We start from the raw sequence: 128,336 nt of genomic DNA, 5'->3' as shown, positions 1-128,336 counted from the left end.
TGATAAATAATGATGCATAGAGATAATAAGATAACAGCTATTATTTAAGGAAGGATTTAAAAGTAAACATAAATTCTCTCATTTGATTATAAGATAAACTTAATGAATAAATATTACTGGTTTATTATAATTAATTTCATTATTTATCCTTGACATAATGATTGGGAGCAAATTCAGACAAGTATCTAGACCATCAATATTTGTCTTCCTTGGATGGCCTGGGTTTTAACAGGGTTGATTAATAGGTGTTCTTGTTTCGGAACAGAAATGAACTGGGTATCGTAATAAAACTTTGAAGCTGACAAGTAACCATACCCACGTTTCACCAATGGGGAAGCTGAGGTAGAAAGGTGCCGTTTCAGTAGCATGCATGCAATAACTCATACACAGGGGTAAAGCCCTGTTCAGCAAAGCACTTGAGAAGTATGGAAATCATGCACTTAAGTGATTCACTGAAATGCAGGCTATTACTATACATCAAGAGAGCCGGAACTAGAATTCAGACATCCAATTTACCGTTTTATGCCCTACCTACTGAGCTGCCTTACTGCCTTCAGTTTCTGGCCTTACTCCTAAGAAAACAACATTTATGGCAGCATACCATTTGCTTGCCTATCCATCTGTCCCCTTCTATTAACTTCTGAATCCACAGCTGTAGGCAAATATGATGGAGAGCTGAAACCACAAGCTGATCCCTATCAATTGCATGGCGTTAGCTCTGTGAAAGGAAGAGATCCTGTGAATGCCCTGGCTGAAATAAGGGCCACAGCATGAGATTATGCTAATGAAATGATAATAAAAAGTATCTTTCATTAAATACAATATAGGAAATCCTCCTTGAGTCGCATATCTAATAGAAATAACTTTGCTAGTTCTGCTGATCACAGAGCTGCTCATTTACTTTTCTGAAACAAGACATTAATTGCACAGTAATTTCACACTTGGCTAGTTCCCTCATATCCCATGCTACACGTTTCAGCTTATGTCAGCCTAGTCACCTGTAGCCAAGGCTGCTACATGACTTAGTTGTAAAGCAAAGCAATGAAAAATTTCAAAATGCAGCTCCTCTGGCAGCTCTCTTGTTACCAGTGCTGCAAAACACGTTTATCTTGATGTAGCGTTACTTTCTTAACTCGATTGTGGTATGGTGCAATTATCTGTCAAGGAAAATGGATGTTTTCAATAACAGCCATTAGAAAATGTGTCTACATGGTACTCCACAATTCAATGAAGCTGTGGGCAGATGGAAGCATGGAAATGAAATGATGCCTGGAAAAAAAAAAAAAAAAAGCTCTTCTGCTACCCGTCTAGGGGATTGATCTTGCTGATGGATGCATCAGTTTTGCAGAGTGCCTGCAGATCACTCTGTGCTGAGACTTGTGTGCTTACGAGTTTGCCACCTTTTGTCGCTGCTTCCTTTGTGAGGAGAATAAAATAAATAAATAAATTACAAGTTATGGCCTCCGATAGCTTTGTCCAGGTGAGTACAAGGGGTACACGGTCTTAACCCATTTGTTACCCGAGTTAGCGTAGGAACGAGCACGTTGCACCAGCGGCCGCAGCACGGCAGTGATGCCTCGCAGAGAGCCGGGTGGGTCCTGGCGTGCCTCTGGTGTCAGCATCCCAGGCTTGCTGGCAGCGTTGCCCTCTGCTGCCCAGCCCCAATATTGCAGCGCTAGGCATCCTGCCCCCTTGAAAAGCCAGCTACACCCCCTGCTGCAGTGTACCGGCTGTCATGAAATAACAACTTTCAGGTATCCCAGCGCCCAGTGGTTACACTACACAGACTATACGTGGCTATGGAACTAGAGGAGACAATTTGGTATAGACTACCGAGTTATAAACAAAGGCTGTTTGGGGTATTTACATAGCAGATCTATGGCGCAGCCCATGGAGAACCCACGGTGCCCATGTGGCTGCAGCAAGTCCTTCACTCCAGGGTCGTGCGAGGAAGCAGGAGCTCGGCCCTGCACTGAATTACCCTCCCAGATTTTGTTTCTTTTCTGACGGGTCACACGATTGGTGATCCTTTGTACTCTGGGTCAGTTTATGTGTGTACTGTATTTTGCCTTTTCTGTTGGAAATTCTAGTTCGTATGCTGGTCTTTCGCTGCTTTACGTTTAGATGGCTGTACTCCAGAAATACGTGTGCTCCTCACCCCAGGCAGGAATTCAGCAGGGACTATCTGAACTGCTGTGCGGAGGCCCCTGGGCTTTGTGGTTAAGATATTCAAAAGCTTTGTGGCAAAGATATTCAAAGCATTTTTTTCTTTAAGTTTTGTTCTATATTCTCCTTCAGACTTTGTCTATTGATCTCTCAGTAGGTTTAAGGATAACAGATAGGTGGTATTTGGTGTGCGACGTTCTTTCCCCTAGAGAAATGTCAAGTTTTTAGGTGGTGAATCATAACCAGTTATGAGACCAGTTACATTTTTGTTCCTTCACTGTAGAAAAAGTAGATCCAGAAATGACCAGAGAAGGAGACTTGGCAGCTGCTTCTAGTTGTTCGGTGGAGAAACCTATCAGGGTGATAACTGCCTGGATTAAGACAGTTTATGGCCATCCAGCCCTGTCAAACACAGGCTTTTTCTCTGTCTGGTAAGGTAGAGGGGTGGCAAAAGCGATGTGTGAGCTGTCTGGAGCAGGCAGGTAAGACAAGCCTTCACAGCGATCTCCACACAAGCATCCATCCCAGCTGCCAGTAGCGATCCTGCAGTCACTGCTCGATTCTAATAGCCCAGCAAATAAATAAACATTTTGGTGCTGTCTTTAGAATAATAAGCATATCCGTCTTGTAGCAGGGGGTTATTCCGTGGCCTCACAGACACAAGTAAAACTGCTACAGGGTGCAGGGAGCTTTTGTCCAGCCCATCAGGAAGCTGCACATCTTCTGTCAGATTGGTTTTGTTAAATGGTTTTAAATCTAGAGCAGGTAGATTTGCGATTTCTGCAGCTACTTCTGTCTCATTACCTGCTGAGGGCTGTGAAGAGGAGACAAGCAGTCAGCTGATGTGTGTTTAGATAATATTTCTTGTTGGGCATATCTGGCAGTTATCTCACCGGCCTTTGGTTTGTCCTCATTGCCATTCGTCTGAATCCCCCCATTTGTTTTCAAAGGACTCCAATTTGTATGCAGTCTGAGTTTGCAGATCCCAAATGGGCATTTCATTTTTTATTTTTTTTTTCTGTAATCCATATACTTCTTTTTCCACACTGGGATGTCTTCTCTTGTGCTACACAAGCATCCCAGAAGCAAAGACAGCGCCCTTCCCGGGCTGCCCCATAGCTGCATAGTATGTGCAGCTCTGGGAATAAGGTGGCATTTGTCACAGTTTTTACTAACACAAGATGAACTGACCTTTACATGTCAATGCTATGAATTTCTCCTCTTCCACAGGTGGCATTTGCATTGGCAAAGGTTTCCGCTGAGTGTCAAACACGATGAACTTTCATCTACGTACAGTCTAAGTGCTGAGCTCTCTGAGATTGAATCTTCCACCGCAGAAGCAGTCAGAGTAACTTCTCTCTGAAGTATGCTAGATATTCAACAAAAGAATGGTACTAAATTTCATTAAATGAAGCATAATTAGCAATAAACATTGCACTGTGACATAACACAGAGGAGAGAAAATGCTGCTCATGGTTATTTCAGAGCTAGGACTTTTGTAATGTACAGTCCAAGTCAGGTTTCAGCCCACCTGGAGAATTTATATGACCAAGAAAAGATAACTCTGCCTATCAGTCAGGGCTTCATTCTCCTGATTGTCAGATATAACGAGAATCCTTCCTCATTTTAAGCTTACTGCTCCTGGCTGTATCCATGGGCATGGTGGTTACTGCCAGGACCAGTAAGCTTAAAATGAAATATTTTATCACTCCCCGCTTCAAACCTTCCTTCTTGCAACCAACCCATCTTCGTTCAGGGTTACTAGCTTCCCTAGCCTGCCTTTCCTCTCCACTGGGCTCTCCTCTGCTGCCTTTCCCTCTTTCTCCTCCAATGCTACTCTGTAAGTCTTCCCTACGGCAAGCAGTGCAAAATCTCCCATGTCTGCCTTTACAGCTTCTTATTCACTTCTCATTCACTCCACATTGTATTTTTGTGCTCTCCCAAACATTGATACTTGACTGCTTGCAGTTACCCACCCGTTTCTGCAAAGCTGAGACTGATTATTCTTCTGCACGTATGATACCTTGTTCTCATCCTCAGTGAGCCATACATTTTTTTTTCCCCAGATATATCTTTGCCAAGACCTTCCTGAATGCTGACTCTGTCCTCCAGCACTTGCAGTCCCTCCCGGCTTGCCATTGCCTGGAGATTTAGTAAGTGTGCCCGCCCGGTGGGAGCCAGGTTGTGAGCGAGTGCTATCAGCCCTGCAAAACCCCACTCCTTGCATTTCGGCAAAGAAGCTTCAGGAACAAATAAATACAATTTGTCGCGTTAATTCTGCCACAACTTGTTTGCATCCTAGATTCAGCAAAGTGTTTATGCAATGCTAAAGGGCTAGCCCCTTTGCTAGAAGCAGGAGTTGATGCCCGTGAGTCCTGCCTGACCTAGGACTGTGGGAGAAGCCTGCACAGTGCATTTCACCTTCCACCTACGGTGCAGAAATGGAGCAAGGGGGACCGGCAGGGAGCGAGGCTGTCCAAGGCAACAGAGCATGAAGGGACCTCAGAGAGCGAAGCAAAGTGCCAGGAGGGTTTTCCTCTCATGCTTCGTGCTCTGGCTCTTCAGCAAGCAGCCCGCGGTGAGGGCACGCAGCACTCACCCCCGCCGGCCAGCCCATTTGCAGGTTCCTCGCTGTGCGCTCTGCTGAGCGGTGCCGTGCTGCGGGAGCCGCTTAGCCGAGCCCCGGCAGCCCAGGCTTTTAACACAGGAGGTCCTGGACCAGCCTGGAGTGATTTTCGAGGTAAATTAGGCGGCGTGAAGTTGTGCCTGCCTTGCTGAGAGCCAGCAGAGCTGTCTCGCACGGCATGCTCTAAGCTTCAGCAACTAGTTTCAGGAGTTGATTAAGTGTCAGAAAAAAAAAATAAATCCCCTTTGTGGCTTAAATGTATTGCCTCTCAGAGTAATTGAATCTCCCCTGTTGCTCCTTTTCATTACAGGAGGATGGATAAGCTTTGGATTTACTCTTCTAAACATGCTCATTACTTTGTATATCCTGTCACGTCCCCTTTTATTTGTCCCTTCTCTTGCTGACATGGGGAACTGAGCTTTTGTTCCTTTTTCTCACTGAAATTTTTCTGTCCTTCCGATTGTTGTTGTCACCCATCTGGACTTCTCAGGTTTCTGCTGTGGGTTTTGCAGTGGGATGGATGTTCAGAAAGAGTTTTGGGCCAAGGATGACCTCTGCATGTCAACGCTATGAATCTCTCCTCTTCCACAGGTGGCATTCGCATTGCTCCAGGGAGCAAAGGTTTCCACTGAGTGGCGAACAAGAGCTCTCCTGTGCGTGTTACCGAGGAGCCACAGTTACTACCGAAACACGGCTGAGGAATCTCAGCCAATTACCTGCAGATTACCATGCGTTTATCAATTTAGCCAGCTTTAAGGCCTCACTAGACGTTATTCTTGAAACCTGCTGTGGGTGGAGGAAGGCGCTGCTGACGGCGAGAGCACAGCATGAGCTGCCTGTAGTACAGCGTTCATGCAGAACTGAGCAAGACTTGATCGTCTTTAGCTTTGGCCTCTGATGTGAAACAGGCCACAAGTGCCATTGCTGTGCTTTAGCATCATTATCTTGCAATTACATGCATTACTGCAGCGCATCCCCACCACTTGTGGTTGGTTTAGCTTCCTCCCAGCTGGTTCCTAGCACTTCAGGAGCTGGAGAAGCCAGCATCCCTTTGGCAGGCCATTAGGCACCCTGAAGCCATCCCTCCTCCAGGCTGACCCAGCCCTGTTGCCCCTGCACCTCCTCATGGACCAAGCGCTCCAGCCCCAATGGTTTTGGGGGGGATCTACATGCGCTCCGGTTTGTCTATGTCTTTCCTGGATTAGGGTCCCACAGCTGGATACATTAACTTAGATAGGGTCCAACCAAATAACTCATCACTTCCCTCTGTCTACCGGCCAAAATTCTGCTAATACAGCCCAGATTGGAACCTTAGCCAGTTAAAAATAAAAATAACACACAAGACAAACAAAACAAAAACACACACAAAACCACCACTAGTTTCTCAGGGTATGTTTTTGAAGACCGTGGACCTGGCAAACCCCATTCACAGACACTTATCCCAGCGTAACAGAGATGTTTTCATGCCATGGTGTAAGGGCTGAGTTAATGGGAAGATAATGTTAAGGGAATTCCCTGAGCTAAGGGAAGATAATGGAGGACTTGAGGAGACCACTGCTGTGGGACAGCTTTTACTGGGGAATCCCAATCTGGTGTATTTCCACCAGGTAATCCTTGTAACCCCCACCCCGGCTTTTATTATACTCTTTTCCAAAGGAAGTAACAATTTCAGTACTTTAAGCTTTCTGCCCCTAAATAACTCCAACTTCCCAAACAAATCACCCCACTCCTTATAGTGCAAACACACTTGGCTGCACCACAGATTTTAATTCCCCATTTCAGTAAAAGGGGCAGATGTTCAGAATCTCTCTCATAAGTGACTCATTTGTGCTTTATGATAGCTGGTAAGGCAAGGTGGAAAAAAAAAAAAAGTATCATCTGATTGAATAGCGCCTGTCTGAACAGCAGTATGTGTTCCACTTCCTTCAATGTGCTTTGGGTTCATCATTTATCAAACTCAACCCCTTAATTATTCAAATTAATAAATAATCCATGAAAATATTCACAATAATTTTAATGTGTTGTTTAGGATGTATATCCTGAAATTATAGGAAAATATATTTTCTTGTCAGAAGGACAGCTCATCATTCATGACCCTATTAAAGAATATGCAATAAATATAAAACGCACTGTTGAAAGTATTTGAACATTATCTATATTCAGATGATTGATTTCCTCTGAATACAGTTAGAACGAGACAATGCTACAATACAGCACGACGAGGTTTAGTACCTGCTACAATAAAAAAGGACAACAAGAAGAATTACTGATTGCAAATTTATTACATGGAACACTAAATTCCAGACAACTGAGTCACATAATAGACGAACAGGGCAACAGGAAGTCTCTTTTCTTTGTATAAACCAAGTTACCGAGCTAGTAAACCGACCCACAAACTTCATATTCCATGGTATTCTGAAACAAATTAACACAAAATCATATTTTATGTTGAGAAGTTGATCTGAATATGATTTAGCATTCACTTATGTACGTCTGGTCCTCAAATCCTCAAATCCTAGCACCAGAAGATAAAAATAGGTGAAAGTTTGAAATACTGGATAAGTGCCCTGATCTGTTACTTGCATTCAAATATGTATCCTCCCTCCGGATATAGTCCTTCTCTCTCCACCATGTCCTAACTTCACTGACTTTCATTCAAAGCACTGAATGCAGAGCTGATCCTGCAGCCCAGATGATTCAGGGCACTGAGCTGTGGGTAAGACCAGAGCAAGCACACTGCAATGCTGCTCTGTGATACTCACAGTCTTTGTCTCCTTTCTTTCTGAAATGCTTTAATCTTGAAAATACAGCAAAGGTATTATTTGCTTTATTTCTTTGCATTATTTCTTTGCTATTCTCCTGTCTTGTCCCCCCCCCAGAAAAACAACCCTTCCAGCCAGGAGTTGGATGTAATTCTTATGCTGCAAACAAAAAATATTTATCTTTTATTGTGGGATAAAAGATTGGAAGAAGAGTAACAAGGAGATGCATTTACATTGACTGTTTTGTGCATTTCCCATTAAAGCTAACTGATACCTTCAACAGGCCCTTCCAAGGATGGATAAAGAAGAGCTACATGATATTAGATCTCACTGTCCTCCTTCTTTACATCACCACCCCACCTCTTTTTAGTTAACGTTTACTCAAAAAGAGATCCTAATGCTGAGGTGAGAATGACTCCCTTCTGCATGCAGAGAGCTGTATTAGTGGGTTCTCACGTGGGATTAGGTGACTGAAGGTCTCTTGGAACGTCGGTCAGTGCACATATTTATCACGGCGAAGGACCTGGCTAGTTTTTATGTTCAAAGTACAGTTTACACCCTCTAGAAACAAAGGATTGTTTTCAACCTTTATCATTTTTGTATCACTTCTATAATTTTTACAGGGGATGAAAGCTCCTCCTGAACCAACCTTGAAGAAAGAAAACAGTCCTTTTGTCAAAAGTATACACTGTAACTCCTTGAGCATGCAAGAAAGCACTTCTACCCTGACAGCTTTCAGAGACCATTTGAAATATCCAAATGGGTATCTAGGTTTTTACTATAATACTCCTCAGTAACTCCTTCTGTCACAAGGATCATCATAACTGAAACACAGAACAAATACTTGTCGCCTTTGGATGGCCTACTCACCACTGCTTTCAATAGTTCTTCCATTTCGAGGCTGAAAAATACAATAAGGAGGTAGCAGATTTATAAGATGGTATTTACAGTAGTATTAGATGCCAGATTTATATGCACACCAAAATACACCTCCCAGAGCATGTGAAAAGGCTGCAGTAAGATTTTCTTTAAAGGGACATGTCAAATACCAGGAGGAGCCATGCAGGCTGGGTTTTGCCTTTGAACCTGAGAAGTATTTATTCAGCCTCTGTCTAAACAGTTAAATAGTCTGAGTTTAATTATTCTCATTAAGGATCTTGGTCCCACTTCATCAAGGTACTAACCTGATGACCAACAGATCATATAAATACCAGGATTGAAAGTACCTGGCTGGCCTAAACTGGGACTCTGGTTACCTGCCAGAATCTCCTTTTTAACAGATTTCTTTTCTGATGTGTTGACAACATTCCTAATAACTAGTTTGGTGTTAATCAAATAAGATTAATCATATAATCATAGACCAGCATATTCTGCTTTAGACTATGCCATAGTTCATCAGGCCAATGGGTGAAAAAATTGAGGGAAATGGTGATCTCTGTAACATTGCTTTGGCTTTCCACCCTAATACACAGGGTACCTTTACTTACTAACCGGACCTTTCAGACCATGTAGACAGTCAGCTCAGGCACATGTTTCATGTGGTGAATTTAGTACGAGGGTACCTTGGTGATTTCCGACACACAAGCCACATACTACTTCTATCTTTGGATGACTTGACTTGAGGCAATAATTGCAGAGTCACCTCTTCCAAGAAAAAAGGTTTAGTCCATTACTACCCCAGATCTCATTATCTTGTGGTCTTTTAGCTGAACCAGAGCTTTTTAAGCAAATGGCTTCTTCAGCTTTCAAGGAAGGGTTATTTGGTATCTAATCAAAACGAGTGCAGCAAGAATTTGTAACGGTAAGCAGTTCCTCATATCCATATATAACATTGTCTGCTATGCAAATCTTTAAGAGCAAAAGATTCAGATACCCTGAAAAGGAAAAACGGCCGTCCCAGAGTCCCGTGACTATCCTGTAAAATAAAATACAAAACCATTAACAAAACACTTTAAGCTCAGTTCCACAGATCTGTTTACAAGTTTTGGTGTCTGTCCATCAGATTACCAATAATTCAGGGCATTTTTCAGCAGCATGCAAACAATGAGATGCTGATAGTCTCCAATGCCCGTTCATCTGGCATGCTCATTAAAAATTAATACCCAAAGGGCAATGTCAACAACTATCCATTCTGTCTAGTGTAAATATACTAAATTACCATAATTAAAGATTCACAGGCTTGAGAAAAATGTAGAAAAGAAAGCTTTATACACAGTGCATTTCTCTGCAGAAGCAGGGTCAGCACAGCTTTCTTCCCAACCATCAAAAAAATGTACTTGTATAAAGCAGCAAAAGAAACACAGAAATGGCCATACACCCCGTCTGCTGCTACTCGCTTGTCGTTACATTTACATACCTTCTTTGTAAACTCTGCAGTAGCAATCTGTGACTCCTGCAAGTTGACAGTGTAAATTAATCAAGATGCTGTCATTTCTTTGGTTTGTTACATTAATCCTCTGTCACTGATCAGATTCTCCACTCCGTGTGAGAAGAGAGAGAACAGTACAATCTGAGAAGACAGCTACAAGAACAGCAGCAGCAAATGGATCTTTTTAAAGATTTATTTTAAATCTCACTTTGACCAACCTCATCATTCAACATGCTTCCAGCTCTGGGGGGCAAAACAACTCAAACTGCGGTGAGCACAGCAGCTCCATTCCTCAGGCTTGAATGGTACTGATAGCTCTCACCTTCTTAGTCGGGCTGCTTTCGGATTGCCCTTCTGAATTACCCAGGCATCATAGCTGTTCTTAAGCCTTTCCCTGCACCCTTTTTATTCCTCAGGAAATTCATAATTTTTCTATTCATCCTGACATCAAAGAATAGAAACTTTCCCCATGACTTCATGGGAGCAGACCGAGCCTAGTGTCTAACGAAGCTCTGAACCTGCACTCTGGTGCACCTGTGAGGTCTGGGAGCCCTCCTGCCTGCAGCACAGCTGCCTGGCTCCACACTTATGGCTGGCCAGAAGCTCTAAGCCAGAGCCACTCTTACGTCAGCGTATTGGCTTTATGTGGCAAGGGCTTGGCAGCACGGGGGCTGCAGGGGTGGCCTCTGTGAGCAGAGCCCAGCAGCTGCCCCAGGTCAGACCAGAGCCAGCTCCAGCCAGCTCCAAAAGGGACCTGCTGCTGGCCAGAGCCCAGACAGGGATTGATGCTGGGTGAGCCTCTGGGAGAGCAGAGTTAAGGAAAATCTGATGTGCAACAGCAGCTGGGAGGAGAGAAAATGTGAGAGAAGCAGCTCTGCAGCCCCCAAGGTGAGTGCAGCAGGAGGGCAGGAGGTGCTCCAGGCAGGCAGCAGCAGCTCCCCTGCGGCCTGTGGAGAGGCCCCTGGTGGAGCAGGCTGTCCCCCTGCAGCCCATGGGTCCCACACGGAGCAGATCTCCACGCTGCAGCCCGTGGAGGAGCCCCCGGTGGAGCAGGTGGATGTGGCCTGGAGGAGGCTGCGGCCCATGGAGAGCCCCCGCAGGAGCAGGCCCCGGGCCGGAGCTGCAGCCCGTGGAGAGGAGCCCACGCAGGAGCAGGGGGTCTGGGGGGAGCTGCCGCCCGTGGGGGACCCGTGCTGGAGCAGTTTGCTCCTGGGGGGATGGACCCCGTGGTACGGAGCCCTGTGGGAGCAGTTCTTGAAGAGCTGCTGCCTGTGGGCAGCCCCTGCAGGCTCAGTTCGGGAAGGACGGCATCCCGTGGGAGGGACCCCACGGGGAGCAGGGGCAGGCAGACGCAAAGCGTTAGGGACTGACCGCAGCCCCCCATTCCCTGTTCCCCTGCATCACTTGTGGGAAGGACGTAGAAGAAGGTGGATGGAGGGGAAGGTGTTTTTAGTTTGACTTTAGTTCTCACTGCTCTAGTCTGTTAGTTGTCTGGGGTGAGCTTGAAAAACAAGCACATATAATGAGTGAGGATATGAAGACAAATGAGGAGATCACAGGAAATGTGTGCACATGGGAAACTGGGGAGTAGGAATTTGAAAAGAAAAATATACATGAAAGGAGGGAATTGGGATTCAGGGTATGAGATGAGGATTTCCTCGTTAACCTGTTCTTGGTTCAAGCCTTGAGGCAATGATTTATAGAACAAGTCCCAATAATGCCAGCTCAGTATGAAACAAAGAAGAAAAGTACATGCTCAGTCAGAATGCTTTAAAGGATGCAAAGAAGGAGAATACAAAGATTGTTTGTTCTCAGATGATATATATCAAGTAAAGAGATACCAACTCATGAGTTAGACTCATTTTCAAATATCCTATCTAATTTATGATTTTATCCTATGGAAGAAACATGGCAACAAATGAGCTTCTAAACAGTGCACTGGCTTGATTTTAGGAGGGGATTAATGGAGATTATTCTTATGTAGCTGGGTTTAGATATTTAGTTCCTATTGATATCTTTGAAAGTGCCATCTACAAGATATACCTGAAGATTAGATGCAGAAACTGAGTAGTCTGTTAGTTGTCCCAACAGACTGTAAGTTCCCCAAATGAAGCTCAAGTCCCATTATGCCAAAATTGCCATTGACTTTGCCTTTCATGATGCTGAGGCATCATCTCTTCTCTTGAAACGCCATCTGCCTTCTCTGCTTAATCTACAACTCTGAATCAAAATTTAAATAAAACCACACAAACACAGGATTGTGAAGAAAGTTCAGGTCCAGGTGAAATCAGTAGGATTTTATAACTGTTTCATTTGCTGCACCACATATAGACTCACGTTTGCAGTGTCTTCTCCAGAGTCATCACGGGCTGAGAAAATACAGCTTCATGTTGTAAGAGATTTGAACAGCCGGGTAACAATTAGCATTTTTGTTTAGTTCTTCCATATCTCATTTAGCTTCAGTCCACCACTTAATAAGACTACACCTCGAAATCCTACTGCATATATGTAACTAGTATTAGTCGTACCTCTTGAAAGGATACTGTATGGGATACAGCTCCCAGTCTTGAGGACTCAAAACAGACGGTGAATTTTTGGCAAGTTTAGTAACTAAATCAGCCTTAGAAATAGGGCTGCACTCAAAGTTACTGGCTGATTCTGGATGTCCCCTCATTATCTAAGCTGTAGAAGCACAGGAGTTAATGCTGAACTCAAAACATTCAGTGGACATTTAAGATTGAAATGCTAGAATCTTTATATAATAAACTTCAGTATTGTACATTCTTATAGCTGCTTTAAGAAAGCATGCATGGAATTATAAACTACAGACAATGACAAGAAGAAAGGTGAAATACACGTCAAAATACTTTCTATTATTGTCTTGAAGGCTCTTTTTTATTAAATCACAACTATAGGACTCAAGCTCCACAAGTGAATTAGCTTTCATAACATACCTACAGGCAGTGTGAATTTTATGGGAAAGGAACTGTTGATTAACTGGTGATAATAAGAAAGCAGTATAAAGCAGAACTGACATTGAGCTAGGTCCTAATACGACTGCACCAATGAGGAAGTGCTATACTCAATAACTCAATCTTTCAGCTTAAGTTTTTGAATCTGATTCAGGCACACACCCACACACACAAAAAAAGCTTAAATAAAGCATCAAAAAAATCAGTAAAGCAGCTCATAATGTTTCCGTGTTCAGCATGATCTTAAATATGCTGTTGAACCAATTTTTTTTTTTTAGCATATTTAACCCTTTATTATTCAAAAGTAAGGGTCAGGTTAAAATGCTAGCCCTAGTCGCAAGGGGACATTTTGGCTCTTGAGGTCTAAAAACAGCAATTTGATTTATAATGTAATGGAATTAAGAATTACATGCAAACCACTAATGAAAAGAAATATTCTATTATATACTTCATAGTTACTCTCCTGCATCGCCTGATTCATGACAATACTAGATTACACATTATTTTTTGGAGAATCATTTAAGTAAGGGATGCTTTTAAGTAAACGAAGCAATTACACCTTACCTCATTTGTATGCATGCTGTTGAATATGGAATAACAAAGATCCAAAACAGTGCTGGAGATCTGCAAAGTCAAACAGCAGTTTAATACATTTCCTGATAGGATGTAGTATACAGGGTTTTTACACAGAACAGGCTTAATTGTGACCCCAGTGCAATTTAAATTGTACACAGTTCCACTCAAACCACTCAGAGCAAGGTAAGACTTCCTAAAGCTATTATGAGATGAAAAACAAACATTTTGCACAAGCAGAATGCACATAGTACTATTCATGTTGTCAGTAGAGTCTCTTACTATAAAGAGATTTAAATAAGTCTTTCATATTTAAAATACACTTTCCTGTGCTAAGTGTTCTAAGAATTGGCTGTTTTTTTGGCATATTTAATGTACGCATTTTCATCTATAAGCATTTCAGCTGAAACTGTTTGGTATGTTTGACCACAGAGCCCACTATATTCAACAGGGATAATTCTATCATTAGATGCTAAAATCACGATGGTCCAGTTGTACACCTGTAAGATAAGTGATCACGGGCTGAAGAGTAACTGTGCTGAAGTCAATTACCACAGATCTTTTAATGGATTTTATCTCAGGACTCTCAAGGAGCAAGAGAGAAAAGGTGGGGGTGAAATAGACACCCTCGGAAGAGCGTGGTGCGGGGTGTTGCACACTCACTTGTACAGAATAAGGGTTTGCTTATGTACACAGTCATGTCAGATGAGAAATAACTACAGCGCAGGAGATAAAATGCAAGACATGCAAATAACCGGCTTTGAGAACTATTTCCCACCAGTCTTACAAGACTGAAAGGTATCAGAAAAAAAGCTCAAAATTTCCAGGTAACTGCTGATCCTACGAAGACTTTCTCAACCCTTTGAAAATGGAAATGACCCTTGGGCTCGGTGCTGAACGCAGCGGGCTTGCTCTTTCGAAGTCACTCGGCTGCCTGAAGTGCTTACAAGCTCCGGGCCAGTGGCACCACCGCAGACACGAGCTGCGGAGCCTCCCCTGCTCCCCAAGCCTCTGAGGACCTCAGAGAACCCCCCTACACCATCCAGGACCCCACTGGTATCTCCCGCAGCACTCAGCAGCGCTTCGAGCTCCACTATGACGGGAAGAAAAGCACTCCGGCTGTCCCTAGGACCGAGTTAGCCCTGTGGGGAGGACAGCACATCCTCCAGCAAGCTCTCTGGCTCTCGGGGGTCCCGCAGCATGCGGTGCAGGGGGGCACGGGGCCGTTTGTGAGCCTGCAGGAGAGGAAACGCATTGCCAAAGGCAGCTTACCTGGGGTTGGTGAGACAGCTCCATCCACTGACTGAAGCACAGCGCCAGTTGCTTGAGGAGTAAAGACCAGACATTAACAGCGGGTTTTGCATAGCCGGGGGCCCGCATTTAGCCCGGGGAGCCAGGACCGGGTGCCTAGGAGCCTGCCTGGCTCTTGCTGTCCCGTGTGCCCGATCCCTCACACCAACCCCCCACATCCCCATCCCACCACCTCCCCGGGCTGCAGAGGGCTTCACCCCCGCTGCCGCCCTCACCAGCCGCTTGGGACCCCCCCGTCGGACCCCCAGCCCGGCGCCCACCTCCCGCAGGGCTTTCACACGGCGGCCAGCCCGGCTCTGCCCTGGTGCAGGAGGAGGAGAGGAGCCGTACCTGACTTTTGGGCAGCTCCGCGCCGTCCCTGTAGCGGGAGAAAGGCTGGGGAAACCCTGCGGGGGGACACAGCGCGTACAGAGAGATGCAGGGAGACGGGGCGGCCCCGAGGGCAGGCACCCCTTTTATTTTAAAATTAATAAATATAAAGGGGAGGGGTTGTCGCCGACCTACCTGAGCCCCGCGGCAGGGCGCAGAGGCAGCAGGCGGCGAGCAGCCAGGGCAGGGCGGGCGGCGGGGACGGGGACGGCGGCGGGGACATGGCGGGGGGCGGCGGGCGGGCAGCGGCCGGGCCGGGCCGGGCTGGGCCGGGCCGCCGCCTTTATGGGCCCGCGCCGAGCCCCCGCCCCCGGGCGGCTGAGGGGAGGAGGAGGCGGTGGTGGCCCCGGTGGTGGCGGTGGTGGCCCTGGTGGTGGCGGTGGTGGACCTGGTGGTGGCGGTGGTGGACCTGGTGGCGGCGTCGTGTCAGGGTTTGGGCGGTCTGGCTCTTCGGAGCAGCTTGGGGAAGGAGGTGTGACTCCTCTGGAAGAAGGTGCACACCGAACAAGTGCTGGCCCTCTGTTATATCGGTCTTCATGAGGAAAGACCTTGTTTCTGTTCTTTATTTTTTCTTTCAACTCACCGCTTCCAGCCCCTGGTCGGTATGGTTATGGGAAAACCAAGGCGCTGCTCATGGTGGTTCGCTTTTCTTCCCGATTTAATCATTGCCTTCGGCTTTGGGAAGTGCTTCCCCGTTATCTCCATGCTAGTTCTCAGGGCAAAGCTTTCCCTTAGAGCTGAGACAAGAGAGGCAGAGTCCTCAACTCTTCTCCATAAACTTTAACCTGCTGAAACAAAAGCGTAACTTCCCTTTCTCCAACTTGTAACATACAGAGGGCAATGCCCCGCTGTGGGATGCAGGGCATAACAGGCTGCCGGAGGCACTGCTGGCACAGGGTACCTGATACCGCACGTAGCTGCAATCCAGATCCTCATGCATCCCCATCCCACAACCTCCACAGGCTGCACCGTGCACTGCAGGGATCATGGCAGGGCTGCTCCTGGTGGGAACATCTCGGCATCCCAGGGTGGCTGGAGAGGAGAAGAGGAGCATGTAAGGAGGCACGGAGCAGCCGAGTGGCCCTGGCACCATTAGTTTAGTTCCCCCTTCACTTCTTCCCCTGGTAGTGGTGGCTGTCCATGCCTCCTCACAGCCCCCTGGGTGCGAGGCGCTGAGTGGAGAGCCAGCGGGAGAGGTCAGGCCTTGCCAGAGCAGCACCCACCTGCGACCCTCTTACCCGTCTTGACTAGAAACGGGACTTTCAGGCCAGGTCAGTATCCAAAGAGATCGCTCCTGCTGATGGCAGAATGCCTGCCCTTTATGGAAGCTGAAGCAGATTGCAGCGAGTTTTGTGGTTATGATTTCTCAGAGCAAATCCTCATAGGCTTTGAGTAGGAAGGAGATGCAGGGTTTCAGGAAATCCATGCCCTTTTTCTGCAGTGACTGCTGGCTGTCCGAGCCCAGGCAATTCAGGAGCGAAGGGACTGTCTGTGTTTGTTAAATTTTCTCAGCAAAGGAGGATGGCATTTTAATTTTGTCAGCAGCAAGAAGCGTGTTCCTGCTTGGTGTAATTTTATTTAAGCTGATGTAGTCACAGAAACATGACAGCAGAGCCCCACCGGTGTGAGAGGTAGATGACAAAATGATAGATGGTAAAGATACTCTGATGGATTGCACAATTCATATTAACCATCTTCCCTCTGTCTTTTGACATTTTACTTTTAACCACACTGAAAATTGTTGTTCATCAGCAGTGTTTCTGTTGCCACACTTATCACAGATTATGCACCCAAATCACTCCCATGGTGCAGAAACATGGCATCCAATAGATCCGTTCTAGATTCAGTGTTAGTTGCTATCTTTTCAAACACTAGTATATTAAATAGTAATTCTTTTAAATACTAATTAGTTGTATTGTACCCTAATTAGAGGCTACCAAGTCGCTACTAATTATTCACTGTAATGGGACGTGGTTCTCTGGCTTTCCCCGTCTGGTAAGAAAGGCACAGTCTGCTGCTTTCTTCCTCAGGATATTCATTATCTGCCTAAAATCACGCTTCCATCCCACGCAGCCTGTTAAATAATAGCCCCTTTCAAACTATTTAAGTACGTCCAATTTCAGGAGTGTGCAGTGTTTGCTATAGCATAAGGAAAGAGGCGTATGATCATGTTGGGTGGGTAAGACCTACCCCTCTTTGAAGTAAAATACTGGATGCTGCCTGAATCTTTCCTTCCTTCTTTACATGCACAACGCAGCATCCACTGCTTTATTTCACCCTTTTCTGATGAGTACCTTAAATGTACACTTCAGCAAATCTTGCCTACATGTTGGTCCCGTGAAGCCTGTGGAGCTGCTCATTTGCTTCAAGTGAGGCTTATACTTAAAGATTAGATAAAAAGTAAGTCATACAAGTTCCATTTAAAAAAATAAAAAAAAAGTACAACTTATTACCAAATTGAAAATAGGATTTTATCAGCCACAGTGCAGTGTGAGAGAAGAATGGATAAAAGTGTTTAAAAGTAAAATTTCAAATAGCTGAATGTGTCACATTATGAACCCGTCCTCCTTCCTTAAATCTGAACTCTCTTCTGCTGCTGTACATGTCGTTTCATAGGTGTTAGCTCGGGTGCAGTTCTGCCAATGGATATAGCACCAAGATAGATTAATGAGCCATACTTTTAATGCACAAGTGAAATCCCCCCTTTAAGGTCCTCGGCTTCCTGCGTGCAAAGAAAGAAATAGGTTAAGAGTTATTATCAGTTATTCACGAACAAGTTAAAATGAAGCTTTGCTAGGGGGGGTCAATGGGAAATGAGGATTTTTTATGGTGAGTCAGGAGGCTTGGCATATATTTAGTACCAGTAACATTTTGGCACCCATAATTTTAGATTAAAACATGCTGTGATAGATAAATGAAGAATAAGAAGAAAATTTGTTTTCAGCAGGCATACAGGTGAGGGCTGGCTTCCTTTTCGTAAATGATCTCTGCAATGAAATCAGCAGGTTATCACGGACAGTGAGGACACAATCCATAAAATGTCACCATCGTGCAGTTCCCAAGTGCATCTGAACTGCCTGCTGCTGCCTCCTTACGCCTCACACCCTCTGCAGCTTGGCACTATTTGGTAAAAAACAAGCTGTGTGGTCTGTTGGGAAAGATGGAAAAAAGCTGCAAAAGTTGCAGGATATTTATGAGGCAAACCTGCCATAAAGCTTGCAGATATCTCCCAGTACTTGTCCTGGATTAAATATGACAGTGCCTGCTTATGCTGAAGTTTAATGTGATTTTAAGTTAACATGCATTTGTGTTCCCAGCACAGACAAATGGTCCAAACAGTGAACGCTCTCGTCTCGTTTTTGTTTCAAGCTGGGCAAGGCTCAGCTCAGCACTCGGAGCTGTGGGCCCAAACCTTGCTCTCACCAGCACTAAGCACAGGATAGGTTTCTTTTCTTTCGTTTGTGGTTGGATTGCTGTGCTTTGTAGATATAAGGCCATGGTCTTAATGTGCTGTATGTCAGCAAGTCTTTAAAGAGGATCGGTACAAGTATGCCTCATACAGTAGGAGATCAAAGACAAGCTAACTGAGAGCCTAAATGTGGAGGAGTAGTGCAAATGGAGGAGTTAGGAGCTAGACTGGGAATCTAAACTGTTAAATTACGTTGGATCACTCCTTGGCTATTTCTTGGATAAAGGAGATTTTATGATTGTTAGGTTGAGCCAGAGAAGCGGAAACTCCTCTGAAATGAAGCAATTTATTCCTACTATGTTGTATTGTATGGAAGCAGTACAGTGTGACGGGCTATATGGGGCTACGCTGGGCTGAAAGTTCATTGTGATTGGCATGCTTCGAGGCATTTGGAAAGATCTTCAATCTGAAACTCCCACTTGCCTTAATTTTAGCAGTGTCCTGTTCAGCTCAGGCAGAACAGTGGGATAACTCTGTCAGTTATCGGTGGGATAACTCCATCAGTTTCAGTGGCTGAGCTTTCATTTGTCCGGAATGATTTGTTCCTGACTCCTCAGCTTGTGCCTTACCAGAAATTTCTGGTGGTCTCCCGGGCAAATAGTGGAGTGGCTGACATCACCAGCCGAACAGATCTGATTTTAACAGCAGCATTATAGTACTGACACTCATTCATCCACACCTCCTGCATGTGAGGGATTTATCTCGTAGCTTTAATTTTCTCTGAGTATAATTATGTGTAAATTATAATTCTGTGTTTAGAGAGGGACCACCACAGTCTGTGGTACTGGATACCTTATACCGATTTTGTACTCTATTATATATTGTATAACTGGGAGCTCACGCCTCTGGGCACCCCAAGTTATGCCTGTATGACAGCAAGGAGTATAACCCAACGCTTTGCTTCCTTCCCTTCTGCATATCTAGCAGCACTTACTCCCACGAGAGATCTGAGTCAAGTGGCATTCAAAGTAAGTACTCAAACTCTGTCACTTACAATTATTTCTGAAGATATCTGTATTTTTCTTGTTAAGTAATTTGACTCGTTTAATATGAAGGCAATTAATTTTCTCACTCTGTTTCAGGCAGGAGAGATTTATACAGAATTTTACTGGTATTGAAAATGAACTGATGGCTTCCCTGACATGTTAAATTTCATTTGCATGAACTCTTGTAACTAGTCGACTGACTCTTGGTAGCTGTAAGACTTGAGTTAACTTTTATTCTGCTTTTTGGCAGAAATGGTTATGACCTGGACACTCACTGGCCAGAGTGTCACGCAGTGTTTCATTTATGCCTTTGGATGTTCTTCAGAGCTAGCAATAGTGTACAGGACATGCAGCGAGGTGAGCTCTCTGTTCCCTTCTGTAGTAACACATCTTGAGGATGCATCTTTCCTGTCTTAAATGACAGCTGCTGCACCTTCACTGGCTCTGAAGGTTCTCAATAAAGAAGGAATTATGCTAAAGCCAAAAAAAGAAAGGGGAAAAAATGAGAGAAAACAAGCATGACTTGTGGGAAATAATGACAAAGAACGCAGTGATGAGCCAGATCTCTCAGCGTGAATACCCATAGAGAAAACAGAGTTGTGAGGAGCGCCACATCACCCCGATTAGGTCAAACCCAGTATCTTCCAGTCTCAGCCCTGCTGCCAAACACAAGCAGAGGCTGGAGTCTCTCTACCTTTCTTGTCTCCATGTAACTGGAGAAAAGAGATTTCATTTTTGTTCACTCCACGGTATAATTTGCTAATATAATTTATAATAATATAAACAGGACAGACACCTCCCCTGGTTTAGCACCATACAGCTGCTAGGAAAAAAATAACTCTATCCCAGCCTAAACCAGGACAACATCACACTTAGAAACAAGCAGAATACATGTGGTTATTACCTGAAAAGGCTTAATTCCTCGGAGAGGACTAAAAGCCAAAACTTGAAAAGGAAACAAGCAGGCAGCGGTTGTCAATCACTCCTTCCTAAGCACATCCCTCTGGGGAGAGGTTTTAGCAGAGATGACATATTGGGACTGGATCTCATCACTTGTTAATGTAAAAAGATACGGTGCAGTAACTGGTGAATCCTGTTTGGCTTATCACTGCTGTCCCCAAATACTTCAGATGGCTGCGGCTACGTGACTCTCATGGAGTCATATGAAACTAGAGATCACATTGTGTTGATTTAGTTGGATGAACAGTCCCAAGACAGGAAAATTCATTGCATTCAATTTAAATTTTCTTTTTCTTTCAGCTGAAAAAGTTATCATGTATATTCCTGGCCAGCAATAAAATGTCCAAAGAAGGTAGTATTTAATGGAAGAAGAAGGAGGGCTGCAAAATTAAAATCTAGGTCATCTGTGGGAAATACAGTCAGATATATGAGAACATTAAAGAAGCCAATAAAGACTATATTAAAGCTTCATGATGCGTAATATAAAATTTCAAAAGCAAGTTCTAGAGGGTGTATAGGATATGTTTCCAAAATCCAAGCTAGCAATTGAAAATATTTTTGTGTGTGCCCTGCTCTATATGAGAAACATATTCATGTATACAATTTCAGCTGGTTTTACACTTAAAAAAGAATTTACATATTCACTTTGCACTGTAGCCTGACAGGTTCTACTTTGGTACATTTTTTGGTACATAGCACTGATGCTGCTACAGTCCATGATTCTTCCCTGCAAGTCTGAAAGGCAGTGCTGAAGTGACTTCAGTATCAAACTACCATTAACACATGTTTTTTAAAGCAGCTCTGTTTTCACCATGGAATAAATAATGCACTTCACTTATCCACTAGTGAAATCCTAGTGAACAAAAGGAATTTTTCCTGGGGAAAGGGGAAATCGGACAAGGTGAAACGTGTGTTTGGTGACTTAACATTAACCTCATACAGACTACGGTGTGACAATAAAACAAAGGCAGATGCAATCAAGCAATGCTCCCCCAACTTCTGCTCAGAGAAAACGTAGCCAAAATGATTTTTCCCTATTGCAACCCCAGGAACATCACCGAGAGAACAGCAGAAATTGATTTGACCCAATCATTTCTGTAATAGGAACACATTTAGACAACAACAGTGCTAGGCACAATTTAACACCATGAGTTGTCCAACAGAACGAAGCTTCGTGTGCTGCGGGTTTTATTGTTACTGGAGAACAAAATAATCTGCCCTCTTCACATTGCCTGGATCAGCAAATCACTGTTCAGTGACATGGTTTCCTTAATGAAGTAAGTGCTCAGGGAAGCTGCATGTAAATTAGGAAATAAGGATGTTGCAACAAAGCACATGCTAACTGCTCTGGTACTTTTTTGAAAGCAGGGAAAACCTACTCGTCGAACGATGTCAAAAATAAAAGGACAGAATGTCTAGAGGGAATCGTAAGTGGGTGGATGGATGGCAGCCTCCTTCTTTTCTGGGGATGCAACTTAAAATAAATACAGTGTTGCTGGGGAAACGTGCCTAAATTGTGTGATGCTTTGAAATGCAGGGCTGGGGTGTCCCTTATGCTAAAAAAAGAAATAGTTGTGGTTCTGTGAGATTCCTGTGAGTGGGGCTTGAGGATGAACATGGGACCTGGTGCCCAGCAACAAGAGCTGACGGCCTAAGAATGGGAAAGGTTTGGCTCTGAACGGTCAAAAAAAGATTGTATTCAATAAGCGTTTGTTATGTTAGAGGAAGAATGTTTGACACAGCTGATCTGGGCTAAGCACAATATTTATTAGGGAAGTGGATAGGAACTGAGAACAGAGTTAGGATCTGTGCTCTGAGAAGATATCCTCAACCACTCAGAAAAACACTTTTTGTGGTAATACTAAATTCACATTGGAAAATTGTCTTTGATTTGTTTGGTCGTTTTTTTAAATTTGTTTCATCATTTCGAGTTCAGTTGTAGATTTTGTAATTTAGAGCAACATCAACTGAAAAAAAAAACCACATCCTGATACTTGTTTGAACACTTCAGTGATTGACATAAAGCATAGTCTAATACATTAAACAACAATGACATTTTTCTTTGTTTGAAGTACAAAATCAAAACCGGCACCTTCAATACTGCTATTTATCAAGCAGCAGCTGCAGTGGCAGCCATGACTTCATTTATTTGTGTGCTTTGTAATTGAGTAACTTATAATACTCGTGAGAGATTGCCTGTGAGCGCAGATTTCATCGCATTAACCCTTTTCCTTTTAAGCAGAAAGTGAGAAGATAGTTGATAGCAAGAAGATGTAAAGTCATTCTCCCTCCTTTTAGGTGAAAAAATGCCTGGTGATAAGCCGTGATCTTTCTCATGGTTGGTCTATCATGGTGAGTGCTCATATATGGCTTGATGTATGGTTGGTGTTCAAGCAGATCCAAAACACCAGCTACTCTTAGGAGGAGTTGAATAAATGAAGAACTTGGTTGTTGACCATCAATTATACTTGAGGACATTCCAAAGCTTTATAGTAAATGTTGAAATTATCTTACAATCTCAAGCCTTTCCTTGTAGTGAGGCTGAAAGCTGTGTTATGATGCTTTCTACATTTACCCAGCCCCTCATATTTCAGGGCTCTCCTTGGTGGTTGTTGCCATAACAGCTTAAAATATGCTCATTTTAAATACAGGACCTTTCAAAATTAAGACTTCATGATCTTAGAGGTCCTGTCCAAGCTAAATAATTCAGTGGTTCTGTGAGTCTATGAATAGACAGTCTCCTATTATCACCTCAGTGAGAAGATTTCACTGGTACAGCCCAGGACCTGCTGTGCACCAATATCCTGGGCAACATTAAGCTGAAGGAAACCAGAATTCTCAACAGAAAATCAAGGGAAAGCTAGAAGATTTTGTGAGGGGTCAGAAGGCCTGATGTCTTTCAAGGGGAAGAAACTTCAACGTGTAAGTTTCCGTGGCCAAAGAACTCTGTTGACTTCTGTGTTTCAGGTCCAAAGGCCACATTCTTCTCCACCTTAACTCTTCCTCCTATCCCTATCTCCATCTACATGTTGATTGGGGAAGTTCCCTGGTTTTTTTGTTGTTGTTTTATTATTTATTTATTTATTTATGTATTTATTTCTTCCCTTTTAATATTTCAGCATGTGAACACGCACGGCAAGTTTAAACATGGATGTGGTAACATCATTAATAGTTTATGGCTGGGAATGCAGAGGAGTAATCCCCTGGAAATATACAGGAATTTCCACCTTGTGTTTCTCAGTTCTTTTTAAAAAAAGGATCAAGGAAATCCTGGACTAGGCCTTGAATTTGGGGGAAAAAGAAAAAAGTAGGCTCTTAATTTGCATTGAAAACACTCAGATATAAATAATTCCAAAATTACACTTTGTTACCCTAGCTTCACAAGGTTTAGATGTTGTGTGCCACCTAACCCTAAATGGCCATGGCACCCAGAGGCTTGTCTTACCATCACCAAGGTAAGACACCTTGGCTGGGAGAACGTGCCAAGAAGAGCTGTGAAGTACAGTCCCAGCCCTCACAGATTTGCTGTCCTAAGTTTGGGTTGCAGAGCAGCGACTGTCATTTTAGGACTGCACTTCTGGACTTACATCCCCTAGAGCTTCTGGTATGAACATTTTTTCTTGCCTTCACAGGAGTGGTGCTGTTCCTAGCTAATTACTGGGCTGCTGGGATGTGGGAAACAAACGTTCAGCTTCGTCCTGATAGATACCACATCTGCCACTTCCCAAGAGCCAGCCCCAAACAGCAAGTTATAAATTATTTGAAGCACTCAGTGTCCCTGTGAAAGCTGTTCCACTTAGTGTAAAACTCCAGTCTTACACGCATCCATGAGCAAATGGGACCCCGGTTCTCTGCCTGCACCTTTTCCAAGCTCTCCCTTTCTCTGCTCACACTCCCGTGACCCAAAATTATTCCATGTGTTTCTGCGTGCCCCAAACCTGGCCGGTGCCCAGAGCAGCTCTGCTGCTTTGTGCCTGCCCATGGGGCGCAGCACCACGTAGGCATGAGCAACTTGCACTTGCTGGAGCCAAAATCAGCGCTGTAATGGCAGTGTCACAGCAGCTTCAGCACCTGGAAGTGGGCTGTGCTGGTTTGCCTGATGGTGGATCTGGTTGCTGAGTTTAAGGCTCAGCTGCTTGTCAGTTTGTTAGCCACAGAGAGAAATGAGAGCCGGTGAATGCAGCTGTCTGATTCAGGTCACGGCTAAAGGAGGGGGTTAAGGGAGCGTAGCAGGTTGGTTTGAAGCAGACTAGCTTGTTTTGAATACTAATTGATTCAATCAATGGTTTTAATTTCTCTATTTGGGAAAATACCCATAACTAAGGCTTAAAACTCAATTGTTATTTTGTTATTTCTTCTTTTATTTATTTATTTAAGAATTGATTTATCTTGCTACATTAACATGATAATTTGCTTGTTGGCTGCACTCATATGATGACCTATATAATTAATCTTGAATTATTGGGTTCGAATTTAATTGACATTGATTTGATAATTAAATGTAGTTCTTAGCTACTCTAGGCCAGCCCTGGCAACATGCTAGGCTCATTGATGTTAATAAACCCCACAAAGCTGCTTTCTCTTTCAAATGACCAGCTCAGACTAAAAGTCTTAACAAATCAAGGTAAGCTACATGGTTCAGCTAATGACCTACTTACCTCAGTCTACATTTTTTGTCTCATATTCAGAATGAAATCTAATGGTGTGCAGGTACACAAAGATTTAACAGTTTCCAAGGCACTTATCATGAGATGAATTTTTCTACCCTGAAATTAAAAGTGGACTTAATCTTCAAATGAAAATAAGTCTCATTTGCTGCTCATGGATCTGATCCTGCCCCTGCCAGAGGATTTTGATAGTTATCAGCCCTAAGCTCCCCACTAACACAAACACTTAACTAGCTCAGTCCTTCCTATATACCATCTATTTTAGACATGCACCTTATAGGTGATTCCTTGCTTATATTATTATTATAGAAAAATAATTAAAGAAATATATAATACTTTGCTGTATTACATTACTTATAACACTTCTCATTGGAATTACTGTTTAGACCATACCAGTGAATCCTGCATCTGTACGAGGATGTACACCCTTGCTAGTATTGCAGTATTCCTCGGCCTGATTTTTTTTGGATTTTTTGCTGCAGTGTAATGGCTGTAAACGCCACAAGGTATTCTATCTTTTCTATCTTGCATCAACCAGATCCACATTTAAACTAGCTTGCTTAAGTTCCAGAAAGAGAGTGAAGCTGGTGATGAAGATCACACCCTAATAAATGTACTACATGCCAGAGGCACCATGTCAGACCAGTTGCAAAGCGTGATCAGTCGTGCCTCAGAAGTGCAGCCATGAAGCAGAACAGTAACCTTCCCAATAATGACACCTCACCAGTAATGAAAGGAAAAGCATCTGTTCCTGCTGATTTAAATAAGATTTATTCTTCCCGAGTACTTGATGTGGAACGGGTGACTTGTCTTAGGGTCAGCTTTTATGGAGGCAAAGCATGACTGATCCAAGTAATTGGCATTGGATTAAAATCAGAAATAACAACAAGGAGAGGAGGAAAAAAAATCAGCATAAGGTTAGCAATACGGGCAAGCCTATGCTTTTGCTGAATACCATGAAAATGTCCTCTCCCCCCCTTCAGGTTCAGGTTTAGTGGGTGACATTGGTGGTAGGGGGATGGTTGGACCAGATGTTCTTGGAGGTCTTTTCCAACCTTAATGAATCTGTGATTCAGCAGTGTGCTTAGGCTGGGTGCATACAAATGCAAACTGCAGTGTGGATGGTTGCTTATCTTGTCCAAGCCAGGGTCTTGCTTCAACATGCAGGTATGTTTAAATGCTATTTAGGATTAACTCATACCAAGAGCAGTCAAGAGGATCTGCTGCTGACAGACAGTCATTTCTTAAAATGCTTGAATGTGCCTCTTGCAGCTCAGATGCTCCGTGCCACACCCGGTCTTTCTGACCGGCCAACCTGCAAATACTGAGCTTTTGCAAGTAGGACTCTCCTGGGAGAAACATCAAATCAGCAGTAACATTATACAAGAGTTATTAGGACACAAAAACCTTTCTAACAGCACAAACATTGCAAGTGTTATTAAGATCAATTTTTCCAGCTTAGACCCATGTCCTTGGAGGAATCTGGGTGCATCACTTCCACTGGCTGCAGAGGTATAGAACCATAAAACCATTGAGGTTGGAAAAGCCTTCCAAGATCATCTGGTCCAACCAGCCCCCTAGCACCAATGTCACCCACTAAACCATGTCCCTAAGCACCACGTCCAACCTCTCCTTGAACACCCCCAGGGACGGTGACTCCACCACCTCCCTGGGCAACCCGTCCCAATGCCTGACTGCTCTTTCTCAGAAGAAATGTCTCCTCATTTCCAACCCCTCATTTCCTCATTCTCATTCCCCATTTCCTCCCCTGGCACAACTTGAGGCCATTCCCTCTAGTCCTATCACTAGTTACCTGTGAGAAGAGGCCGACCCCCAGCTCCCCACACCTTCCTTTCAGGTAGTTGGAGAGAACAGTAAGGTCTCCCCTGAGCCTCCTCTTCCCCAGACTAAACAACCCCAGTTCCCTCAGCCGCTCCTCATAGGACTTGTAGTCCAGGCCCTTCACCAGCTTCATGTATCTCTGAGGAAGCTGTGGTCACCCTAGAACTTCCCAGAGAGAGCAGGGTGGCTTTTCACCAGCACAATTGTTTTCCGTGTTGTTTTGATAGTATAAAAAATCTCTAGTATTAAAAAAAATGGACTGAAATGTTGATTTTGCTGCCAATTTAAAGCACTAAACCCCACTACAGTTTAACATTCCTAGTAGCAAGAATCCTGTCGGTCTGGACTAGCGACTGTATAATCCAACTTTACAGTTGCCTATGCGACACATTCTTCAACTTCATCAGACACTTTCAGGGCCAATTACTGAAAACAAAGCTTATTAACTGTGCTTAGTCTGGAAAAAAATGGTTCCTTTTATACAGGATTAATTATTTTACATGTCAGTAACAACATACTTGAGAGGTTAAAATGCTTGGGTTGAGGCTGATAATCTGTCAGAAATTGGTTCTACAGCTGGAGGTTGCTTATTAATGTATCTACGTGGCTGCAGCTGTAGAAAGAAGCAACTTCCAAAGCTGCTAGCCTATGCAAGACTCAGACTGGTGACAGCCACAGACTTCCAATGTGCTTTACCAGCAAGGTAACTTTCACAGTTTCTAGAGGGATGAGGTTGTGGTGTCCCAAGATGCTGGTACAAGCAAACAGTACAGTCAGGCAGAGGACTTGGGTTTCTGGTTAATGTTCTTTGGCCACTGGTTCACAGCGAGATCTGAGTTTCTACAGCTTCGTCGGTGTTTATCTGCCAACAGCGTAGCATTGAAGGCACTGCTGTTGATATATCTGCATTGGCCTGATCTGCTCCAGAGGCTGGCCACAGCATCTGTACCAACAACTTCCTTGGGCTTCCTTGGGCTCTCTTGGCCAGGCTGTAGTGCAGCGCATCATGGTGGTCAAGTCTGGAGAGGCAAGGATTAGAGGGACTAAATCCTGCTCTAGCAGGGAGGACTGCTGCCTCTTGGCCAGAGATATTTAGCAAGGCGTATGGAGTCCTTTGGCTTTTCTGTTTCTTTTATTAATTGGTAACTGGACACAAACAGACAGAAACTTCTCCTACAATTCTGTCTCTTCTGAATTTGTCAGCTCTTGAGCTGTTGATCCTGACCCTACAGCAGGCTTCCCTGTGCTCCTCATAGACCTCAGAGGGTTCAGGGCAAGAAAAAAATCTTCCACTGTAAATCAGTTTCAAGGGGCTGGGTGTTATTTAGGTATTTACTTATTTACACAGTCACACAATTATAAATTTTCTTATGTTCACCACATGAGATTTTACAGGAAAAACAGGGTGAAGTGCCACACAGCATGAACTATGACACTACTGCAGAGGGAGCCAGCTCTGCACAGTGTGGACATCAGATCATTTTACCTGGGAATCAGGGATCCCTCCTCAAAACCTGAAAATCCACTCAGATTTCTCAGTCATGTATTCTTCCTCGTGTGGATTTTGGGTCTCCCGCCTGTCCTGTGAGTCTTCCTGAGGACAGAACATGTTCAGGGAGAAGATACAGAGATGTAAGAGATGAAGGTATGCAGTATGCATTTGTCTGTATGGCTAATTTTGGCTGACCAACAAGACTCTTAAGGATGCCATTTACTCCGACTTTTCATCTGAAAGATGGGGTTTCCGTGTGTCCCTCATTTCGTTTACCAGTTCCCAGCAGACAAATCGATTCTTATGACTGGACAGAGGGGACATGACCGCTTTTGTGCTGGGTCAGATAGCAGGAGCACGTCTCTTGGGGCCTGTCCTTGGTGTCGTGCCATGATTTCACACTGGAAGGTGCATGAGTATCCAAGGAGCACCAAACGAGGTGGCTTTGCTCCGGTACCACCGCTTCCTTCAGAAGGCCTGGCCCCCACGGTGTTTTGATGGCACTCGGGGGTACTGAAGCCCTGCGGGCGCGCAGAGGTCCTATTTTCAGCTGCCTGTTTTGAGACGCGACCGCTAGAGGCGCGTCCAAGACCCTTTCTGAAGACCAGCTTGGTAAATACACGCCAGCCCACCTGCCTGTCGGCTTCAGGGCCCCGGGGACGAGCCCCGACCGCCCTGCGAGCGCCGAAAGCCGGCGGGGCCGAGCCACCAGGCCGCGGCGCCCGGAGCCCGCCGGGGCCAGGCGAGGCGGGGCGAGGCGAGCGGCGCATCCGTCCCTCCCTGCTGCCTCCGCCCCGGGGCGGCCGGGAGCGGCGCTGCGGCTCCTCGGAGCGGGGCCGAGCCGGCCTCCGCCTTCCTCCCCTTCCTCCCCATCCCCGCGGCGGGGCCGGGGCTTGCCGGCGGCGGCGGGAGGAAATGGAGGCGGCGGGGCCGGGCGCAGGAGGAGGAGGAAGAAGAGGAGGCGGCGGCAGGAGCTGAGCGGGGAGGCGCCGCCGCCGCCCGCAGCCGGGCGGGGGGGATGCGGCGGCCGGGGCCGCCTCTCCGGGCCGCCGAGTGAGGCCGGTAAGTCGGGGCCGGGGTTGGGGAGAGGTGGGTGCCCCCCCCCCCCCCCGGCCCGCCGCCCGGGAGGCGATTTTGGGGCGGCGGTGGAGGAGGGGAGGTGTGCGGGGCCGGCTGTGCGCTGCCTGGAGGAGGGAGAGGAGGAGACCCCGCTCCGTGGGCTCGGTGGAGGCTGCCCTCCTCGCCCACCCGGAAAGTTTGCTGCGGTCCAGCCTGCCTTCTGCTGGGGGCCCCGCCGCTGGGCTTGGCTCGCCCCGCGGCAGACCCCAGCCGTGCCCCAGAGCGGGCTCCCCACGCTTTTATCCCTCCCTCGGGGCAGCGAGGGGAGCCCCCAGCGCCGTGCCAGGTGGGGAAGCCACGGTGCAGGGGAGACAGCGAGCACCGTGCACCCCAGCAGCGTGGTGCCCGCCGCGTCGGACCTGCTGTCTGTCAGCCGTGGTGGCACGGGGCCCGCTCCTGAGCACCTCGGCGCGTCCCGGCGTGGAGAAGGTGCCTCGACGGGCCGGCGTCCGGGGAGCTGGCACGCTCCTTGGTGCCCGGCCCGCTCGCGGGTGAGGTGGGTCGTGCAGCTCTCGCGGGGGCTGGTGCTCCTGTGGCGAGTTCGGCTCCTTCCTGCTGCCAGGTGGATCCCGTGCGCTCAGCGAGGGCTCGGCTCGCCAGCAGTAGCTACGAGAACAGACCGTGGGCCTGTTAATGCCAGCAAGGTGGTGGAAAGCCTTCGGGGAGAGTTGGCTGTCAAAAATGCCTGTTACGATGTGCGTTAGAACATCTGACAGCACCCCTCAGTTTATCGAATGAGCAGGTGCTAGGTTTTAGCCTAGATGTTTTTTTTTAAGTATAAGAACTTGTCCAGATCTCTTCAGATAACAGAAAGGAGGCCTCGATGAAAGTGAATTGGGCATCCCAGCTAGCTGCTGTTTGTTCTTCGTTACAAGTTGTGCTTTGGGTTAGAGCATTAGTCACGAGCAAACGGGCGAGCAGTTGGTAGTCGGAGGCTACTGGCGTGCTGCTGTCATTCGCTGTGCATGCAGAGACTGTCCTGCCAGGGAGCCCCTGTCCAGGCAGCAAGAGCTGCAGAGCAGGGGCCTGTGCTTTGATTTTTAAAGTTGTTTAACTCCTCTGCACCTTGTTCTGTCACTCACGTGAAAACCATCAGTCTTCCTCAAAGTCCTAGTGTTTTTTCCAGCTAACGTTACTCCCAGACCGTGGGTCAAGCCCGCCACTCCGCGTCCTGTTCCTTGGTTCATGGCTGTGCATATGTTTGCTATCACGTTTTTGCACGTTGCATGTGCTTTACCGAAACTGGCGTCTGGCTGGTATGAGGGAAGTGTGCCAGCTTGGGTTTGAGCATGTTGCTTGGAGAGGGAAAGACAGAGTAATAGATGCAGAGAGAGTGGATTTTTTTGTGTGTGTTCCTAAAATATGGAATTGCAATTAGACTGAGAACCCTGTGTATTTCCTTGTGAGAAGATGGACTGAGACTTCAGCAGCTCCCTTGCTTTTTCTACCTGCAAGGAAAAAATATTTTAGGCAATAGGAAGTTAAAGTCACATTTAGAAGCCAAAGGAAACAATTAAAGAGGAAAAACAGAAGCTAGTATGTGTTCACTAGAAAATAAGTAACAAGAGGTAAGAGAAAGACAGTAAAATTGGAGGTATAGCAGGAAGTGATTACCGTATGTAAAAATGATAAAGCTATCTTTATTAGGGAAGAAGAAGCTAGAGAACGGGAAACAACATAAATGCCTTCTTTTAGAAATGTTAATGGTCATTGCTTTTAAGTGAGAATAATGACCGAGTTGCTTCTGTATATCATTTTGAATAGTTCTGCTTCTTGAGATAGATGTAGTTTTGTTTAGGGTGCTGGCAGTGAGTACCAGTGCCAGCCATTGTAATTACATTATGATAAATCCTCTGACAACACAGTGAATTTGGTTGTAGATTTGCTGTGTGCGTAAGTCGCTTAATACTTTCCTCTCGGCTCCAACGTCTTGAAGGATAATGATGGTGGTCGTTACGGATGTGTCTGCAGTTCTGTCCCTGTTCTGGTCTCTGAGCCTTGTCCACGAGGTAAATAACGCGGTGCTCTCGAGTGTCTGGAGCACAGGGTCCGGCTGCAGGGTCCTGTGTGTGCTAACTGCTGTCGCTTCTCAGGTCAGAGCGCACTGGAACTGCTCTCCCCATGTCGTTTAGCACAGCTTCTTAGAAACCCAATACATAAACTACATAAGGAGATATAAATCAATATTTCTTACTGAGTGGTGTGTATCCATCATCATTACAAAACTTGGCAGACCGGCAGGGATACTTCGAATGTTGTAGGCCCACTTCTGCCGCTTTTATGTAGAGCAGATGCAGTGGGTTAGACAGGAGGGTCTGTCCCAGACCGTTCGGCACGTCTCTGAAGAGCCAGCAGCTGATGGTTAGAAAGAGATTTTCCTTCTGCAGGCAGAGTGTTCTCTGCAAGCTCCTGTCAATCTGCTGCCTTGAAGATGGGTTAAGTAGTGTTTTGCATGTTGAATGGTTCTCGTGATATTAGTAGAGCTACCCAAAAAGCAAAAATGTCGTTGCTACATTTTGTGCCCCGTCGCCTGATGTCTGCTTTGCATTTCTCTCTTACTTGTTGGAGTCGGTAAATTTTCCAAATCATTGTCATGTCTGAAAGCAAAGGTGGTAAGTTCTAGTGCCTGAACAGGAGACAGCAGATGTTGTGGCACTCTGGAAAAAAGAACCTCTGAGACCTGGTGGTTTCCAGCAAGAATCTTTGGGCAACTTCGGCATTAGTGTAATGGTACAAAGAGAATGACTTTGAAAACGCTTTGCTGAGCTGAGCTGGAAAGAGTCCGTGCTCTAGAACTCCCGTGGGATACGCCCATCCTGGCCAACAACTTTTGATGTTGAAGAATAAAGTGTCCAGGACATTGCATGCTTAGTTGATAACCAGGGAAATGCAGCAAAGAGTGGGAGATGACAATCATCATCCTCATGGAGGTCAAAGCACCGGTAATTGTCCAAAAGACAGTTGATCTGTCTTTTTTACTTAAGTGTGGTGTTTTAAGAAGTTTTTAGAAATGAAATCTTAAAGGAAGGTGGAAATAAAGGGCCTTTCAAATCCAAACTGAAAAATACTGCTCTGAGAAAGTAAAAATAGGCCTGAATGCTGCCAGCCAAGCTAAAAATTGTGAGTTCTGTTTTTGTAATGGGAGATGCTCTGTTCTTTTCCTCCTCTCGCCCATTTCACTTACATCCCTAGGTTCCCAAATCTGTTTTGAACTGCTTGCCTGTCTGCACAGGTTTTCAATGTACCCTGAAGACGTTTCATTTCTGTCAGCTACAATGAGAACCCTTCTTGGAAGCGCTTGCATTGCTCGAAGGCAAAAGCTCCTTGGAAAAGCAATCAGCACCTGTAGCAGCAGTACTGATGTAGCAGGTGGACGCGTTGGAACAATGTCAAAATAGGCTTACTTCTGTTATTTAAGCTTTGTGGGAACGGAAAAGGTGAAACATGAGTATGCAATCAAAAACTTAATACAGATTTTGCTCAGGAGCATTAACTAGCATGATTTTAGCTGGGAATGAATGAGGGCCTCACTTACTGTCTGGCATTTCGCTCCAGTGGCTGTGCAGAAGGTGTGCTCACAAGGCCACGCAGGTGTGCTTATCTTTGAAGCGGTGCATGGTTCCTTTAGGACTGAGTTTGATCCTGGTGCTAGATGTGTGATTTCTATTTATTTTTTTTGTATTTGCGGCTACATGCACAAGTCTCACAAGACTCTTGTAAGAATCTCATTTTATGAGATTTTTGTTTCAAATCCTCTTTGGTGAAGTGTTGTTTTATTATCTGTATCCTCAAAAGGAAAAGTTCACTGACATTTGAACTTTCATCACCTGTGTTCAGCCTCCCAGGTGTCTTATCTCTCCAGCAACAACTGACACAGCAGTGCTTTATTTTTGCAAGATAAATATTCAGGCCTGATAAGCCTCAAGTTTTGGTAGGTAATGATGTTTCCTGTTAGATCTCTATTTTAATTAATTTCTTTTAAAGTTATGTAAGCTTAAATTTTGCAGTGGGGCTTTCATAGATGCTCAGTGTCAGCCCCAGTTCTTCCACAGATGTGTTGCCCATCAGTAGTTGAATATTCAGCAAAAGATGCAGCTTAAAACTATGCATTTGTCTTAATGGCCGGGACTTTATTTTGTAATTGGCTTTCTTTATATTACTTCTTACTTTTTAACAATTAAAAAAAAATAAATTATAAGGGCTATGGTTTCTAAACTCCAGCTAAAAAGTACTGGGAGCACTCCAGCAAACATACAAGCTGTGGGAGGTAGGCCATATACCACGTGCTTTCAATGCTGTGCTGTGTCCTCATCCTCCCTCTGCCTCGATTCAGTTGGTGCCTTTTGGTTCTTTGCACACTAAATCTGCAGTCTGAGTTCTTTGGGTAGCCCTTCCTGCGCTCCTGGGGAGGTCATACCCATGATACTTGCGTGAATTCAGCTACAGGTAGTAGGCACTGCTGCAAGGAACCCCCTTCTGCTGGTTATGTGGATAATGCCTAGCATGATGGAAATCAAAAACTTTCCAGTTGATACTTTACTGGCAAAAAAAGGTGGCAAAACAATAAGAAACATTACTACCTGTAAATGTAGCAGCAGGTTAAGCTTAATAGTACCAGTTTAAAACCCAGCCAAAAGAACAAAAAATAGGAGGTGAAATCTGCTGCTTTTGTTATGTTTTAGGACCCACGTATATAATTACAGATTTGTCATTTTGGTAATGGAAAGTGTTTTTCTGAAGTGGAACAAAAAGAATTAACGTGTCAATCTTTCCTCTTTCTAACAGGAAGCAGCAACTTTATATGGCTCATGTCTGACAACATGCACCACCAGTGGCTGCTGCTAGCTGCATGCTTTTGGGTGATATTCATGTTCATGGTTGCTAGCAAGTTTATCACATTGACTTTTAAAGACCCAGATGGTAAGTTCAAGTTTAATATTTGATGAGAAAGAGAAAACTGAATTAGTGGTTCAAACATATACTCTTTCTGTGCAAAGCAGTTCTCAGCACGTTCTCAGCGCTCTTCTTCAGTAGGATTGAGGACAGAGCAGATAAATTTATAGAAATAGCAGTGCTGATACTCAATTTCTGCTTTTCTTGGTAGTAGTCTGCAGAACTAACAGCGGGTCTTTTTTTTTTCCCTTCATCGTTAAGAACAGAGGGGAACAGGTTTTGCAGTTCTGTCTCGTGAGGCCTACTTTTTCAAAAGTATTCAGTGTCAATATCTTCATCTACTAGGAGGAGAATTTGTGTACAAAACAGCGGTCAAAACTACCTGTTTAAAAACAAAGGAGTTTCTTAGGCATTAGAATCCCTTTCCCATGATACTGGTTTCTGTCCTCTTGTTACTGCTTGTCCTGACACTTAGCCTAGCTACTTTTACCCTGCTTCTTGCATTCAGTTTTATCCTCTGCTGTTTGACTGACACACAGCTTATAGGCTTTTCCTTAGCATAAGTAGCCCAGCTGGTGTTAAGCTGGAGAGGAATTTAAGCCATTTGATGACACCACACAGTGTGTTACAGCTTTCTGTCTATTGAGGAGCTTCTGTTAGGGGAAAAAAAAAAAAGTCCTGCAGGGAGTTTATGGTGAGGGTGATGAGACAGGCTACATAGAGTCCTGAGGGATCTGTACTTCAGCATCTTCCGAAGATATGCCAAAAATGTGCAATTTTTGAAGCACTAGGATTACTCATGTCATTTGTTTCATTGACTTGATAGCAGATAAACATGCTAGGTGTACCTTTTAAAATAGCATACCTCTGTGTGAAGATCTATTCAGCAGGTCTTACAGATGAGAACTGTGGGCTAACTTTATGGATTTCCTCACTCCTGGCTGTGCTTGAGCCTTAGTACATCTGCAAACAAGCCAGTCGTATGTTATGTAGTTAAATGTTCCAGCATGTCATGTGGTATCAACTCTTGTTTCTGAGCTTAGATATTCTTGGAGTAGTTATTTCCACCAGAAGTTGTCAGGGGAGCTAAAATGTACATAAAAAAAATTACTAGAGTACACCCTTTGCATTTTTTATGCTTTTTATTATCTGTCTTGCCATTTTTATGCTTTTATTATCTTGTCTTGCCATTTTTCATCTTTTTCATCTGTGCTGAATCCTCCTTCCTCTTTGAACAGCTCTCTGAGCAGAGACTTCTTAAGCTCCAGTCCTGCAAGGGCATGACTGTGGTTAAGCGTATGTATGGAGATAGCAGCATTTGTATTGGGACTGGTGAAGGGAAGTAAAGTGAATATACCAACAGAGTTTTGGAGGAAGTCTGAACAGGATGGCCAGGTCTGGAGGAACTCATAGGCTGAATACAATGTGGCTTGTCAGAAATTTTCCTTATTTGAACATGTCTGCTTAGGAGCTAGAACAAAATCACAGGATATTATGAAGTAAGTCTGTGCATCCAAGCATTGGATACTAACCTTGCTTTCAGTTTTAACTTGCTTTTTTATCTGTGTCCTTAGTTAAAATCCAGCGTAGGCACACTTGAGTACTCCCTTAAAAAAGGGACATAGTGCATATTTTCTTGAGCATAAAACTGTAAGCCATCATAGATGCAGCTGAAGAAACTTTATTCATAAAAGAACAAGCTATATGAAGGGAAAAGAAGTCTAGTATGGATAGAAATAAATTTTGAGAGAGAGATCATGTTCTTCTCCTTTGTGGTTAGGGAAAGCAGCTTCAAATTATTTTTGATCTCTCTGCGCTGTGTGAAATAAAGCTACGGTCTTCTGTTATTTTTTGGTTTCCCTGTAGCATCCCAACTGCAAAAGATGCAAGAGGTTTTTTCTTTACATACTTTAATTTGGTCTCAAACTATTAGCTGCTCTAAAATAATTTAAAAAGAACCAGGGTATTATCTGAATTGTTTTTTTCTTTGTGGGAGTCTCTAAGGAAGGCCATCATCCAGTAATAAATGAAAAAGGGATCTTGTATTCTTAAGTGCTGGCTAGAGGTATCACTTAGAGCACCAAGGAAATTAAAGATGCTCCTTAATGATGCTTTTTTGTTGTTGTTAATGTCTAAGAGTTTACAATAGATGAAACATACCTACTGATACAGGGGTGAGGAGAGCCCAAACCTGGTAAATTACAATTTTTTATTTGCATGTGCTGCAGGAAGCCTAGTGGAAAAATAAAAATCTCGTACTGTCACGTCCATACAGTTGTTCATCTACCAAAGAATATTAAATTATCATATATTGGCACTTAAAACATATCCAAAACAAATTATTTTTTCCTGGTATTTGGGTTTATGATTTCTGTTTCTCTGTATGCAGTTTGCTTTAAATAGACCAAAATAAAATACAATGGTCATGTTTCTTTGATGAAACTAAATTAAAGTTGCATCGAAAACTCCCATAGAGCACATACTTTAAAATATTCATAGCCTGTCTCATGTCTTCTCTAGTACCTTCCCGTTTGGAAACAAATCCTAATGTTTTGTATGCTTAGTGCAGAAAGTGTTGTTCCATTGTGTTAGCTGTAAAACAGAAGCAGTTCCCCCTCCCCTCTCTCTGTAATGCTCTTCTCTCTCCTCCTTCTTTAGGCTATGGTGCCAAGCAAGAGCCATTAATACTGACAGCTGTGACAAAAGTGGAGGAGGCACACAAGCCAGAGGAAGAACGTTGGCCTGAAGAATTCCAGGTGCATACCGTTGAGATAAGGGCTGCATGTATAAGGAGTGGGAGAAAAGAAGGATTAAGTAAGGGCTTCCTGTGGTTAAAGGAATTGCTAGTCAGGAATTATTCAGACTGTTCTATTTACATAGAACCAACAGAATTCATTTCAGCTTCACAAAGCTAGTTTCTTATGGTGACTTTCAATCTTGTTTTGTCAGAATGATTCAACTTAATGTGTTTCCATTTCTAGGAGAAAATAGTTACGCTGCTACTTTATCAAGTCAGGACGATTATTTTTTGCTAGCCTTTCATATATAATGGCCCAATCTTGGGTTGCCTGTAGTCTGCCTTGTTACAGCCATCAAGTTTGTGGTTCTTGAGGGAAAGCCTGTGTCTTGCCTCTTCTTTTAGTTCCTTTTGGTTCTTTGCCCAATCTCTCTGATTCTTTTTAACAGACTCCACTTCTTCTTCATGTTTTGCACTTCACATCTCAGAGTTTGTCCAAAGTAGAACATGGCTACAATAGCGTTCAGTACAAATTGATCCAGGTGCACAATTCTGTGCTTTCAGAAATAAAGCAGAACAAATGTCATATGTGCTAACTCACAAGGAAACTCTGAAAATTCTGTATGCAATTGTGAACTAGTTGCATGGAGGGCTAAGGCCAATTTATTTTTGCTGTTGATTAAATAAGTAACTAAGGTTTAGAGTATTTTTGTAATGTAGCATGAAAGATGCTACAAAGATGCTCTCTCTATAAGCATGGCATTTTTTGTTTTCTTACTTGAAAAAAAATGAAACATAAGTTATCCTCAAAAACATTTGGGAGAAAGATCTGCCAGCTTTTCAACTGAAAAAAGCCTATGTAGCAAGTTTTAATATCTTCCTTTACTTGAATGGAAGAGGATAATAAGGTTTCTGGATCCAAAACTATTCCCTCTTGACTTCCTGACAGCATGAAACATAGAACAATAATACTAATTCTGGTCATATGGAAAAGGAATTGCTTTGACAGATAAGCAATCTGTCAGGCTGTCCAGATTACGTCCTGAGCAGGGAATATCGGGGAGGAGTAGCAAACAAAAAGCAGGATAAGATATTTCTTTTTCTTATGAAGAATTGGGACAAAAAGTAAAATCATCCCTTTTTCATGTGTTGCTTGGACACTGTATCTAAAGGACTGTTTTTATGAAGACATGAATGACAAAGCTTGGATATAATGACTTGGTCAAATGCTTCTTAAATTTACCTGGGTAACAATGAAGTTCCCACAGCACAGTGAACGTCTGGGAGTTATTTGTGAAAATGAGACAGGAAAAAATTATTTTACAGTATATCTTTTTAACATCATACTTGCTGCAAAAGGTAGTGGCATTTAAGTAAGGAAGTTATGAAAGTGAAGAACAGTTTGACACCATAATGTGCTGTGCTATGCCAAAACTGTAAGTGAATTTTCCTTGTGTGTTAAATTTTGGCCCGTTTCTAAATGCTCATTCTCTCCAGCTGGCAAATTAGGTCAAAGCAAAAGTAGATTTTTTTTACCCCTTCCTACTCACATGGAAGCACAAGAAAGCTAGAAAATTCACATTTAGCAAAGTTCATGAAACCAGTATTCTCCAACTTTGAGAGGAGCAATGTGGAAAAAAAGAAAACAGGTAACTTGAACCAAGTTGCTGAATGTCTGTAACGTTTGCTCTCTTTGCATGGCTTATCTGAGTAAAATTCAGCTAACTTCACTCATCTATTAAAGATGCTATACTCGTGCTTAAAGATGAGTCGGTGCAACTGACAGACTTTAAAAGAGTACTATCTGGGTAGTTGGTTTGTTTTTCTGTGCTCAAATAGGGTTTAAAACAAACAAAGAAACAACACTTCCACCCCCGCGCACACACAAAAAAGGAAACCACATTATTGACAGTGTACGTTCTGTTTTTCTGAAGACAATTTTAACTCCCTCCTTTACCAGATCCAATTCTGTAAATCAGGTAGTGGAAAGTGAAGATTTTTTTCAACATAAATTTTGAATTTCACATCATATGTTAATCAAACAAGTTTATTCCTCCTCTCTCCCTATTAACTGTGAGGCAGAGGGGTTGTGGTTGTAATCACAATTCCTGTCTTAGTCTCAAAAAAGTGGGGTGTGTCAAACAGGTCATCCATTTTGGGGTAAGTGGAATGCTGCGTGTTTTTTGCATTTGCCACAGTAAGTGCTGATGCTTGTTGTGTGAATTTTTGTCCACTTAATTTTGTTGCAGGTTGGGTGAGTGAAAACCCTGGATGCCTGCAGATGCTAGAAAACAACACAGAACTTTTATCCTAAACGCTTCTGTCCCAGACGGAAGGGTTAGCTGCCTGAAGCCCCACCTCCTCAGAGATTAAAGCATAATTTCTGTGGAAAGTAACGGTTCTGCCTACTTGTACCAACCCCTTAGAAGTTTTCTTTCTTTCTGTTGAAACTTTGGGGGAGTTCCAGTCTTTGGTCAAGGCAAAGACTGGAATAAGGCCCAGCTGCTCTGCGAAGAACTTTAAGTTGTATGGAAAAGCTCTTACTACTTCCCACTACTATTTAGTGGCTTATTTGTACCAATATCTACAGCAGCAGCACAGGAGGGAAACAGTGCTACTCCTTCAGTTAATAGCCAGCCATGTTTTATTATGAGCCTGGGAGTCATTAAGATGCATAGTTTGGAGATTTTTATGCCTTAGAATTTGATCTGAAAACTAAACTTCTGCACTCTTTTTTCTTTCTCTATTTTATAAAGCCAACTGGAAAAGCTTTTACTGGAAATCTGATACGCCAACCCCTGGTTCATATGGAAAGGCTTGAGCTTCTCCGGAATGTCTGCAGAGACGCTGCATTGAGAAATCTCTCTCACACTGCAGTTTCCAAATTCGTCTTGGACCGAATATTTGTGTGTGACAAGCACAAGATCCTGTTTTGTCAGACACCGAAAGTGGGCAACACTCAGTGGAAAAAAGTCTTGATCGTTTTAAATGGTATCTACTCAGCTGTGGGTGTGTGGGTTTCTCTGCGGAGGAGGAAGGAGCAGAATTGGTCCAACTGGGACAAGATTAAAATGGATTCTTTCTGCTTTTCTGTACACTGATACTTGATTTTTAGCTGCTCATTCTTCACAGTTGCTTCTAGCCCTTTCAAAACATCTCTTAAAGAAAATAAACCTGCTCTTTCTGTGGAAAAAAATTGTTATTGTTTGGCTCAAAAGTGTTTTGAGTCATAAGAGAGTACTCATATGCATGTGGTAGGTAGAATGGTTGTATTAGAAGGGGTGGTACTAATTTAAAGAATGTGAAATAAGTAAATTAAAGGTATCACAATTCCCTAAGCAATAATAATACAAAGTCTCAGACTTGAACCTGCCAACTTATAACTGTAGTTTATTTAGGCACGAGGAAAGCTAGTTAAAATTGAGCAGCCACTTTAGGTCTGTAGTGCTGAAATCCTATGTATGTGTAATCACTGAGCCATCATATGAGTTAGGAGACTGACGTGTTTAAGGATATGATGTTGTCGGCATAGGTATGTTATGAAAGACTGAAAGAAGGGGTAAAGGGACTGGTGTGTTTGAACAGCAATCTGTGAGGTGATTACTCTATCTGCCTGCAGCCTAGCACACTCTTCTGGTAGCATGGCGTGCCAATACAAATAACTCATTTCCTCAGGGTTTTCTACTGCGCCACTGTGTGCACACAAGCTTAAAGTGATCATATTTAACATAACGCACCATTTTTTGACGTAGGAGATCATCTTGCTTGTCTGTGCACCAGGGCTGCAACCTTCCTACGTATAGTCAGGTCGGTTGGGGCCCTTCTGTGGTTTTGCAGGTGGCATAGCTCAGCAAGATGTGGGTAAAACCTGAACACAGTAAACACATCTTGTTACGAGAACCCCAAGAACAGCCACCTCTGCGCTTACGTTCTTGTATATACCTTGTGTGGGGTAGTTCACACATCAAGGAGGAAATAGTCACAAACTGGCAAAGGAGCTGTGTCCCTCGGGATAACTTTTGTAGTAAGGAGTATGTCTCTAGAGACTTGAATATTAATTTCAATCTTGATACATGGGTTGGAGCTGAAAATCCAGAAGTATGGATGCACATAGGTATACACACGTATCTTAAATGCCTATGAAAGCCACACTTGAAGAAAATACTTAGTATGAAATTAGTATGAGTACATTAGAAGTACTTACTCTTACTGGAATTTAACAAAGGTAACATGCAAAGAATTGCTTAGGACAGATAGGTGTTTTTAGCTGTGTTCAGTGGAGGATAACTCATGTCTTACCAGCAGGATGCCTTTCACCTTGAGGTTCCTGGTTCTGGCATATTGGATAGTGATAGAAAATTGTTTCTGTGTAAACACTGGTTTCTTCTGCCTTGAGCTTCCAGTGCGCTAGTATCTGCTGATGAAGACTACTGCTGCAATTGTTCAGACTTTTTCCTCTTTGGGTAGTTTTTCCACAGACAGAATTGATACTTGATGGGGAATGCTTTGCATCCAAAAAATGGTATTTTGAGGTTCAGGATGGAGAAACGCATCTGTGGCACTGTGGGGAAGCTAATTCTGATACTGCTCGTACTGAACCTCAGCTCTGGATGAGTATAAGCGTTCAGTTTCTGAGGATGTCTAATCTGACATCTGTTGTGCACATGTAATTCCCCTAGAGTACCAAAAAATATAATTAGAAAAATGTAATAAAATACTGCCCCCTCCTCCACCCCCAATTAGAAAACTGAGAATCTGAGTGGTGTGGATTATTCACTGCAGTTCTGACTACCCCTAAGATTTTTATTGAAACTTTAATTATCTGTATTACGCCTGCGGTAGGAGTATTGGAACAGAGAATGCCATAGAGGCTTTTACCTGAAGAGCTTGTTTTGTTTCAGCCTGTTCTCGCTGCAGGTTTGTACTCTGAATTGGTGCTGTTGTCTGAAGGCTTATTTCTGATGCCAAGCATCCACATGAGATACTTCTCAAGGTCATAATAACTTCAAGGATCAGGATCTTAAAATTAATGCATTAGAATTTAGTGACGTTATTTTTCTTGTCAGCTTATGTGTTTGAAAAAAATGAGTATCTGGAGGCTTTCTGTTGTTAATTTTGGTGCTTTTTAATCTGTGTAATATTGTATGATTGGAATTTTTGTTTGAGTACAGTGTAGTCATTAAAGGAACTTCATGGATCCTGACAGCAAAGTGCTTTTGTGTTGACACAGTTCCAAAAGCAGCCCACAGCATTTATTTTTTGCTGGTGGTGGAAACTGAGCCAAAAATCCAGTTCCTTCTTTGGAGTTAATTCTCAAAGTCTTACTCTGTTTTGTACGTGTGGGCAGAGGGAAAGGGTGGGGGGACAGTGAGGTGGGGGGCTCTAGGCTTAGGTATAATTGCTGATGAAATATTTGTAACATGTGTTTCTGAGGGTTTTCAAGCCATGTGGTCTTGGATCTTTATGTCACATGCCCCTAAGAATTTTAACAGTTTTCAGCTTTGCAGTCAGAATCTCTTATCATTTAACAGTTTTAAATATAGTAACCATAAACACTAAAAATACAGGAAACAGATAAACCAAAGAGCTGTCTGCCAAAGGCATGCTTGCTTGTGCTCACTCTTTTTCCCCCTCCCTTGAAATACTCTTGCTCTCTCTTTTCAATTTGTCTAGGAGCATATTCTTCCATAGAAGACATCCCAGAAAATATTGTACACGATCATGAGAAGAATGGCCTTCCACGCTTGTCCTCCTTCAGTGACTCTGAAATTAAAAAACGGTAAGAGCTGGCTTCCCAGGGAGGTGGCAGGGATTTGGATTCATAGGTGGGATGAACAGTCACTAGGACAGTTAAGTCCACACATGGAATTGAGGACAACGGGGTTTCTGTTCTGCCACTTGTATTTTTCTTTTTATCCCCTTAAATGTTACTGGAACGACCTCGCTACTGGCTTTGAAGGGGAACACCGACGTTGTTGTTGATGTAGTTAAGCAATCCAACCAACTCCCTCTGGATATAGAGTGTCTGTAGTTCAGCACGTACCTACTTGTTGCTTAATTCACCTTCAGAGGGGGGAAGGTTTAGTGAGAAGTTCCACCCCGAACACTTGTAGAGCAAATCTTGGCTCTTAACATGTAGGATTGTCATTGCAGTCAGATTCGCTTGCCAGAACTGAGCTGGATAGGTTTAAAAAGTTACTGCTCCTTAGCCTGAGAGTATTGTCCTTTCAGCTGAAACATTTTATCTTCCTTTTTGAGTGCTTGTAGCTCTTCTCAGAGCAGAAAAAATACTTCTCTGCAGTAGAACCTTCTAAATTATTTTGGCTAGATTTTTGACTCTGTCTACTCTCATCGCTAGTAGAGCCTTTTCCATAAATAATCCCCACAGGGTGTTACAGCATGGAGAGAACAGGAAGCAAGTTGACAGTGGACACTTGTAAGGTTGTGCTTGCATGGTTGTTGTGTATATTGAGCCATTCTGAAGAGTTAGCACCTTCTGCATGAGGTGTCAGCTATCATTAGAGCTCCGTGGTGTTGATGATCTTGTGTTGTTGATCTAGTTTGCTCACCTCTACTCTTGCCTGGTTAGGATTAAGTCAGGAGAACTTGAAGATTGAGTCGAGTGCCTGTTGCGGCTGGAAAGTGTCCCTTCACTTACTTCAGCGAGGACTGCGCTTTAAATCTTCTTGCCCTGCTATTTACTGAAATGAACTTCTGGTTTTGGTTTACTCCTACAGATAATCTCTGATTACAGAATCTTACAGTTCAGTGGCATCACAACAAAATGTGAAATTCTGTTGAAAACTGTTGTTCTCATTAAAATAATGTTCTCAGACATTATTGAAATCATGATGAAACTTCAAATATATTTTTGTTTTACTGAAGCAGTGATTTGTCTAACTACCTGCCATTGAAAAATATAACCCTCTGTTGCATTTAGCTGCAGAATCACTTTTTCTATGACATTGTGTGTATTTTGCTTTTCATTTTGAGCTTAATCTCATGACATTAAATACCTTGAATTCAGAGCTTTCAGCATCACAGAAGGTTTGGTCTCCTGTTTATATGGGTTGAGATAAACTTAGCTCCCCCAGTTTGAATAAAACATGAAAACTAGGAAGCACTGTTTACACTTTGTACTGTATACAAAAACTGTTAGTTAAAAATACAGAAGTCCTATCGGTTATATTGTTGATTGACTGTGCAAGTGGTATAAGATTTATATTGCGTTCTCTGTGGTCAGGGTTTACATATGGTTTATAAGTCATTGTTAAACACTTACATTTCTTTAATTACTCGATTTCTGATTTTTTTTTCTTCCTCTCTTTAGACTGAATTTATACTTCAAGTTTTTTATCGTTAGAGATCCATTTGAAAGACTTATCTCTGCATTTAAAGACAAATTTGTGCACAATCCTCGTTTTGAACCTTGGTACCGGCATGAAATTGCTCCTGGCATCATTCGTAAGTACAGAAAGAATCGCACAGAGACCAAAGGGCTGCAGTTCGAGGATTTTGTGCGCTATCTGGGTGACCCTAATCACCGCTGGCTGGACGTTCAGTTTGGCGATCACATCATTCACTGGGTAACATACGTGGAACTTTGTGCCCCCTGTGAAATTACGTACAGTGTGATTGGACACCATGAAACCCTGGAGGACGATGCTCCATACATCTTGAAAGCAGCTGGCATAGACCATCTGGTGTCGTACCCCACGATCCCACCAGGCATCACAGTGTACAACAGAACAAAAGTAGAGCGGTATTTTTCAGGAATTAGCAAGAGGGACATAAGACGCCTCTACGCTCGCTTTGAAGGTGATTTTAAACTCTTTGGTTATCGGGAGCCAGATTTCTTGCTTAACTGACACCTGGGATAAGCTCCGGAGAAGCGTCTAATGGATTAATCTAAACCTGGGTGAATACCAGCTGCAACACTGATAGAGCTGAGAATGACCATTTTGTTTTCTAGCTTTTTGATGTTGCTCCATTTTTCAGTGAGATATTTGTCATATGAAAAATTAGGGGCTTATAGTTGTTGTTTACTGACCATATTTTCAATATGTGACATTGCAATCTGTTAGGAATGAAGTCTGTTATCTAAAATACAGAATTCTACTTCTCCCCTCTTTTCCTCCAGGAAAAAAAAAAAAAAGAGGAAGATTGAATGGGTGATGATCTTCCCCCTCCCTCTACCAGAGAGAATGCAATTTAAAAAATGTTGCGAAGTATTTATAAAGATGGCAATTTCACTGTAGGTAACTCTGACATGTGGGTGAACTTGATGATTCATGCTCATGAGAAAGGCATGTAGTCCCATGAGCTATGAAAATTAAAGGCCAGTACAGGACTAAAAATTGATTGAATGCTTTACAAGTAAAATCATCTAGGTTCTGTCATGTGGCTGCTATAATAATAGTAATGCTGATCTAATCCCATTTTTGTTTGTCACAAAATGAACCGAATTTGACTGAAGCTTCAGAACTGTTCAAAAAGGGGCTGGTTGCATAGCCAGTTGTCTTTGTATTTTTGTCAAGTGTTTACTGTACTTACTACTGGTCTGATGAGTCTCATAATTCTACTTTTGATTTTCAAAGTACTGTTTAAATCCCAGCTGTGTAAATTATCTGAGAACACCAGATGCAAGTGGAGCATAGAAGAAAAACAAAACTGTTAAGGAAACTTTAGGGAAAATTAATTTAAAATAAAGAATTAATTGTATTTGTGGGAGTACATACAGAAATCGAAGATGATTTCTAAATATCACAGGCTTTAACTTATTTTGTCTTCTAACAGTTAAGATTAATAAGAAAGCCACAAAAGCAGGATACCCTGTAAAAGAGCTGCTAGAGTTACTTGGATTAATGATCCACCTTTTTCTCATATCCGGCCTTCCTCAGTGTTCAGTACCTTAGAGAACAGATAATTTCTTTCTGAAAACTCATCTCCCTACTGCTGAAGGAGGCAGGATTTGAATCCTTGTTTTTTTTCCAATGATTCACTGTCGTGGTGTCCTGGGTTAAAAATGCCCAACACTTGTGTTACTGATAGGTGCAGTGGCAACTTGCCAGGAGTTTGAGTGTCACTGAAATTTCTGTACACATTTTATACATAAAAAAAAAAAAAAGACGAAAACCAGACCTGTATGAATGCAGCCATAATATTTGCCTGTGCTTGCACTGTGTCTGGTAAAGAGAAGTCTTGTGTTTGAGTTCACCAGCAATAAAAATTACTGTGCTGCCGCCTCATCCTGCAGTACGTGGGAGGGACCACATACCTGAATTACAGGCACTGGTCTGTCACGAGTGTGCACGTGAGCTTTTGTTTCAAAAATCTTGGTCCTAAAGGATTACTTTTCAGACCAGTATAACATTGCAGGCTAGAAAAGCTAGTGGTGGTCAGTGCTGGGGAATCTGCTCTTGAATCCAGCCACAGTATGTTTTCGATAGCTCCCTCTGTCAACACGAGGAAGCATCCTGCACTTGTGGAAAAGGAAGGCTGTGGCAAACTGATGTGCTCTGCTATCCACAAAAACGAAGCCATGTTGTAGCTGGAAGTGAGTTCAGAGACATCTCGACAGACTAATTGAAATAAGGGAGACTCACTGACCGAGCATCATTAGCAAGAGAATAGTCCAAGGTGGCATAACCGGAAGGTGAGATTTTCTTGTTTTATTTTTTGAAAAAGAAGCAGCAGCTACAGTGCCCTAACTTGTTAGTTCTTAACCAATGATAAAAAGATGTTAACAGCTCCAGGTTTCTTTGTGTTTTTCTTAATACAGGAGCTTAGCAAAATGTATTGTTAAATGCATTTTGGAGCTAATGAGCTGATTGATTACCTCTCTGCCGATTTAAAATGTAACAGTGTGAATAATGTATAGTGAATTCAGGCCTTAAAGTTTAATTCTAATAAAGATAAAAGTAGAATTGTTTTCCTCTGAAAGCATAAGCTACTGATCACACAGAACACAGTTGTATCTGGTTTTATTTTCTTTGGTAAGTTACCTAATGTATCAGTTGCTTAAAAATTGCAGGTGGAAAGTGCTAGGTAAGTATTAAGTCACTTTTTTTTCTAATGACTTTTTCTGAGTTGAGTTCTCTGGGGCCTCTGACAGCAAATGTGGCAGAGCTCCATATGATGCAGCGAGCTCTGGCAAAATGTCCTGTGCACTGCTCCCCCCGGATCTGTGCTTCTTTGCTTTTCAGGCTGGCTCTGGCATGCTCCTTTTCTTCAATTCAGACATGAACTTTCTCCTTTCCGTGGTACCCTCCCAAGCTATATTTTATTTCTGGAAGCAGTTGTGGGTTTGTGGGTTTTTTTTTCTCATGTGGCTGAAGTGATTAGTCAGGTTTGGTGCAGGTCAGGGTGGAAGTTCTTGCCGTGCTAGTTATGATGAATTAAATGCTTGCATTTTGTTTCAACTTAATTGGACTTTCTTCAAGACTTACAAATTTAGTCCCAGTGGCATGTATGAATGCTGTTAGGACATCATTTGCATACTGCTTTCAAATTGCAGGTGATATTTATGTCTTGTTTTTGGAACTGGTGGCCTGGAATGTTACTTCTTTTTTTTTTATTGTTACAGTTTTGGAAAACAAACTTGCATCCTTACCTTGTGAATATCTGTCTGTTTCTTTTTGTTGTCTGTCAGCAGCTTTTCAATCCTTTGGCAAATTGGAAGCATGTTTTACGGAGGAAAATTGAGTTTTTAGAGATAACGAATGGCAGCCATCTTCCCAAAAACAGGAAAGGAGAGAAGTGTTCTGTGCACATCAGAGTCTGTGCTGTATATTAGTTTTAGGAAAAGTACAAGCAGGAAACTGAGCTTTGCTGCTTCTGCTCATCACTGAACTCTTTGTTTCTCAGTTTTCCTTCCCTTATGCTCTAAGTCTGCCCTCTGGTCTGAGCTAGCAAAGACCAAAATAGTGGATTAAAATGTTTTCCATGGCTCCGTTATCTTCATGTGCCATATAAAATTAAGAATACTTCTTGATATAAGCTGATTTTTTCTTAACATGTGTATCCCTCTTTCTTGCAGTAAAAGTGGATCCAGAAATTACTTGTTTGTGAACCAGCTTAAAGAGTGATGCCTGTCCTCTTGTCTTTTAACTTCACACTATGAATTAGCAGAAGTGTGCTTTGTAATTCACGTGCTATGAAGATGTTTTTCTGTAGTTAGTATACACATGCAAATTTTTATTTTGGGGAACTGTTCCTTAAAAGAAGGAGCAATTCAAAAGTGTCCTGAAAATACGTATTTTTCACAGGTAATCTTGTTGTTTTTCTATTCATTATTTCAATATTTCCTTAGATGTCGCCCTGTTTGTGCTGAGGGTAACAGTTCCCTGCTGCTAGCGCTTGCTCTGTAGTCAGATACACGAAGCCATCAGACAGCTCTGGCTTTATTGTAATGTTGCTTCTTCCTTCAGGTGTTAATAAGTTTGTTGGCTGGGAAAGCCACCTTTGATCTTACCTGCGCTCCAGAGAGTTTGTGAAGAAAAGAGTGATTATATAGGGATTGCTTAAGCTTACTTAGATGAAAAAGGATGTCTTGTCAGTGTGTCTGTATCTGATACCCCTTAATTAACAGTGGGGTAAATGATCTTTCTACTTAATGGTCTTACTGCGATTTACACTGAAGCCCCATCCTATTATGGCAATGTGAAGGAGCCCAAAAGGAGGTGTAAATTCTACCTGTGCTGGTTTTAAATGTAACGGTGTAAAGGAAACTTGATGTAGGAATTGGGTCCTGACGATTTGTCTTGGCTAATTGCTTGTTACGTATCATCTGCAGAGGCCGGTGTGGTTCCTTCATGGCTTGCACTTGAGAAGGTCTCTGCAAGGTAAAGAGAGGCGTGTGAGTGGTGGAAAATTCCCTTTCAGCCTAAGTTAGCTGCACGCATTCCTGGCCCGATGCTGTGGGGAAGGTTTTGGAATTAAATTATCCTCTTAGCAGCAAAGCCTGCTGTGCTCAGGCTGGGGAAGGCAGAACGCTCCCTCCCTCACGCCGATGTGTTCTGCTGACTTTGGTGCAGCCTTGTATAAATCTCTATTTTTGTGCTTTTAATGCAATTGCGTGCAACTGAGCTGTTGGTTTGTTTTCCTGCGTGTGGCTGTAGCCTGGGGTGCCTTGTCTCATCGCTACCAGAGCGCCTTTGAAAGGTCTGCAGCCTGTTTTGCTGGGCAGCAGCAGAAGTTTCCTGTATGAAGGGAGCAGCTTTAGGCCTGCAGTCATGCAGCTGGTGGCAGCAGGCCAGTGTAAGATCAGAGTTGTTGCTTCTCAGGGCTAGCTACTGTAAAGTCATTATTTTCCCTTTCAATCCAGGAAGGAGTGAAAAGGAAAAAAGCTGTGTGTCATAAAAAGAAACCCTGCTGGTAGAAATTCCTGATTGTTAAACCCAAACAACATCTGGATGAAAAATGCTGAAAAAAGCGGCGACACTCACTTCAAAGCCCCCAGAGATGCTGGGCTCCATGCTGAGTGAAACTTGCTGAAGCTTTACAGAAAGTGTTAGAAAAGCAATGTGCTCCCCTGTGTTGTGTATCTGCACACCCGAGAAGCTGCTGCCGACAAAATGCACGTGGCAGACTTAAAACATGAACTATACGCTGTAAATGTCTGCTTGAAATCACAAAAAGGGGGGGAAAAAAAAAAAGAGCTTTGTAAAGAAGTAATTAAAAAATAATCCTGAAGGTCGCACACCTGGAAATGCAATACCCACCTAGTTGCCATATACACTGCCCTGGGAGTGTATAAGTCGTTTCTCAGTAGCTCGTGGGCCAAAAGTAAGTTTGCAGATAGGGCGTACATGGACCATATAGCACCTGCATACCCTCTGGAAAGGTATTTAATACTGAGAACCCAGCCAAGGCTCCCAGTCATGCCTAAACAAATGGATCTCATCTAGGAATAATGTATGGCTACGCTGGAAGCTTACAAGAAGAAGAAAAAGCCTTTGTGGAATAACTAGCTCTTTCAACAACTACAATTTGGACACCTACTGTGATTTAAGAAGTTAGAACATTTTGTCTTATCGATCTTTTTTTTTTCTTCTTCCTTTCTGTGGCCTTTCTTTTTTATTCAGTTTTCTCTCCCTTGCCCTGGGAAGTCTTTGGATGATATGCGATAGCATGACACGTCATTCTTCTCCTGTCAGTTGGGTGGGAGAAGCTGTAGGAAATACAAAATCCTCTCCATAATTTTGGGGAGGACAAAGAGGAAATTCAGAGCAGAGAATTGTTATCAATCGCTTGTGGTGGCAGTGAAACATCCAGATTGCATGCAGCTACTAATTAGATGTTTCATGTGTGGGTCAGGAATTCAGTTAAGGAAAAATTGTTGCTGTTCTGTTCTGTATTTGGAAGCTTTGTTCTTATGTTTTGAATGAGTTCCAGTAAGGTTTCACAACAAGTAAATTTGAAATGTGCCATACAACAGCTTCACTTTGGATCTGCCTATTCTACTCTCATTCTGCTTTGAGTGTTGGAGTAAGAGTAGACTCTTTACCCTTACTCTCTTTTCCCTATTTCCATCTGTTCTTTGAAATTCCCTACCTCTTGTTCCTTTAAAAAGGCAGCAAGCAAGAAGATTCAGAAAACATCCTGAAGAAAAACAGGACTCCAAAGCGCGTCTGTATCTGTATGCCTCTGTCTGCCTCACAAGCTGCTTTCATCTGACAGCATCTCTTCCTTTCATTGTCTTTTCAGTCTAGCTCTTTGTCGGAAAGCCTGTCGAGGTATGTATTTATGATTAAAATTACACATTGAGAAATGTGTGGGAGTAAAAGGGTTAGGGAAAGCGTTGGAGCAAGAAGAAAAGCATGAGGAAGGGTCTTCCACACCTGTTTTACAGTTCCACCCCATTTGCTCTGTTTTTTTTTTTTTTGTTCTTGCTTGGATACTTTTGGGACCCATTGGTGTCTCAGTGTCATTTTCTTGATTTGTAAGTGTTAGAATTGCATCTAGAAGTAAGAAATGGGAGAGGGGGAAGCTTGGGGCAGGGGCTTTCCACCTTTTTCATGAAAATGAAAGCAGTGGCAGTGCATTGCTTTGCTCCTCTTGAGTAGCAGGCGGTATAATGTCATTTTTCTGTAAGCTGACCACTGAAAACAACAGAACTTTAGACAGGTTTTAATTTCAACACACTGTTTGAATACATCTCTGTGTAAGTCATTTCAGTAAGTTTTTTTTTTTTTTTTGTGGGTTTGCAATTGACTTAATAAGTTCTTTGAAATGCCATCTGATGGAAAACAACTTCGGTGTGTTACTGCTATCACCAGGTAAGGAAGGGTCTATCGTATGTTTGCGTGCCAGATAGAAAAAAATCACTTCATTAGATAGTGATACTTTTTTTTTTTTTTTTTTGTAATCCTCTTACCGATGGATTTTGGGCTTAAAAATACAGCATAGCAGATTTACTTTGTACTCTCCTCTCCTGTACAAGAGTAGTATTTGCAGAGTTTTTATATTTCTGTTGGTTTGGGGCCTCTTTTCTCCAGTTTCTGGTTGGAACTGGTTCATATTTAAACACTTTGTGTTGGAATTAAAGGAAAGTGTGTAACTGGTCCGTACGTAGGCCAGAAGGACAATGCGAAGCCACGGTGGACTTTAATACAGAGCCATACGCCCGCAGTGTAACAGGGCTTTGAGAAAGCTGCCACCTGACGCTGCATGCATCCGGCAAAATATTTCCAGTAGCGTCCCACGAATGTGAATGTGGTGAATAAGGCTGTGGAGAGACCTCACCTTGCCCCCTGCTTCCAATTCTCCTCAGCGGTGATCAGGGGATCTAGCAGAGACACGGAGAGGGGCCGCTAGCCTTCAAGTGGGCCGAAGGGCCTACGTCCCGTGCAGAGAGCGGGGCTGCTGGCTTGTTGAGCCTGAGAAAGGAGAGGGGGGTTTATTGCTGTCTAAATCTGCATTGGGGAAGATGAAGGAGTAATGGGAGAAGCTCACATACAGAGAAGGAGGAGGGCCAAAAGACGACCCAGTCACAAAGACGACCCAGTCTGAGCTGACCAGCAACCAGCTGAGGCCAGAAACCAGAAGGACATTTCCCACGTTGAGGCTCCACATCATCACTTCGGTGTACACAAAGGAATCAAGATAACACGAGGGTGCTATGCTGCTGCCTGCTGAAGCAGCAGATTTCACATCCTGGCTGACCCTTCAGGTCCCATCTCTTCTCTCCAGCCAGTGAAGCGTGGCTGCGAGCACAGCGGAGCGGTGTCAGGGTGTGAGGGGTGGGCGGCCTGACCAGGAGGAGGAGGATCAGCAGGGGCAGATGGGGCTGATCTCACATGGCTGCGTATGTTCAGCCCGCTCTTACCTGCCAAGTTATAGCTGTTGTCATCTCCTGCCTCTTTACTTCTTTAGCCCAAGCTAATCGTAGTTGGAAGAAACGTGAAGTTTTGTAAGGAGACAGCAGTATAAAGTTAGTTGCCTGACTATTTCTGTAGTGTAAATCTTAGGGTGCTTCACTGCGTCCATGTCTGAGTTGGATGACTGACACAAACATACGTGACTTGGTAGGAAATGAGAAAAGGAAGAGCATTATGGAGTGACTCCTTCATTTGGTCAGTGATGTAGTGGCACCTTTCATGACTACTGTGCCCCCTATGAGTTTCTGGGAGCCCCTGTCCTACCTCCCTAATCCAAGGGCGAGGTAGGGCAGCACACCAAAACTGGATTTCTGCTCCAAATCCAGATCTCATCCCTGACTGACCAGGCTAACTCCAACTCTCATTGTGGTCCAGGCACGCAGACATCCTTGTGGTAGGAAGGGCCTCTGTGAGGCACTGCTGCTGCAGGCTCTGCTGATCCTGCTCAGACAGGTACAGCCTTCTGAAAATGAATCGCGAAGCTTCAGTCCTCCTCTTCTTCCCCATCCCTTAAGGGGGGTATGATGAGCACTTGCTGTGGAGGGGAGCTGCCATCGTCAGACATGAAGGAGCGGTTGCTGGAGGGACAATGCATCAAATCGGTTTTATTGATGACTGCACCTTGTAAACAATACTTTCCCTATGAGGCCGCGAGTATTAAAGGTATTTGTAACGTGTTTAGAGAAGGTGGAAAGTTCCTATAGGAGACGGAGCAGGAATAAAATATTAATGGCTCCATTATCAGCAGATACTTTTAAAAGACGATTGTAACCTCTGGGTTCAATCATGCAAGGTGAATTTAGCATGTAGGCTGCCAGCGCTTACCGCTAATGCGGGTTATGCTGAATATTGTCAGGAGCTTAATTTGATGCATTATTTTAATTTTGCCCTGGCACACAAACGATCGGAGGTGCATGTGTTTGCAGTCAGTGCCGCAACCTAGCGCTCCAGACGATGAGTGATACTTTCATTAGGCACCTGGAACTTTAACATGTAGTTGAGGGCTTTCTTTGCAATATTTTATTCTGAAACGTATTAACTCTGCTTTGCACTTTACTTGAGCTAAAAGCGGAGAAAGATTTAAAGAGCTGAGCAATCTTTCTTCTGCTGCCCGTTCTTGTGCTCTTTCAGTTTCTAGCCCGTGGTCTCCATGAATGCAGTATCATTTAAATACACAGGAGAGTGCAGGAACTGGTGAGAGTCCAGAACCTTGGGCTCTGTGGGGTTACTTGGGTTTTGCTTTGTTCAGTGCACTTGTTGTTTGTGGTGAGTCCTGCAAGTGTGACTGGATCCTAGAGCACCTCATCTCGTCTGCAACTCTGAGGAGGTTACCACGGGCTTAAGGCATTTGGCTGAGGCAGTTTCCTATATGGGATGTATTGCTGATAGTGCCAGCTGTAATTAAGTTTTCTAAATACTTTCATTTTAAATCTCTGGCTTTGATTGCCTATAATTTAGATAGTCTTATAAGTAATCAGGCTGGCATCTCCTGTAGCACGTGTCTACCTTAAGCTAGCTTGTTAAAAGCTGAAATGGTCATGCCATTTCTGGGAATAACATTTGGGACAACTACTTAGGTTGTGTTGTGCCCTTGATGGGAGGAAGAAGAAAAAAAAAAAAAACCACTTTACTATGCTGTACCTTTATTATTATTATTATTTATTTATTTGAAAGGGATAAAAGACAACTCAGTGAGAAAGTGAGGTCACTGCTTGAAATGCGCTTTTGTTCCTTGTGTGATAAAGCCACTGGAGAAGTTGCAAGTCTGAAGAATTCAGGCCACGCAAACTGGGAAAAACCCTAGTGTCTAAACTCTTCCTAGAGGGTATGACCTGTCTCGGCCTGCAAATGGTGAAGAAGGCTCTTTTATCAGTCACTGCTCCTCAGTGCAGGAGCCTGCTCCAGCCCCTGGTGCTAGACCCAAGTGGTGGCTTTTCCCTGCCCTTTTCTCCTTCAGTTCTTAGCACAGTTGTTGTTGCATTGTCACATGCTACTGTTTTCACAGAATCCATGTCTCATTCGTTGCACCAGAGAGGTGGGTGCTCCCGTCTCGAAGAAGAGTAAGATGCCTGTGGTTCTGCTTTATCTCTTCCAGCAGCTAGAAGGTGGGTACTGAGAGAGGGGAGAGGACGAAGATAATCTTACAATCTTGTCAGCAGTTGTCACAAAAGTTTTGCGTGGTGCTAATTAAGTCATCTAACCCTGACTTCTCAGAAACGGTCACTGACAGGTTCCTCATTCACTGACCACAAGCCTTGGGATGTGACTGGCACAAGCACTGCCTGTCCACAGCTGCAGCTGAAGTCAGTCAAGTCTATAGCCTGAATACAATATTAAATCAGGTTTTAGGTGACTCAGATGAAACTCCAAAATGGGAGGACATTATTTCCTTAGGCTTTCTGATGTCAGATCTTCACCTATAAAGCTGGGTTAATATGTGTTCCTTTGCCTCATTGGCATTTTGGGAACGTAATTTCTGGCTGGAAAACTTGCTGGCAGCCAGGGGGTTACGTGGGGCACCTTGTAGTCACCATTATCACATCGTGTGACACAATGCACATTTCCTTAGAGGCCAGTGCTGCTGCATTAATGATGGCTATGAGGATATAAAATCACTGACCCTCTAGTGCGTGTCTGTATTAATGTTCTAGTTTGGGTTGGGAGCATGCCTTTGAAATGAAGCTCTGACTGACCCTGCTTTGATTCTCTGGTTTGTGTGCTGTGGTCCTGGGGCACCAGAGATGGGCTTCTGAGCTGAACTTGAGAGCACCTGAGGTGTCCTACTGTGAACAAGGAATAGCCCCTGGTGCAAAGCTAGAGCTAGTCTGAAGGGAAATGCCTTGAGTGTGGATGCAGCTTCCTCTGCACATCCACTCCGGTCAGACTCTGTCCTTGCCAGTGAGGATAAAGCCTGAGTATCTCTTTGTAAGCTCACACCTGTTTAGACCGCTCTAACTTTAGCATTACTTAACTCTTGAACTTGACTTTGCAGCCTCAGCATTCAAGGAATTTGTGGAGAATGTTGTTGGTGTGGGTAAGTGTGTGCAGTGATGGACTTGGTGTGTTTCTTGAGGGACAGTCACACTGGTTCACTCTAGTGGTGAACGTGTGAAAAGTACACACTAAATAAAGCCACGATACACAAATTCCTTCACTGCGATCTTAATTCCAGAAAAAGCATTTGTCTCCTTTCCATTATGATACGTGTATTAGTGCACTGCAGAAGTATTAATCTACTGCAGGCGTTTTTCTCACAAATCCTCGGGGCTGGATGGGATTGATTCAGAGGGCGACGTGAGTGCTAGGCTGCTGCCATCATCTACAGAAAATCATGGAGACCTGCCTTGTGGTGGGAGAGGGATAATGCTAATGAACGAGGATCTAGGGAGCAACAGGTCAGCCAGCCTCCCCTCAATCCCTTGGGCAGCAAGGATTGCGCAGCACGTGCCCCAGGGATTCATTTTCAGGCTCATGAAGTTGCCAGGTGGCAATCAGGATCAGTCAGCACGGATTTACGTTGCATAATCATTTCTGGTTGGCCCAATTGCCTTCGGTGCTGGAACGGCTGGCTCTGAAGACACGCGGACAGCAATGCACATAGTGTGTCTCGTCTCTAAAATGACTTGGCATGGCCTCACGCAGGATCCTCATTTGAAAGCTGAGGAAACGTGGGCTGGGTGAAGGAAGTGGAAGGTGGGTTGGAAGTTAGCTGAATTGCCATACTCAGAGGTAAGTAATCAATAGCACGATGCCCAGGTGGCACAGCCTAACAAGCAGAGTGGCCTGGGGTCAATACAAGGGGTCGTTATTGCTCGATATGTTCATCGCTGGTCTCAGGTGATGAGGCAGTGTGCACCTTCAGCCATTTTGTGCATGGCATTCAATTGGATGTTGTTTGCTGTCCTGGATGGTAGAGTAGCAATGAAAAGCCTGAGGACTGGGCTATCGGATATGTGAAACCTAGCTGGATGCAGCAACCTGCTTGACTGAGCGTCTTGATCTAACTTTGAGGCTGGCCCTGTGTTCAGCAGGGTTTGTAGTATGTGACCTCCAGAGATCCTTTGCAGCCTTAGATGTTTCATGATTATGGCCTGGGGAGGCAGTAAGCATAGTTCTTACTTCTTACTTTATCTTTGTCTCCTTTTTCTCTTGAAAACAGAAGTTATACAGGGTAGGAGGAACCTACGGAACATGCCTGTTACAGTTCCATGACACTGCCAACACAGAGGGTGAAATGCTGGCCAGATTTCATCCACTGCAAGCACGTTAGGGAGACTTATGTGGTCCTTTCTGCTATTAACCTTTACTCTCCAGGTGATTAATGTCCTCTCTCACCAGCCCCCTAGGACCCCAAATCCCCTATTTGAGACACAAATGGAACAATGCTTGCTTAGCTGTTCTCCTGACCTCCTTACCTTGTTTTCCATGAGCACCTTCTTACCCTGGCAATGTGATCTCCTGCTCACACGCTGTTTTCAAAGTGGCATGCACTGGGTGTGACGTGCTGAGCAAAACGCAAACAGCAATTTCACTTGTCAGGAAGTTCCTCTGGCTTGACAGCTCATGCTGTTGACTCACTGGCAGGTTTTTCACCTGGAGAGCCACTGCTACAGACCAAGTGTTACCGGAGGACAGCACTGCTCGTGCACCTGAGCTGCACCGTGCGTGCTGTGCGTTTCAGAAGCACACAGCGAGCGTATGATGGCTGCTAAGCGTTGTATTGGTTCACGCTTGACACCCACGTAGCAACTGGGGTGTTCAGTGTGTGGTAGGAAAGCAAACCCCTCTGTTTGTTAATAATACTTGCACAGCTGCATAAGCCAGAAGGTGTGAAGGTAATGAAACATGCGTGGAGAAAATCCTTGTAAATGCGTAATGGTTAGCTTCCACCATTACTGCATATTTGGCCCTATGGGGTTGATGTTTTTTTTTTTTTTGGTTTGTTTTACAGGCTGGGAGGAGGTCCAGCATCAGACCCTGGAAACAAAGAGAGTCTTTTTTGTTAATTAAGAAAAATTATGTTTGAGTTCTAAATTAAGTCAGAATACTCTTAAGCTGCCCTGCTGTGAATGCTTTTTTGCAGATCTTCTGGCAGGGAGTCAAGCGTTGTCACCACTCCTGTGCCTAGTATTTGCTATTTAGGCATTTATTCAGGGATTTCTGGTGAAGACAGGGCAATATTAATGCTGCTGCGCAAGCCGCAAGTGAAACTTCACCCAAACATGGGCACGCAACTCCAAGACAGATTGTGTCCAACCAGAACGAGTGCAGAGGGGCTAGAAAAGAGTTGCGCTAGAGATCTGTCTCCTGGACGGGTATATAAAGAGACTCTGTAACCATCTACTCTGATTTTCTGCATCACACAGCCATTATCAATACTCCTGAAATGATTCTGTGTTGACTGAGGGTGAGGAAAGAGGAGGAGGAAGGATTCTGACCTGAACTTACAAAGGTCCATTAATGGAGAAGTCACCACAGCCCTTAGTAAAATGTCTTAGTTTTAATTACCTGCACAGTTAATTACCTTCAATTATCATCACAGTTAAGTATTTATTATTTCTAGTCCACACTTTCTTCAACCTTTGTCTGTCAAAACTTGGGATGCTTCAGTTTGCTACGGTCAGGAGATTAGATGTGATATCTCTTTTGGCATAGATGCTGGTGGAGGATCCTGGACCGTACCATAACAGTCATCAGCAGTGGAAAGAACTGGGACTGACCCGAGCAGTGGGGTTTCTGCCTTCCCGAATTTTTTCACATACGTCACAGCTCATATAACCTTCCACGGAGCAAAGCTCTGTTCTTGGCATGGACTGCAAAAGCATTGTCAGCTTTTCAGCTTCTTTGACCTCATATGTCAGCCCCATGATACATGGTCTCAAGAGAAATGGAAAGGGGAAAATTGAAAGACAAAAAGAAAAAAAAATGAATTGCACCGCTCTGTTTCTCCAGCCCTCTTTCCAGAAATTTGCTTTAGGAATCGAATCAGGTTGGCCGAGTCTGGAATAAGAGAAGCATTAGGAGCGATTTTATTCCCTTGTGGCATAAATCTAAATCACTTGCATGCAATTGAGAAGACATTTAATTTTGCAGCTGTCTGGCAGCAGCTTGTATCTTTCTGGAAATCACCTGCATTTACTCACAGTGAATGGTACTGTTGTTTGTTCTCCTTGACCTTACAAAACAGAGATGCGAGGATTAGATTTCCAGACGCTGCAAGCCTTTCTCTCAGGGACCAATTTGAATTTCAGGCTGAAGTGATCCATTTTGCTGGGCAGCGAGGCGTAGCACGCCTCGGAACTAATTAGTCACAAACATGGCTGTAACTCGTCGGTGACGTTTGTCTGGGTTACACTACCTGGCTAGCTGACACCGATTCCCTGGTACTTGAAATCTGCTGACTTTGTTGAAGGGTTGGGCTTGCCACCCCACCTAGAAAAATAAGGAAGTTGAAAGACACTGTCTAAATAAAGTTTGTAGAGGATCTGAGCCAAACTGTCTGGGGAGAAGAGGCATCTAGAAGGGACAAGAGAGTCGTGAAGTCTGCAGATTACTAAATTCATAAAACCAGAAAATTGATGTGTACGTGCTCAAGGAGAATAAAGGTAGACAACAAGTTGTGCACAGGTTGCTTGCTTGTAAGCTGGAAAAGGGTAACGTACAACTTCATGGTCAGCTTTAGCAGTCAGCTGTGGGTATTCCTTACTAGGATTTTAAAGGGGCAACTATTTAAAGTATATTTCCCAGTAGTTCTTAAAAGTAAGTACCATATCCTTCTGACTGAGAAACTACAAGACTTTTACTCATGTGGTTGTATGAGAAGAAGAATGAGCTTTATGTAGGAGCTTCACACGCCTTTGAAAGCTGTACTTGGTTCTGCTTAGACCCATTCGTTGCTAAGAAAAAATTTCACTGGAAACCTTAATGGCTGTAACAGCTCTTATCCTAAAAATCTCGGTGGAAGAGAGATCCTTGACGTGTTTTTACTCACCTTATCACGGCTGTGTTCATTAAAAAATACTTTGAATCAAAAGGGCTCCAAACTCGCTATCACTATTTTTGCACTGTTTCAATTTCTGAAGGTTTGCTATTCGGGAAAGCTGTATGCTAGGTAATGCACCACAATTGAAATTAATCACAAAAGTGCTTTTCCCTCTTTGTTTTACTTTTTCTTTCAAATTGTTAGTTTTAATTGGGGAGATGGTGATTATTATTACACTGGCATTCACTTTCCAGTGCTCTTCTTTTGCTACCAGACAGCATGATTCACAAAATAGCCAATGTTCATTTGTATAGGACCGAGTCGATACCTACATTTTGCTTGCATGGTCCTCCTGATATACAGAGCTGCTTTCAGTTATTTCATTAAAGAGATTGAAGTTTTACTATTGGCTTCCTTAAAATCTGTATCAATCTTAGACCTGATCAGTTCTTGGCTGGATAACAACACCCTATTAATCTGGGTGAAGATATTGAGTAAAGCAGCATGAGGGATTTATCTTTGTTGCATCTGAGCCAACCTACACAAACGCACACAACCTTATCTTTGCCTGCCAATTCCCTAACATGATTTTGTTAAGTAAGTAATGCATGATTCCAGTGGAGGCTTTTTTTTTTTTAAAAAGAAAAAGAAACGAAGCATTTTACCTTTTCCTACTCCTCTTCCATTCTTCCATCTTTTTGGTCCTGAAGCTGAATTCAGTATTTTTTACTCGAAATCCTCTCTGCTAGGAATCTTGCTCATTTCTTCGAAGCAAAAAGACATTCGAGAAGACCTCCCAACCATTTGAAAGACTCCATTGTGGTTCAGCCCCCCCTGGCACTCCTGCCATGGAAGCTTACAGCTGCTTGATGTCCTCAGCCTCTCCTTCCCCAGCTACTGCAGCCTCTCATCTGTTGCCTTCTCTTATCCTTCACCTCATTCTTTCCCTCAGCTTCTCCCCAGCCTACGTGGAAAACATCACTTCTTGTAAACACCACCCAACAGACCGACCAGCCCCTCTATGTAGGGCCCTGCCTTTCACCTCCAAGCATGGTCAGCGTGCTATGTAAAGCCACCAAGTTTTACCTTCCTCTACTTAGATCCCTTCCAATCTGTTTTTGTCCCCTGTATGATGTGTTTTGTTGTTACATCCTGTCATCTCTGGAAGTTTGATGACCATTGTCTCCTGGTTGCCCTTTCTTTCAGGTCCTAGTCCCATCTGTGCTTGGGCAGAAGGATGCTGTCCCCCAGGGCTGCTCTCAGCTTTCAACTCCAGCGCATGTGTGGGCAATGTCAGCCCCAAACACAGCTTTGACTATTACCTTATTTCTCCCCACAGCTAAAAGAAACCCTGATGTCCTCCTGACAATCCTTGGTGGATAGCTAGCCATGGCCAACAGGCTAGATCTTTTCACACTTCATCGCAATTGTCTGTATCATTGTGCTTCTTGTTATACAGACTTGTAATCTTGGTTTCCTAGGGTTTGGCCCTAATGTTCACACTTTGTCTAAATATCTTTATTCCTTCCTGCACTGTTCTCTAGACAAGACCTCACATCTATTCACACTCCTGTGCTATTTTTCCAGTCTCAGCTATGCTGTTCCCGAGGGACTGGCTCTGCTTTACTTGTGCCCATTCACTAAAAAGCTGTTCAAACCTCCTGCCCTGTTGGTTATTCTGTTATTCCCCTTCGTGTCCTCCTACCACCTCACCTCTTTGCAAGCAGAAACTTCCCTCAGTCTCCTCCATAACTTCACTCAGCCCTGTTTGCTAGGTTTTTTGGTTTCTGAGGTAACGGGCTCTCCTTGGCTGAAGGCAGGGGCAAACAGGACCTTTCTATGGTGGGAACCCCCTCACCACATAACCTCGTTCTTCATCTCAGCACCTCCTAGAGAAGCCCAGAGCACCGGTTTTCATTCCTGTGGCAGCAAATACCAACTTCCTTCTCAGCTGAGACTCCTGGAGCCGGATCCCCCTCCAAGTCCCCAGTGACCATCCAGTGACCTGCCCTGAACACACGCTTCCCCGGCCCGGCCCGCTGGATGGAAAAACCTAAAGCTCTGACTCAGAAATAGAGATGCCCTGGTTTGGGAAGGCTGATGAAATTTATCCCCTCGGCCGCACCCTGCAGGACAGAATGGCTGACCTTTCTGCTGAAGCAGCTGCTCTGCTACGGTGACCCAAAGGCAGCCTTTAATCAAAATCTGAAGAGCCACTCTGCTCTCCTTCCAACGCTTGCCTCTGCCAAAAAAAAGAAAGAAAGAAAGAAAGAAAACGAAAAAGGACAAACACTCATTGTTCAGGAAGTGGAAACTTGCCTTGTCCTGTCTGCTCTTGACTGGCAAAGAATAACAGGCATGTTATTATTTTGCTATGTGCTCTCCAGTTTTTATCTCCCAACCTGCCTGTGCATTTTGTAGGCTCAACGCTTTGAGGGCCAGGGATGACATTTGGAGGCCTCTCATGCTTGAGCTGATTATAGCAACGAGGTTCAAAGTGACTGGCACTCCAAGAGGGGCCCACGCCGAATACCCCACTAGGAATCACTTTAGGATTAAAAAAGGATTGCTGTAGCATGGTAGCATGGATCCCCGGTGTTTCCTGAGCTGAGGTCATGAGGAGGGTGATCAGTAGTTTCCAGGGGAAATGAGACACTGAGCTTCCACCTGTAGGACTGTGATCTCTTTTCTGCCTCAGCACAGTCAGCTCTTCCTTATGCTTTTCTCATCTGACCCACATTTAATTTTGTACGCATAATGTCTGGGAGTTTCAGGAAAATGTGTCATACGCTGACTCACAGTAAAGAAGTGATCAAAACAGGACAAGAGACTTTCTTGCGGGCGAAGCGGTGTCTCATGCATACATCTAACTGACGTCACCCACCTTGCTCATGCTGGATCGCAAGCAACCAAGAGCTAAGAATATTAAAGCGGGGAAGGAAATTCATGCCCGAGGTCCAGCTGTGCCTTTGAGCACTCCTCACGTGAAAACACGCGTGCTGCTAATTAGCAAGGGTAGATCCTGGACCTCAGCACACAATCCATGGGAAACTATGGCCATAGGATGCTTGAGTATAGCGGACTCCTAAAAAAAGTGTTTCAGAGCACATGGTCTCAAGGAAGGCTTGCTGGTTTGGGGTGTCGCACCTGCATTGTCAAGCTACAGGGGGATCCCTTCTGAAATGGGGCGAAATACTACATTTCAAGGGTACTTTTTTGCTGATAACAGTCAGAAAACAAGATGCCCCTCATTGCAAAAAATACCATGTGAAAAGCGGGGTGTAAGGTTATGTGTACACGAAAGTTGAGCATGCCAAGGGTGAGATAAAACATCTGAGATGATAATTATGTCCTTGCAGGACCAGGAGGGACAGTACGTTGAGAAGCACGGATCCCACCTGCATTTCCATGGCAGCCCAGCTGCCTGAGACCTGTTTCTGCAGCAGTGACAGGAGAGGCCCTGGAGGATGCTCGATGTCCCCTGTGCCTGCGGGGTGTCCCGCTGTGGCACCCAACGCCTGCCGGCAGGAACACCCACCCCGGGCTGTTGGTACACGAAGGGATTTGGCATGACACCAACCACGATGTGCTGTCCTGCTTTTTAAAACAAGCTGGACGCCAGGTACCAAAAGGGTCCCTTGCCACGGTGTATGTCATCTCCCTTTGCTTTAGGACGTGCTGGCGCGCCCTGAGCCTGTCGGCGGCACTTTCCACCCACGCCGGGTACGTGTTTGGGCCATTAGCTTCCAGCTGGATCCAGATGCTGTTGAGCTGAAGCACGTGTAGCAGAGCAGGAGCAGTGCGAGTGGGGCTGTGCGAAACCCCACTTAAAAAAAAAAGAGATTGCAACGCTGGTATCACTTCACCCATTTCCACCGCGGGTTTGTTTGCAGAGCACCCTGCAATGGAGCCCGTGTACACAGTGGTGGAGATAGCAACAAGAGGACATCCTGCTCGAGCCCTGCGCCTCCCGAAAGCCCTGACGGCACCAGCAGCAGAGCAAAACAGAGGTCTTGCTATTTCATCAGGCGTGTGAACCAGCACAATGGAAAGTATTTGGGATATTCTGAAAATCCAAGCTGACGCGTGGCTTACCAAACGAGACTGAAAAATTCCCTGCCTCTACGTTAGGGAATAACAAAGCAGTTGAAGAGCAGAGAGACCTCATTCAAACGAGCTAACCACATCCACAGCATCTGGGACAGCAGCTGCTCCCCAGCCCACTGGGGGCTGCTGCTGGCGTCACCCTTCCCCGTGGCTCCCCCATTGGAAAATGGGCGCTTATCTCGGAGAGAGGAGCCACTTGCTCCGCACGGCAGCTAGTTGAAGGGAGTCCAGTAGGACTCTTCAACTAATTGGCTCCTTCTGCATCATAGGATGTGTTAATGATTTGTTGGACAGTTAATAATCTGTTTAATCTTCCAGTCAGCCCATGCAGGATGTAGTTAAGAATAATATCTTTCGTACATGATACGCGCGTGTCACGCTGAAAGGACAGGACCCGTCTGCCGGGGTGTTGCAAGGAAGGAGGAGAACCTCCAGAAACAGCCCCTGTGATTCACAGCATCTGGATTAAGTGTATTAACCTTCTTCTGGGGGCGGGAGGGGGGATTCTTCATCATGTTTACATCAGTAGCTTTTAGCTAGCACCATTTTCATCACTGGCACTACCCTATGCTTCTTTTATAAGAATGATGCTTCCGAAAAAAAGGCTTTCATACAAAAATAAAATAAATAAATAAGAGTAGTACTATTGCTATTTCGGCTAGGGCAAATTCATTAAACTGACAAAAAAAATGGTAATAATAATCATAGAATGACCTTTTCTTTTGAAAGCTGGAAAGCTTGTGATAAATGAGGCAGTGATTAGGGAAAGAGAAAAGCAGTCGAGTGCTGGCTGGGAGAGCAGGGCTCTGCACTCTGCTGCAGGCTTTCTGTTTGCCAAAGTGTAAGTCATTTAAATCATGCCTTCAGAGAGGGATTGCTAATTGTATGGCTCTCATTTTAAGAGTGCTCAGGCCCAGGACCAAACTCTGACTGAACTCTGAGTACTTGTGTCCAACTGCAGCTCAACCAGAGGAAACTGTGCTTCTGACAGCGTCTGCATATCTGAAAAATCCTATTCTGAAATGTCAAGCTCCCAGAATCAAATGCCCCAAATTAGCAGCAGCTCCAGACTTAATTCATGTGTACCTCGACTCCCCCTCTGCTAGAGGGGGTAGTATTCATCCCTTTTGGCTCATGCTTTTGTGGAAAATGTAAATATGAAATTGTGAAATATTCCAGTGCTGTAGCCCTCAATTTTATGCTAAAGCACATGAGGAAATGTATAATTCTGCTCCTGCAGCTAGGTATGACTGGTACAAATTAAAAGGCATGGGGGGCTGTGCGGTGACTGATATCATTGGGATGCCCATTAGCTGAGTATCGTCCTCCCCGTGCACTGCAAGAGGTGTGTGTCCTGTAGAGAAAACAGTGAATTAAAAACAGATGAACAGATGAATTAAAAAATGTATCAGTTAAAGGAGACACGGAGGAGGCAAATTAAATAAGCGCACATGGCATTAATTATGCTCTATCCTAATTTTGATGTGCTTGACTTTACAACTTCAGTAACATTTCAGTGTGGTGTTACGTGTGTGTGCCTGTGCATTGATTATATCCTATCACTCCTCTCTAATTAAGCTATTCCAAGACAATAAAAGACAGATTTCCTCCGCAAGAACATCAAAACAAACCGGAGTTTAACACTTCAAAGTATCTCGGAATAGAAACGTGCTAGAGGAATTAAAAATGTCCTCCAAATATGTAACAGCTCTCATTTCCAGCTCGCTTCCTCCCCTCCTTTCTCCTTCAGGGAAAATTCTACCCCGAAGGAAAATGTTGGGGAAGCTGGGCCTCAGGAAGAAGTTGAAAGTTAGACTGCAAACGTAAAGGAAAGCCAGTGTCAACTCTGAAATGTTTAACAGTGACTCAGAGGAGCAAGCACCTGTAATCCTCCCCTTGGAAGGCAACTTCTGCAACTGTGTTTTGCTTGATACAGCGTTATGGGGCTAATCCAGGGTGGAAGCATGTTATTAACAGGAAAAAAAAATAGTACTGCTGAGCACCTACTGGGGAGCACTTCTAACAGCTGCTCACACAGTGGCTAATTTGGGGAGAGGGTTTTTTTTTTTTTTTTTTTTTTTTGTGCTGAGGAAGAAGCCAGCAGAAGTTTTGCCATGAGTACAAGAGGAGGTCCTTCATCTCTTGCAGAAGGCAACGTTTTAATCCTATGCAACAGCTACAGCTTTTTTTTTTTTTTTTTTCCAGTAAAAATTATAACTTCTGATCGGTGTTCAGGTGGTTTATGAAAAGTCTACTCTGCTGTTGCAATCAGTCACTCTCAGCTTACCCAGCAAGGAGCCTTAAGCCACACGGCTGTGTCACCGGGAACCTGCTCCAAGGGAACTTCTTGGCAGGATTTTCCCACGTCACGTTTCCTGACCTCGGTTGAATAACCTGGGCATACTACCAATAGTCTCAGTGAGAAGCATGAGCTTTTAAATTATAGAGCGTTAATCGTTTTGCTTTAGTTTCTTGCCTTCCATTTCTTGCTATTTCTTAGGATATCATTCCTACCTGCAAAGTATTAAGAGGTACCTGGAGCCATGTTTCAGCTCCACGGCCACTGAGAGTGCTCCGTAGCTCGTTGCCTTTCTCCTACTGCACCGCATTTGGCCCAGCAGACTGGCAAAGCTTTAAGGGAGAAACTGGGGATATAAGTGCAGGGGAATGCCATTTCTAGACGTGCAATGAATTGCGTTCTGGAGCAGAAAGACCAACAAAAAAGAATGTGGTCCCTGAAATAGGCATCGAGGACAAGAGAGAAGCAGGCGTGCTCACACCCCGGTGGCAAGCAGTTCTGTACCGGGGAGGGGTGAGGAGGGAAAGCTGCCTCGCTGAGCCAGTTTGAACAGCAGCGAGGTAATTTTGTTCACTCGCCAGCAGATGCCTTCAAAAACCCAGAGGCTGCACACCACGGGGCCATCGATCGCGGCGCTAAATAAAGTAGCGGCCTCCCTCCGTGAAAGGTGCTGCTGGAAGCGCCTGCTAAGCACTGATGAGAAAAGGGCCGCGGCCACCCCAGCGTGAGGTGACACGCACAGCGGCACATCGCCTGCCTGACCGGCACCGTTCGACCGGGAGGGACGGCGAAGGGCTGTCAGGGAGCAGTGCCGAGACACGTGGGGAGAAGCAGCGTGGCAGGACGCGCTCGCCTGGTGCCTCCTTTTGCAGGAGGGCTGCAGGGAGGCTCCCGGCAAGAGCCGGGTGGAGCCATCAGCAAAAATGCTGCTGCTCCTCGTCAGGGTCCCAGGAACCAGAGGCAGCGCTGGTGGGTGGCTCAAGAGGCGAGTCCATGTTTTCCTCGTCCTAGGTTTCTGCGAGGTGGCCGTGATGGGGCAGAACCACACCACGTCTGCCCCATCTTTTATGTGCCCCATCTTTTATGAATCATGTCCCCAGCGGACTTTGATAAAATGGCAATGGGATTTGATCCCATCATAACTCCAAGTGAAGATGTCGAGATAGGGAATGATGAATGGATGCGAGATGCGGAGGTCAGACTTTGGATGGAAACCTCGAGCCCTGGAGGTGATGCAAGTGTCAGAGCAGTGAGCGTTGCTCAAAGAACCAATATCAGAAGCACCCATAGTGCAGAACGGGCACGTTGGGGAAGCAGCAGGGCTGCAGGCAGGCCAAAACCACCAGTGGGCATCGCCTGCAGTGAGGTGTGGTGATGGGGTGACAGGTCCTCACCAGGGGCCTTAAGGCCTTACAGGAGATAGGCAAAGACCCCCACAGCCTCCCCTGCCCAGCTGCAACCCCAAAAGTGACTGGAGACCGGCACTTCCTCACCGGGCTGACAGCCTCCCCGTTCCCCCAGACGCTTTGTTTACAGCTGTGTCTAAAATAAACGTTGCCTACTTTTTTTCTTTCCTTTTTTTTTTTTACTCCTGTTATTCCTGCAGAGCAAGTTGGATTCCTTTCTGACTCACGCCTGATTAACTAACTTCCAGCTGCATTATCTTTCTTGTTGCTGCCGATGCACAAGCCAGCGCTCAGCACGACTTGCAGATCCCAAGCTGAGTTGGCAGCGCTGCCGCTTACAGAAAAGGATTTTTTTCTGAGAGTTGGGGATTCTTTTGTTAGTATTTATTTTATTTTTTAAAAGAGAACACGTGCTCGGCTTTCTCGGGAAGCATGGCGGGGGGGACACCCCTCAGCAATCCCCCCAGGCACCCCCGGCGCTAAGGGGGCTCGGCGGGGAAGGGCCCGAGCGGCGCCTCCGGGGCCGGGCACCAGGAAACGGGGCCGGGGCAGGAAGGGGCCGGGCGGGCACCTGGCGGCCGGGGGGAGGCCCGGGGGCGCCTTACACAACCGGGCGGCCCTTGCATAAGCCGGGGGCGGTGCGGGGAGGGCGGAGCGGGGCTCGCCGCCCCCCTGCTGCAGCGCCGCGGCCCGCCCCCGGCCCGCCCCGCCTTCCCTTCCCGTCGCCGTCCCCTCCCAGGAAGGAGCCGGAGGAGTCGGCGGCGGCGGCGGCGCCGCGGGCCCGGCATGGAGTAGGGGCGGCCGGGGGCCGGCGGGGGCATGGAGCTGGGCCCGGGGCCCTGCGCGCTGCCCCCGGCCGGGACCGGCACCGGGACCGGCACCGGTTCGGCAGCCGGGGCGATGGCGGCGGCGGGCCCGTGCTCGGAGATGCTGCAGGTGGCCGAGGAGGCCTTCCGCGGCGGCAACTTCGAGCTGGCGGCCGAGATCTACGGCTCGGAGCTGGCGGAGCTGCCGCAGCCCGAGCGGGGCCTGTGCCTCCGCCGCGCCGACGCGCTGGCTCGGGCCGGCCGCATGGCCGAGGCGCTGGACGCCTACGGCGCGGCGGCGCGGCTGGCGCGGCTGCGGCCCGACGAGCTGCGGGAGCTGGCCGAGAGCTTCGCGCTCAGCATCCGCGACAAGGAGCTGCGCCTGCCGCCCTGGGGAGGCGGCGGCGGCGGCGGCGGAGGCGGCGATGGCGAGGGGCTGGGCGACCCTGCCTGCTGCCGGCCGCCCGAGCTGTTCGCCTGCCCGCTGTGCCGGCGGCTGCTGTGCGAGCCGGTGACCCTGCACTGCGGGCACACCCACTGCCGCCGCTGCGCCGAGCCCGGCGACTGCGGCCGCTGCCACCGCCCGCGGCGCCCCGCCGAGCCTTCCTGCGCCGCCGCCGCCGCCTCCCCGCCGTCCCCGGCCGCCCGGCCGCGGGTCAACGTGGTGCTGGGCAACCTCCTGCAGAAGTGGTTCGCCGCCGAGAGCCGGGCCCGGCGGCTCCGAGCCGAGGGCGACGCGCTGCGGGAGCGCCAGGAGCTGCCGGCCGCCCTGGAGAAGTACAACGAGGCGCTGGAGATGGGTGAGCCGCCGGGGAGGGTCCCCCCGGCGAAGGGGTGGGGAGGGCTGGGGGAGCGGAGAAGTTTCGGCATCAAGTTTTGGGAATGAAAGCGTGTTGTGTCCCCCCCCCGCCCCCAGCACCCAGTCAGGGCGCTGCTATTTTTGTTCCGCTGTTATTTTCGTGGTGGTGCTCGCTCTGGAAGGTGCCTCGCGTTCAGCCGCCCGCAGCCGATGACTCATTGTGCAGCGTTTCTAGAAAATCCTCCCTCCGTGTTCGTGGGGAAACCATCTTCTGGCGGAGGGTACGCGGCCCTGGCTGCGCTGGGCGCCGCCGCGACCTCGTGGAAGGAGCCGGCTGGTGGAGCAGATGCGTGAGCGCCCAGCCACGCGCGGCCGTCTTCTCAGCAAACAGCGTCTGTCAGAAGCAATAAAACATCAATAGGTGTGCAGGCTCGGAAATAAATCTTCCCGTCTTATGCTGTGGCAAGAAAAATCCGTGATTCGACCCGTAGAGACCAGCTGCCTGTGTTCTGAGCGTAACCTCCTCAGATACACAGGCATGCCGTAGTTCTGCACGCAGAGCGCTCTCCAAAGAGTCAGGATTTAGATAAAAATGCCGTATCCTGCCTTCCTGCCCACCCAGACATGTGGCAGCCCCAGTTTGCCCAAGCCGGGTTGTTTTGGGTCCCTACTCGCTGGGTTGTAGCCTGGTAGTAGTGCTGGTGTGCGTGCGTGCGCCCTGCTCACGTGCCTTGAACGCGGCGGGGGGCGGCACGGCGTGAGTGGTGTGGAAAATGCATGAGGAGGCACGGGGCTGGGGGGGGGGAGCAGGGATCTCGGCAAACCCCCTGGGATCCTCCAGGCTGCCCACCGTGGGCGTCTGTCTGCTTCAGCTGGGGAGGAGGGGGAGAGTGAGGCTCTGCCGTGCTAACGGAGATGAAAACCTATGGGCAAATCTCTTCACCGGGAGACAAATGAAGCAAGAAGGCAGTGGTGCTTCTCCTTGGTGGGAGAGCTCCTTCCCTCCTTTCAGCAAAACTGCTTTCCTCACTCCTGGTGTTGTCACCCAGCGACAAAGGACTGAGATGTTCCCCATTGTTCAGCTGGTGGAGAGAAACAAACGCACCACAGGGAGAAACACGCTGTGGAGAGCAACACGCCGTTATGCCCTGGCACGGCTGCATTTCTTTTGCCACGGCTGCCTGAAGGGCACCTGAGCGGCGAGCGCTGCGTGCAGCACAGCATGCCACCACCCCGCAGCTGGGGCTGGCCGCAGGAGCCGGTGGTTGTGCTGTTTTTTCCACTTCTGCCGTCAGATGTGGCGAGTGCCGCGCGCTCCTCGCCCGCTCTCCGTAAAACTATTACACGGTTTAGCTGAAGTAATCTCTGTTAAAGTAGGGCAGGACGGAGAGCTCGGGGAGGAAGGTGAAGCGGAGGGAGGGGAGAGGCTCGATGTAGGTCACTGTTGGACGCAGTGAGTTTTCACCAAGGCAGCCTCTTTAAAAAAAAAAAAAAAAAGAAAAGAAAAAAAAAAAGAAAAAAATATTTGGGTTCTGGCCCCGCTGCTGGGCAAAACAGCATCTTGTGGGTGAAGTGAGAGGCTGATGTGGATTTCGGAGAGTTGTTAGCGGCACGGGGAGAGGGAGGTGCAGCTGGAAGGCACGTGCGGGGAGGACGCAGCGTGGGGCCGGGGGCCTGTGTGTGCTGTCCCTGCAGCACGTGTCCCCAGCCCTGCCTGCTGCAGGGATAACAGCGATACCGCGGCCTTCGGGGCACAGCGGGAGCCTGTTCAGAAGCTCCTCGCTCCGTAAGCGGGGCCGAAGCTGCTTCATACGGTTTTTCGTTGTTAAATGATAATTGGGAATGATGGTGGGCATCTTGCCAGCTTTTGAAGCCCTAAGACTGGAGGCTGCCATGAGGTGACTTCCCAGGAGCGGATCCAAGTCCCCACAGTCAAAGGGCAGGTGCCCCCACTCCATCCCCCAGACCGAGACCTTCCTTCATGTCCCATGTGTACCTGCTGTGGCTCCTCACAGGCCAAGCTGCTGTCAGAGCATGGCTCTGTTTCAAGCTTTCTCCACCTCTGGGCATTGCTGCCAGGAGTCCCGGCAGTGGGTATCTTCGTTGCTTTTCCGAAAGCGGAGCAGAAACTGAAAGACACGTGACCATGTGGGTTGTATGATTGCCGTACAAAGTTACAAAGTTAGGAGGACTCCAGGCCTCCTGATGTGTGGTTCGGTGGGGTTTTTACTCATGTTTCCCTGCTCTGCCCATTGCATGTGCCTTGGTGTGACAGCAGCTGTTGTCTCAAAGTGAGCTTTCCGCCTCACAGTTGGCTCTGTCGTTCTGGTTGCGACCTTGTGTCTTCTGGTCTGAACACCAATCCTTGAGGTCCCCTGAGCCTGCTGTGAGCAGGCTGGGCTGTAAAAGGCCACTTGGGGTGGTCTTCCCTTCTTTCTGGCAGCATCTGGAGTATCTGCTCCTATCCGCAGGTCTAAAAAGACACCCGCGGCCTTCAAGTTGTCGCCTTTTCCCAGTGAAACCAGTCAGTCTCCAGTGGAAATGGCTTACTCTTTGCTGCAAGTATGTTCATCTTCTGTCCTGAACTGTCAGATTTGGTGTCCCCGCTGCTTCTGTCTTTGTTCTGGTGGATTCTGCTGCGGGTTCAGGTGTGGGTGTGGGTTTTTTGGTGTTGCTGTTGAGAAAATTGGCTTTAGGATTTGATCCTTTGAGAAGCCCACAGCTTGGTCGTTTCCACCGCTTTAAACAAAGTCACTGGCTTTTTCCCTGCCACAGACGTTGGAATAGATCTCTGGTTATTGCAAGGTATCTAATTACCGCTCCTTCAAAGCAAGCACGTGTCAGGCCACTTGAAAGGAAGCGTTTGTTTCCAGCTGGATCGCTCCGGTGCCAAGCTTTGTGCCGTGCAGCCATCGCAATATCGAGCGTTGCCATTTGGGCAATGCCCAGCGTGCTGGCTGCTCCCCAGGGAAATGAGGCAGGGGTATCAGAGGTGGGTTTCCTCCCTGCCACCCCTTCTCTTCTCCCTGGTTCTCTGACCTCATGGGCTTATGTGGGACCGTGTCTGGGGGTAGTACGTTTGTTTTGTGTGTGTGCAAGCCTACAGACCCTTCAAGTGGAGGGAAGCTAGATCTCGATGGCAAATGAACAGGTGTTTTGAGGATGTGCTTTTGAGCGCGTGGTTTCTGTCCTTGTAGGAAGCGAATCCCAGTTTCAGAGGTAGCAGGTGGCTGTTGCTTAATGGGGAGATAACGAACAGGGCTTTTCCCAAGTAACGTGTGTAACTTTATAGGGCTGGAGACTGCATCACGGCGGGGGAGGGACGCAGCAAGGCGGTTCATTCTCAGGGAGCAGTATTTATCAAGAAATAGGCTGTCTCGTGCAGGCCAGGCGGGAGCTCGTTGCACATTTTGTGCTAGTCTGCTGGCTTTAAAATTAGATTCAGCACAGATCTGAAGGAGACCGTGTTCTTCTCAGGGTGAGAGCATGCTAGTAAGCAAACAAACATAGAGACCGTAAGGGGATTTGGGTAGTGGTGACTCATTCCTTCAGCTGCCGATCCTCTGTGCCTTTCTTCCTACTGAGGCAGCCTATTAGCATCCCATGCCTTTCCTGTAAATAAGCCTGAAAACGCCTGCTTGGAGCGCGTGGCTGCAGCGGCTCCAGCCTCCTGCACCAGCTTCAGCAGAGCTGAGGTTCTCCTGGGGGGGATTGCCGATGCACACAACCACTCAGATTACCCAGCACCTTTGTTTTTAATCCCCCCAGGGGTTCAGAGTAAGGCTGTAGGAGATAACTCCACCATGCTTTTCAACCTTGGCGAAGGACGGATGGTACAGGTACAAGGGGGCTTTTTCTTCCCGAGCCCACAGAGAGGGCCGCCTTGCCTGCACGTCCCCATTTCCCGTGGATGAAGGGCTGAGGAGACGAGTTCATACGCAGTCCACCTTAGTATCTTCAGGGGTGGAGAGCAGCGTGCTGGCCCTGAGGCGTGGGACATGGTGAGAAACAAAATGTGGGCACTTTCCTGGGCTTTGGTGGGAGGAGGAGGCTCTGCCTCTCTTGGGTGAGCCTCAGCGGAGAGACGTTTCTCCCTTTTCCTCATCCCAGTGGAGGTTCACCAGAAATTGGCCCGATCCAAAAGGAAACTTAATGTGGCCACTCAGCACTAATTTATTTTGTGGTAAAGCCATTCATGGAAATTTATCTAGCGCCTGCTGAATTCTCCCTTGGTAAGAATTCAATTACAGGGGGGGGGAACAGCAGGCTGGGAGGCAGCAGAAAAGAGCCATAAAGGGAGAACCAGCCATGTGAGGATGACGTCCCGAGCCAAACCGTGCCTGCTCTCCAGCAGATGCAGCCTTTTCGGACAGCTGCTCAGCGCCAGTTCCCGCTCCCCAACCCTAGCGTGCTGTGCTTCACCTCCGTGGGGATGTTGGGGTAGAGCACCTGCAAAGCAACCTGGTCTTCTTGACCTTCACATCTCCTCTGGTCTGTACGTGCAGTTGTTCACGACAATGTCTTTGCGTACAAGATCAGTTGTGCCACGCTGCTGGTGTAGGTACACAGGCAAGTCATAGGTGTTTTTGGCTTTCCATCCCTCCTCCCTGTAGTTCCACATCAGTACAGAGGATGCATTTTCACTATCATTGGCTTTGAGACTTAAAATATGTTAACAAAGTGCAGATTTTGGAGCCCAGACTTTCTTCGCTATAGAAGTGTGTGTCTGTTCCAGTGTGCTGGGCCAATGTGAGGTTACCCCTTTGCAAGCCAGGGGCAGGGTCTGTTAACAGAGCTCATGTCTGTGCCCCAGGTTGGGTCCGATTTAGTAGGCTGGGTATGGTTTTACATCAGTAACTGTTAAATGAGAGGGGAGAAGTAAAAAGATCTGTGCTGTAAATTGAAAAATAAGTGTGTCTTGCTGTGCCTTTTGACCTCCTATACTGGCTCTCAACCTGTTACAGCTGCAGGCTTTCTTGTTTTAAGTGATGCTTCGGTGCAGGCTGATTCAAGAACAGCTGCCTTGGGTTTTCCTGCTAGATAAAAGCGGAGTTGTGGGGGAATACTGCTTCACGGGGAGCACGGCGTGGGTGAACCGAGAGCAGAGCATTCCTGGAGCTGGGCTGAGTGATTACAGCGATGAGTAAGAAGGCTTTGGGCAAGTGTTCTGCCGTGTTCCAAAAACGATTTGCTGGGGTGTTTGCCTTCTAAGCCTGCTTCTGAGTTTTTTCAGATAAGGGCAGAAAAAAGACGGTGCAGCCTCCTTTTCGTGGGCCGGGGCAGCTTCCCGGCGCTGCCACGTTGCAGGAGTGGTGGGTGAAGGGTTTGATGTCTTGGTTGTGAGCGAAGGTCAGAAGAAGCAAAGAAACTACGGAGTCCCCTCTCTGCCAGGGGAAGCTGCTGAAGTGTTTGTAGAACGCCACACTATAAAAATATTTTATAGAGGTGACTGATGCCACAGGACACGTTCTATTAACTCTGTCACTGTTTTCTTAGGACTTGTGCTCCTTAGTGATGTACGTGCACTGAAGAAGCATCGTTCAAAGAAAACAGCTAGAGATCATTCGCAGACCACATTTGAATCGTGTGTTAGGACGCTTTAATAGTCTTTTCTTGTCGGTGCACTATTTCTAGAGGGCTGCTGTCAAAGATAAGGTCAGCTGTCTCTCAGATGTTGTTAAAAAATAGATTGACCAAATCTTCTTTCCTCAGTGTCTTGAGAACGCTGCTGATTTCCAGTGGTAAAGAAATAAGCCTCTTGACTTTGTACCAGCCATTATATAAAAGAAACAAAACACAAAGTGGGGGAGCTGGTAGATGACTGTCATGACTCTCAGAATGGCAAATAGTTCAGTCGTTTTAATAATTTATCAAAAGAATATCTAATTTTATAGCTACTGAAGGAAAGTATGACTTCTAAATGAAGAATGAGAGGTAGTCTTTTTGAAATTGCATGCTGCAAAAGATAGTAGGTGCTTTCTTCTTGGATGATCTGTGCTAAAAAAAAGAAACTCTACCATCCTTTTGTAAAAGCATCTCTTGGAATCTGCCCAAATTAAGCATGTCCCCCAAACCTGTTTTTTCTGTCTTACATGGGCACAAAAATGTGTAAAAGTAGGCATTGAGATTACCTGGAAATTTTTGAATAGGGTGAATGTTATTTTGAAGCTTAAAATATTTTGCAGGCTCCCCCCCCCCCTTTTTTTTAAACTGAGGTAGTGCTTGAAAAATAGTAGTGAATGCTTCACATATGACACTGCCGGAAACCTGTGAAGTGCTTGGGAGCAGGAGCTCGTATTACTCTTGATTTGCAAAGAGCTCACAGCTTAATGCTTAGATCCCGTTGTTGGATCTCTGACAGCGCTGTCTGCTTGCAGAGGGCCTGCAGAAGGCAGGGGCTTTGCAGGGTTGCAGGACCAGGGGCAACGTGAGACCTGGGCATGGTGAATGGGAGCATGTCCGTGGTGGCCACCAAGGGAAGGAGGCATGGTGCAGTACCCTAGGCAGTCTTTGAGTGTTTTGTTTTTTTTTAAAATAATGTTGCTCGTGTAACTTACTGTACTACTTAGGATAGCTTCTCCCCTCCTGCCCTCTGTGTATGTTATCTAGATGTAATTTCTTATAAATAATTGAGCTGCTTCCGAAATTCTTGAAACTTTCTCACGTGTAAACATAGTTCCCTCTCTAGGATTGCTCAAGTCTCTTCAGCATATTCTCTTTTCCTCTTACTGTTTAAAATAAAGTGTCTTCTGCTTTTGGAAGAAGACATCTATGAAAATGACTTGGGCTTCCTAATCTGAAAATGAGTAGGATACTTCATCACTCTTCTTCTCTTGTACAGATGTGTTACATGATCTGCTCTGAGGAGGACAAAAGCAGTGGGGTAGAAATTGAGAAACAAGAAGGTCCTTCTTGCAACTTGCAGAGAATCAGAAATTCTAGGCTGAAATAAGCTTTAACTGGAAAAAGAGAAGGTTACAGAGACTTGAAGAGCAACTGGTAGAAATGCGGTTTTTATACTGGTGGTGGCTAAAAGGGCAACTAGGTAATCACCTGTAAGGTCGTGTTATGATAGCATATCTCGCTGTAAATCAATCTTGTTCTCTGTGATTGTGGCAGACCTAATTGTCTGGTCTTGCTTGGCAGTGAGGCACAAGGAGTCTCAGGAGTCTCTGCAATCACGGACTTGTGTGCACCTCGCGCAGCTGCCCATTTGTATGGGGCGTTCGGCCATTCACTTGAGTGTTTTGAAGGTCGGTTAAGGGTTTGACCGCTTGGGTTTGGTTTGTGTTAGGTTTGCTTGTTGTATTTCTACTTTAATCTGTTATCATCTTGTTTTGTACCTGCTGTTTGAGAGGGTACTTCAGTTCTGAGGCTGCTGTCCTCTCTAAGAAAGGGCTTTGTTAGGAAACCTTGCCTGAACCCCAAACTAAATGCTGTGAGAGCTAGTAAACATTGAAAATGAGTCACATTTGTGTGCTCAATAGTTTTATTATACTAGTGCCAAGCAGCCACAGATGGAGTTGGGGTACGTCACCTGAGCCAGTGCTCAAATGTCCAAAAGGTAGAGTGGAAACCGAAAATGTGACGAGAAGGTGTTGATTCAAGCAATTAAAAGTGGGAGGGAATAGCGTGCATCTAGCGAAAACGTGGAAGGGTTAGGATTTTGATAGGAGGTGTGGATAATGTGGTCTGTTACATTTAGCTGTATGCCGGGACGTTCTTGAATTGAGGACTTGTGCTGTACCATGAAATTCGCCACTGTAGTTGGTTTGTACGCAAGGTTCTCATTGCCTTTACACTCATGGGAATGCAAACGAAGCCGTAGGTTAATGTAATTGGTTTGACATGCTTCTGCCTCATTAAGCCAGAGGGACAATCTGAAAGTCTGGGCATGAAGCTAGCTGTACCTTCTTTATGGCAGCACTTCTTCCAGGCAGCATACAGCTTCTCTTACAGTGTTTCTCTTGAGTAATGAGGGGAGGAGTGATTAGCTGTGCTGAGTGGTGATGACAGTCCAGCTTTAAATAATATACAGAGCTTCCTTGTTGAGAACTTACTCACTGAGCCTGAAATAAAACCACTGGGAATCCAAAGCATTTTGTCAACCATATAAAAAAAAAAAAAATCTATGTTCTTATGTCTGGGCTCTTCTTTTTCTGGAGGGTGTTCTCAACAGCAGAAGGCAAAGAACCGAGGCCCAGAGAAAAGTTAATTCAGTCTGGAAATTGTATGTTCTTAAGAATAGCCTAGCTGATCTGTCACCCATGCTCTTCAGTCAAAGTGATAATACAAGGGAGTGTCTTGATGTCTTCATTTCCCCCAGACCAGAAGCTATCTATGCAAGCATGCTCCAGGGCAAGGAAGCAAGTGTGTGGATGTTCTTGTATTTTTGTGAGGAAAGGCAAAGGGATGTAGCTTCAGTGCTGCTGGTGAAGTAGTGGCTGTAATTCAGGCACTCCAGCTGTACAACAGAATCATAAGATCATCCAGGTTGGAAAAGACCTTCAAGATCACCAAGTCCAATCATCAGCCTGACCTCCTGAGTCCCATCACCAGACCATGTCCCTTAGTGCCATGTACCTCTCTAATGCCTCCAGGGATGGTGACTCCACCACCTCCCTGGACAGCCTGCTCCAATGCCTGACCACCCTCTCTGTGAAGAAATCTTCCTGATATCCAATCTAAACCTCCCCTGGTGCAACTTGAGACCATTTCCTTGCGTTCTGTCGCTTGTCCCTTGAGAAGGTGACACTGTCCTCACTGCAACCTCCTTTCAGGTAGCTGTAGAAAGCAATAAGGTCTCCGTTCAGGCTTTTCTCCAGACTAAACAACCCCAGTTCCCTCAGCCCCTCCTCATATGTCATGTTTTCTAGTCCCTCGTGTAGGTGAAGAGGGAAGATTTTGGTGTGGGGTGGCATTTTGAAATGTGTAATACACACCTCCATTCACTGCATGTAGTTACCTTCTCAAATAGTGTCAAGTCATTTGCCTTACAGCTATGAAGGCAAATAACTTGGTATCTGTATGAAGATTAAAAAATAGAGCTGTATGGCAGACAGAGCCTGAAGGAAGAGGTTATGTATTTTTATTATGACAACTCAAGGCATTGTGAATGTGGAAGGAGGCGGCTTTGGACAGGTAAACCCAGCGCTACAGCAGCTGCGTGGCACCCGCTGTGAGTGGAGGAGCGTGATGCCCGATGCCGCTGCTTCTCGGGGCAGTCTTGCAGCTTGTAAACTCGTTTGCTGACCGTCTGGCAGCATTGCTTGTGTGGTGGGAGTAGGTGTTTGAGGCACCACTGTGCTGTGAAGCAGCGTGCTGCTTCTGCACGACAGAAAGTTTATGGAAGGGACTGGTCATAGTCTGCCAAGGTGTGTAATCTTGGAGATAGATCTGAGTTCAGGGCTGGGAATGTCCTGGGGTTGCTTCATCCGATCCTATACAGGGTCATATTCTGTCTGCATAGGAACTACCGATAGCTGTCCTATTTGGCCTTACCTTTTTCTTTAATTATAAGATATCCCAAGTTGGAAGGGGCCCACAAGGGTCAGTGAGCCCAACTCCTGGCTCCACACAGGACCACCCAAAAACCAGACCATGTGTCTGAGAGCGGTGTCCAAAGGCTCCTTGAACTCCAGCAGCTCGGTGCTGTGACCACTGCCCCGGGGAGCCTGTCCCAGTGCCCGACCACCCTCTGGGTGCAGAACCTTTCCCTAACACCCAGCCTGACCCTCCCCTGTCCCAGCTCCATGCCGTTCCCTCGGGTCCTGTCGCTGTCCCCAGAGAGCAGAGCTCAGCGCCTGCCCCTCCGCTCCCCTCGTGAGGGAGCTGCAGGCCGCCATGAGGCCTCCCCTCGGCCTGCTCTGCTCTGCGCTGGACAAACCAAGGGAGGGACCTCGGCTGCTCCTCATACGTCTTCCCCTCCAGACCCTTCACATCTTCATAGCTCTCCTTTGGACACTCTCTAGTAGTTTTATGTCTGTCTTGTGTTATGGCATCCAAAACTGCACCGGGTAACGTGTGCCCTTTATAAAAGGACATTGCTGAAGCCCCCACGCCTGTCCAGGCCATCAGCTGCGTTTGCCTGCACAGCGCTCTTTGCAAGTGCCCACTTCCAAATCAGCTGAAGTGTGCCTGGCTGCAAGAACGGGCTGGTGGAGAAGGGAGCTCCCACGTCTGGATTCTTGCGTGCTTCCTCTGGGGTCTTAGTTTGCTTTCACATGCTAAAAGACTGACAGTGATACAAATGCAAGGAGGAAAAGCCATGAGGTTCAGAAAGCCTTTTTTTTTTTTTATGTAATCCATTTAATGTGGGCTGCTAAGTGAGAAACCGTGGGTTTGCTGATGGCAAGCATGCATCATGCTTGTCATCCCTCTTCAGTTCTGGGGAGCTGAACTTGTTTTTCATCTTTGTTGTAGACTGAAGTTTTATTTGAATGCCCCGAGTGTCTTTGCTGCTTCTGTTAATTATCTCATCAAGTGTGCTCCTGCCTTTGTTCCCCAACCAGACAACACACCCCCACATGCTGTTCTGGGTTTTTTTTGAGCAGACTCATGCTTGCATGAAGTCTGGAGGAGAAGAACTAGATTGCTACTCAGTTAATTAATATATACTACTAATTTGTAATTGAAATGAAAATAGATGTTCCGTATTATTTTTAAAGCTTATGAAAAAACTTTTGCTACCGAATTGTTCAGAACTGAATGCACAACATCAGAGCAAGGCAAATTTCGTCCTCTCTCCAGTGGCTGGAGTTACGGTAAAATGGGGGGAAGCTTTTCCCCTAAAGTCCTGTACAGGTTGACTCTTGCTAGCGAAACTCGGGGGGGTTTGTAATGACGCTTTTTTGGTTATGCTCATTTATTGAGGAAATATGCTTAGGACTGAAGTAGATTTGAATAAAACGCTCTTCTAGGAAGAAATGTCAGATAAGAAGGATTAGGGAGTTCTAGCAACTTTCAACTGTTTTTTTCTGTGCTCCATTCGTGAAATGAAGAAGAAATCTCAGGAGTAGTTTATTGCAGAAAAACTCTTATCATCCACGTCCTATTTGGAGAACTCTCTAATTGCTCTCGCTTTCTTTTTAGCACAAGGAGGTTTTGGGGAGTGATGTTCTTCTCTGCCAGACTCCTGAACTCAACCAGTGTAGTATTTTTAAAACATGAAGGCGTGAGCATATCTGGAAAAGTAATTTTGGGTGTTAGCTGCTGTGTAAGTAGAAGCGCAATCTACCGAACATCTGCAAATGAGTGCAAAGGTGGTGTGAGCGGAGCTGATGTTGAATTCACAAAGAGGGGTAGAAAGTTAACATTTTTGGAAAATCTGAGCTGGCTGTTGCGTCTGTTTGAGCAAGCTGGCAAGCACAGTCTGTACTGGTGATATTTGGCTGTCCCAAAGAGGGTCCAGGATGCGCAGAGTCACCGAGTCCCTCAGTGCTGGGTGATGCTCAGGCATCATCTCATGCTGTAGGAATAAGGCTGGGAAGGAGGATGCCACTTGAGAAGGTTCCCAGGACCTGTGGCTCCTAGGAAGACTCTGTGTCCTGGCTGCCCGGAGCCACAGATCCTGGGAGCCTCAGCGGTGGATACACGATGCTGACAAGAACATAAATTTTGCTGTGCAGCTGCAGGCTCCCAGAAGACTTTGATTCAGGAAATGCCATCTGGTGGTATTGTGGAAACAGTAACATTTTCTGCGCTTCGCTGTTTTAATTTGGCCTGAGATACGAAGTCATTTCATAGGAGAAATCTTTTATTCCTTAATATTCCTTAACCTCTGTGAGAAAGAACGGGTACCTTATCTTAAAGCAAACCACTGGTTATTGTGTGATTTTTGTGGCTTTGTTTTAAATGAACTTGACGCTGTTTTGTACTATACTAACATCTAGCAGCATCAACTCTGCATGTCCTCAAGCCTTCTCAATCTACCTCCTCTGACTATTTTTTTTCCCCACAACAAATAAGAGTGAAACAACTCAATAGCACGGTGTTTATAGAATCCAAGTTGTTATTTAAGCTATACCTGGATACTTGCTCTTTCTTTCCACTTCCACACCTACCTGCAGCTAGGTTGGCATCAGCCAGCTGGGACAGCTCTTCTTGGTGCTGGTTATGCTGATTGAGAATAGGATGCCTCAATCCATCTGACCTTGGGAAATCACATAGCCCAGCGTTGTTTTGTTTTGATTTTTGGTGGTGGTTTTTTTGTTTGCTTTGTTTGAGTTTTCCTGGCCCACAGTGCCTTTTATCACCTAATGTGGTTCTGGTAGCTGTTAGCTCGTGGTTTGCAGACTATCCGTGCGGCACAGCCCTGCCACCAGCCCTGCTTGCTCCAGTGGATGGGTGCTAGAAGACCTCCCGGACCTCGCCAGGTGCCAGCTGTCCGCAGGCTGGCCCTTAGCCCTGTGCCGGTGACGGGACGTGCCTGCAGGCATCGCCGCCTCGCCTCCGAATGGGGTGAACTTGAATGAAGGAGGCTGGGCAGGGCTCCAGCTACTGAGTCTTGTCTGGCTGCCTGACCTCCCTCTAGAGAACCTGTTATGCTGTATTCTCATAAATACTGTTCCTTGAGCAAAGCTGGGAACTTGTTCCCCCCGTTCCCTTTCTCTCTTGCTCGGTTAACTAAACATTCCTGGCCAGTTATTCATTAAAGTGGGCCACACCTTATGCTTTCTGATGGAGACTTCATCAGTGCAGGAACGAGCCCTGGTACATGTAGCTTTTTCTGGTCTGGCTTAGTTTTTTTTTGGTAGCTTGGTATTTTCCCTTCACGTTGTGGGAGCCTGTGAACTTTGCTTTAGCAAGAGTTGCAGCCTTTGCGACACCCTTGTGCTCTGCAGTGGCTTTTTTGTTTAAAACACAAACTTTTGCAGTTGAGACAAGATCCCACGGAAGAACTGATGAAGCTGTTCTCCGAGTCTGCCGAATGTATGAAATGCTGTGAATTGTCCACTGAAAAACATGAGGAAATGTCAGCATGGCTGAAATGTCAGCACTGCGGTAGTGAACAGAAGCAGGAAACTAGTTGGCCTGCCCAATAATCTTGCAATGCTTCCTTTCCCTCTGTGGTGCCAAAAAATACCCCACCCAACGCTAACTGATGGAGCTTTACCATCTACCCCCGTCAGTGCACTTTGCACAAATACCACGCAGCAGATACAGTGATGGAAATACAGGCAGAGTATGCATCTGGATTTAATACAATCAGAAGACACAGACTATTAAATGATAACTAAATTGGATAATCGTATATTTGAGCATCTATGGAGCGGCAGAAAGCAAAGAGCTGGCTTCTGAAGGTATTAGGCTAATTGTTTTCAATTTAATTCAATTCGCAGTCGTCTTCAGAATTATCCTCTAGAAGCGTGGATCGCTGCAGCAGTCTGCATGTGTAATATTAAAAGAAAAAAAAAGCCAACAGCTGACAAACCACAATGTGAACTAGCTTTTACAGAGCTGTTTTAGGTGTAGTCTGCAGCCTTCGCTGTCTGTGGGGCAGCATCAGCCCATGTCTGTCATCCTGCAATTAGCAAATCTGGCATCGCTCCCTGCGACAGCCAGAAAAGGCAGCGGTCCTTGCTGCTTCTTTCTTTCTCATCCCGTGTCCTGGCGCTCACATTTGTGTGGCTGCACAGTGAACCAGTTGAGGGGAAACTGATCCTCTTAAACCTTTTTATTTATTTGTTTTCATTGCATTAGCTTTCAGTCAATTGATTCCTTGGTCTGGTTCACTGTGCAACCACGCGGACCTGGTTCGCTGCGCGAGCGCTCGTGTGAGCTCCAGGGAAGGGAGGGGATGGCAGGGTGGTGGTGAGCTAATGCTTCTGGACAGGTGCTTAAACCCCGTGAGCAGTGGCACTGGTACCAGTTACATGCTTATTGTATGTCTGCACTCACTTGTGTGTGTGCCCAAGCTTCACGTGGACAATGTGAGGTGATGGAAAGGGGGCTGATGTGGTTTAATATCCTATAGACAACCTTGATGAGCGGGCAGAGCGCGCCGTCTGCATGTCGCTAAATTGGGGGTAGGAAGGAGGTTAATGTGCTGGAGGGGAGGGCTGGTGGACAAGCTGAACGTGGATCAGCCTCAGTTTCTCTGTGCTTCTCTGAAACTTTATGCTGGAACTAGATTTCCATCTTAAAATGTGTTATAGGGGTCATAGGAAAGGACTTGAGACGTTCCTAATCCATGCAAGCTGAAAACAGTTCATGAATGTCTGATCACCGAGAGGTTTGCCTGCTGTAAGGATGGCAAGGTGAACTGGTGGCAAGCATATGGAATTTGTCGACTGCATTCATTTTTTTTTAATGAATGGCTTCTGGGATGTGTTGTCGATAAAGTTCTGCCTCAGTGATTTCTGCACATAGTTTTTTGCTTTCAACCAAAACCACACTGGAGGGAGAAAAACTTGGCAACTTTTTTTTTTCCCCCTTGCTTAAATGTCATGTAAGCAAGGTGAGGGAAAGAGCAGGTGACATCCTATATGCGAATATGAAGTCTGTCCTGCTAGATAAAATGCAGAGTTTGCTCCAAGCTGAGAGGAATATATTTTAGGAAGGAAAGAAGGAATTACCTTTTTTCCATTCATTACAGGGGAGTATAAATGATTGTGCGGTTGTGCTTTTTAGGTTACCCCGGCTGAAATTAGGTTACTGCATTTAACACATGCTAGCACTCCTTTTAACCTTCTTGTAACCTTTTTTTTTTGTCTTGCAGCTCCTTGCAAGTGTTCACTGATAGCACAGCGAGCAGAACTCTGTACGTCAATGAAAAACTACCAGCAAGCTCTCCATGACGCGGACGTCCTCTGCCGAAACAAGCCCCACTGGCCTGCGGTACGGCGCTTGCATGCTGCAAAGAACAAGATGCTTGTTCTCAGGGCTTCTCTTTGTGGTGGGGATGGCACCGGTGAGGTCATCGCTGGAGGAGCATTGTGGCGTTGTCAGGGCTGGAAATGTACTGAAAGCCAAGTCCTTCACAGGACAAGTCTGTGGAAGGTCCTCAGCATGGGGTTTCTGTGATAGGCAGCCAGTGACATGAATTTGTCTGTACTGGTGCTCATTGATCTGTTCGAGCTTGTGCTGTGGCTTGGCAGCAGAATCAGGTTCACGAGTCACCAGTGGCAGGGGATCCCTGTTCCCTTCAGGATGGCGTGCCCTGGGCTTTGCAAACCTCCTGGCCACCGTGTTTTTCTGAGGAGTATCCCAGGCCCTATTTCAGGAATTCCTTGTCTTTTTTTCCTTCAGGACTAAGCGTTCATACATCTGATTCCTACCTTCATGTCATAGTGAACCTTGGTAGGGTGGGAGGTTTTTTTCATACTGAATGAGGTGCGACAAGGAGCGCTGGTTGCAGGCAGCGTGAAGCAAGTGTCAGAAGCGGTGTTACGGGAGGAATGGAGAGGCACGTGGTGCCTGTAGTTACCGCCTGTCGCCTGAGGGTAGCCTGGGTGTCCAACAGCTCGCCCCACCTAGGCTTACACCTCCAGTCCCTCACCCATTGCTAACAGAACTGCAGCACGGGTTTGACCAGATAAAGCCCCTGGGCTTGGAGGGAGTGTGGTGTGGGGACCTGGGGGAGGATTCGAGGTGGGCCTTGGTTTCTCCTTGGCCTTACAAAGACTGAGAAGGTATTGCACGAACCTCTTGGTGGCCAGCCTCAGCAGAGGGGCTGCAGCCAGCTCTGTTCAAGCTGTATGGGATATGGGGTGAGCTGAGAGGTGCTGTATGAAGCATCTAGCTTCTGACAAATTAGGTACTTGTCTTCCAAGGATATCTGTTTTGTCACCCGTTAAAACATTTTCTATTTGAAGGCAGATCATAATCTTCCCCCCACCTCCAATTTTGCTCTTTAAAATTTGACATTCTGTCTCAGATCACTTGTCGTCAAGTCAGGAATCCCATCTCGGGCAGTGCTGATTGAGTTTCTGTGCGGAGGGAGACGGATGAATTAAGCACATTCGAATGTTTTCTTGAGGAGTCTTGTCTGTTTGCCTTGAATCCATGGAAATTTGATGTGTGTCAGTCGTAGGCGGATAAAGATTTCGTTAATCGCATCTCTGAAGAATGCTAATCAAAAATGAAACTTGTCATCATGGCATACCAGCAGTATCACAGATACATTTTGCCTGCGTATGCATGTGTCAGAGTTTCCACAGAAGCTTTGGTGATCGAGAATTAACATTCTCAAGGAATTCTGCTTTGTTTTGTATCCTGTGACTTTTCATCCATCCAGCAGCAGAGATTAGCTCAAATGTGATTGTAGCAAAAATAAATAAATAAAAATCCACAATAAAACAGAAACCATTCTGAGAGCAGCTCCTGGGAGGTGAGCATTCACCACCAGAACCTTTTGGCTTATTGCTAACTCAAATTTAATGGCTCACTGAGTTCCTGAAGCTCTTGGGTCCATTGTAGTAAGTAGAGCAATAGACCAGTTAGTTTCTTTTCAGTTGCTGTGAAAGCCACGTCCTTGGACTCTCTGAGGGAGAAGTTTCCAGTTGTGCTTTGCAAGTGGCAGATAGAAACAGAAGCCCTTCCTGAGGCTGCTTGAGGTCCTGGCAAGATCTTACCCTACAAATCTGGTGCTTCCCATGACAATGTGAAAATAGGAGAGGGAAGGTGGCAGTGGTAGTCTCATAAGTGCAGAGGTCTGTTGATCCTCAGTGTAATTTCAGGTGTTGGATCTTTAGATATTTCTTCCATAGACAGCCCAGATTAGCCCTCACTTTGCAGCGTGGACAAGGAAATTGTTCTTGCAGCCCCGAAGGAAGACACCAAACAGCCTTGTAGCCTCTCCAGGGCAGTTGAGTAAACTTGTCTGCACTGTTGCAATTGTTAGGAGCTCCTTAGAAAGGTCTTACAGAGGCTGTGCAAGTCTCAAAATAAAAAGATCGGGGTCAGGCCTCTGCAGTACCTCTCTTACCATGTTCAGAAAAAAAATGCAGATCTGCAGATCATGCCTCCAGCATGCTAACTCTGTCCCAGTCTCCAGAAGCCAAAGGGCATTTCTTGGGAATCAGGTCAGGCTCCAAGTGCTCCTTTGACCCAGCCTCCTATTGGGAAATGTGCTTTCTGGTTGCTGGAATAAATAGGCTGCTGCTTTACTGTGTTTTGGGAAACTCAGTCCTCATCTGGAGAGGTTGCTGCATACTGAGACTGCTCGTTCAGTTCACCAAATGGCGTATGGTAACTAGCCTGTCCTACAGAGTGCCTGCTACTTTCTTTTACTACAAGCTTCGTTCTTATCTTCCTGACACTGGAAAGGTAAAGATTGTAAGGGGCCTCAGCTTGAAGGGCTGTACTGAAAGGGTGAAAGGAAGTGTACCTGCTGGGGAAGATTATATGATACTGGATCTTTTGGCATTAATGTGAAGAACAGAAAAATACATCTGCTTATCTGACCAGTCCAAGAGATACACCAGCCTAGAGGTAATTGTGTAAATCAGAGGTGGACTGGAGTTTGCAGAACATGCTTCTGTCTAGGAAGCAAGACACAAATGTTCACATACACGTTTAGTTTCTCTCTGTCTTTAAGGAAATAATTTCCTAAGTCAGATTTGAACTGCAAATTGATACGGACAGGGAAATTCAGAAGTGAGGCATTGCTCTCTCGCCAGTAACAAGCAAAGTAGGACTTGTCCCCAGGCTGACTATCATACCTCTTGGCCACAAGTGTGTCACTCTACGGCTTGAACAAGTAGGATGGACTAAAAGATTTCAGGTTAAGTGCTGGCAAATTGCCCAAAATTCATAATATTTTGGTGTTTTCCACCCAAATAAAACAGAACAATTCTTTTTCCCCTGGCAAGACACCCAGCAAGAAGTGAGTGTCCTACACCTGAAATCGTTTTGCTCTGTCCAGTGCCATTGCCAAGCCTGCACCATGCCACTGCTTTTCTCATGTAGCTTCATTACTGTTCGGAGTGCCCTGGTGTGTGGAAACCCTTCTCCACGGTTTGGGAACCCTGTAGGATATGTACTAGTCTCAGTCCCCGGGAAGACAGACGCGGCTCCTCAAACTGCATCAGGTCCTCTGCTGAGGAAAGGAGTGGTGTCTTTGCCTGGGGGTGACGCAGCAGTGGGTTCCTGGTGACACGTCGTTCAGCACAAGAGAATGGCTTTCCTTCAGTCACACAGATTGAAGAGATTGGTATCAAAATAGCATCTTGTTCTTCATCGTCAGAATGGAGTGAATGGCCAAGTGTGTGTGTTGGCGTCTTGCTGCCACCTTGGAAATGATCTCTGGATTTGTATGTTTTCTTTGTGTGAACAGGGTCATTATGTGAAAGCAAAAGCTCTTTCTGGATTGGAAAGGACTGAGGAAGCACTGAAGGAATTTCTCTATTGCGTTGCCTTAAATCCTGAATGGAGCTCAATGAAGAAAGAAGCCCAAAAGGTATCAAATGTGCTTGCTGGCTGCTTCTTGGCTATCACACTGCTCTGTGGAGGTGCCTACATCACAAGGATGGTGTATTTGTGGATTCTGTTGCAAATCTGTAGGTTGGGCCACTCTTCTTTATAGATGATGCTTGCAGTATGTCAGCAGGATTTGAGCACACCTGGATTTTGTAGGCTCAAAGCTCTTAATTTTAGTGCCCATCAGAAAACCTCTTCATGTGGAAAATGGCAGGGGGTTGAAAAGGGCAGCTCCTGTCCTGGTGGAAAAAAAAACATCTATGGTCCCTGTAGGAGTTTATATAACCCCCTCTAAAGGGGACACTGCTAATCGACCCTAGTCAGATTCTCTGTTACAGTTCATACAGGCAGCTTTTTCAAAAAAAGAAATGGGGATTCAGCAGGGTGGTTGGTGGGGACTAGTGAGAGGGGGACCGGGCTCTACATAGCATCAGCAGCAGGGCAGGGCACAACAGGCTGCCAACCTGGTTGCTCATGGGGAGCAGAGACCTTCGGGGAGGGAGGTGGACACGGAGTTCCTGGAGAGAAGAGGACCTTGGAATATGTCTGTGGTTGTGGTGGGGACTGATGCACGAGTTTCCTGTGGCCATCAGGGAATGCAGGATCTCCCACTTGTTACAAGCCTCTTGACATTCGGGAGCTCCAGAGCATGTTTATCTGTTTTTGCACAACAGAAATTGATTATCTTTATTGTTCTTCTTTTCTTCTCTCTAATTGACTAGATAATGTGTGAGATGTTTTTCCCAGCCTTTGAAAATGTGCATGATAGTCTAACAGCACCTTTCTCTAGTCGAACATCCCATACGAGATTGAAACCTGCATTTTTGAATAGCATAAACACACAATCAGCTGCTGAAGATAGCTCTATTGCTGGGTCCTCAAAGGTAAAGTAAAAAGTATTCAACCTATAAATACCAAAAGTAACATAAGGACCTGTCTGGTCTGTGTGACGTTGTCGTTGTCGGCACTCGTGTAGGCACTTATTTCATGGTAAGCCTGTTCTCTTTGGCTACTGTTGTACCTCTTGTTGGGACATAGTTCCTCAGAAAAATAAGAGAATGCAACACTTCCTTCAGAAAATAATGTGATGCCTTCCTGTGAAAATCAATTCTATTCTTTCCCCCTCTACGTCCTTTATGCGCTTGGGATTTTAATATGATAGGAACACAGTTTGTAGAGATGGGAGCCATAGAGAAGTGTCCTCATTTAATGCAACTTGAGAGTGGCCTTGTTTGATACAGACCTTTGTCCCTTTCTAAGCTCAGTATAGTGACATTAATCTCTTACTGATGTATGTAACTCAATAATCATAAAACTAAGCATGTCTCATGCTGTATATAACTGTTCTTAATTCTTTTTTAGGATACTGTGTTCAGGTTAACAAAAAACCCGTCCCAAGAATCTGATGTATTTAGAAGCACTGATTCTCCCGTTGCTCATCATGTACTGGATCGCTATTTTGAAGACAACAAGAAGTCTTTGGGAGCTATTCTCTCCAGTTTACCTGGGGCTGGCTTAAAAAGAAAGCTGTCCAGCGATATGAGGGATTTACAAAGCTTGGATGTCCCCAACAAGATCCCTAAAAAAGGTTTGTGCTGTGGCTTAGAAAGGGGGTTTCTTTTGTGTATGCTTAAAAATGATACTGTTTTTTCCTCTCCTTTTTTAGGTGTAAATGAAACATTTCCTATATGGATTGGAATAATTCTTTTTTTTCTAGTATGTCGCTTTCTGCTCTAACAACATTACTCAGCCATTCCTGTCTTTTTAGAACATGTAGAGTTTAAGATGTTAAAGGCACTGAAGTTCAAATGCTGTTTACATTATTCCAGAGCAGTTTCAATTCATTCAGTGAACAATGCATTTTTCTTTCTCAAAAAGGGCATTTCTAACATGTAATCCACTAACAGTTTAGTCTTTGTATTGCTGGCAGCGTTTCAGTTTTCTAGGTCTCAGAGGTATAGGTGCATTTCATTGTCTTTCTATAGGCAGGAAAGATACAGTAAGCCTAGAAATTAATCTTTAATTGGCATCAGAAAGAGTCACATGCAACTTTACATGAAATTTTCCGAGCAAACAAAGAAGCCCTTTGAAGGATAAGAAGCCCACCCAGTTTTCTGTCACTTGATAGCTGTGCTTACAGTTGGTATGCTTCTCAGGCTTCCAACAACGACCTCTGAAGTGTTTTTAGTACTCTGGGAAAAAAATGCTGAAGGAAATACATTGCACTGAGCAGTGAAATAATTGGTTTAAAGGGGCTTTCAAAATTCCACCGTATTAGCGTGCATTTTTTCCCTTAAAAGAAATAAAAAAAAAAAGTACCTCCTTGACCAATCTGCCTTGAAATATCACAAGTCTTCAAGTGCTGCTGTTTGCCTTCCACCTCTGCAAATTACCAATTTATGGCCAGTTTCTGATCGTGGTGTTGTGAAGGGAAAAATACTGTACTTTTCTGTGAACTGCAGACTCAGTAAATAGATTGTGAAACCTGACACTCCTCTATCTTCATAGCAAAGGCCAGAGATCGCATTTTACCCATGGCCATTAATTTCTGGTCTGTGCTAGATCCTGATGCTGTGCTACTATTTGCAGAGCGACACAGGTTCTTGCTGTTACCAAAGGCTAACGTGGAAGATGTAGGTTAAAGATAACGCTGTTTTGCTTTGTAGGCCACACTAGTGCCCTCTCCCCTGTCCTGTCTGTGCTCGAGATAAACCAGATGCTGAGCATAAGTTATCCTTTAACAAAACATCCCAGTGTTTTAACTTAACATAAAAAGCTGAGCATTTTTTTTTCCACAGTCAAGAGTTTGGTTAATAAAAAGGACACGGAGGTAGTATTTGCGGCTCTGTTGCAACTCTTGCTGAGCAACAAAGATGCGGATTCTAAAAGAAGTGGCAGAATCTGCTTGTATTACTGTCATCAGAAACTGAAGCCTAAGCTGATACCTCTTGAGCTTAAATACTGCTGTGGAGTTTGAGGCCTGTGTACTTCAGCTGTGTTAACTACAGTGATACACACCACCTTCACGCGAAATTCTGCCCATCCTTTTTCTTGAAGTGTTTTCTCTCTATCTGCCAGTGCTGCATTAGCTCAGGTAACTCCAGTAGTCCTTAAACTTGAAGCTGTCTGAAATGTGGGATTTCCCCAGCAGGGTAGTCCAGAAGAGTGTAAGCCTTTTTATACTGGTAAGAAAAATTACCCCTGCTGAGAAATCTATAATAAACACTGATGAAATAGTTTAACTGTGTGTAAACAAATTAAATTCTGGACTTAACATGCTTAAAAACATCTGGCCAGGCTGATGTGGGAGTGGTGGTGGCGGTGGGAAAGCAATAGCAGAATATTTTAAAAACTAGACTTCGAAAAAACAACCATTTTTGGAGAAGCAAATCATGGGTATTCAACTCTAAAATGCTTTCTCTGGCCATAGACATCATCCTCTGCTCTCCAAAAAATTTCCTGCCAGAAAGTCTAAAACCTAAATGGAAAATGTTTTCTTTTTGGAAGCTTTGTTTCAAATAAAGAGAGAAATTAGTTTATGGAAAAACAACTTAGCATTTGAAATTGCAGTAATACTGAAATATTCGCTGTAATTATCATCTTAACTTCTAGATGCAGAGGTTTTACCGGAAAACACTGTCATCGCTTCAGGCGAGATACCAACAACTCTTGTTGACGCGTCGGACTTCGAGTGTTCCCTCTGCATGAGGTACGGCTATGCTGACCTGTGATTAAGATCTGAAAGCCTTTCTATCTTCTGAAAAATGTTTTCATAGTGTCAGAAGGGAAACCAGCCAAAGAATACCTAAATCATTGCTTCATTCCTTTTTCCTTAAACTTGCATCTGATGAGTCTTTACAGACGCAATCTTCATTAGGCACCAACTTTGTTTACCGCTTCTAAAAATGAAAACCTTTTTTATGTCACCGGATAAAAATGTTACCTGTGATTTATTCAAAAGCAGGAAAGGATGAGATGGCGAGGTCTAGTCACTCGTTTCCACAGTTTCGGAATCTGTATTGTTTATGTTGGCAGCTTAGTTTTTTTGTTCCATGTTTTCGTGTGCAGGTTGTTCTATGAACCTGTTACCACTCCCTGTGGACACACCTTTTGCCTCAAATGCCTTGAGCGTTGCCTTGATCATAATCCACATTGCCCACTCTGCAAAGAAAAGCTGTCAGAAGTAAGTATGTCCTTGCCCCACTTAACGAAGCAAGTACAATACCATGTTCTTCAGAAAGTATGTATGTGGGGGTTTTCTGTGCTCTACTTACAGAAGAGTGCAGTAGTACCCACAGCATCAAGCTGTGCACGGACCTCATTTGCTCCAGAATATATTTCGTTGTTCCCGTTGGGGAAAAAAGTGGGATTTGCTGGTGCTTAAGGGAACAGAGACACCCTTCATCGTGTCAGTCTGGTGTCTGAGGACTCCCAGCTGTAGCCTTGTTCCTACCACCTCCCCAGTCTGTATCTCTGCTACCAGTTGAATACTCCTTGGTCAAAACTTGTGCTCCAGTAGACGTGTCTCTTAGTGTCTTGGGTAGCAGTAACCTGGCAGCTGTGGGTAAAACGAATATATGCATCTTCTGCAGAAGCAAGGAAGAACTGCTTTCTCTTGGTAGTGGTACAAATTCTGCCAAAAGAAGGGCACGGGGGTAAAATTAATGGGTGTTAGTGAGCAACGTACCCAAAAGTGGAAGTTTTGATGCCCAAAAGCTGGATATGTGGAGTAGCCAGTACAATCAAGAGCTAATGTGCTGTTTCCCCTTAGGGGTGAGTTGGGCGGAAGAGATGTTACCTGACTTCTCGTTATCAGACTTAAGAGTTGACTTTTTTTTTTTTTACAGTTTCTGGCAAGCAGAACTTACAAAAAGACCGTCCTTACAGAAGAACTGATAGTCCGTTACTTGCCAGAGGAATTATCTGAAAGGAAGAAACTTTATGAGGAAGAAATGAAGGAATTATCAAAGTAGGCTCTCTTTTTACTGCTGGTAGCTGTTATAAAAATGTATTTCTATCTAAACTGCTGAAGAAACTTTTTGATTGCTTATTATAGTGCACAAATTTAATGAATTTGTAAAAATGAACCTGCCACACTTCATATTTTTGACATGGTTGTTACAGATAAACAGAAACAATAGGCTTGTATGGTAGGGAGGCACAACGTTATTCTTAAAATAAAGATAATTGCTTTATTTCTCTGAATCATTATAATATCAGCTTTGCAAGTTATAATGGGGCTTGGCTGGCAGTAGAAGCCTAATTATAAATGTGTTATGCTTCAGGTCAGGAGAAGTTCAAAGATTCATTGCGATGTCAGTGATGTGCAGTGTCTTACCCTACAACTCAACTAAAAAGAAAAACAAAACATGCAATTAAACCTTAAAAAAATAATATGGGGATTAGCGGCCTTCAAACTTAAAGGGCTTTACCGAGCTTTGGAATTCTTCAGCACCTTGCTTTGAATGTGATTAGTTCTTAGATTCTATATTACTATACACGGTCATGGCCAAAAATCTTTAAATGTGTATTTGAGCTAATGCATCTATATGTGCACATCTGGGGAAACAGGCTATTATTTCCTGACTTCTCCTCTATAAAAGTAGACTAGATGGATTGTTCCCTTAATATATCAACAGAAAGTTTGTCTTGTGAACATGACAAACCACAACCAGATATGCATTTTCAGAGAATGAGTCTAAGGAAACCACTGGAACCAGTGTTGTATTAAGGCTTTATGCTGTATATAGCAGTGCCCAGGAGAAAATTGAACTTTTAAAACAATTATCTTACAGTTTGAATAAAGATGTTCCCATCTTCGTATGCACCATGGCCTTCCCTACCATCCCTTGCCCACTTCATGTCTTTGAACCTCGTTATCGCCTAATGATAAGAAGATGCATGGAGACTGGTACCAAACAGTTTGGCATGTGCTTAGCTGACGAATTGAAAGGGTAAGGAGATGAGCTAGAATGTCCTTTGTTGCAGTGTCGTGACGCTGATGGGGTACTGCAGCACAGTATGCTTGTCTCCCTGTAGTTCCTTCCAGTCCCGTACGAACCATTACAGACGTTGGTGGCTTTTTAGCTTAGCATATCAACCATTCTTTTGGACACGAAAATGTAATTTTTATTGCTCCCCTGTTGCATGGATAGCAAGAATACGACTCATCCTGCTACTACGGGCTCCAAAAATAGCACTGAATTGTGTATGTGTTTGGAAAGCTTTCTAGCCTGTCTGTTCTAGTGAAAGCTGAGTCTGGATGAGGTTGCTCCTCTGTCTGCTCAGCTAAAAACAAACAACAACAAGCAAATCCAAGCCTTGCACAGCTTTCCTGCATAGGCAGAATCATTTGAATGAGACAAAGTATACCCTTGGCTGAGGAGCCTTTTTTGCTGCTGAACATTGCATTTCATGTTTGTCTTTACTGCTGTGTTGCAATGTCTAAACTCTGCAGTGAGTGGGTTACGTTGTCTTTCTATATGATCCTACCTTTAAGTCTTTTTTGGGAATTCTGATACTGGTATGTTTCCAGCTCCTTATGTACAGGCTAAATACTAATCATTAGATAAAAGTCTAGATGAAAGCCTTCAGTTTTTAAGCCCTTTATAGTTAGTGGGTTTGGGGGGAGAAGAGGATAAGCTGCTACTCTCAGAAAAAAAGAGGTGGTCTTGAGAGATCTATCTTACAAGCTATGATAGGTAGTTGTTGACTTCAGGAGAGTAATGCAGAATTGCCAATGTGGGAAGCCTTAAGAACACATTAAGTGTCCTCAGGAGCAGCATTTTAGTAGTTGACGGAGGCAGGAGCAGAGGGAAGGGCAGTCATATCCAGGTTTGGCAGCCTTTCCTTGTCAAGTTGGTTGGCTTTTTTATCTTTTTTTTTTTTTTTCCTCCTGGATCAGAGCATGAAGGTGGCAGTAAGAACACAGGAGATGCTTCAGCTTTCAGCTGGCTCTGGCTGTGCTTCATGCCGTTCAGATCGTTCTCGATGGTGCACTCACAGTGGAGTTCAGGTTCCTACAACAGCTGACATGCCGTGGTCCCTCCCAGGCCTGTTATCAATCTTCTGGAAGCAAATACTTGTGAGGAAAAAAATGACCTTGCAACATCAGTGATGTCAGATTTTACTTGGAGTCAGGTCTAATACAGAGGGCCAAGGCATTACAATCCTAAAAACATGCAAACGTATTTATTCGGTAGTGCCACAAAAGGTATTTTAAAAGGCAACCAGTATGGTTGGATATGGTTAGTATACCCTGTCTGCTTTGAGCTATTGGAATAATTAAACACATTAAGCATGGTAACTTTCAGTTAAATCAAAAACACTGAAGCGCAGGAAGCCTTCATCTGTAGTCACCTGGCAGGCTGTTGTAGCTTCTTACACAAGTAAAGAAATTATTTTGTTTATTCAAAATTGCGAAATCAGATGGGAATAAAAAAGTAGAGAAACTTGTTTTGCCTCATCTGCTAAGACATGGGTATGGAAGGCTGAGATTCATGCCTCCCTTGAAAGACAGGGTGACAGGGCATGTTCAGTTCATTACCTTCCTCTATTGTTTTTTGTCCATTTTAAATTAGAACTGAGAGAAGAATTGTTTTTATATGCTAGCGCATTTTATATCCATCTGCAGGTGCTTTATTGTCTCTCTTTGATAAAAGTCACTTTCCATCCAAAAGTAACTTCTCAAAGAATGACAAAAAGAAAAATTAATCACTTCCAGATGAATTTTTAAACTCGATATGAATGAGATTAAAATCCTTAATTAAAAAAAAATTATGTAGCTGTTTAAATAGTGCTTAGGCTGATTTTGCTGTAATAAATTCACTTCTTGTTATCTCAGCGGTCGAGCACACAGGGCTTAGTGGTGTGCAGCTGTACTCCTGTTTGCATAGTGCAGTGGCCAGGAGAGAAGGGTTGTTCACAGCAGTCAGCTTTTTTCCTCCCCAAACTATGAATTCTAGTGGAGTAGAAGCAGGAGTCCTTTCTCGGCAGCGTCGCTTTTCTTCATTACTCCAGTGTCACAAATGGCCAAGCCCTGGTATAACAAGCATTTCCCTGATGAAGCATTTATTGGACCCCCTAGGGATTTGTTATCTTGAGATCAGGCTAGATACAGTGTGTTCTCCTGGTTAGCCGTAAGCTGAGGTACGAGGCTGCAAATGTTGGCAGATCAGCTATCACGGTGAAGAATTGCTGTGTGATCAGCTTCTTTATTGAACTAACTAAAGTACGGGCACAGAGTAGGTAAGACTGATACTTTAAGTGAAAGAAGCATGCAACAAATTTTTGAGGATGCAATTAAAATCTGTGCTGACTAAATCTAACAGATAGAACTGTGCTTTTATAAAGAGGGTGGGGTTTTTTGTTAACTTTAAGGATACAAGTGAAAGAAGAGTCTTGCTGTGTAGAAACCTTTTCCTTCTAAAGCCTGTAATCCTCTGCTTACACCTCAAAGTAGGGGGATTGCCCTCCCAGCCCTGCGTTTGTTTCTCAGTTTCTTGACTTCCTTATGGTATCTTTACCCATCTCGTTTTCTTCACAAAGCAGGTAAATTAGCCACTAGCTGCTGGCAACTCACAGCATGAAACATGCTTCGTTTAGTTTTCCTGTCCCTTCTCTACCTCCCCCAAATGCTTAGGCTCTGAAGGTGCTGCTGCTGCCCCGGACCTCTGAGGGAAGGCAGAAAGGGTGGGGGTTGTGTGGCTTATGTGCATAAGCAGAAATGTATTGTCACCTAGGCAAGGACCTCTTTCAAATAAAAAGTGGTGAATTAGGCCCAGTATTTGTCCTGATGTGTATAAACGCTTGTTGATGACTTCCACTTTTATGCCCTTCTGTCATTTCAGATTTGCAGATCATGGCTGTATATTAGAGATCAGGGACGTAAAGTTTTTTCCTGATGGGCGCTCAGTTGTTGATACAGTTGGTGTCCGTCGTTTTAGGGTCTTAAGCCATGGCCAGCGAGATGGATATAACACAGCAAACATCGAATATCTTGAAGATAAAAAGGTGATCTATGGTGCAAAGTTATTCATACCCATGTATTGCTGGATTCACTTAAATAGCCTTTTCTTGTTGCATTTCAAGTTAGCTGTGCATTATTTTAAAACCAATACCATTATAAATACTGCAGCTCTATTTTGACAACCATGGAACAAACTTAGCTTGTCTCTTACACACTTCCCTTTCTTCCTTTCTGTCCTTATAATTATCTCTGCTTGAAGTGTTGCATTGCCTTCGTGAATCTCTAAGTAGCTTCTGATACCCAGGTGTTGAGATCTGTCATGACGTGTAGGTGACATCAGAGTCATGTTTTAAAATTGATAGGGGCTCGTCACCCTTCTAAGAACACATGCCTCTGTTAGTAGAGAATTGGCTATTCTCTTCTTCCACTGAACACGGGATATCTGTTTCTAGCTTTGGCAGACTTTCTGTGACTTCCCAGCTCTGGTTTGCAGAATACCTCCTCAAGCCAAGTGTGGGAGACAGTTCTTAAAATGAGATCTTAGTGACATATGGTTATTGTGCCTGTACATACATCCGTCAAAGCTGGCTGAGAGCAGAGAATTGCAGGGAGGGGAGTAGTTTTTAAAAACAAGTCCTCTTACGACACCTCTATCAAGTGAGGTGCTTGTGATGGGTGTTGGCCAAAGTATGAATTTTTGGCCTTGCTTAATTATGGCTTCCTGGATCATCTTCAGAGCACATCTGTAAAACCTTGATATCACTTAACGTTGAGTTTAGTAGTGATCTTGTGCCTACTGATGAAATCAATTCTGGTCTGGAGGAGCTACGAAGCTCTTCAGCACGCTGTTGTAGTTGAAGTGCAGATCTGTAAAATCCTGGTAGGGCTCTTCCAGCTTGTACAGGATGCTGCAGTTGTTTGCCAGGGCAGGAGAGGCAGATCATGGAGGTGCCTCCCCCCACAAAAGTTCAAGGCATGTAATTTGTTCACACCGATGGCTCTGCTGTGTATAAATACCCAGAGAAGGGTGGTGGAACATAGGTGTAAAGGCATTGTTTTGTAGATGGTGCCAGAGACCCACCTCTTTATAATTAGTGAGATTTACCTTGTCTCACTTGAGAGGCTGATGTCTGAGTTCAGCACCCTGTGTTCCTGTTACATTTGTTGAGAAGTCTCAGTCCAAAGCTGCCTATTTATTTGCTCTGTTGTAGATACCTACCTTAAGATTAGCTTAATTGCCCTCTAGAACTGTTTCTCCTTGCCTGAGAAGGGCATCCACAGCAGCTAGCTCAGATGTGTGTCTGAGTAGCATAGATGAATCACACCATTAGTGATTACAGATCTAAAAGAAAAAAAAAAAGGCAGTGTTGTTTTTTTGCTTATGCTTTTTTTTCTTTTTACCTAATGGCTAATAGTCAGACCTATACAACTAAAGCACTCTTTGCCTCAACGAGGGTCTTTTTTTTTATGGCCATTCCTGTACTGGGAAATCATCTGCTTTCCCTGCTTCCTGCCTGCTCACGTCTGCCCTCCTCCACCTTCTCCTTAGCTGTTCTACAATGACCTTAACACTTCTAGAAAGCGTTGCAGATTTCTAAATGCTGTAGAATCCCTGTCCTTTTGCTTGCTGGCAGTAGAAATTCTTTCATTTTACCAGACAGTGTAACGATGTTCAGAGGCCCTTTTGTGACGGGGACTTGAGGTTGTGGGTTTGAGATGATTAATATGATGACCCAGGATTAGAGGGCAGATTGTTCTGTTGTGCCAGTGTTTAGCAGCGTTATTAACGAGGCAATAACTTCTCCAAGAAATGTCATTTCAGAACATGTAGGGGAGGGTAAAAAGACTTCACCATCACAGGTTTGAAATACGAGGTTTGAGTACAGTTTGCTTAGATAAGGACATTTGAACTGCTGTAGTCACTACATTATTGTGCTTCACTTGCTTCTGGGAAAGCGTATGAACTCCGTAGTATCAAATCTGTTTTGTTCCATCTCCCTTCTCTTAACAATAAGGTTGAAGGACCAGAATATGAAGAACTTGTCCGCCTTCATGATTCAGTTTATGATCAAGCTGTTGCCTGGTTTACTTCTCTTAAGGACAATATGAAAGCGCAAATTCTCAATCATTTTGGGTCCATGCCAGGAAAAGAACCAGAGCCGCAGGTAATAAATCCTTACGTATTCATTCTTATTCTATATATATAGTTTTTACACCAAGCTATTTTCTGACAGATTTTTGCTGTATTTTCATAAGTTCTAAACTCTTCTTATTTACCCAATTTTGTTCTCTTAGCATTAAGTATGAAAAACAATTATCATATATCAACGTAAGTTGATATCTTAAAAAGATCAACCTTAAAGGAGGAAATAGACAAGGAGAGCACCTGAAATTAAGTGCTTAGTTTCTGGTTTTTGTTTTATGATGACTTTCTGAACAAATAAGAGGTGGGAAGGAGGGTAGTGGCCTTTATCAGGCAGTGTTGCTGAATACATGATTGAATGTCTTTCCGTTCTTTTACAGAGCAACCCCAGTGGTCCTGCGTGGTACTGGTGGCTCTTGGCAGTGTTGCCTCTGGAAAACAGAGCTCAGCTGGCGATATTGGCTATGACTTCCCTTAAAGATCGTCTTATCGCCATCAGACGCGTATTGATATTTGTGACTCGCAAAAGACCCAGATAACATGGACTTCAGTTGTGAGTGGGCACTGAAAACATCTCATGACAGGTTGTTTGGGGGGGGACAAAAGGGGAGGGGTTGTTTTTTGTTTTTCAAAGATTCTTTCAAAAATGAACAGCCCTTTCTGACTGTGTCCGGCATCCATCAGTTGCATTGGTTTGTTATCCTGGGTATTCACCAAACCTTGCACTCTCTCCTGTTGTCCTGGTGAAATCTGAGCCTCTACAAAGCTGTGCTACAGTTAGAACGTAGATGATAGATGTGGATAATTGCTTCAAAGTGCTATGATAGAGTTAATATTTCTAGCCTGTAAGAGAGTTAAGTATTAGAGTAGCACCATTGGCCTGCGTGTGCTTTGGATTTCCACTTAGTAGGAAAAGGAAGCTCGACAGTGGATTGAAGCGGTGTTTCCTTGACTTTCCTGAAGGTAGTGAACAGAAGAGGAGCTGTGCTTCCTGGTGGAAGTATGCATGAGGACTATAACGAGCAGTATGCTCTGTTAGTGAACTGGTAGGCAGTCTGTCGTACACCCACATCTCTCTTTTTCATGAAATAGCAGTCTGTGAGGAAAAAAAAAACTAAGCCGTTTGTGGTCAAGGCATCTGAGGATGTTTATCTGAACGAATAATAGCTACTGAATAAGTATACTATTCAGTAGCCTTAGGTAATCCCTTGTGTTGTGATTTATGTGTTGTAGCGGATTTAGTATGTACAAATGCCTGGAAAGGTGTACTTTGGTTTATTTGGAAAAAAAAAAAATCAAAGTAATCCTAGCTGGTCTTATCACTAAATTCAAATCAAACCAGCTCCCTAAAGTATGATGAACGCTGCTGTGAAATAATGATTTCACTCCAAGTACTAGGAAGGCAGACTGCAGTTTTCTTCAAATGTGTTCTGCAAGTGGGACTGACGAGGATAAAACACATCTCCCATTTGCCTGCGGTGTCATGCCAACCTCATGTTACGTTGGAATGATCTCTGTTGAACGTGTTTCAAACCAAAAGTATTGTAGTTTAGTACCAGTTGCTGTATGTGATGGAAATCAGTACACAATAACACCGTGAAAGGAGGCGCAAACCGAACACTATAAAGGCAAGTCTCAATGCAAGCTCAAGTCAGGTGTTAACATTCATTTGTGTTCTTGATTTTTATATAGTGTTTTGTTAGTATCTTAATTTTCATAGCTATGGAATTGATCGCTTGTCAGTCAAATGATCAACGTTTGCTCAATTGCCAATGAAATAACTAACAGTGTTACCAATTCAATTGGCATAGTTTCCTATAAGTAGGATTGTTACTACCAACCGGAAAGAAGTTGACTTGAATCTCAATGTGCTGCAAGCGTAGCAAGACCAATTTAAAGACTTGTTCATGTGCAGAAGTCTGGTAAGATGAAATGGCTGTTTACCTAAATGGTCAAAGTGCCTGGTTTCTTTTTTAGTTCTTTTGTCCTTATTTGTCAATGAAGATGTATTTAAACTTTTTTTTTCAATTTGCACATGAGTTCTGAAAGAAGACTGCATTCAACTGCAGTAATTAAATAATTACCTGTTCTCTTTGGGTATTGTAGTTATAACCTGTGTGGTCTGGGAAACAAAAATACAGAGTTTTTTTCCTTTCAGCAAGTGGCTACCACAAATGGTTTCTGTAACATACCCTGAATGTACTGTAACTGCCTCTACCTTGAACACGCCTTTTCTATTTAAATAATTTGTAAGTATATTCTCTGAATTGTGAAGTGCATAACTTACAACCAATGATGTAATAACCTCTACAGTAGCCTTCTGCAAGTTCTGCTACCATCGCCAAAATACTAAAATTCAAGTTGAGTGCATTTCCTCCAGGATTTGAAGATGCTGAAGAGAAAGCATTGAAATATAAAGTAATTTTCAGAGAATTGCTCTGTGCATGAGGGAGGAAATGTCAGAATTCAGTAGGTCTTCAGCCCACTGTCAGTTCAGCTACCGAAGGGTGGTTTTACAAACTAATTCTCAGACCAGAAGATGGACTGTCTGATCTTGCAATCCTTTCTGTTCAACTTCCTGTTCTTCCCATCCCTTTCCATGCTGCGTATTTCTTCTAGATTCACTCATCTCGTTCCTTCCTGTGTGTGGCCTAGTTTTGAGTGTTAATAGTTTGGCTGCAAGGGACACTGATGGTATTTGTATATTGCTGGTCCCTGATCTTACATGTGCTTAATTTTGCTTTTAGGAGTGCGTTTAAGAAAAAAAAAAAAATCAAGGTGCTAGTTAGTGTCTTCTTGGCTTTGCCTCAGTAACTAATGTGAATATTCTTCTTTGCAAAAGTGATTTTTCAAGATACCTACTGTTGAGGTACTTCTGAGAAGAAACCCTACAGAACAAAAGAGGTTGTTTACTGCTGTTCTGTAATGTGTAAAGACTTTTTACATGAAAAGTGACATTACTGTGTTCATGAAGGCGTGCATAATTAATGAAGTGATAGATATCAATGAGAAAGCTGAACTGTAGAGGGATTTTTTTTTAGTCAAGGTTTAAAGCAGTTTTTGAGTATGTCAGTGGCTGATGTTTTGGATAACTGATACAACTTTGGAATTGTCTGTGTATGGATGCAAATAATCATATTAGCAGCCCAAAGCTGACATTTCTTCCAAAACATTGAATGCTGATCAAATAGCAAAGCTTTAAGAAAACAAGAAAATCACCACTACCCTGTGGTACTCGCTTTCTGAGGGAGAGTATCCATTTCTTTGTTACCAAATTATCTCTGCCATATAGTCTCTACAGCATCCAGTAGTACCTCACTGGACCAGCTAGCTATCTCGTTCCTCTCTTGGCAGGGGGGAGTGTCCGCGTTACGGCCGTTCCGCGCTTTGGTGTAACTTGTCACCAGGGTACATGTGGAAGCATGGAGCTGAGCTCCTGGAAGAGATAGACAGGATTTGTTGCCTTTCTAGCTCATTACACTTTTCTTGCTTGCTGTCCAAGCAAGGATGCTGGGGTATATGATGAGTCTTTTCACTGTGGTGAATGTGGCCCTTCTTTATACATCATAAAGAGGCCAACAACAAAAAAAAATCCCTCTACCTCTACACCTGTTGTTCACCTGTAAAGCTTCAAGCTACAAAATTATATATATTTTAACCTTTTTTTGTCTTTCAGAAGCATACTAATTGTTTGCCACTGAGGCCTTTTATCTACTGTATTTTAATATGTTCATTTGATAGTCATCGAGATCTCTTTGTACTTCTAACCTGTAGATCTTGTCATGTTTCTTACTGCTCCTTTTTCCTTGTTCTCCAGTCCACTTTTAAATTGATAAATAGAAAGCTGTACACTCTCTATTCCAATTACATTTTACACTAGTGGAACTGGTATTTTGGTAGCGCCTTAATTTTGCAGTTGTGAAATGATTGTATCAACTCTTATCTGGGGCTTCTGACCAGATTTAAATGAGTATGTTTAATGTAGATAAACTTGAAACCATTTTTTTACTGTTTTAAAGCTAGTTATGAAATGGAGTGTGTACATATGTATAAATATAAATTATTAATCTGCACCTTTTTGTATCTAGTAAATACCGGAGAAGTTCATGTTCTAACCACATTTGGCACTTCTTGTTGCATAAGCAAAGCCAAAACTTTTTTTAAAAATTGCGATGTTCATTTCATGTATATTTGCAATATTCATGGGAAATGTATTTAATTTATGTGATATTTGGAATAAAACAGATTGAATTTATAAGCATGTGAGTTTATGGAAGAACTTGATCACTTTGTGTTTCTGGAGGGAGAAACTTGGCAGGGGTGGCTACCCGTGTAAAAGTTTGTATTATAAATCTCATCTCATGCAGTTGCAAAAATGTGAGATGCCACAAACTGGATATGAAGTGCTTTCCATTTTCATAATGTGCCACTGACTCTCCAGCACCTCTGGCTTTTAGCTGCAAGAAAGACCGGAGGCATGTGGTGTGGAGATGAGGAAAGTGACACCAGTCCCTGTGGCTGCTGAAAAGGAGATGAACATTTCACAGCAGCACTGGGATGTGACAAAGAAGGGGAGAGGTCACAGGGCTGGCTTCTTGTTTTGTAGCTGCTCAGATAAGAAATGGGTTTTTAGCCCTAAATCATAGAACCATAGGATCATAGAACGGCTTGTGTTGGAAAGGACCTTAAAGATCATCTAGTTTCAACCCCCTTGCCATGGGCAGGGATGCCACCCACTACGTTTGTATGAAATGTACCATATCTGGTCCCATGGAATAAATGCTAAAAAGTATGGTTATAATTCAGGGCTCAAAACACTGTATTGACAAAATCCAGTGAAAGAAAATGGCTCTATGGTGCTGCAACGTTTAGATGAGGTTCCACCGCAGGTCAGTAGGTGCGGCTGGGTGTACCCCATGAAGGGCCCTGGCACATGGGCTAGGCTCCTTGGGCAGCAGCACCAGAGTGCACTTGTGAGAAAGCAAAGCAAGTTTCTGGAAAGCATGTCCCAACTTCTTGGTGCTAGCCAAGCAAAACCTGTCTGAGTTGACTTGTAGATATTAGTGTTTTTTTTCTTCGCAGATTGACTTCAGCCTTATTCGTGCTGCCTTTGTGCCTGTATTCACTAGATGGTCAAGCAAACGTCAGTCATTGGAACACTTACTTAAAATAAGTGGCAAGTGTGTGTTGGAGCACACATGTAAATGCTGCTTGAGCTGATTTGATAAACCAGGTAACAGCATTCCTCTTGTCACCAGAGGAAGGCAAAGGAAGGATGTAGGGAAAGATGACTGACCTAGCTTCCCTTCTGTTATCCAGATACTTGCAAACCTCAGCTTTGAGATCACTGGAAGTAAAATCACTGCATAAAGATTGTAAATCTTACTAAGATTTTTATTTCCTTCTGCATATCCTTAGCTAGACAATGTAAAAAGGTAGGTACAGTATCAAGCCCGTTTCCATGAGCCTTAGAGTGATGCCGTTCCTGGAGCATGTAAACCTAAGTGGTGTGTTACTCTGTTTGCAGTGTTTTCTGCTTCATCAAAGCAGGAACCCAAAATAACTAGGTTCTGTCCAGCAGCACTTAGATTTGGAAAGCTGAGTACTCGCTGGAAGCTGTTTACTACTCAGCCATGGAATTATAAAAATGAGTAATCTGGACCAAAAAAATCTAAGGTCCTGTGTCTGTGGGGGAAGAAAAAAAGAAATGCATGAATCCATGCCAGCACTTTCCTGAGTTCATTTCATGAATGTGTATAGTACACACAGCTGAAAGACAGACGTGTTTCTAATCACATTTACATTACATGGTAGGGATGTGTTGTTTCTAAATGGAGATGAGTATCACTTGCTGACAGCTTCTGTAGCTCTGTTCTGCCATACGTGGGCTTTGGCCTTACCTGCTACGTTTGGGAAATTGTGTCTACAGAAGAAATGTCCTCCTTTTTAAATGATGATTAAGCTTTTCTTCTAATACATATTTGCTTCTCTTTTGAGGCAAAATCCATGTTGGAGCCTGGCTCCTGAAAGGACCTGGATTTTGAAGAGAAGCTGGACCAGAAGGTGTTCCTGAGGGCTGGGCCAGTATACATAGACAAGACTTACTGGGCCATAGACTTACTGCAGATTAAGTCAAGGAAATGGTTCTGGTCCCCATTCCCCTCTCCAGTATATTCAGAGGGAGAGCCGAAACTTTTGCCCTGCACCTTTAATGATTAGCCAGCAGAAGGAAGTTACCAGTGTGCAGGCACAGTAAAGCAGCCTTCCAACAAATTCCTCTAAGGCATCCTGGTATTGAACACGGACCTGTCTCTGCAGAGATCCTCAGCAGAGTTACGGGTAGGCATGTCACTGCAGTCACCAGTTAGTCCCGGGAAAGTATGCCATAGTCTCAGCTGAGGCTGGATAGTTCAAGATAAGGGCAATTAAAAGAGGCAGGCAGCATGCTGGAAGCATTATGTCAAAAATTCTTTTCAAATTATACTCCTGGTTTCCATTCAGACTCGAGGATGGCATACTGCCAGTGCCCAAGAGCGTAACCTTTTTCTTAATCATAGCAGCAAAGGGAGACAACTCTGCGCAGCCCCTTCAGCCCAGCAACTCATTCACATCAACTGTGCATGAAATCCTCTCACCCTCGGTTCAACCCACGGAGCACGTAGGAGACCCACCACTCGTGACTGTCATGCTCTTTTCTGTGATTCCCATCCCCTGCTTGTCACTAGCCCTTGTTCTTCCTTACCTTTCTGTTTTTTCTTTTCAAGGGAGAGAAGATGTAAAAGGTAAGAAATAAACCAAGCACCCCAGAAAGTTTTGCTGGCTCAGCAGTTGCTGGGCTTTTGGTCCAAGCTGCACTCTGTAACAGAGAGCAGGTTCACTCAGCAGGACACCTCATAACCTGCCACAGCAGATCTGACAGAGAAAGAAAAACATTTTTAAAGAAGAAGCAGAGAGAAATACGTAATCTGGTGTCCTTCACTGTAAAAGGAAGGATAACTGGCTCTGAGCTCTGCCCTGCTCTGGAGCAAATACCTCACGTTTTATACCGGTGTGTGAGGCACCTCACAGCGTTGGCTGGCTGCCTTTGGCTAACCAAAGACAGTTTCTAGCTGATGGACTTGCTGTGCCTAAGTAGTCACGGTGTCAGAAAATGTCTAAATGCTCCCTGCCAGCTTTATTTCTTTAATCTGAAATCATTCTCCTTGGACGGGAGGACGCAAGGCCATACGTTGCCACCTAGCCAGCCCCCGTATGTTTTCCCCATTCCCTCTCTGGATGTTTTGCAGTGCTCAGGGAAGACCATGAGGCTGCATGGGGACTGAGCCTCCACCAGCATGTGGAGCATGTAGCAATGCTGGTTAAACCGGTGGGGATGTTCTTTGGTACGCAGAGCAGGTAACAAGGCTGCCAAAGTCAAGTTAGTTTCTGCAGCTCAGGTATGCCAGTGGAGACTGATATTCAAATAAAGCGATTAAAAGAAAATCAAAGTTATTTACCCAAAGGCAGAATTCACTGAGCAAGTGAGCCATGTCTTTTCATCCCGGACTGCTCCCCTCTCCTCTCAGTTCTTTGTTTCTTTGGTCTCTGCTGTGTCTGGAGGGCAGGAGAACACGTTGGGGAGCACCCTAACCTCAAGCTCCGTGTTTGTGGTGTGACCAGAACAACTCCAGGGGAATGGCAAATACTGAAGCATCCAGGCTGGGGTGCTTAAGGTGTGCCATCACCAGAGCTTAACTGTATTGTGGAGACATTTGTCCACACTGGAAGAAATGAAGTTACTTTGGAGTAAGTTTTTATGCTCTTTTACTCCCTGTTGTTATGGATCAGCTCTCTTTGTGCTCTGCTCCCACACCAGGTGTAACCACGAGGCTCAGAAATAAGGACATCCAGTCCCAGCATCAGAGCTGAGACTCTGTACATCTTCCATGAGAACTGGATGATATTCAGATGTCCTTTCTCAATGCTTACTAGTACCAGACGCTCGAAAAGTACAAGAAATGCTTGAATGGGAAAAATGAAAAGAATCTGGCAAGATATTTCTCCCCAGTTCCTCAATTAGAGGCTTATATATGTCCCAAAAAGCTTTTTCTTTCTCTTGGTGTATAGAATTTGAGGGAGGCTCTAATCTTTAACAAGTAATGCTGGACAGTCATGGCATTCATAAAAACTGTCCGTTCTCTCTTCAACCCTGCAACATTGTGACCTCTGTGCCATGGCATATCAGCAAATTCCTCAAATTAATTGTGCATGGAGGTCTTTTTACTTCTTTCTCTCTTTTCATTTTATTTTTGTCCAGTTTCAGCATTTCTATTATTTTTGGCATGTTTTCTCTTGCTAAAGAGGACCAAATCGATCACACTTTCCTAAAACAAATTGTAAAAAACCCTGTACCTCCCTCTCGTCACACATTTGGCTGTTTTGTTTGCTGTGTAGGTAGTTGCAAGACTGCATTCAGCAGCTTTGTGCCTAAATTTTGGGCTCCTTGTTTCGCAGAGGTGCCTCCTTACCAGATGGTGCTTTCAGGCAAGTAATTTTCCTGTTTACTTTGCAGCAATTGACTCTGCGTAAGTGTCAGCTTTGGCTAGACCTTCTCAAATATTGTCATTACACGTTAATACTGCAGTGCACAGGCTTCTTGATTTTATCTTTATGGGTAATAACAGGCAATTCTTTCTCAGGGATATGTACTAAAGAATGGGTAAGAGCTGGTGTTCTTCCAGTTACAAGACAGCCTAGGTGTACCTCTTTTATTAGCAGAGAAATCCACCCCCCTTTAGAGACCCAGCTGCTGATTCCGGCTTGCCTTTAGCTCAGTGCTTGGTTACTGCTGTGCTTAGGGCTGAAAAATCCGCTGGCACTGAGGAGTTAAATATTTCTGAGTTTGCACTTGAGTCATCTGTCCCTGCTTCGGGAGTCAGTTTGCTTGCAAGCACGTATGGGATTGGAGTCAGTCCTGGAACACGAGCGCACGGCTCACGTCTGACATGCACCCGCTCGGGCAAAGACCAGGGAACAGTTCCTGCACGTGCAAACATATCTAGAGGAGAAAGGGACGCAAAGGACTCAGGCAGGATTAGCTAAGGACATGTTGTTGCTTCGCAGCCATTCATTTTAGATGGGAGAAAGAATCCAGGGAAAGACATGAAGTTTTTGGCTGTGCCTCTACTCCTGAACTGTGTGTGAGATTGTTCCCTGGCACGGATCCTGCCTGGCACAGAGCAGCCTGTGTCCATAGTGTTAAACCCTCTTTCCCAGACAAAATGTGAGGCTGCACATAAACTGCCTGTTGGGAACATTCCCCGGGCTGTGCTAACTCCTGAGCTGCATCTGCAAAGCCTTCCTCAGCCCTCCCCAGTTTGCTTGTACAGAGCCTTGATTTGTTTTTTTTGTTTGTTTGTTTGTTTTTTGGTTTTGAGCCTTGATATTTGTTTTTAGGTAACAAGAAGTTTCATGATGAGGGATTAGGGCTGGGAGGGAGGCAGTTCAGCTCTGTCTGGCTTCAGATGTGGTGCTGGTGTAGGAAATCGTAGCATGCACCTCCTGGATGAGCACATATGCAAGGCTTCACCGTGTTCTGGCTTGATGTCTCTAACCAGAGTATAAGGTCTTGGTCCTCCAAGTGTGCAGGAAGGGGAAAAAGTGGAGGACTGGAGAAGTAGCAATGAATTTTGGCTGAAATCACAGGAAAATGTCCTGAGGTATGTATATGTTACATGAAGACAGGATATGAGCTCAGGCTTCTGCATACAGGGCTGATGATGACCCAAAAGCCATGCAGTACACTGCACCAAAAAGGAGCTGAAGAACACCAATCTGGACTGGAATAAAGGTCTGTCTGGCCCAGTGCCCTCCTTCTGGCAGCAGCCAAAAACAAAACAAAACAAAACAAAACCATCACTACCACCACCAAAAAACAAACAAACAGGGGGAACTGGGCAATACGAACACTTCATCTCCCATCCTGCAGCACTGAAGAGACTTCCTGAGCCAGATGCAACGTCTGTGTGTTTTGGAGCCCTCAACAGATCTCCATAAATTTGATGCTATCTTTTTTCAACCCATGGGAAGTTTCAGCATCCACAACCATGTTTGACAAGGATGTTCACAGGCTGGCTGATGGATGTATGATGGACTACTCATTCCGTTTTCTTTTGGACGAGGATAGAATCATTAATGTTGGAAAAGATGTCCAAAATCATCTGGTCCAACCATCCTTCTACCACCAATGTCACCCACTAAGCCATGTCCCTAAGCACCACGTCCAACCTTTTCTTAAACATCCCCAGGGACAGTGACTTGACCACTTCCCTGGGAGGTGCTCCTTGCTTCCTTCTGTGCTTCCCAGCCCTTGTGTTGCAGGTTTAAAGGTGAACTCTAGCACCTTGGTCTGTTAAGGGCCCAGGTAGAGGCATGCTGGAAAATAAAGGCAGATTTTTGGAAGAAGTCATGTGGAAGTGGCCTTACAGTTGGCTTTTTCCCTCTTCATATGCAGGAACTAAGAGGCACCAAAGGGAGGCAGGCATCAGGAGCTGAACAAAGAGAAACAAAGAGAAAGGATTCTTCCTCCCGGCCCACAGTCTTTCTCTTTTTTTTTTATTTTTTTATTTTTTGTTGTTCACAGACCTTCATTAGACCACAGAGTACAGGCTCAGTCATTCACTCCCTTAGATTCCTCCTGCAATTCCCCATAATTAGCCTTCATCCATATAAGCCTGAAGGACTTAGTACCACCAAGGAAAAAGAGACATCTCCATCACAGGCACACAAGGGCTGTGGCTGGCTTTCTGAGGTCCAAGTGAGCCATGCAGCCAGGCAACCTCAAAGGCGGCTGGATAGATGCCACTGTTTGCCTTAACTCCGTGTCTTCATCAAAATAAATGAGATATGGCAGAGGCTGTTTCTGCTGGCAGCAAAGTTTGTGTTATGTGATAGAAGCATATTTGTAGCCATTTTTTTTTCTATTCAACAGGCAATTTCACTGTTTCTTCTGCCCACAGCTTTAGAAAGCCAGACAGCTAGCAAAGCAGAACAGATGGTAGAGAGAAATCTGCCTGCAGCACCCTCACTAAGTAGAATATGTTTCTGCTATCTGTGAGGGAAGTATAGATGCACAAAACATAGATGCTAATCATACTAAAACCCCTTTAAGCCACCACTGGAAGGTGGAAGTTGAGAGGTCCCTTCTGAGCTCTAGGAGCATCACATGACAGCAGACTGTGGTAGGGTTGTCAGTTAGGCACTGCAGTAAAAGTTGCTGCCTGGTATTTAGGAGAGTCAGAGATACCTCCAAGTCTCACTCAGCCTGGACCTGTTCTGGCCAAGATCTGGGCTCAGATTGCCTGCTGGCTTCTTCTTCTGCCTGTCCTCTGGCTTCTGCCTTTCCATCACCAACTGCAAACTCCTGTTGGCATCTCTCTTCCACTGAAGCTACTGACCTTAGTCAAAGCACATCGGTGAAAGAGGTATTCACAAGAAAATGAAAAGAGAACAAATGCTAGGGACTTCCTGGCATGCTTTGATTTCAAAAAGTAGCACTGATGCTGCTGTGGGCTGGATGTGGTCCCAGCTGGATGGGAGGGCTGGTGGTAGAGACCTGGGGGTCCACACCATGCCAGCAGGAGTGTACTTCTTGCAGCTGGGACTGCTGTCCTAGTTCCTCCTTGGTGCAACCATGCCCTGGGGGCTGAGTGGGAAAACTCACCAGAACAAGGTCCAGTCAAGATGTTCTTCACTGAAAGTGCTTTTCATAGAATCATGGGATGGTTTGGGTTGGGTTGGAAAGGACTTTAAAGATTGGCCTGTTCCAACCCCCTGCCATGGGCAGGGACACCTCCCACCAGATCAGGCTGCCCAAAGCCCCATCCAGCCTGGCCTTGAACAACTCCAAGGATGGGGCACCCACAGCTTCTCTGGGCAGCCTGTGTCAGGGCCTCACCACCCTCGTAGGGAAGAATTTCTTCTTAATACCTAATCTAAATCTAACATCTTTTAGATTAAAGCCATTAGCCCTTGTCCCATCACTACCTCCCCTGAAAAAGAGTCCCTCCCCAGCTTTCCTGTAGGCCCCCTTTCGGTACTGGCAGGCTGCAGTGAGGTCTCCCCAGAGCCTTTTCTTCTGAACAACCCTAACTCCCTCAGCCTGTTTTCCCCTCCAGCCCTCTGTCCATCTTCATGGCCCTTCTCTGGACTCATTCTAATGCTTCCGTGTCCTTCTTGTGCTGGGGGACCCAGACCTGAACATAGGGCTCCAGGTGGGGTCTCACAAGAGCGGAGCAGAGGGGGACAATCACCTCCCTCACCCTGCTGGCCACGCTGCTTTTGATGCGGCCCAGGATACGGTTGGCTTTCTGGGCTGCAAGCGCACATTGCTGGCTCATGTTGAGCTTCTGTCAACCAACACCCCCAAGTCCTTCTCCTCAGAGCCACTCTCAAGATAAGAGTTGCACACATTTCTTCTGCAATCTTATTAATCTATGAGTGCTTTGTATGCTCTTCTCCTGCTCCAACACCTTTTCTGTCTCTCTCGTCCCTGTACCAGCAGGCAAAGGAGCTGTAGGGGAAGGAAGGCACTGGGGGAGGGGAAGGGAATCTGAAGAGAAGCAGGAGCTTGCATGGTTTTCCTGAGCCATCTCACCATATCACACAGACTTCACCCACTCCTCAGCTCACATCAGACCCTCCTGAACAATACAGGAGGCCGCTGAGCTGTGTGTTTATCCTTACAGACAGGGCTGTAAGCCTCTGACCCACCTCCCCCTTGCTGAACATGGCCCAAAGCCCAGGTAGCGGGCCCAAAGCGGGCCCAAAGCCTGAACACCAGGCTTGGACTGTCAGCCCTGCTTCTCTCAGCTCACGCACCCCCAAAAATTCAGCCATCTGCACTGCGCTGACCCAAACCAAGGCCTAACCCCAGACCTGTACTTCAGCCCCTCCCAGCAAGTGGCTGACAGAGCACTGTGCCAGCCCCTCACACACAGCGCTGTGTCTCACCACGGCTGTTTCTGTGCATAACGTTATGCCTCCGAGCTGGCCTGTGTCATAATTGCTACTCACTGTTGTGGTTAAGGCATACCCAGAGTGTATAAACCATGAAATAATCCCTCCCATCTTTCTAGACTGTGCTTGCCAGCAGTGACAGAAAGGTGCCTCGCAGTGGGATTTAAAAGATCTCTATGTTAAGGCTAAACATGAGAGCAATGCAGACCTGGCAGCATCACTTTTTTTTTGCCTCAGCACCTATGAACAAACCCTCCCTTCGTGTCCCTTACAGTTCGACAGACCCTTCTTGTCTTCCTATGGCCTAGTCCTGTGTTTTTTTTCCCCTCTTTTGCTCCCACAGCAACCTCTTATGAGCCTGGACTGACTCCCTGAGCACCAGCGGGAGTTCCAGATGCGAGAGCAGAAATTACACGTTGTACTGCTGTTTTCTTTCTTCAGACACGTTATTTTTTGGGGGAAGGGGTTGGTGTGAGCAGAGCAGTATTTAGCCTCCGGCCATGTGAGTGACTCAGCACTGTTTTAATCTCCGTAGCCTCCCAGACAGGAGCCTGGTTGTCCTGCCATTGTGTCCATCCTGCTTCCTTGCCCCGGCTAAGGCAGTTTTCCCTTTACCCTTTTGCCAAGCAGTGGGACTCGATGACGGTCCTCTGACAAACGAGTGTTGCCTGGAGTTGTGGCTCCTCGATGCTGGCTGCACGCTGTGAGGCGACGTTGCCCAGGAATCACAGGGACTCTGTGTCTTAGCCTCCCTCTTCAGGAGGGCATGTCTTGGGCACAGAATAATAGCCAAATAAACGCTGCTCCATTTAGGATTTCTCACCCACACCCTCTGCCCTGGGAGCAGACCCTTTTTCCTGAAGCAGACTCACCCTTGTCAGAGTTTCACAGGGCCTTCAGGGAACACCTGTGTGAGTTGCAGGGTGGGTTTCATTTGCCTTGGCTACCATTGTGCTGTGGGAGAACCATGGTCCTGAGGAGGACAATGATATGACTGTAAATGACCATGCCTCGCTTTCGAGAGAGGTAATTAAACATCTGGAGGCCAGAGACTGAGATTAATGACAAGAGGGCCCAATCAAAAGCTGTGGGGTTGGTGACACTAGCTGGATGAAACGTTGATCCCCTGGCTGCTAAGGGAGCACAGAAAGCTGCCTTGATGCTGTGCTGCTGTATCTGAAACTTGAGAGAGAGGTTTTGAGATGTGGAGATTTTGAAATTATATTAAGTGATGAATGTTAAGAGGTAATTACAGAAAAAGAAAAACAAGCAAAATGAACAGTGTTTTTTCCCTTCCTCCCCCAAGTGAAATGGTAATGGAATATGGTCTCCTGGTGTAGTATAATGCTTTAAGTACTGTGTGTCCCAGTTTCACAATGCTCAGTACAATGTGTACAAAAACAAATATGAGTGTGTTGTGGTTAGGCTGTTTATCAGATATCTGCTTTGCTGAATATATATATTTGTATATGTGTGCTATTTTCCCTGTGAAGTAACTGTAAAATAAAGCAAAGGAAAAATCCATTACCAGTCAATTAAATTTCATGGGGTCCTGCAAAAAGCTACAGAGGATGGTCAACATCAGGAAGCAAAACCATCGCATTGCTTTTATTTGGTGATGTTATTAGTGTTAATAACTATCCCCTGGATAAAGAAAGCAACCACAGCATCATTTTGCAAAGCTTGCTGTGTGTCCCATCCTCTGCTATAAACCCTCCGATTATGGGATTACTGTATAGCATTGGCATCATTCAGCCAGTGCTAATAACTGAAACTGTCATCATGTGCCAAAACTCCATTAACAAACACTGGTTCACGTTCCAAACGATTGCTCATTTCAGCCAAGCATGGGCATTGTTTTATTTGCTGTTCATGAAGCAGATTGCTTTTTTACATAAATATAAATTGTTGCTTATGTCTACTCCACGATATATATGGAAGGGATATTTAGTCTTTCTTTTGCTTCATGGCATTCTGTTTGCAATCACTTCAGGCTACTCACATTATCATGGGACTTCAATCCCTTACCTACCACAGGCACTGACTGGTCAAGGCAAAGACTGTGATATGCTTCCAGGCTCAGTAGCTAGCACATGTTTTACAGATTTTTCCTTCTGTGTCCTTCAGCTCAACTGTAATCGTGCAGACTAACCACAACCCTCTTCATCCCTCCTTTTGCTGAGATGGGTAAACCACCTCCCTCCTCTTCCCTGATAGTCCAAGTAGTCCAGCTCTGCACTTGATCCTGTTTTGAGTTTCTATGTTTTTAATATACATGCCTAGAAATATGCACTGTATTATACTCCTGTATTTCCTCACCTGTACTGGACATGTCTCCCTCAAGACTGAATCTCCCCTTAATGGATCCCAGTGCTGTTGGTGGGTTATGATAAGCTTTTTCTTTTCATGTTTTCCAAGCATCAGTTCATAACTTCCAGATAACATTTCATTGCTAGTTCCCAAATATATACTATATTGCTGAGTTTCATGTCCATTTAGTTCAGCCCTATGGGTCTTCAAGCACAATATTCTTGTCCTCCTTTGTACTGATGTTGTTCAGCTTTATGAAACACTCCCACTGCTTATGTAAACCTCAGAAGTTATTAAACAGGAAGGACTTTTCCCAAGACTGATCTTTGAGAAAAAACACAAGATATCTTTTCCCACCTGTGGTGAGACCCTTTGCTGACCTATATTGGCAAGGTTAAGTGACTTACACAATCCAATAACAACGGAATACAGGTTAGCAGGTGCACTAGCTAAGAAAACGTGCTGTCCAGTTCCTCTTTATGGAATAGGCTTGCACTGTTCCATTCAAACTGGGAACAGTCTGAAAAAATACATGTTCCCAACAACCTGAAACAAGGCATGTTCCAAAAGGCAACATTTCTAGTTCTCAGAGTCAAAAATAATCGGGTGACAAAATTCACCAACGAGAGAAAAGGGGTCCCAGCCTTGGTATATTATAAACATACAGTTTGTAACGCCACTAATTGCAGTCTTTTGACACTTGGACCAGAGGGGCTGCCCAAGGAAGGAGACATCCAACATCATGACCGGGAAATGTGGGACCAGTGTGCAGCGTGGACCCAACTTTTGATCTCTTTGTGGCAAGAGACTTAACCAACCTGAGTTTTAGCAACAGCTTAATGCGTTACTTTCCTTCTTTGCTATCCAGTTATGGCCTTTACTGGCAACTAGTATTTTGTTTCTACAATAAATCACTGTTAATCTGTTTTTGCCTCATGTATCATTTTGTCATTCAGTACCCAAAGTACTTTCTTTGTAGTGTGACACCATCTCCAGCCACATAGCTCCTTTTCAACTTGTCGTGACTGCAACCCAAAAGCTTTATGATTTGTCTATTCATCACCATCTCTTTGAAGTTCATTGGAAGGATCCCGTGTTGAACAGTGTCAAGAACAATTGAGACTAATTAATTTCTTAGAACAAGGAGATGCAGCAATCTGCAATTTTATCCCATTTTGCCTTTAACTCTAAGTCTTTAGTTATCCTTATCTTAGGGCTGGTCTAAAGTCTTACATTCTGTTAAGGTCAGCTTGATAGCTCTGTAGGTGCCTAAACAATTATCTTTCTTAAATATTGGCATTCCATTGTTTTCAGAAGGTAACATTTCTAACTGGACAGACGCATAAAAAAGCCTGTCCACCATTAAGAAAAAAAAAAAAAAAGAAAGAAAAAAGAAAAAAAAAAAGCATGCATTGACTCCTTCAGGAGTGAGGTTACTTGTTATCTCTGTAGTTAAGTGAATAAAAAAATACACTTTTTTTCTGCATTGGTTTCCATATCCACATTTTCAATCTCCTTATCCATATCACATTTAATTCCACTGAACATTAATGTCTTTACCAATATTTGCAATCTTACCTAGACCATTTCTATACCACCTTTAGCCACTGGTTCCTTTTTCTTCTATTCATTTTATACATGAAGTTAAAGAATCTCTTCCTAGCTGTTGGCATACTCTTTGAAAGCTAGAGTTTTTGGCAATAGAGGTCTGGCAAACCTTCCAGTGGCTATTAGATGTTGTTGCTGTGTTTATTGACCCCATCTCTGCAAAAGCTACCAGCTCCTTTAGCAAAGTGTTGATAAGACTCAGCTGCTTTGGTACTAAGCTCAATTTTGTAGCTTCTCCACAAGAGGTCACTGTTATCATTAGCAATAGATAAATCTCATTTTAGGACTTGCGAGGCAGGCATAATTTCTCCCTTAGAGAAAAACTAAGGTCATTTGGAATAAAATTTCCCCACATAACATCTCCCTCATCTGCCTTTCAAAATGAATCTACTGAGATAACAATTTCTTCATTCCTAAGTTCACTACAGGAATCCAATATTTTGAAGATGCAGAGACTATCCCATATTGTCCTTGCCAAAGAATGAGCTTTGCAGGCGAAGATATTTCAATTAGAAGGACTTACAAGAACATGCTAAAGGTTCTGTTCACAGTTTCTTAGGACACCACAGCAAAACCCATAAATAAATAAGCACTGAAATTTTCTGTTACTTGTGTAGGTAGAGGATGACAACCTCACTATGTTACAGGTTCCTTGTCCTAGCAGGTGGCCTTTTCTCAACTTAAAAGATGAATGGACTGGGGACAATTTGTGAAATTGTTGCCAGAAGTAAAAGCATCCATTAGGGTATCACATCCATAAATTCTTCTAGAGAGAGGTTATATAAAATACTAGCATGATATCCCAACAGTGAAATTTGGTGGAGAAAAGGAAGTTTTTAACCAGGACCTCAGGAATGTCAGATTTTCAGTCGCCCCAAAGTAGAAGGGCTGACTGTAAATTTCTCCACGTCAAATGCTGGGGCAGAGTAGGATCTGAGCTATTTAAGCATTCTCCTCTTTCAACAAAATTGCTTTCCCTTATCGTGAAGGAATCTCAGAAAGGCAGCATATTTGACTGATTACCATGCACACAAGGGCTTCTTTCCTTTTTAGATCCTCATATGAAATGGAAAAGAAAGGCAGGGAGGTCACTGTAATGCGCTGTAGACAGTAATTCGTCGCAGCAGCAGCGCTACCTGCTTAGCGCGAGTGCTTCAAAGTATTCTGCTGTCAAATGGAGGCAGTCATTCCTCACAAAAACAGCAGCTGGCCTCCTCAGAGGGAAACAGGATGGAAAAAGCAGAGGGATATTACTTTAGGACAGATGCAGACCAAATGAAGCAATGCTTTGACTTGGGCTTTCTGCCCAAATAACAGTGTAACTGCTGTGTTAATGGAAACCCTGGAGGTGGAATGAATATAGGTCCTTCTCTGGGCAGGCAATAGCTGGACCAAAGTAATTCTATACCATGATTGAGGCGCCGGCTATGGAGACAAAAATAGACTTTGCTCTTTTTTTTCAGCATCAATTGTGCGCGTACTGAAAGCGCTTAGGTAAAATCTTCCACTCCATACCAAGGAAAATTGCTCCTTAACCTCCAGGTAAGTTGGTCCAAGAGCATTTCTAGTCAACACCTCTACAGACCTTATCTATCCGAGCACACCAGCTATAATAACCGACGCAGGCTACCAATCATCTCGCAATAGCTGCTTGGGAATTGCTCCCACTAAGGCATGCTGTTTGAAGAAAAGCCATTATATTTCCAGAGGATCATGATTATTCAGGAGAAATAAACTTCAGGAAAGCAAGGCCACCTGGCGAGCAATTCCAGACCAGCTCTTGCACTGAGAAGCACTAGTGGTTACGTGAGTGTCTCCCATTGTTGCTAGCAAAAGATGCAATCTGTAAAGCACTGAGTAAAGCACTGGCCAAATTTTATAGTGCCTTGTGCCTGGTTTGGACCATTTCATGAGCAGAACTTGATCCCCCCAACCTGCAATAGAAACCAGTTGTGACAGGGGCAGCAAGAGAACAGGCTCTTAACAGGCAGTGCACCAGTACCAGAATACCTCTGAGACAAGCCATTTTCATATGACTGTCTCAAATAGTTCAGGTAAAATCATTTGTATTACTTGCAGGCTACAGCCTACTATGGGTTGGCCCTTCGCTATGAAGTATAAGGCTGCTTCTGTTACTGACACATCTTGTAGTTCTCCTTAAACTTAGGCACCTTCTGTGTGTCTCTGACATAGTCTTAGGTGTCTTAAAATCTTGAAACCATCCTTTTGACAAAGATTCCTGACACCTGTGGCTTTGTCCTGGGTGGAGGGGTGGTAGTGGCATGAACCACAGCTTGTTCTGAGCTTGCTCTTGAGCACTTTTTACAGCAGCTGGAAAGCCCAGCAGAACCTGAAATGGGGTGTCAGAGAGGAGAGCAGTAGGGATGGCAGCAGAGAGCAGAGACACCATCCCTTTTGTGGTGGTTTTCCTGTGAAAAGTGAGGAAGTGATCTGTTGAAAAACAATCATGAAAAACAAACTCTGGAAGTGCTGCTTTGAAAAACGACCATAAACCTTTCTGGGACATTAGTTTCCTACATCTGGGACGCAATCCAGTCTGGCAGTGTGTTCCCAATCACCTTTCCTGGTCAGCAAGGGGTTTCTCCTCCCTGAAGAGGAAACCTTTCCCAGGGCTAGGTGTCCAGTAGTGCTCTTGCACTAATAATAACTGCTTAAATAGGGCTGAAGGACAGGAACCTGGGAGACTTTTTCATTTTGTTCAGCTATAGCTACTGTAAGGCAGGCGACTCTGTGGGGGTGCACTCAGATATACCTTGCCATTGAAATTCACATCTGTGACACAGTTTGATTCACAGTCACTGAATATTAGAAAAGCAACATTCGTGATAGTGATCAATATATGTATTGCATTTCATGGTGGTGGTTCAGCTAATTAGGAAGGATGCCTAGAAAGAAGCTGGTTTATGAAACCTGCAGGTTTCCTTCTAAAGAAAGACATAAAGGAGTAAAGCAGGAGGAATTATCAGATTTGTCCTTTGAGCCCTGCGGAAAGATCCTCGTCACCGGTGGCAGAGGCACTATCAATAGGAGCAAGAAAAGGATGCCTCCTTTGAACCTCTCTGCTTTCTAACCCCATAGAGTTTCGGATCTTATCAGACGAGGGACACTGGCAAATGTGTGTGCACACAGCAGCAGCAGGTATGGGCATTGTAGCCACAAGAAAGAAAGGCTTATTCCATTCAGCCCTTGTAATCCTGGGCAGGGCTTTATTTAGATGTTTCTAATTACCACACTACGTTTAAATAGATACCCAGAGAAATCAGCAGGGAGCGACAGCTCTCCTTACTGCCTGGCGGGGCTGATGATGACAAGGGTCATGTAATGGCTTAATATGATGCCACTTAATATCCTACTTAAGCAATGTAATTATGGGGTTTATTTGATAGAGCAAGATGGTTTATCTCCTGTAGAAGGCATGAATGAGATTGCCAGATGCAGGTGCTGCTGGGTTACAGGATTCATTTTTTATATTATATAGTTTTTACAGCCTTGTCCACTTGGGTGATTTTCATTTTCTAAATCCAACGCAGTCTGTCTCTTCAGTCTGTCTCAGTGGTGCCCCTGTATAAATAAGCCACTTTCCTCTAGTAGTTGGCAGCTCTCATTACAAATATTTTCTGCCAGCTGCTCTTGGAAGATTTCTTTATTTGAGCTCTTCACAACAAAATGGAGATCTCAGACACTCATCCCATGCTTTAACATAGTGTGTCTCAAAGGAAGTGACTCAGTCTTTGTATACAGCCTTAGTCGACAGCTAAGTTTTCATGCAGGAACATAAAAAAGAGATTTATGTAACTAATATAACACTGAAAATAAACAAGCCCTCCGACCAAGTTCAAAGCACCAGGTTAACACATACTTTCTAAATAAATATGATGCTTTCAAATTTGTCTAGACCTCATGATCTAAATTTTAAGATACTCAAAGAACTGGGGTGGAGCTGAAATTTCAGAGCCGTTGGGGATTTTCTGTAAGGATTTGCAGATGCTGAGCTCCTTCCATATCTTCTGAAGTACTGGGCAAGAAGAGATGGGGTGCCCGTCTTGGAGGCAGGGGGAAGGAGTGTCTGGGGAAGCGTGCCCCAATCAGTGCAACCCCAGCTCCTGTAAAAATGCTGAAGCGAATAATCAAACACCTGGAAGGGAGCGTGGAAAGAGGAACTGCCAACATGGATTTGTCAAACCGCTCGTATTTCCTTATGTGACAGGGTGACAGATCTCGCTGACAGAAGCAAATGCATGTCTGGTCACGGTGTCTCGCGCAGAGCGCTCACAGGCAAACGCAGCAAGTGTGTGGTTGAGACAGATCTACGGCATGGTGGGCACAAAACGGCTTGGAAAGTGTTACTCGGAGAGTGCTGATGATTAGCTCGTTATCAAAATGGAAGTTTTGATCAGGAAGGGCTCAGCAGGAGGCTGCCTAGGCTCTGTGATTGCTCACTGTCTTTGGCAGTGAGAGCAATGATGATGATGATGGACTCAAGAATGATCCCAGCCATGGTTACAGACAGCAGCAAGAGGTGAGGACCCTCTGTGGTGCTGGGGGTAGGCTTCAAATTGCTCGGTGCCTTTGAGATATGGCCTAAAGAGAAGAAAGAAAAAGGAAAAAAAAATGCATTTAACAGGGTAACAGGGAAATGTCCAAAGTACAAACAGCAAATGCCAGAGAAGGACACGCTCTGCAAATAAATAAAACTATAAATCAAAAAATCTAGAAACGATATGACCAACAATCTAGAAACAATACTGACCTTGGCAGGAGGTGTCAGGAGGAGCTGCCAGGCCTCGCACCAGAGGCTGAGGAGCTGAGACAGGCGGCCCCTGGGAGCAACGTGGATGGAGCCAACCCTGATGCAGGTGAGGGAGATGGTAGGTGACTCTGCAAAGACAGCAGCAAGGTCTAGTGGGGAGATTCAGCGGCTTCTGACACCTGCGTGTGGTTTTAAGGCAAACAAAGTTTTGCTGAAGCTGATGGTCAGGGCAGTCACCTTTGTTTCACGCCGAATCACACACACAGTCCAACCTCAACCTCAACCACAACCACAGAGTGGTTGAGTTTGGATAGAACCTCTGGAGGTCAATTAAAGTACTGAGTGTTCAAAGAGTTAACTTGGGAAGGGAGAAAGGGATGAGTAGGTGGCTGTGTGGAGTCCTGCAGCTTGAAATTCTGGAAGATATTTAGGCACCTTCAAGTCCACAAAGGTATTTAGGTGGGACTTGAGGTACGGGCCCTTAGCATCTAGCTTGTCTGAAAATAGGCCACTTCTTGCATTACTGCCTCTTCCTTTATCTAGTCACAGGGCACATTCACCAAACATACCAAGCGTTTAAAGACAGCAATGAGAAGAACCTGCTACTATTTCCACCTTGAGAAGAAGCAGCTTTCTGCCCCTGGGGAGAACACAGGTTAATGACTACCTAAGGGGAAGGACATCCCACTCTGCCTGTCAGCCTCTGAATGTCAGATTGTGCCCTCCAGGCTGGCATCACTGAGCAACCAGTCTTCCTTATGGCTCCAGGGAACGAAGGCTGACTAAAGCAACGCAAAAAAAATCTGAACTGATTCAGACAAGCATGACTCAGCCACCACGTCGCAGTAAGTTTATGATGCCGAAGAAGAAATTTACTCTTGAACATATTTTAATTGACACGCCAGATTACATGTACTGAAAGAATATCTTTCAAAATAAAAGATGACAGACTTTCAACATCTGCTCTAATTCCCTGCAACTACACTAGCAGATGTAAACTGTTATGTGTTCTATTAGTAAATATCCTTCCTTTATTTTCTTTTTTTTTCCTAAGTATATGAATGTACTTTTATTTTTTTATTATAGCTATAATAATATACTTTAATTTTATACATTTATGCTCAAATTCTGGATTTAAACAAAAACTGCTCAGGGTGGGCAAAATTCTGCTTGTAGAAATGGGTAGGAGTTTTGCAAATTACTTTTGTGGGGTTGGGTTTTGCTCAATAAGATTACACGTCTCAGGAGTTTCCAGAAGCAGAGAGACTGAAGAGGCTGAAGCTGAAGTTGTGTTTATATGGCACCATAATTGCAACAGAAAAATTCTGGGGGTTTGTTGTTGTTTTTGAGCTAATTTGCATTTTGTTTCCCCTTGAGCTGATTGAGCGAGGAGTGCTTGTGAGCCCTTATTTTGGCTGTCTCACAGTGATGAGAGAATGGCAGAGTGGAGGAGCTGTGCCAGCCCCAGCACTGCACCCATCCTACAAGCCCTCTGGTAGGGCTTGCACAAATCCATTGGGGAGTCCAAAGGTTGGGGAGTAAAACCTGCAAAGCTGCTGGTATAGCTGATATTTTTTTCTTTGCCTGCACCAGGTCTGCCTGAAGAAGCTGCCCAGCTTCTGTTCCCCTTGGATCTGCCAGCTCTCATCTCATGTGTGCACTCCTCAGCCCCTGCCAAACCCCAAAAGCTGACTTAGCAGGGACTGACCTTTTCTAGTTCATTTCCACAAGAGTAGCTCAGCTGGTAAATGTGAGGGCAGTAACCTCCCACAAAGCGGTGGTGACAAGTACTTGGGGGGTGGTGACCTTTGCCTGTGGAGCAGAAGCAGCCAGGACAGGATGCCCTGCATCCTCTGACCCAGCACCTGCTGCAGTCTGTGGCAAAATCCCTGCTTTTATTGACCATGCAGAATTGGTTTGGTAGGGCATTGCTCAAAGCATATAGCACACTTAGCTGACAAAGTGCACTAATGGAGTGGGAGGGGGAAGCCAGCCTCCATAACAGCAGTAGGCCATCAGCAGATGCACCATGGTGCTCATTCATCCAACATCATCCTCTCCAAACATCCACGTAAGTTAAAAAGTAAGCTTTGAAGCCAGCCCGGGAGGTAGAAATTGAAGGAGAAGAGAAATTTGCATCTTTCTGTGCATTCAGTCAAAACTGCTCCTGTAAAAACACATAAAAGCCCCTAACCATTATGGATTTGTATATGCAGATTTAGCTCTTCAGCTGCTTTATGGTAAGACACAGAAACCTGTCAACAGAAGCAATGTCACTGTGTTCCATTAGCATGCATTTATTTACATGGCTATCAGCAACCAACCGCTTAAATAAATCATTGTTAGGGAAGTGGACTACTTAAGGAATGTGGGGCCCATTTGGCCATAAAGCACTAATTATCACAGCTTCACCTCTCCAATGAATCACTAGCAATGAAACACCATTATGGAAAGTATCAATTTTCATGCACAACTCAGCCACACTGTACATGGTCAAGTAATTGTACCAAAGTGCCTAACAAATAAAACTTTTCCAAGAATACACATTGTTCTCTGAGCAAAACCATCTCCAAAGAGGGCATGGTGATTTTTGCAATTGATATTATGAATAAATAACAGCTCAATCTGTATGTTGCTTATTGTTGTTTGGAAACACGGGCAGCTCTCAAGTTACAGCAAGAGGAATTCTGTCAAAACCTTTCTTCCTCAGGTTTGAAGTCACTTTTGTACGTCTGTGCTCCTTATCGGGCAGAAGACTTACAAGTACTTTAAAAGCAAACATAATATGGTTTCATGATGTGGGTATGCAAATGAAAATATTCTCTGTCCAATACTCCTAGCCACTTTTTTTTTTTTTCCTTAGCATCCAGATGCAGCATATCTTTGTCATGAGGTGGACAAAACAGGTTTTTCCGATTTCCTGTAAGTCTTCTCAGGACTCCCATGGGGAGCATATTTCCATACACCAAGAGGGAGAAGAGGCAGTTTAATACTCGTGCAGAACAGGGCAGGGTTTTGATCCATGGGAAAAAATATTAAAAAATAATAAAAAAAAATCTGCCTTTACTAAAAAGTGGGCATCTATTGCGGATCTTCATGAGTCCAGCGTATCATTCCAAAGCAGTTGAGTGGGGTGGACGCCTGGTGCCCACCATCAGGAGGCGTACATTAATGAGGCAAAATGGGTCCATGAGACTCACGGTCCGTGCTTATCATGGAGGCTCTAGAAAAGAGAAGATGCAACTACTTGTCTCATTCTTGATCTGTATACAGGCCGAGAGCCTGTCGTAAAGAAGCACTCGGTGATGAATGCATGGCATCAGTCAATACAGAGGATGGAGCATTTCCTCCTGTCTGCTCTAGTTCCAGTGGCAAGCTTGCCTAATGCTGAAATGCACTCTCGCATGGATGTGGGCTTCTCCTGCATCCTCTGAGGACTGCAGTTGCACACTCACACACACCACAGCTCAGCACATCTCATGTATACAGACAGACTTCTCTGAGAAACCAAAGCTCTGGGTCACTCCCCGTGGGCTCTGTCCCTCGCTGGGGACATTGCTTACTTTCTGTGTTCTCAAGAACAGCTCCTGAGTGTCCGCGGGTTGCATGTACAGAACCGTGCACTGCATTTCTCTTCTGTTATCCAAGGGAAATAGCTTGTTGTGGTGGCTTGCTGTTGTAGGGCACCTGTGACTACAGCACAGAAGGTCATGGAAAAGGTTCTGGCTGGTAGCTTTAAGGTCATTTACATTCTTCTCATGTTTCCTCAAGCAGCAGCCTTTTCCTGGTGTGAACCCCGTTTTTTCTGCCTTAATCAAATCTCCTTGCTCAGGTCTTCATTGCTAACCATCTTTTTACTTTCTTCTCCCGTATTTACCTGCCACATACATACCTGTGCCAAGGATTTGGCTATATCATAGAGGATGGGTTTACCTAGAGGTTGAACAGACACATAATGGCTGTGCTCCCTGCTTCACCACAATCAAGCATAGGCCTGGGAGTAGGACATGGGGCTCTGTGACTGCAGACAAGGCAGGTCCATGGCTCTCACCCACGTCCTCTCCATGGGTGCTGCCTTTGGTGGCCACTTAACTTGCTCCTGGCACAAGCCAGTGAGTAATTCAAAGCCACTGGTGGGCAGCTCCGCTTATGGCAGGCTGGGTGCCTTCCCTGATCCATGAAACATGGCTGAGAGGTGACTCCACACACCAGTTTTCTCCCTGCAGAGACCCCAAGGCTTCACCCCAAGGCTCTTCACCTTAATTCCTCACCCAGCTGCCCCTCACCAAACGGTGTCCTGGCCCAGGGAACGAGGCTTACCCCTATGTTCCCAAAAAATGCCATATATCTTCTTTTCGAATTACACACCCAGGTGGGCTATAAATGGAGAGTAACTACTGCACTCGAGAACAAAGGCATTTGCTGAGCAGCGATAAATAATAAATTGCACAGGAAAAATTCATCCCCTACCTTGGGTTTTGTTTTGCTTTGGCTTAGCACAATTTCCACAAAATTTTGGCAATCATGCTGCCATTATCTTTTGACGGCGGTGGCCCCAGGAACTTGTTCAGCCCGCAGCAAGAGCCCTTTATGTACCTACTGATGTGTTGGTTCACAGACAGGCTGCGCGGGGCTGCTGATCTGAATAGCAATCAGATGCCAGTGTACGCCGGCTCTGTGCGAGAGCCGTGGACATTAATAACGTCTCTGGGGAGTGGCTGCAGCTGTAATAAAGAAAAGATAGCTGCAGTGTTTGCACAGCTCTCCTCATTCATACTGAGATGTAGTGAAGTGTGATAATAAGGACTTTACCAAATTTAACTGACAGCCTTGGGGCGGGAGGGGGGGTGGGGGAGGAGCATTCTTGACGAGGGAGAAAAGAGGGAAGTAACATTTGTTTTGGCTAGACATAGAGGATTTGCAGGTTTTTAAAACTTACCCTTTGTTTTTTGGTTCATTTTATTTCTTCATATATGAAACAACGGTTGCAGGATGGATATTACCTAAGGGGCTTTGCTTTAGAGCTCTGACTCTGGAAAAACATCACAGCACAGGTCTACAACGCATTTTAACCCTCCATCTCCTAACAACATGGTTTCAAGTGCCTGGACATTGATTTCAGTGCAAAATCACCAATTTCCACGAGACGGGCACCACTAAGAGCTGCGGGCAGCTCTGTGGCCCCTATTGCAGGCAAGCTTTCAGTGGCAGTAAATGCAAGAAGATGGGAAAACACCTGCAGGTGACAGAAGAGCCTCAGTAATTAAATGCAAGAAAGCTCATGTGGATACAAATGTAAATATGCATAGTGTCAAAAAATGGAAAATTTAATGTCACATTGAGAGTTTTTGCCAGGTATTTTTTTATGAGTTTCAAGCTAATTGACACTATTAAAGAAATCTTAGTTGCTGGAGTCTTTTGATTGCAGGAGAATCTCATCTTCCACTTCAGATAATGGTTGGACTGCTAGTCTTTCGGCTGAGCTTAAATATCCTGAAATTATGACTTAAGGACTCAGAAACTGAGAGACAAATAAAAGAAACCTCACTTGTATTAATTTTAAAACTCTTTTGACTCTTAATTCAACTGAGTCTTTCAAGGCCTGTGTTGAGTACTTCAGTTTTAGCACATCTGAGCATCTTACACATGCTCAGTGTAAGGCTTTTCTCCACATAGCAAATGTATGACAGGCACGCGGGTGGGAGTAATCACACATGCGCATATTAATGCCTTTCTGCACTTTCTGAAGATATCAGGAAGGTGGATGACAATAAAGAAAGTCCCTAAGTATAAAAATGTATGTGTTTTCTTGTACAGGTTGGTTGTTCCTTTTTTTGTTTTGTTTTTTGACAGGCTGAGGTACATCATGGGGCATGTCATCAGCACAAGCCACCAGGCTGCCTCTGTGCAGCTTCAAGCATGGTCTGGGGGAAGAAGAGCTGCAGAAACACTCAAAGGTTTGGGAAGCAGCTGGAGATGAAACTCTACATGTTTGTGAAACTTCGAGCTGCTCGCTACCAACGCTCCTGTCTGGAGGGCAGAAGCGCTCCACCACAAGTGCTTTTCTTCACTGTCCACAACAGATTCAGCCAACAACGTGATCCCTCATCTGCTGGCTCATGTTTGAGCTCGTTCCAGCTCCCAGTTATCCCGGCTTGGCTTAGTTCAGAAAGCATGTCTGAAATGTTCAAACAGCAGCAGTGACAGCAGCGGGGCAGCCAGGCTGGCCGCGAGGCTCTCATCTGACACTGCGGCGGGGCAGGGGGCCTGGTCTCACACCGCCCGTAGGAACAGCACCTTCCCCTCCACCAGCTTTGTGAAAAAGCCCCAAACAGACTGGGACAGCATGGGCAGGAGAATATTTGAGCTGTTGCAAAGGGACCTCTCAACGGGGTGCCGCAAAGCTGGAAGCAACCCCACCTACCTTTATTTCTTAATTCCCAGCCTAACAGGGAGTGACTGTTCCAGTCACAAGAGGGAATCTAAAGGATGTACCACAGAATGGGAGACGCTTGCCTACATGTATTTTTTTCAGATGAGTGAGGCCTCTGAGCCCCCGTGGTCCCACTTAAATTTCAATAGCTTGCCAGTGTCTCGATCCATTTCACCGTACCTGTGCATTTTCTGGTCAGAGGGTCGGTCGCCTTTGTGCTGCTGTGGCAGCACAGGCATCTGCCAGTCCTTCAACATGTGCTTTAGGCCCGGCTTATGTATGTCCAACTGATTAATTAATCTCTGTGCAGCAACTGGAAAATGGAAAGTGCTACATAAAAGATAAGTATTACTATTGCTAAATCTGCACTCGACGAGTGTGACTTGACATAAAGTGGCAGGTTTTATCTCGCTCATTGCTACTATCTGAAAGAGGCCATTGAGAGCAAATTTCGTGAGCATAATTTATTCTCTAGACATAGTGGGATAAGTGGTGCACATGAGCAACTTACGCTGCATGCTCAATGGGAAGCTTTTTTGCCTGCAGAAGGTTATTTTTTTCTCACACGTTGTCCCGCTACCTGTGACTCAGAGCCTCGCATGCAAAGCATGGCACGGAGGGACATCATATGGGCAGGCGATGCTCCCTGGGGAAATTTGGACTAATAAACCTGTCGTGACATATGGTTTCAGAGCTCTTGGCAGCATGTGGAGGGTGAGTTGCTGAAGTAATGTGGCAGATTGTAATATGTGATGGGAGAGCGGTGACATTCGGGGTGCACAGGGTGGAGACGCTGGAAAGGATGGAAGGAGACCCGTGGTGCTGGAGGGCAGTCTGGCTGAGCCACAGGAAAGCCCTGTCTGCTGCTGGACCCCCTTTTCTCTATTTGTCCTCAAGAGATGAGGACGGGACTGGAGGAGTCCCTCTGTCCCCCACCTCCCTCCTGGCTGCCCCCTTCCCACCTCTTACCCATCCAGCGGTGAAGCTGCCTGTGGCCCACACGTCACCAGGGTGTTTTTTTTGGGTGTAGATGTACCTGAGATGGGACAGGGAGAGCTGCTGCCTCTTCCCATGCCTGCACACCTCCCTTGGTCTGGTCTCATACAGACATTGCATAGACTCCCCAGCTCCCGGTGTAGTCATCGGGGATGAGTGGGGAAAAGGTATTTGCCTTCAGAGGACAATTTGGAAAACTTAAATACCAAATTGCATGCATTTTTCCGTAGGGCAATCCACCACTCCATCATGCTGAAGGTAACTTGGAAGCAACATGCCTCATAACTACATAAATTAACTAATATTTACATCTTGTGTGTTTGTTGAGAACCTTGTACTACAGGGAGTTAATCCTGACTATTCCCTCTGGGCCTGATGGTAATATAAATATTTAATAATAATGATAATAATAGTAAAGAGCTTTGAAAATGAAGAACTCCATAAGCAGTTCACACTGGTATTTTTATTAATAGGAGTATGGCATATTTGTGACTTAATAGCTACTAAACACTTTCAATTGATCTGAGACTACAAAGCCAACATGAGCACATATTCAATAAATTGTACCCATGCTGTTCCAGCATGAAAGTGGGTCAGGAT

The 128,336-nt window shown here is 44.8% G+C and overlaps 3 protein-coding genes across 5 annotated transcripts; 2 read left to right on the top strand and 1 right to left on the bottom strand.

Moving 5' to 3' along the window:
* Positions 1-7,051: 7,051 nt before the first annotated feature.
* On the bottom strand, positions 7,052-15,403 carry NMS (neuromedin S). 2 transcript variants are annotated; one of them, XM_048048171.2, is made up of 8 exons: positions 15,283-15,403; positions 15,109-15,164; positions 14,740-14,790; positions 13,459-13,518; positions 9,911-9,946; positions 9,428-9,469; positions 8,425-8,455; positions 7,052-7,207 (listed from the first exon to the last, which is right to left on the bottom strand). In XM_048048171.2, exons 1-8 carry the CDS (start codon positions 15,368-15,370, stop codon positions 7,191-7,193), a joined length of 381 nt encoding a protein of 126 aa, XP_047904128.2. In that variant the 5' UTR covers positions 15,371-15,403; the 3' UTR covers positions 7,052-7,190. The 2 variants fall into 2 exon arrangements, with proteins under 2 accessions (XP_047904128.2, XP_066840232.1); XM_066984131.1 differs by lacking the exon at positions 7,052-7,207 and adding an exon at positions 7,215-7,713.
* Positions 15,404-29,395: 13,992 nt separating this feature from the next.
* CHST10 (carbohydrate sulfotransferase 10) lies at positions 29,396-47,278 on the top strand. Of its 2 annotated transcripts, none has more exons than XM_048048117.2 (6): positions 29,396-29,625; positions 34,468-34,602; positions 37,234-37,331; positions 40,069-40,303; positions 42,986-43,091; positions 44,643-47,278. In XM_048048117.2, the coding sequence occupies exons 2-6, from the start codon at positions 34,491-34,493 to the stop codon at positions 45,178-45,180; spliced, it is 1,089 nt and encodes a 362-aa protein (XP_047904074.1). In that variant the 5' UTR covers positions 29,396-29,625; positions 34,468-34,490; the 3' UTR covers positions 45,181-47,278. The 2 variants fall into 2 exon arrangements, with proteins under 2 accessions (XP_047904074.1, XP_013056692.1); XM_013201238.3 differs by lacking the exon at positions 29,396-29,625 and adding an exon at positions 33,595-33,613.
* Positions 47,279-68,223: 20,945 nt separating this feature from the next.
* LONRF2 (LON peptidase N-terminal domain and ring finger 2) lies at positions 68,224-108,514 on the top strand. Its single transcript, XM_066984099.1, has 12 exons — positions 68,224-69,092; positions 83,811-83,929; positions 87,369-87,491; positions 88,234-88,395; positions 88,874-89,099; positions 91,124-91,220; positions 91,580-91,694; positions 92,359-92,480; positions 93,307-93,465; positions 96,361-96,523; positions 98,495-98,644; positions 99,003-108,514. Exons 1-12 carry the CDS (start codon positions 68,306-68,308, stop codon positions 99,159-99,161), a joined length of 2,382 nt encoding a protein of 793 aa, XP_066840200.1. The 5' UTR covers positions 68,224-68,305; the 3' UTR covers positions 99,162-108,514.
* The last annotated feature ends 19,822 nt before the right edge of the window (positions 108,515-128,336 follow it).

This window comes from Anser cygnoides, chromosome 1 (assembly GCF_040182565.1).
Source record: "Anser cygnoides isolate HZ-2024a breed goose chromosome 1, Taihu_goose_T2T_genome, whole genome shotgun sequence".
In the NCBI taxonomy this organism is placed as follows: Eukaryota; Metazoa; Chordata; class Aves; order Anseriformes; family Anatidae; genus Anser; species Anser cygnoides.
Note: the sequence above shows the minus strand (reverse complement) of the source record. Positions and strands in the feature narration are given on the sequence as shown.

Bases quoted from the DNA above. Each gene is read 5' to 3' on its own strand.
- NMS (XM_048048171.2), bottom strand. From the start codon at position 15,370: ATGTCCCCGCCGCCGTCCCCGTCCCCGCCGCCCGCCCTGCCCTGGCTG. The intron at 13,519-14,739 runs GTAAGCTGCCTT...TTGACTTTGCAG, and splicing joins AGCTGTCTCACCAACCCCAG to ATCTCCAGCACTGTTTTGGA. The intron at 9,947-13,458 runs GTAAGGTGTAAT...GTCAACTTGCAG, and splicing joins ACAGCATGCATACAAATGAG to GAGTCACAGATTGCTACTGC.
- CHST10 (XM_048048117.2), top strand. From the start codon at position 34,491: ATGTCTGACAACATGCACCACCAGTGGCTGCTGCTAGCTGCATGCTTT. The intron at 37,332-40,068 runs GTGCATACCGTT...TATTTTATAAAG, and splicing joins GTTGGCCTGAAGAATTCCAG to CCAACTGGAAAAGCTTTTAC. The intron at 40,304-42,985 runs GTATCTACTCAG...CAATTTGTCTAG, and splicing joins AGTCTTGATCGTTTTAAATG to GAGCATATTCTTCCATAGAA.
- LONRF2 (XM_066984099.1), top strand. From the start codon at position 68,306: ATGGAGCTGGGCCCGGGGCCCTGCGCGCTGCCCCCGGCCGGGACCGGC. The intron at 89,100-91,123 runs GTTTGTGCTGTG...CTTAACTTCTAG, and splicing joins CAACAAGATCCCTAAAAAAG to ATGCAGAGGTTTTACCGGAA. The intron at 91,221-91,579 runs GTACGGCTATGC...TTTCGTGTGCAG, and splicing joins GAGTGTTCCCTCTGCATGAG to GTTGTTCTATGAACCTGTTA.